The sequence below is a fragment of the Trachypithecus francoisi genome, unplaced genomic scaffold, assembly GCF_009764315.1.
Source record: "Trachypithecus francoisi isolate TF-2019V2 unplaced genomic scaffold, Tfra_2.0 Lachesis_group6, whole genome shotgun sequence".
Classification (NCBI taxonomy): Eukaryota; Metazoa; Chordata; class Mammalia; order Primates; family Cercopithecidae; genus Trachypithecus; species Trachypithecus francoisi.
In genome coordinates this window covers 36042953-36187131 of record NW_022681471.1, presented here as the reverse complement: position 1 = coordinate 36187131, position 144179 = coordinate 36042953, and the positions used below count along the sequence as shown (strand labels likewise).

The window sequence follows — 144179 nt, the reverse complement described above, 5'->3', positions numbered from 1 at the left end:
CACAGTAGAGGCCACAAGGTCTGGAGAATTGTGAGCAAGAGAAGAGTGACATGAGATAAAGTTGGCGATATGGGCAGAGACCAGATCTTCAGTTTGACTTCACGACCATTGACTATTGGCAGCTTTTTTACTGTGTGCTGCTGGGCTCCAACTGCCTAATAAAAGCCTCAGATCAAACGTCAGGAAGCCCGTGTTCTGGCATTCTACCATAAATTTATGTGTCTCTTTTAATGAGCTACTTATCTTTTCCCTCCCTAAGTTTTCTCATCTGAAAAATAAGAGGATTAGCCTGGACTAATCCTAATTAAGGGACTAATTAGGTCCCTTTAAGCTCCAATATTCTATGATTTATAAAAATAACTTTCAAAATTCTGATTAAAATCTCTGATCTGTGGGTTAATTTCAGCTGAACTACTTCAAAACCTTGTTACTTACTTCTGGGAATATAAATCATAAGGAATCTCTTCCTAAGTAGATTTTAAATTCTAAAAAGTTTTCTCAAAGTTCATTTCAACATATTTCAATATCTCTGAAATTATCAATAGAAGATAAGATATAACATTTTTATCCTCAATTACTTTCAAAATATGGCTTAGGAAAACACTTCTCTTTTTAAAAAGATTGAAATTTTGGCACTGTATATACATGATTAAAGATGTTTGAATAACAGTTTTTATGGATACAAATTCTTGTAAATAACGGCTTTACTAATATACAATTCACACACCACACAATTCACCCATCTAAAGTGTATCATTTCAATGGATTTTAGTATATTTAAGAGTTGTGCAATGAGCAGAACTCTTTTAGACAATTTTCGACAATTTTAGACAATTTTCATTACCTTCCCGCAAAACCACAAACCTATTTGTATAAGTCACAATTTTTAAAAGCTCACAGATATCTTTAATTTTTAGGAAGAGTCATGAAATAACATTCAAGGCTTAAATTTGTTTCATGTTGCATTGATGTTAGATAACTAAGGTTAGTAATATTCCTAAATGTCTCCCTACAACCTAAAGAGCCTTCAGCAAGCAACATCACTTCATGAGCTAGTTTTTGACCTCCATTAGGGCAATACAGAGCTCTTTGAGCTCTGTGACAGTTTTCTCATAGCACTATGGGCTATGGTACATGAGTACAGTTGACCCTTGAACAATGTGGAGGTTGTGGGCATGGATGCCTTGCATGGTTGAAAATCCATGTATGACATTAGACTCCCAATAAACTTAACTAATAGCCCGCTGTTTACTAGAAACCTTACTTGTAACATAAATTCAATTAACACATATTTTGTATGTTGTTTGTATTGTTTACTGTATTCCCACAATAAAGCAAGCAAAAGAAAATGTTATGATGCAAATTATAAGACAAGATATATTTACTGTTTATTACGTGGAAGTGGATCATCATAAAGGTCTCCATCATCATGGCCTTTATGTTGAATAGACTGATGAGGAGGAGGAAAAGGAGAGGTTAGTCTTGCTGTCTCAGGGATGGCAGAGGTGGAGGAAAATCCATGCACAAGTGGACCTATGAAGTTCAACCTATTTTGTTAAAGCATCAACTGTAAAGAGTATAACAACAATATCAATATAATCAAGAATGCATTCATCTTGGAAATGATAAGATTTTTAGCTATTTACATATGCATGCTGCATAGATGTATATTTGTATTGCCCTAATGGATGGCAAAAAGCTAGCTCATGAAGCGATGTTGCTTGCTGAAGGCAGTTTAGGTTGTAGGGAGACATTTAGGAATATTGCTAGCCTTAGTTATCTAACATCAATACAACATGAAACAAATTTAAGCCTCTCTTGCCAACTACAGGGATCTTTGGATTACAGCCAGGGCTCATTTTGTTATTGACCTCTGATCTACCCAGTGTGAATGTGGCCTGTCTGGGCGGGGAGAAAATCTAATTGTTAATTTTGGAAAGTTGGGTCTCAATTTCTTGTGCAGTCAGCATTTTATCCATATAACATATTTTATGTTTTTCTTTCATGCCCAGTATTCTTAAATATTTTTGGAACTCTTCCAAGAATGTTTATGATAAACACGATGAAAAGATCAAACCTGGACTATGATAAAAGTTGTGAAAATTTTAAAGGTTTGAGCTCCAGTAAGTGATCCTTTAGCTAATTAGACTCTGGTCTGCCTAAGCATCTAGGTCAGATTCTTTTTCCCCGCTGGGCCCTAGCATTCCTATTGGTCAAACTATAAATAAATTAATTAAATAGAGAATTGTACCACGCTTGGTGTATTTTAGAGGTGTCTGAAATTACATGTATTTGTCTTTTTGTCAGTCCAAATTTAGTCACAAAGAGTGCTGAGAGGTTTCCTGGGTGCTTTTCCTAAGCACATTTCAGCAGCAAGCTTGCTCCAGGAATAAAGAAAAGTCAATTCTCAGAGACAGAAAAGCGAAGATGCTTCTACTCTAAAATGTCAGGGAATGTGCACAATTTTCTTGAATATTTAATAGTGCTCTTTTTGGAGATGTCAGTTGTTATCCCAGACCTACTGAATCAGTATCTGAATTTTTAGAAGATACCCAGCTAATTCATATACACATTAAAGTTTGAGAAGTGCTGCAGCAGATGGTCTCTAAAGGTATCCTAAAGGTATTGGACTAGACAGTAGTTCTGGAACTTTTTAATATAGCAGTTCTAGGGGTGGGGTCTGTGATTCCGAATTTATATCAAGCTCCAAGATTACCTCTACAGACCACATATGAGTAGTATTGAGCTGGTCTTTGACTTTCTGTAATGCTGTAACAAGAATAGGTTCCAGAAACCTATCTGAAAACATATTTACCTAAATTATTTTCTGGGTGACTTATAACTGATCTAATATGAGTAGTGCCAGAGAGCAAATCTTGAGGGTCATTTAGAAAACTTTGTGTGTCTACTGCAGAAATAAATTACTTTTAATGTACTTTATACTTCTGGAAATAGATTTCAATACTTATCTTATTTGATCCCAGGATGCCTGCCCTTGGTTTCTCTGCATAGGCCTTCTGGGGCTGGTCTGGGTAATGAAGCTGTGGCAATGAGAAGGCAGATGTGTCTGGTCTTAGGCCCAAACTCCAAAAAACTAAACAACTGTAATGTTGCACTGGTGACCAATGGGCTAGCTGTCACCAGCGGTTCCCAGCATACCTTGTGAGGAAAGAGTGCTCAAGCCAGGCTGGTCTCTTAAGAAATAAATGGGGTGATCAGAAAATCCATGGGTTGTTGGGATTTATTCTTAAGCTATTGGGATTTACTATTTATGTCCTTTTGCTGTATCTCAGTAAAGACAGAGGAGAGAGAGGGACACTGATTTGGTTAACTATCAAAGCCTGAAATGTACTGGAAGAGCTTCCCTAGTTGGTTTTGGATGTGTGATCAGTTATTAGTTTCAACTCCCCATAGCTTTTTCACTTCTTAACTATAGTTCCCTGATCCAAAAGCAAACAGTAATAAAGTGTAAAACTTTCTCTGTGGTTTTTTTTGTTGACAATTAAGTAGAAACTAGATGGCAAACTTGAATACTAGGCTGAGTAGAGGGACAAAAGGAGCTAAATTATTGACTTCCAAGGCCTGTGAAATGTATTTACTTTGTTGCTTTGCTATGTGCTGGACCCATGGAGAGTTTAGAAAAGTCTATAATCTTCAATACTCCTTATTTGTAATGGTAGTCAAAGCACCTTTGGAAACCATTTACTCAGAACAAACACTGGTACATAGCAAATAGCCCAACTGAAAGTTTATTTCCTAAGTATTCCAAAGATTATAATACTGTGAAGTTAGTAAATATGTTGAGGAGCAAGGCTTTGATGAAAGTATATCACAGTTCTCATCATGGTTGGCAGATAATATCTATTAATACTTTATTGACTGAGTCTTTGTCAAAAAGCTAGTCTGAGGAAGAACTGAGGATGGATACCATTAGTTACAAAGGCTAATCAGAAGACCAGATATTGGTCCAATAATTCAACAAGTATTTATTGAGCACTACAGTGCACTGCAGATAAAACAGAAAACAAGGTTGGCATGGTCTCTCCATCTTCAGGGAAGCTGACATTTAATGATGGAGACAGACAAAAAAAAAAAAAGCAACAAAATATGGATGAATAACCTAATTACAGAATGTGATTGCAGCTAAAAAGTAAATTTAAAAGTGTGTTTTGATAGAGAGTGATTAAGCACATCTGATTTAGATAGTAGCATCAGAGAAGTTCTCTCTGAAAGGGTTACTCCTAATCTAAGACCTGAAAATTAGAAGGAGAGACAAGTGAAGAGTTTAAGGAAAAGCCTTTTAGTCAGAAAGATTAAGTCGTAAGGCCTTTGAAGTGGTGAAGAACTTAACATGCTCTAGAATAGAAAAAAGGTCAGTGTGACACTAGGTTGCTTATCATCACTTCATTACTTTATCAACTAGGAACTGCATGAGATTGAGGGAAGGGGTTAGTTGCAGATATTTTAATAGCTATCTATGTATTGACATTCTCTTAGAGACCATGAGGACCCCTGATTGTTACAGACACCCTCCCCTGACCACACTCCACAGCCCTGTGAGGGCATGCCTTTTACACCCAAAATGGGAAAAAGTATCTTCAGTGTGTCCTGAGAGGTGTGGTGCTTCCAGTTCTGGTGTTTCTGCATTTGGCCATATTTCAGCAAAGCAAGAAGAGTGCTGTGGGGTTGGCTGCGATGTTGGCTATACACACTTGAGCATATCACATTGCAATAGAAACTAAGGAGACTAAATTATGTGAGTCAGGGAGTTGAGGAATGCCACTGCCACCACTGTGACTCAAGGAAAGTGAAGTCTGGGGAGGACATATTCTCATCCTGAACTTCTCTTTTCTCCATTACTTGCTACCATTGTCCTCGAGATTAAACAAATACTCATTACATCTTACCTGGATTATTGCAGTATTCCTAGAGTTGGTCTCTCCTTGGATCTGGTCCATTCTTCACACTAGCTGCTCTGTATTCTGATGATTTATGTATACTTCTTTTGTAATTACTATATTTTAAGCAGCCAGAGGAGCATGGACAATGTCTGATTATCATTCTCCCACAGTAAAAGCCAACTCTTTATTGATTCCATAAATGTGTATCAATAGAAACCCTTACGTAAACAGTTTTTCCACCTGATACTGAAGAGCTGCACAATTCACTTGCTAAAACAATTCACATTAATGTTTGCAAGATCAAAATCTCCCTTCTAAGGACCCAAGGCTTGAAGTGAGTTGCAATGAAATTTTGAATGCATTGACAGGTTCTTCGACCTGGCTTCAATCTAGGTGGAAGAAAGAATCCAAAAGGCACTGGATGGTTGTAAACACAGATAATCAAATATACTTGGTGAAAAAAAATATAGGTTCTCTGTCAAATTTGATTTTGATGTTGTTATTTAAAATTTTTATTATAGAGGATTTTAAATCCACAAAAGTGGAGATAACAGTATTAGAATCTCCCATGTATCCATCACTCAGCTTCAACAGTTAACAACACATGGCTAATCTTGTATCATCAATACTCCCACCCACTGTCCTCCTTTCCTATTGATTTGAATCAAATCACAAACATTATGTCATTTCATCTGCAAATATTTCAGTACGATTTTCTAAGAGATAAAAATTTATGTATTTAAATTGAAAATACAAATTGTATATATTTATTTTGTACAATATATTTTGAAATACGTATGCACTGTGGAATGACTAAATGAAACTAATTAACATATGCATTACCTCACATACTTATCACTTTGCGAGGATTTTTTAAGAAATATAACCACAATTATCACACCTAAAAAAAGAATATCTGAAAAATTAACCATAATTCTTTAATATCATCCAACATCCAATAAGCATGCAAATGGTTGCTAAATTCTATCAAGAACATCATTCATTGAATCATTATCAAAATAAGATCTATATATTATGATTGATATTTTTTTAAGCCTCTTTTAGTCTATGGGTTCTGCTTTTAATTTTATTTTCTCTGAAAATACATCTGTCAAAAGGTCAAAAGAACTGGTTTGTCTTTTTTGTTTGTTTGTTTTCAAGACAGGGTATCACTCTGTTACCCAGGTTGGAGTGCAGTGGCACAATCATAGCTCATTGCAGCCTTGAACTTCTGGACTCAAGCAATCCTCCCTCCTCAGTCTTCTGAGTAACTTAGACTACAGGAACATGCCATTACACCCGGCTAGTTTTTAATTTTTTTTATTTTTTTTTTTTTTAGAGAGAGTCTTGGTATGTTGCCCAGGCTGTGATTTGTCTGTTCTTTAGACTTTCACAGAATCTGGGTTTTGCTGATCCCATCATAATGCAGTTTGGCATGCCTCTCTGTTTTCTGTATTTTCTATACATTTACACTTAGAGGTAGAAGCTTATTCAATCATATTCGAGTTGAGTTTTGCTTATTTTCAAGAATACATCATAACTTTTCTGAGCATAAACTCATTCATCTATAAAAAGATGCCTAATGATGGAACCTACCTCATAGAGTCATTGAGGGGATTAAACCCAACAATCCTATAAAGTGCATAGCACAGTGCTTTCCACATAGACATTAAGAAAAGTTGGGCGGGGTGCAGTGGCTTACGCCTGTAATCCTGGCACTTTGGGAGGCCGAGGCAGGTAGATTGCCTGAGCTCAGGAGTTCGAGAGCAGCCTGGGCAACAAGGTGAAATACCGTCTCTACTAAAATGCAAAAAACAAATTAGCCGGGCATGGTGATGGGCACCTGTAGTTCCAGCTACTAGGGAGGCTGAGGCAGGAGAATTGCTTGAACCTGGGAGGTGGAGGTTGCAGTGAGCCGAGATCGAGCAGGTGCACTCCAACCTGGGCAACAGAGTGAGACTCTGTATCAAATAATAATAATAATAATAAATAAAAAAGAAGGAAAGGAAAGGAAAAGAAAGGAAAGGAAAAGAAAGTTGAAAGCATGGCATTTAGGAAGAGGGCCATGTGATAACTGTCTTGGGGTAGCAGGGACACAATAAGCATTTATGAAATATCTTTTACATTTCAGGCACTAGCTTAGATCCAGGGAGTAAAGTCTGCATCCTGTTTCATACATCTTAACCTAATCCAAGGTCATGGATACTTGACCTACGGATAGGATACTTTCCTATGTATTCTTCAAGAAGACTTAGTGTTTTTGATTTCATATTTAAATCTATTCATCTCAAATTAATTTTTTGTGTATGATATGAAATAGAGGCCAAGATTAATCATTTTACAAACAGATATCAAATTTTCCCAACACTTTAAAAAATATTAGAATGTGTATTATGTGTTTTTACATTTCTGATGGTGACAATCAGAGCTTTCTCTAAATTTTTTTCATGGTCAGTCTTGCCAAGAGTTTATCAATTATATTATTCCTTACAAAAATACAGCTTTTAAAAAAATTTCTATTTTTTCTTTTCTATTTGATTAATTTATGCTGTCATATTTATCACTTTTTCCTTCCACTGCCTTCTGTTTTCATTTACTATATCTTTAACTTTTTGAGAATGATTTTTGATCACTGACTTTTAGGCTTTCTTATTTCCAAATACATGCATTTAGGTAGGGCTATAGATTTTTCTCTAAGCATTAATTTAGTTGTATCCATAAGCTGTAATAGAAACATTTCCATCATCATTTACTTAAATGTATATTCTAATTTCCACCAAGATGTTTTTGGCTTACAGTTTATATAAAGGCATATTGCTTAATTTGTAATTATTTGGGGATTTTATATTCTATTTTTCAGTTATTTTGAGTTTTATTCCATTGTGGTCAGACAGCATACTCTGAGTGACTTTAGTCATCTTTTTTCCAGCTTTTTTGAAGTATAATTGTTACACAAAATTGCATAAATCATGCTACTATAAAGGCACATGCACACGTATGTTTATTGAGGCACTATTCACAATAGCAAAGACTTGGAACCAACCCAAATGCCCATCAATGACAGACTGGATTAAGAAAATGTGGCACATATACACCATGGAATACTATGCAGCCATAAACAAGGATGAATTCATGTCCTTTGCAGGGACATGGATGAAGCTGGAAACCATCATTCTCAGCAAACTATCACAAGGACAGAAAACCAAACACCTCATGTTCTCACTCATAGGTGGGAATTGAACAATGAGATCACTTGGACACAGGGCGGGGAACATCGCACACTGGGGCCTGTCAGGGTGTGGGGTGCTGGGGGAGGGGTAGCATTAGGAGAAATAATGTAGATGACGGGTTGATGGGTGTAGCAAGCCAACATGGCACATGTATACCTATGTATCAAATCTGCATGTTGTGCACATGTACCCTAGAACTTAAAGTATAAAAAATGCCCATAATTGATGTATACAATTTGACAATTTTTGACATATGTACACACTCGTGTTACTATTAACACAATCCAGGTAATAAGCATATCCATCACCTCCAAAAGTTTATTTATGTGTTGTTGTTGTAAGAACACTTAACATTAGATTCACTCTCTTAACAAATTTTAAGTACACAATACCTAATTGTTAACTACAGGCACTATGTTGTACAGCAGATCTCTGGAGCATACATATTTTGTATAACTCTAACGGTATACCCATTGAAAAACAAATCATTCCTCTCTTTCTTCATCCCCTGGTAACCATCATTCTATGGTCTACTTTCATACTTTTAACTATTTCATATGTCTCATATTAAGAAGAATCAATCAGTATTTGTCTTTCTGTGACATTTCACTTAACATAATAGGTTCCAGTTCCTTGAATGTTGTTGCAAATGGTAGAATTTTCTTTTTAAAGCTGAATAATATTCCATACTTTCTTTAGCCATTCCTCTGTCAATGTACATTTGGTTTGTTGCCATATCTTGGCTATTGTGAATAATGCTGTAATAACATCAGAGTGCAGCTATCTCTTTAAGATCCTTATTTCAACTATTTTTGATATATACCCAGAAGTAGAATTGTTGAATCATATGATAGCTCTATTTTTACTTTTTTAAGGAACCTCTGTACTGTTTTCCATTGTGGCTGTACCATTTTACTTTCTCACTAACAGTGTACAAAGCCAACACTTTTTTTCCCCCATAATAGCCATTCTAATGGGTATGAAGTGATATCTCATCCTGATTTTGATTTGCATTTCACTGATGATTAGCAATGTTGAGCATCTTTTCATGTATTTGTTGGCCATTTGTATGTCTGCTATGAAGAAATGTCTATTCAAGTCTTTTCCCATTTTTAGAAAAGGGTATTTTATTTTATTTTATTTGCTATTGCATTTTTTTTTTTTTTTTTGAGACAGAGTCTCGCTCTGTCACCCAGGCTGGAGTGCAATGGCACGATCTCGGCTCATTGCCTGCTCCGCCTTCCAGATTCAAGGGATTTTCCTGCATCAGCCTCCAAGTAGCTGGGATTACAGACTCCCCCACCACACCTGGCTAATTTTTGTATTTTTAGGAGAGACGGGGTTTTGCCATGTTGGCTAGGCTGGTCTTGAACTCCTGACCTCAGGCGATCCACCTGCCTCGGCCTCCCAAAGTGCTAGGATTACATGTATGAGCCACCATGCCCAGCTGCTATTGCATTTTCAGAGTTCCTTATATATATTGAAAATTAACCCCACATCAGATATATGGTTTGCATATATTTTCTCCTGTTTTATAGATGGTCTTTTTACTCTGTTAATTATTTCCTTTGCTATACAAAGTTTTTTTAGTTTGATTCAATTCCACTTGTCTATTTTTGCTTTTGTTGCCTGTGCTTTTGGTGTCACGTCTAAAAAATACATGGCCCAAACAAATGTCATGGAGATTTTCCACTATGTTTTCTTTTACTAGTTTTACAGTCTCAGGTCCTTCATTTGAGTTTTTGATCTAGTTTAGGTTAAGTTTTATAAATGGTAAAAAAATAAGGATCCAGTTTACTTATTTTGGATGTGGATATTCAGTTTTTCCAACACCATTTATTGAAGAAACTGTCCTTTTCCCACTGTGTATTGTTGGAATCCTTGTCAAAGATCAGTTGACCATAGATGTAAGGATTTGTTTTTGGGCTCTATTCTATTCTATTCTATTCATCAAGTTATATGTCTTTGTGTCAGTACCATACTGTCCTTATTATTGTGGCTTTTTACTACATTATGAAATCATTGAGTGTGATGCCTCTAGTTTTGTTCTTCTTACTCGAGATGTCTTTGACTATTTGGGGGTATTTTTGATTCCCCATGAATTTTAGGACTTTTTTTTCTATTTCTCTAAAAACTGTCTTTGGATTCTGATAGAGATTATATTGAATCTGTAGACCACTTTGTGTAGTATAGATATTTTAACAATATTAATTCTTCCAATCCATGAAAACAGGATGTCTTCCCATTTAAGTCTTCAATTTTGTTCCTCAACAATTTATAGTTTTCAGTGTACGAGTCTTTAACTTTCTAATTAGGCTTATTCTTAAGTGTTTTATCTGTTTTTTTTTTTTTTTTGGTGCTATTGTAAATGTTATTGCTTTCTTAATTTCATTTTTGGAACTATCTCTGTTTGCAGATTTGATGATCTTATATGTAGAAAACTCTGAAGACTCCACAAAGCAACTATTAGAACTAATTAAGGAATTCAGTAAAGTTGCAGGATATGAAATCAACTTACAAAAATCAGTTGCACTTCTGTATAGCAACAATGATATATCTAATTTCAGTCCTTTAAGTTGTGTTCAGGCTTACCTTATGATCCCACATATGGTAAATTTTGGTAAACGTTTATTCTTTCTCAATTTCAGTGCTCAAAAATGTTGATTATATCATTTTTGTTTCTCATGATGGCTAGGACTTCTATATTATTTCACTTTTGTCTACCGATTTAATCTTTTAATTTATTATTATTATTATTTTCAGAGTCTTGCTCTGTCACCAGGCTGGAGTGCAATGGCACAATCTTGGCTCACTGCAACCTCCACCTCCCGGGTTCAAGCGATTCTCCTGCCTCAGTCTCCCGAGTAGCTGGGACTACAGGCACAAGCTACCACACCCAGGTAATTTTTGTAGTTTTAGTAGAAACAGGGTTTCACCATGTTGGCCAGGATGGTCTCGATTTCTTGACCTCGTGATCCACCCGCCTTGGCCTCCCAAAGTGCTGGGATTACAAGCGTGAGCCACCGTGCCTGGCCCAATTTTATTTTTTATTAGCTATCACCCATTATGAAAGTAGTTTTCTGTATTTCTTTCAGTTCTCCCAGAATTTTGCATATTTTTAAAGCAAATTTAAAGATCCTTACACATTTAGAATTGTTTTATTTTCTAAGTGGATTGATCTTTTCATGATTTTGTGGTATTCCATTTTATGTCTAATAATGCTTCTTGCCTTAAGGTCTACTTTACTATTAGTAGAGCTATACCAGCTTTCTTTTAGTTAATGTTTACATAATATTTTTGTTCCATTATTTTACTTGTTTTCAGCTTTTATTTTGGATTCAGCGGGTACATGTACAGGTTTGTTACATGGATATAGTGTATGATGCTGAGGTTTCGGGTATAGATGATCCTGTTAACTAGGTAGTGAGCATAGTACTCAATCGTTAGTTTTTCAGCCCACTACCCCCTCCCTCCTTCTCCCATCTTGTAGTCCTCAATGTCTATTGTTCCCGTCTTCATGTCCATATTTACTCAATGTTTAGTTCCCACATATAAATGAGAACATGCAGTATGGCTTTCTGTTTCTGCATTAATTCGCTTAGGATAATGACCTCCAGCTCCATCTATGTTGCTGCAAAGGACATGATTTATTTATTTTTTTAGGCTGTGTAGTATTAATATTTCATCTTGTATATGTACCAAATTTTCTTTATCCAATCGACTGTTGATGGGCACCTAGGTTGATTTCATGTCTTTGCTAACGTGAATAGTGCTGTGATGAACATATGAGTGCAAGTGTCTTATCGGTAGAATAAATTATTTTCCTTTGGGTATATACCCAGTAATGGAATTGCTGGGTTGAATGGTAGTTTTAAGTTCTTTGAGAAATTGCCAAACTACTATCCACAGTGGCCAAACTAATTTCCATTCCCACCAACAGTATGTAAGTGGTCCTTTTCCTCCACAGCCTTGCCAACATCTGTTTTTTTGTTTTGTTTTGTTTTTGTTTTTGTTTTTCTAATCACCATTCTGACTGGTGTGAGATGGTAACTCATTGTGATTTTGATTTGAATTTATCTGATGATTAGTGGTGATTAGTATTTTTTCATGTTTGTTGGATGCATGTATATCTTCTTTTGAGACGTGTCTGTTCATGTCCTTTGTCTATTTTTTAATTGAATTATTTGGGTTTTTTTTTTTTTGCTTGTTGATTTAAGTTACTTGTAGATTCTGGATATTAGACCTTGGTCAGATGCATAGTTTGTGAATATTTTATCCCATTCTATATGTTGTCCGTTCACTCTGTTATAGTTACTTCTGCTGTGCAGAAGCTCCTTAGTTTAATTAGGTCCAATCTGTCAATTCCTGGTTTTGTTGCAGTTGCTTCTGGGGACTTAGCCATAATTCTTTGCTAAAGCTGATGTCAAGAAGGTTATTTCCTAGGTTTTCTTTCAGGATTTTCATAGTTTGAAGTCCTAATTTAAATTTTTGGTCTATCTTGAGTTAATTTTTGTACATGGTGAAAGGTAGGGGGTCCAGTTTCATTCTTCTGCATATGGCTAGCCAGTTATCCCAGAAGCATTTATTGATAGGGAGTCCTTTCCCTATTGCTTATTTTTGTCCACTTTGTCAAAAGTTGATCAGATGGCTGTAGTTGTGCAGATTTCTTTCTGGATTCTCTATTCCATTCTATTGCTCTATCTGTTTGTTTTTGTGCTAGTATCATGCCGTTTCAGTTACTATAGTCTTACAGCGCTTATAGAATAGTTTGAAGTTGGTTACCATGATGCCTCCAGCTTTGTTCTTTTTGCTTTAGGACCGCTTTGGCTATTCAGGCTCTTTTTTGGTTTCATATGATTTTTAGAATAGTTTTTTTTCTCTTTCTGTGAAAAACGACATTGGTAATTTTGACAAGAATAGTACTGAATCTGTAAATTGCTTTGGGAAGTATGGCCAGTTTAATGATATTGATTTGTCCTATCCATGAACATGTTCCATATTTTGTAAGCAACATTTTAAAAAATCCATATTGTCAAACTTTGTCTTTTAATTAGAGCATTGGTCCATTTACACTTAATGTAATTGTTCAATTACTATCTTATTTTCTATTATTTCCATGTGTTTGTGTTCCTTTTTCTATCCTTTTTAACCTTAATTCAGAATGAAACAATTAATTATTCTCTATATTTTTATCTATTAGTTTTTTATGTATACATTATTTTACTATCATTTCACTGGTGTCTTTAAGGTCATGGTTCTCAAAATGTGGTCCAGGGGCTTCTAGGGATGCCCAAGAGTCCTTCAGGAGTCTGAGATAACAACTATTTTTATTAATAATGTTAATATATTTTGCTCTTCCTCCCCTTTTCTTTCATGACTATATAATGGAATGCTCTAGAGCCTCCACTGGGTGTGATATCACAACAGATTGAATACAATAGCAGATATGAGGATAAAACCGTTTTCTACTAAGCCAGATATTTAAACAATTTTCAGAAACATAAAAACAACACTATTACTGTCACTAGATTTTTTTGTTTTGAATAATAGTTATTTTTCATATAATTTATATAATTTGTGTAATAGGCTTATTGGTTTACTGCTTTTGTACTCTTTTTTTGTTTGTTTATTTATTTATTTTTAGAGCTGGGTTCTTGCTCTATTTCTGGGCTGAAGTACAGTGGTGTGATCATAGCTGACTGCAGCCTCGAACTCCTGGGCTCGTTATTCTCCTGCTTCAACCTCCTGAGTATCTGGGACTACAGACATGCACCACCACATCTAACATGCTGTTATTTCCAAATGAATAAATTAATAAATGCTTTTTAAAATTTATCAGTTTTAATTTCTAATATGACAAATATTAACAAATGCAACTCACAAAACAAAAGTTCATTGGAGTCCTCAATAATTTTTAAGAGTGGAAAAAGGTCCTGAGACTACAATGAGAATCACAGCCCTAGAATCACTTGCCTCCTTGATTTCATGAAGTTTAATATAAATTAGTAGTTTAACTTCTTCCTTGATAATGTTATGACCTAATAGTAGTTTATGTCCATTTCTGTTTCAGTCCTTTGTATTGTTGTTATGCATTTTAATTCTACCTATTTTTTTTAACCACACAAGACTTTATTATTAACTTTTTGTACAGTCAATATTAACTTATATTTACTAAGATATTAATCTTTCCATTGTTCTTCATCCTTTCCTGAATTTATATGTTTTGGTGAGTAATGCTTTCTCTGCTACCTGATTGAGTTCTGGACATTATGTTTGAGAAACTACTGGGCATTGTACATTAAAAATTATAGCAATTCTGGATGATATTATTCTCCTATAGAGTGGATTCATTCTGGCCTCTGGTGGGCAGTCTGTTTAAGAACAGAGTGCCTTGATCCAATCTGGGACTAAGCTGAGTTTTGCTTGGGTTGCAAGATTTTTCCTTTTTTTCTTTTGGAGTTTCAATCTAAATTTTGTGTTAGGCCTGGGGTATAGCTTGTTAGGGATCTCAACTAAGAGCAGCTGTGTTTACTACAACCTCTCCTGTTTTGTGGAAACTCAGAACTAAGAAACTGCTTGAAAACTTGGCTCTACTGTTCAGTAGCTTTCTACTTAGCTTATTACTTAGGCTGTTGCTTCACACAACAGATGAATTCAGCAAACGTTCATGGTGGAAAATAGCAGAATGTCCAGCTCACTTTACTTTCTCTCTTCTCTCTGGGCTGAGATGTTGGTCATTAAAGTTCTGGTTCTCTTAACAGCCTCAAACTCCATTTATTTACTTATCTATTTGGTCCAATTATTATTTTTTGAATTTTACTTTAAGTTCTGGGATACATGTGCAGAATGTGAAGGTTTGTTACATAGGTATAAGTGTGCCATGGTGGTTTGCTGCACCTATCAACCCATCACCTAGGTTTTAAGCCCCACATGCATTAGCTATTTATCCTGAAGCTGTCCCTCCCATCCACCCCATCCCCCGACAGGCCCTGGTGTGTGTTGCTCCCCTCCCTGTGTCCATGTGTTCTCATCGTTCAGCTCTCACTTATGAGCGAGAAGATGTGGTGTTTGTTTTTCTGTTCCTGTGTTAGTTTGCTGAGGATGATGGCTTCCAGCTTCATCCATGTCCCTGCAAAGGACATGATCTCATTCTTTTGTATGGCTGCATAGTATTCCATGGTGTATATGTACCATATTTTCTGTATCCACTCTATCATTGATGGGTATTTGGGTTGGTTCCATGTCTTTGCTATTGTAAATAGTGCTGCAATAAACATACGTGTGCGTGTATCTTTATAGTAGAATGATTTATATTCCCTTGGATATATACCCAGTAATGGGATTGCTGAGTCAAATGGTATTTCTAGTTCCAGGTCCCTGAAGAATTGCCACACTGTCTTTCACAATGATTGAACTAATTTATATTTCTACCAACAGTGTAAAAATGTTCCTATTTCTCCAAAGCCTTGCCAGCATTTGTTGTTTCTTGACTTTTAGTAATCGTCATTCTGACTAGTGTGAGACAGTATCTCACTGAAAAATATGGAACGCTCACAAATTTGCTTGTCATCCTTGTGCAGGGGACATTTTAATCTTCTCTGTATCATTCCAATTTCAGTATATGTACAGCCAAAGTGAGCACAAACTCCATTTATTTTTCTTCTAGTCTTGTGTTTGCCAAAAACTCTGTTGCTTCTCTCCCTCCTATCCAGAGCCCTCTGCCTCACTTGCCAGTCTCTCTCTCTATATCATAAGAGGTAAATGTCCCAGAGGGAAAAGCCACTTGTAGCCCATTAGTGTATCTCTCTGTGCCTCTATTTTCTGAGGTTTTGGTCCCTCAACTTCTAGTTGTCTTGGCAATTTTCAAATGCCCTCTAATTGTCCCCTGTGCATACATAAACCTATAACAAGATAATCTACCATAGTAGGCCAGTGGAAGTCTGGATATCAACCAGGCCGTCTCCTTAGGATGAGCTCATCATTTCTGCTCCTTCACCTCAAGTCGCAGCAGTGTCCAATAATTTTAAGATGAGATTATTACAAGCATAGACACTAAGGACTGACTTTCATTCCTGGCTTCTTTGTTTACCAGCTTTGTGTATCTTTGAAGATCATTTATTTTTCTAAGCCTTAGTTTCCTCATCTGTAACATGCAGCTGATCATATAAGCTATCTAGAAGGCTTGTGAGAATGAAATAAAATAATCCACAAATACATTACAGTGCTTGGCAAGTAGTATGTGTTAGATAAATACTAACTACTATTAGTATCTGTAGATTTTATGTAAGCACAATCATTATGGGGGTATTAAATATAACAAATTAAATGTAAATTACTTATATTCCTTTACAATGAATATTATTAAATAGATAAAAGCTGAGTTAGAATAAGTGAAAGATAGTTTTAATGGATTTATATAATGTATTTTAATTTGTTTTGTTACCTCAATTTCATCACCTATAAATAATCTACCAATGACATCCTTGGCCCCAGAACCTAATAATGCTTAGGTGAGCTATATATATTAACACCCTCATCCTCAAACTGTAGTTTTATGTTAAAAGTTTTTGTAGTTAATTATAAACAGATAATCAAACTCCTTCCCTTCTCCTTCCACATATCCCAAATAACATTTCAATGTTATTTTATTTTATTTTTGCTTGGTTTAAAAAATGATTGGCTATGGTGAGAGTGGAGAAGGTTTTCTAAATGTAGAATATGTGCTATAATTCGGGTTGTCCTCTGTCCCAGCCCATCTGGAATCTTGCCTGAGTCTTAGCCTGAGGCACTGTAATGACATGAGTAAAAGCTAAAAGGGCTGTTTCATTCCAGTCTCTTAAGTGGATGAGAATGCCTTGCATCAGCAGCAGTGGTGCCAGCCACTCCTGCAGAGACAGTAGGAGGCAGTAGACTGTGCCCGTGGTTTCAGTAGCAACAGACAAAGCCAGTGCCCTTGTTGCAGATATTAGCTCCATCCAAAATGAATAGTGGCAGACTTGATGCTAATATGGGTAAACATTGGAACTTGAAGCAGTGTTTCTGGCAGGCACGAGCATCAGTTGCCTCCTTGGTGGGATTGTGACTTTCTGGCATTAGCGTTTGTAGGATACCTGGTCAAAGAGACAGGAGTAGAAAGAGGGTTGGGGAAAGGAGGATGGTGAATGCCACAGCATAGCTAAAGAACACATGGGAAATTCTCCTTGTGGATCCCCAGAGCTATTTGGAAGATGTATGAAGGGGGTTGGAATTTCTAGAGTAGGTAGAGGTAGAGTCATGCTTTGTGACTGTCATTGTAATATGTCATTATCCCTCGGCTAGAGTAGCTTAGGAAATACAGAGCTTAAGAATAATAATCGTGGTAATAATAACACAGGAGCTACTATAGTTTTCCAAATACATCAACAAAATATAGAGAACTGCCATGCATGCTAATGTTCACCATTCATTTAGCACCCAGGTTCCAAAGGAAACAGGTAAGTATATTAGACGTAACATTAACGAAATATGATTTTTTTTAAGAACAATGAACCAGAAACTGGAAGACCCTCATGGGAATGTTTAATTATGGGCATAACCCCTATGGTAATTGTTTTTGGATGCAGATTAAAAACCACTTAAGAATGTATCTCATTGTTTTAAGATCATAGCTCAGTTTCGGACCAAAATGGTGTTACACTGCTTGTTTACCCACCTTTCTACACTTTGGGTTTCTATAAGGCAAAATCAACAAATGATAACATTTGATGTTGCCAAACCTGAATTTTACCCTCAAAGAGTAAATAAATTTAAAAATATGCATCACAAACTATGAAGAATTTCTCAAAAAGGAGTACTAGGGAGGTAATTTGACTGGTACAATTCTCCATTATATAAGAAAGTCTTTTGTAGTTATTGCTTAAAAATCCCTCAGGCAAATTGAGTTCTTATAGCTCATATCTTTTCAAATACCACATCAATTCACTAAGTGTCTTTGAATTCTTACTTTGTGCAAGATAGTAATGAAATAATCAGAGAAATGGATTTAGCATTGCAACTGTAATAAGTCCTGGAAAGAGAGCTACATAGCACCATGAAAACATATCTTTGTCTGAGAGGTCATGAAAGGCTTGTTAGGGGAAGTCACACTTAAATTCAGAAATGAAAGATGAGGTCAGGTGCCTTATCTTAAGAATTATTATTAAGCCCATTTACAGGCATATGGCTCACACCTGTAATCCCAGCAGTCTGTGAGGCTGAGTCAGAAGGATCACTTGAGCCCAAGAGTTTGAGATCAGCCTTGACAATGTAGAGAGACCTTGTCTATACTAAAAATAAAAAAAAATCACCAGGCATAGGGCTCACACATGTGGTCCCACTATATGGGAAGTTGAGGCGGGAGGATTGCTTAAGCACAAGAAGTAAAGGCTGCAGTGAGCTGTGATTGTGTCACTGTTCTCTAGCCTGGGGTAACAGACTGAGACCCTGTCTCAAAAAAAAAAAAAAAAAAAAAAAAAAATTGGAGAATGAGTATGAGTTAACTAGGTGAGGGAGGATGGCACTGAATGAGGCAGAGGAGATAGCATGTGGAAAGATCCTGTGGTTAGAGGGAGCATCACATATTTAAGGACCTGAAAGAAAGTCAGTGTGGCTGGAGCCACATTCTTTTCATTATTACCTGAAGTCATTTTCTCATAAGGTAAAATAGAGTAAGAACATTTTTAGATTTCAGATTTCATAGCGATCACTGGAATCAGAACTCACAATGATCTTTTTCCTATACTCATTTCTTCTCACCTGCTGAATCAATTGAATTTGTATTTTTCTTTAGTCTTCATTGTGGTTTATGATTCCTTTAATCTGCCCTATTTATCCAGTACTTCACCCTGAATGGCTTAATTTACTTCTTTCCATAGGGAACCATTTTAAAGTGCTTTGCTAATCCCTATAATTTACTTTTTACCCTTTTGGGTTTATCCCATACTACTTTTTTTTTTTTGAGACAGAGTCTCGCTCTGTCGCCCAGGCTGGAGTGCAGTGGCCGGATCTCAGCTCACTGCAAGCTCCGCCTTTCGGGTTCACGCCATTCTCCTGCCTCAGCCTCCCGAGTAGCTGGGACTACAGGCACCCGCCACTTCGCCCGGCTAGTTTTTTGTATTTTTTAGTAGAGACGGGGGTTTCACCGAGTTAGCCAGGATGGTCTCGATCTCCTGACCTTGTGATCCGCCCGTCTCGGCCTCCCAAAGTGCTGGGATTACAGGCTTGAGCCACCGCGCCCGGCCGATTTAATGAAAATTTATACTGCCCTCAGCTGGGTCCTCAATACCACTCAGTTGTCTCTTAACTAATATTTTATTGAATCCTCAGGATTTATTATAAGCTTTTCAATTGAAAACAATATCCACTATAACTCCACTATCCTCATTCATAGATCATACCTTCTATTTTTTGCAAAAGATTGAAGCAATTTGATGTAAAATTTTTCAGTATATCTCTTTCATGCTCCCATTGCTTTATATTTCTTCTATTAACAACTATCTTAGGTCTTTAAATATCCTCTTTCCCGCCCAACTCAAAAGAAAAATGAGCCCCTTTCTTTCCAAAGTTAGTTCCTCTGTCTTTACCCTTATTCACTCTTACTTCCTTTAGGATCATGCTCCTCTGTCTGAAATGTTCAGTTTCTTCATCTGTATTGTTGTCTTCTTCTTTACATATAGTTCTAATCAATGATTGCTCAACCTAAAACAACATCAAATGAAGCAAAACCAAACGCTGAAATGGTATTACTAGTCCCTGAAGCTGCCACCCATCTTCTTATACAATGATGCCAATAACAACAATAATTTCTGATAAGAGCTCCTGACGCTGACCTAAGTGCTTTAAACATTGCTTCATTTCAGCCTCACCAACACCTCCTGTGGAGTGGAGTGTTTTTGTCCCATTTTACAGATGAGGAAACTGAGGTTTTGGTTTAATATTTGTTCTACTTCCTGGTAGTCCATTTATTCATCAGCTTCTTCTAATCTTAATTCTACTCTACCCATTCTAATGAAGCAGCTTTGTCAATGATTTACTAATTTCAAATTCAACAGGCTTATCCAGTTATCAATTTCACTGCTACATTTGCTTTTTATTTGATGCTATCTACTGAGACCTTTGATGTGGGCATTCCTGAGGGTTTAGTCTTTGGTCCTTTTCTCTTCTTACACTTTCACAGTTATTAATTAATGTCACTGATCCGAATGATTCTAAACTCTATGTCTCTATCCCAGACCTCTCTTTTGAGCTCAAGCTCCATGTATTCAATTATCTAATAAACATTTGTACCTACATATACCACAGATACCACAAACACAAACAAATCAAAACTAAACAAAACAAACCTCTCCTCTTCAACTTTCCCTTCTTTATCCAAAAAAGTCTCTCCTCCTTTTGACTTCCTTTGGGCCAGTCTCCTAATTTGCCTCTCCACCTCTAGGTGTACTTGCCACGGGACACAGGTGTGAGATGAATCTTTCTAAAGCTTAGTTCTGATTATTTCACCCCTGCTGTTTAAAATACTTTCATGTATTTGCATTCCAATCTAAACAAACTAAAACTCCTTATGTGTTCTAGGACATTCACAATTTGTCTATTTTACATTGTTTATACTCTCAGCTCCTGGTTTCAAATCTGATTTTATATAAGAGTCAACTGGGATCTTACGAAATATTGACACTTGGGGTTCACCACAAACCAAATAAATTGGAATCTCTAGGTTGGGATTGGCACCTGTAGTTTTAAACACTTTTCAGGTGATTCTAATGTGTAGCTGGGCTTGCGGACTTCTCTAAGCCAACTGCACTATGTTTTTTTTCTGCATTTGACCCATGCCTCTTGTTTTTCTACACTTGCTTATACTTTCTCTTTGACAGTTAACCTCTATGTCCACAATCAATATTTTTTTGAGGTATAATTAACAGAGTAAAATGAAAACATTTTAAGTGTTCAGTTTGACAAATTTTAAAAATTATTTACATCTATATAACCACCACACAAAATAAGACCATTTTATCACTGCAGGAATTTCACTTGTACCCTTTTCCAACTGGTTTTCCTCCCTCCCAGAAACCACTTTTGGACTTCTAAGAATAAAGATTTTGCCTGTTCTTATATGTCATAAAATTGTAACCATATTGTATGTACTATTCTTTGTTTGATTTCTTTCAGTAAAATGCCTGAGATTTATCTTTGTTATTTTACATACTGCAGTTGATTATTGTATTTCTGAGTAGTATTCAAATGTGTGAATATACCACAGTTTTTGTATTCATTTTTTGATTGAAGGACAACGTTAGGCTGTTTTGATACATTCACTATTTGAAGCCGTATAAATTCCTCAAGGCCCACTTCAAATTCTAATTTTGTCATGAAGTCTTTTCTCATTTCCCAGTTATAAGTGATCTCTCCTTACTGTGACCTCCCATAGCATTTTGTGCCTGTCCGAGACAGTGCAGAATGTATAAGAATCAGATAGAGCTGTGTTTAAAAGATGTCTCCATCACAAACTGGCTGATCTATATAACTCAGTGTATTTTTTTTTTTTTTTTTTTTTGCTGCTACAGTAACACATTGCTACAAATTTACTGACTTAAAAATAACACTAATTTATAATCTTACAGTTCTGGAGGTCAGAAGTCTGACACAAGTCTCCCTGGGCTAAAATCAAGGTGTCCACAGGGCTACATTCCTTTTTGTATGCTCTGCTGAAATATATGTTCCCTTTCCTTTTTCAGCTCCTAGAGACTGTCCATTTTTCTTGGCTTGGAGTCTCTTTTCTTTTCTCACATTGTTTCACTCTGACCTTTTTCTCTGCCTCTCTCTTCCACTTTTTAAAACGATTATTATTGCATATACTTGTGGAGTACAATGTGATGTTTATACACATACATTGTGGAATGAAAAATCAAGCTAATTAATATATCATTGCCTCACATGCTAATCATTATTTTTTTGTGGTGAGGACAATGAAAACTTACTCTTTTAGAAATTTTCAAGTACACAGTACAGTATTGTTGACTGTAGTCACCGTACTGTACAACAGAGCACCAGAATGTATTCCTCCTGACTGAAACTTTGTACTCTCTGATTAACTCTAGCCATTTCTTCCCTGCCCCACTCCCCCAAACCCATAATAACTACCATTCTACTCTCTGCATTGTTTGACTTTTCTATATTCCACATGTAAGTGAGATGATGCAGTATTTGTCTTTCTGTACCTGGCTTATTTCACTCAGTATTATGTCCTCCGGGTTCATCTATGTGTCACAAAAGACAGGATTTCCTTCTTTGTTAAAGCTGAATAGTATTCTATCGTGTACATGTACCACATTTTTTTATCCATTCATCCATTGATGAACATTTAACCTGTGATTATATTAGGCCCATTTAGATAATCCAGGACTGGCAACTTTAATTCCTTCTGTAATCCTTAATAGCCCTTTGTGATGTAACATATCACATTCACAGGTACCAGAGGTTAAAATGCGGATAGATATCTTTGGGAAGGTAGCATTATTCTGTCTACCATATTCAGTTAAATTCTGGGATTGTTTCCTTATCTAGAAAATGAGATGAATGCTGCCTGCTTTATAGGACTGTAGTGAGGATAAAATGAAATCAGCTAACATATGTAAATTGCCTAGCACACTTCCTGGAAAAACACAGCAGAATTATTGATTCAACAAATATTTGAGACCCTGCTTTGAGATAGGCACTATTGTTGGTGCAGGTAATGCAGTAATAAAACAGAACAAATATCTGCTTTATGCAGTTGATATTTTATTTGGATGAGACAGGTAATAGCCAATTAAACAGCAAATATATAGAATTTTAGAAAGTGCAGTGATGTTGAGAAAAATAAAGCAGAGTACAGGGATAGAAAGAGATAGATGTTATTTTATATCAGATGATCATAGATAGCCTTTATGATAAGGTGATATTTGAACAAAGTCTTCAAGGAGGTGAGGCAGGGAGCCACAGTGATATCTGGATATCTGAAGAATGAACATTATAGGCAAAGGGAACAGCAAGTACATACAAAGATTCAGAAGTGGAGCAGGTCATCCCAGTGAGCTGTATTGGGGTCCTCAAGGAGGTGAAAGGTAGGAGGTGAGGACAAAGAAACAGGAGAAGTTATTATGATTATTCTGTTGTCTGCTGCCTTACCACTTTGTAGGGTGCTTTGAGGGCATGAACTTTATCTATTTTGTGATAAGAACTGTAAAAATTTACTCTCAGCAATATTGAAATGTAACAACATTCAGTTATAAAGTATATTCAGCATGTTATCAATCTTTAAAATAAAACCAATCATTCCTGTCTTTTTGAAGTTGCATGCCTCTCAGCTTAGCACAATGCCCGACACATGGTAACTTTTCAAGGTAACTTTGTTATATGGACTGTTATTATACATACTATATAAATAAGTCATATTTAAATAAGTCACTGGTTCTCCTATTCCTTTATTAACCTAAATTGTGTTTAGTCGTATATCATAGAAAGAAAATGTTCTCCCACCCAACTGTATAACCCACTACTCTCCATTTTGGTGAATGACTTTGCATAGGAAAAACCACCTTTTCTTTCCACTTCTAGGTTCCTGGAGGTTGTCTGAGCCTGAATGACTGAGTATATTTAAATTTCTTGCCAAAGAGTAGCCTCAGGCTGTGTTAGTTGCTTTACCTTTTTATTCAAAGGGGCCGAGATGAAGACAAAATATTTATTAATCAGTTTTGTCTGTGCCTCAGAGTCACATGCTCCAGCCCCATTAATTAGCTTGTTCTCTGCATAACATTTTCAGAAGTTTCTAGGAAGCCGGGAGCATTTTCAGAATTTTCTGGGCAGACTTGGAACTATTGGAAATTTTAAGTTCACATCAGCCCTGTTAGAACTTGTCTGTAGCTAGAGTTGTCAGTTAAAACACAGGATGCCTTGTTAAATGTGAATTTAATATAAATAAAAATAATTTCTAATGTAAATGTGTCCCAAATATTATATTCAATATATTTATACTAACAAGAATTTATTTGAAATTTTACCTGACAACGTTATCTGTAAATTGAATTCCTGAAACTTCTGCATCTTGAGACTACTCTATCTGTGACTACTTCAGTTCTAGTCCTAGAATTGCCCATATTTACTGTTTCCATGTTTTCTAATTCATACTATTATAAACTAACTCATCAGGCTTTGTTGCTACCATAAACTGAAATTAGTCTGGTCAATATTCTCAATGACTTCCACAATGCAAAGTCCATTGATTCAATCAGCCCTCAGGAGCATTTGCTCAACTGATCACTCCTTTCTCCTGGGTGCACTATATTCCCTTGGTTATATAACACTACCCCCTCCTGGTTTTATTTCTATATAGTAGGTTGCCCCATGTTGATTTCCTTTGCTAGCTCCTTCTCATCTATCCTACCTGTCAACATTGAAGGGATACCATATTTCTCAAAAGCTCAGTTCTCATATCTCTGATCTCTGTTCTCACTCTCCTGTTGATCTAATCCTCTATCACAGTTTTAAATTTCATTTATATGTTAATGAAATGTTGACAACTTCTAAATTTATATCTTTATCTCAGACTTCTCCACAGAGCTCCAAATTCAAATATACAATGCCTACTCAAAACCTCCACTTAGGTGTATAATAGGCATCTCAAAGTAGACATGTCAAAAATGAAACTCCTGTTTGTCTACCTTGCCTCACATAGCCCCACTCCTCCCACAGTTTTTGCCATCTCAATTACTGGGGAGCTCCATCTTTCTAGTCTTCAAGCTTTGGCTCATTTATTTCACTCTTAATTCACAACTAATACCTTAGAAATCACATTAACATTTCCTTAAGATTTATCCAGATTTGACAACTTCTCACTGTCTCCACTGTTACCTTCTTGGTCCACCAGCTGTTGGCTAAATTATTATAATAGCCTTGATATGGTTTGGCTGTGTCCTCACACAAATCTCTTCTTGAATTGTAGCACCTATATTCCCATGTGTTACGGGAGGGACCCAGTGGGAGATAATTGAATCATGGGGGCAGTTCCCCCATACTGTTCTCATGGTGATCAATAAGTCTCATGAGATCTGATGGTTTTAAAACCATCTTTGGTTCTCCTTTGCCTTCTGTCATGATTGAGAGGCCTCCCCAACCATGTGGAACTGTGAAGTCCATTAAACCTTTTTCCTTTATAATTTACCCAGTCTTGGATGTGTCTTCATTAGCAGCATGAGAACAGACTAATACAGTAATTTGGTACCAGTAGAGTGGGATGCTGCTGTAAAGATACCCAAAAATATGGAAGTGACTTTGGAACTGGGTAACAGGCAGAGATTGGAACAATTTGGAGGGTTCAGAAGAAGGCAGGAAAATGTGGGAAAGTTTGGAACTTCCTAGATACTTGTTAAATGGCTTTGACCAAAATGCTAATAATGATATGGACAATGAAATCCAGACTGGGGTGGTCTCAGATGGAGATGAGGAACTTGTTGAGAACTGGAATAAAGGTGACTCTTGCTAGTTTTAGGAAAGAGATTGGCGGCATTTTGGCCCTGCACTAAAGATTTATGGAACTTTGAACTTGAGGGAGATAATTTAGGGTAGCTGACAGAAAAAGTTTCTATGCAGCAAAGCATGCAAGAGGTGACTTTGGTGCTGTTAAAAGCATTCAGTTTTAAAAGGGACATACAGCTTAAAAGTTTGGACATTTTGCAGCTTGATGATGTGATAGGAAAGAAAAACTCATTCTCTAAGGAGAAATTCAAGCTGGCTGCAGAAATTTGCATAAGTAATGAGGAGTCAAACGTTAATCTTCAAGACAATGGAGAAAATGTCTCCAGGGCATGTCAGAGACCTTCTAGGGAGCCCCTGCCATCACAGGCCCAGAGGCCTAGGAGAAAAAAATAATTTCCTGGGCTGAGCCCAGAGTCCTTGTGCTGTATGCAGCCTAGGGACTTAGGGTCCAAGTCCCAGCCACTCCAGCTGTGGCTAAAAGGGGCCAAGATACAGCTCAGGCTGTGTATTCAGAGGGTGCAAGCCCCAAGCCTTGGCAGCTTCCATGTGGTGTTCAGCTTGCTGGAGCAAAGAAGTCAATAATTAAGGTTTGGGAACCTCTGCCTAGATTTCAGAGGATGTATGAAAACGCCTGGATGTCCAGGCAGAAATTTGCTGCAGGGGAGGGACCCTCATGGAGAACCTCTGCTATGGCAATGCAGAAGGTAAACATGGGGTTGAAGTCCCCACACAAAGTACCCACTGGGGCACTGCCTGGTGGAGCTGTGAGAAGAGGTCCACCGTCCTCCAGACCCCAGAATGATAGATCCACTGACAGCTTGCACTGTGTGCCTGGAAAAGCTGTAGACAGTCAATGCCAGCCCATGAAAGCAGCCGGGAGGGAGGCTGGACCTTGCAAAGCCACAGGAGTGGAACTGCTCAAGACCATGGGAACCCATCTCTTGAATCAGCATGGCATAGATGTGAGACATTAAATCAAAGGAGATCATTTTGGAGCTTTAAGATTTGATTGCCCTGCTGGATTTTGGACTTGCACGGGGCATGTAGCTCCTATGTTTTGGCTAATTCCTCCCATTTGAAATGGCTGTATTTACCCAATGCCTGTACTCCAGTGTATCTAGGAAGTAACTAACTTACTTTTGATTTTACAGACTCATAGGTGAAAGGGACTTGTCTTATCTCAGATGAGACTTTGGACCGTGAACTTTTGAGTTGATGCTGAAATGAGTTAAGACTTTGGGGAACTGTTGGGAAGGCATGATTGGTTTGAAATGTGAGGACATGAGATTTGGGAGGGGCCAGGGCAGAATGATATGGTTTGCCTCTGTCCCCACCCAAATCTCATCTTGAATTGTAACTCCCATAATTCCCATGGGCTGTGGGAGGAACCTGGTGGGAGTTAATTGAATCCTGGGGGTGGGTTTTTCCTGTGCTGTTCTTGTGATAGTGAGTAAGCCTCATGAGATTTGATGACTTTAAAACAGGGAGTTTGCCTCCACAAGCTCTTTTGTCTTTCCCCATGTGAGACGTGCTTTTCACCTTCTGCCATGATTGCAAGGCCTCCTCAGTCACATGAAATTGTAAGTCCAACAAACCTCTTTCTTTTGTAAATTGCCCAGTCTTGGGTATATCTTTATCAGCAGCATGAAAACAGACTAATACAAGGGTTGAACTAGTGATTTTAAAAGTCTCTTAGAGCCCTAATTTTTTTGGCTTCTAGGAGAGTAATTCCCAACATCAATAGTACTCGAGCAGTTTTCCTGCAGACCAGAAGTGTCCTTTATTCTCTAGCAAGATTTTTGAAAACTCAGAAAGAGAGGGCATTTATAACCTCTTCTTTACCATTCCTAAATCATCAATTCAGCATTTTGATAAGTCAACATTTATTGAGAAAATTTAAAATTGTCCAGATATTCCATTGTTGATGCTATACCTTAACATATTAGCAAAGGGTGAACTTCATCTCTTTTTTAACTAAACACTTATTTTACGGGAATATTGATTTGGGTTGTTTGATAAAGATGTGAGTGGTCTCATCCTACAGAAGCAAATACCAAGTGTTATTTTAATTTATTTTATTTTATTTTTTTTGAGACAGAGTCATGATCTGTCACCAGGCTGGAGTGCAGTGGCATGATCTCAGTTCAGTGCAACCTCTGCCTCTTGGGTTCAAGCAATTCTCCTGCCTCAGCCTCCTGAGTAGCTGGAACTATAGGTGTGCACCACCACGCTCAGCTAATTTTTGTATTTTTAGTAGAGACAGAGTTTTACCATGTTAGCCAGGATGGTCATGATCTCTTGACCTCGTGATCTGCTTGCCTCAGCCTCCCAAAGTGCTGGGATTACAGGCATGAGCCACCGTGCCCGGCCCATGTGTTATTTTCTTAAAAATGAGTTCAACCTGAACTTTTATAAGTTTATTGTTTTTTTGGTAAACTGGATTTACATAACAATCCTTATTAAAAAGTACACTGAGAAATTAGCACTGACTTTAAAGAGTTGAAAGATTGTCACGTAAATAAGGTTTACATTAACTCTTGGAGCTCCAGAAGATAGAACTATGAATAGGAGTGGAAATGCAAAGAAATGAGCCTGCTGGATTTTGCCTTACATATGTATGATTGTCACCAAAAAATAGGTATCTCTGGCGTGAGTGCCAATAAGTTTAAATAATTAACTAATGCATCACATCCTAAGTGCTTTCTGTTAATTTTATGTCACCACCCTCAGATCAAAAGGTGTAGACTGAGAGTGTGACTCAATTATTTCATAACTAAGAAACACTTAATCTGATACTAATTAGTCATCTCTAAATTGGGACTTCACCCTAGCTTTTTAGTCTTGGATGACAAGTCAAAAAGTCACACAGAGAAGATATTTACATTGGCATTTGGATGAACATGGAAAATAAATGATCTCATTAATAATGTAGATCATTTTTTCCCCCAGGAAGTTTTCAAGTATAGAAAGTATTCTATTTTTTATGAATTAAGGTTAAAGGGAAGATTCTGACATAGAAAAGAAGAAATTTCTTTCTGAGTCTCTTTAATGAAAAATTAGCAAACTCTTTCTAGACTCTCTTTCTTTTTAAAAACAGCCTCTTGACTAATGAGAAACTGAAGCAAATTATCACTTATTACATGCTCACTTTGTAAAAGATGCAGTAGTAGGAGTCCCTCATTTTAACCTCTTAACAATCCTCTAATATTCATATATTTCTATTGTATTGGTGAAGAAACAAGGTTACAGCAGAACTAATTTGCCTAAGATTACACAGCTGGTAAATGATATGTCAGCCGGGTATTTCTTACTTCATTCCCTTGTTCTTGTCATCATCTAAGTTTTCCTGAAACTGAATTCCATTGCTTCATAAAGTATTTTCCCATGTTATTTTCCATTTTAGCGCTAATGTATTTAGATATTTGACTTCCCAGGTCCTATTTTCCCTGGAATAGGTATCAATCTTCAGTCAGAGCTAATAGTAGCAATCTCAAGAATTATACATTAGGAGCTTCTGCTACTCAGCAAACATATAGAAAGCAATCAGAAAATCTGGGTTTCTAATTCTTAAACAGTTGGTATGTATTAAGGTACATATATATCAAAAAGGTGATATTTATTAGTACTTTGGAACATAGGTACAAGTTAAATACGTATGCACAATGGTGTACAGTAAAGTGCTGTTTATGATAGCAACATTTTGAAAATAAATATTCAAATATGAATTTAAATTATACTACATAATTATGAGAAAGAATTCAGTCATTAAAATTGACAATGTAGATCTGTTACTTATTAACATAAATTTTCGTGATGTTAAATTTTTGAAGCTTTCAAAAGAATATATAATGAAAAATCCTAACATATCATCAAATAAAATACAGTGCTATATTAAAACATATGCATCCCAGAAAGGTTAGATTTATTTCCAAAACACAAGGGTGGTTTAACATTTTAAAATCAATGAATGTAATTCATTAATAATAGAATCAAGGAGATATTTATATTTTATATTTATATTTTACCTCAGTAGATGCAGTAAAAGCAATTTATAAAATCTAATACCCCTTCAAAAAAAAAAAAGATAAAACTTTCAACAAATTAGGAAGAAAGGAAAATTTTTAAACCTGATACATGATTATTTAAACTAAAAGTCTACAGGAAATATTATGTTTAGGAGTGAAATGTTAAAAGATCCCCCATACATATTACAACTGGGAGTGAGACAAGAATACCCCATATCAATCTACTTACCAATATACCAGAGGTCCTAGCCAGTATAACAAGGCAGGAAAAAGTAGTATAAGCACAGAAAAGGAAGAAATAAAACTGTCATTATTCATAGATGAGACTGTGTGTGTAGAAAGTCCTAAAGAGTCTATAAGAAAGCTATTGAAATTAATAAGTATATTATCAAGGTCACTGAATATAAGATCAAATAATTATATTTGTATATTTCAGAAACAAGCATAAAATAAAAATTTAAAGGATAACATTCACAATACCATAAATATGTCAAATACCTACAGAGATCCGACAAAATATATAACAGATCAATACATACAATTAGAACATTAGAACAATGGGGAAAATAGAGAGTTCCAGCCACACATACATAATTTATGACTTATGTCAAAAGCGCCACTGCAGTGCACCAGGGAAAGATGACCTTGCCAATAAATGGTGCTGAATTTATAGTCTATTGAGCTACAAATAGAAAAAAAGGAAATTTTACCTCTATATTATAAACAAAGAAATTTCATATGGACTGTAGATCTAAATATGAAAGGTAAAATAATAAAGCTTCTATGAAAAAATATAAGAAAATATAAGCGAATACCTCACTGACTTCATGCAAAGATTTCTTAAACAACACACAAAAACACTTGATAAAAGAAGATGCTATAAAATTGGACATTAAGATTAAGAACTTATATTAATCAAAAGCATCATTAAGAATGTGAAAAAGCCAAAAAAAAAAAAAAAAGAAAAAAGAAAGAGTGAAAAACCCAGCTGCAGACTGGGATAAGATTGGGATAAGATGTTTATAAAAACTATGATCAACAAAGTTGGAGTAACGAGAACATCTAAAGAACTACAAATCAACAATGACAGACAACCCAATAAACAAATTGGTAAAATACTCCACCAGATACTTTGTAAGATAGGATATCTCAATAGTCAATGAAATATGAAAAGCCTCTGAGCATCATCAGTCATCAGGGAATCACAAATTAAAAACACATTGAGAAACACACGTTCACCTGAAAGACTAAAGTGAAAAAAGCAGATAATACAGATAATAACAAGTATTGGCAAGGATGTAAAGCCACTGGGACTCCTGTGAATTGCTGGTGGGAATGTAAATTTATTTATTTATTTATTTATTTTTATTTATTTATTTTGAGATGGAGTCTCGCTTTGTCACCCAGGCTGGAGTGCAGTGGCGCGATCTCGGCTCACTGCAAGCTCCACCTCCCGGGTTCATGCCATTCTTCTGCCTCAGCCTCCAGAGTACCTGGGACTACAGGCGCCCGCCACCACGCCCAGCCAATTTTGTTGTGTTTTTAGTAGAGATGGGTTTTCAGTGTGTTAGCCAGGATGTTCTCAATCTCCTGACCTCGTGATCTGCCCACCTTGGCCTCCCAAAGTGCTGAGATTACAGGCATGAGCCACCGCGCCGGGCCAGGAATGTAAATTTATGCAACCACTTGAGAAGATCCTTTGGCATGGTATACTAAAGTGAATAGCCTATGATCCAGCAAGTTTTCTCTTAATAATATACAAGAGAAATGTAAAAATAAATGCACTAAACATACGTGCAAGAATGTTCATAGCAGTATTATCATAATAGCCAAGAACTGCAAAAACTCAAATGGTCAAGTATAGAAAGAATATAAAACTTATTGTGTATTCACACAATTTACCTCTAGGCAACCACTTGGATGAGTCTTATAAAAATAATGAGATGTGAAGGAAGCTATATATAAAAACAAGTGCATACTCTATAATTCTATTTATACAAAGTTCAGAAACATAATTATTTGATCTTATATTCAGTGACCTTGCTAATTCACTTATTAATTTCAATAGTTTATAGACTCTTTGGAATTTTCTACATACACAATGACAGTTTTATTTCTTCCTTTCCTGTCCTTATACCACTTTTTCCCTGACTTGTTGTAATGTCTAGGACCTCTGGTATATTGGTAAATAGATTGATACAGGGAATCCTTATCACATCCTCAATTGTATTGTGTATAGGGGCTTCTAAACCTAATGTTTCCTGTAGGCTTTTAGATTAAATAATCATATATCAGGTTAAGCAATTTTCCTTTCTTCCTAGTTTGTTAAAAGTTTTATTTTTTTTCTTAATTTCGGAGGGATATTCTTAGACGTGACGGCATTATGAAAGAGAATGAAAAGAGAAGGGCTGCGTAGTATAGGAAATATTTGTAACAAAATGTTTGACTGCTAAATATCTGTGTATGTTGAAATGAATTTATTTATTTTCCCTTCAAACGCATAACTGCCCACCTTGTGGTTGGAACTTAGATATTAAATTTGTTGTGATTTAAGGAGCAGGTACATAATCTTGGAGTTTGAGGTTTTCAATTCAATTGGTGGATTTTTCTCAGTGATTCAGAAAAGCTCAATGTTTTGGCCTCATAATTGTATGTTTTGTTGCAAGCCAATTCAATCACATATGAACAAAACAGGTCTAACATGATTTTACTGGCAAAAAGCCAGCCTGCCTCTGCTGCAATCTTTTACTTTACAAACTTTAAATAATCCTTTTAGTGGTTCCAGAGTGGCTAGGGCTCTCTAGTTCTGGGTGCATGGGGCATATGAAGCACAGTTTATTTGGTCAGCTTCAATGAGTTTCACCATTGTCTTGGACTATCCTTTGATAATCATACATAAATTAAAAATTCAGGAAATCATTTCCCTTCTAGAAATTAGAAAGTTCAACTCAACTTAGGTAAGGAAATTATTAGACTGTCTAGGAAATATATTATTTCTATGATTTAGTTCAAAAAATAGATTTAGTACCTCCTTTTTTTATTTCCAAAATCAAAACATCAAGGTGGAAAAGCAAGAAAACTAGTCAAATGGCTTTTCTTTCTTTTCCAAAGTTTTTTCTCTCTCTTTCTTTCTTTCTTGTATTCTTTCTTTCATTCTTTCTTTTTGCTTTTCTTGTCTTTTTCTTTGTTTGTTTTTTTTTTTGAGACAGGGTTTCCCTATGTTGCTCAGGCTGATCTTGAACTCCTGGGCTAATGCAATCCTCCCACCTCAGAACCCCCAAAGTGCTGAGATTACAGGCATGAGCCACTGCACCAGGCCCGAAGTTTTTGTCTTTGTTATTTATATGAAATGAGCTTTTTTTTTTTTTGTTCTGACAGGCATTTTATTTACATTATATTATTGAATCCTCACAACAATCCAGTGAAACAAGTACTATATTATTGTCCCCATTTTACAGGTAAAGAAACTGAGACACTGAGTGCTTAACAACTTGTCCAAAGTCATTCAGCTAGGAAGTGGCAGAACTGGAATTTACATGATGATTCATACGTTCCAGAGACTAAATTCTTAACCATTATAACGTATTTCAGATATATATATTGTGCCATCTAGTAGTGCAAATATACCTTTCTTTTTTTTTTTTTAAATAACAATCCTTTAGGGGGGAAGTTAATTTTGTATCAATTTATAGAAGAGGAAATTGAGGATTATAATGGTTTGCTAACCTGCCTAATCTTATACAAAAGAACATTAGCAAAAGAAACAGTTAAAATGTGTTTGGCGATATGGCACACAAAAGGCCTTCAACTGATTTATCTATCAGGTTGATCAGTCATATTAATCAATCCCATAGTTAAATATTTTTTCCTATAGTTTTCAGGCGGCAACTCTTCTACACTGTACCCTCTTAATCACATCTGCTTAACTCAGGGATTTTCTTCTCTACAACCATTTTTCTTTTCTTTTCTTTTCTTTCTTTTTTTTTTTTTTTTGAGATGGAGTCTTGCTCTGTCGTCCAGGTTGGAGTGCAGTGGCGCGATCTGGGCTCACTGCAAGCTCCACCTCCCGGGTTCACGCCATTTTCCTGCCTCAGCCTCCCGAGCAGCTGGGACTACAGGCGCCCGCCACCACGCCCGGCTAATTTTTTGTATTTTTAGTAGAGACGGGTTTTCACCATGTTAGCTAGGGTGGTCTCGATCTCCTGACCTCGTGATCCACCCGCCTCGGCCTCCTAAAGTGCTGGGATTACAGGCATGAGCCACCGCGCCCAGCCTTCTCTCTGTTTTTTTAATCCCCAACCTCAAGCTTTGAGTGGAAACCAGAAGCAGCACCTCACTACAAAAAAGTTAGGGATGCTGTGCTGAGAGCAGCAGTTCTCAACTGGAGAAGTTTTTGTCCTCTCATCTCTGGAAACATTTGCCAATGTCTGATAGCATCTTTGATGATCACAACTTGGTGTATGGGGGGGTGCTACTGGCATCTACTAGGCAGATGTGAGGGATGCTGCTAAACATCCTACAATGCTCAGAATTTCCCTTCACAGAATGGTGTTCAAGAGCTGGGTTGGGTGGGTGGAGAAAATAAGAAGTTGGTCAAAGTACATAAACTAAGTTGTAAGGTCAATAAGTTATATGGATCAAATGTACTGCATAGTGACTATAATTAATATTGTATTGTGTACTTGAAATTTGCTGAGAGTACATCTTAAGCGTTCTCAGCAAAATAAAAAATTAAATATATGTATTAGTCCATTTTGTGCTTCTAAAGAGAATATTACAGAATGAGTAATTTATAATGAACAGAAATTTATTGGCTCACAGTTGTAGAGGCTAGAAGGTCCAAGATTGAGTGACCTTCATGTAGCAAGAGCCTTCTTACTATGTCATAACATGGTAGAAGGCATCACATGAGTGAGAAACAGAGAGAATGGGTTGAACTCATCCTTTTATAAGAAACCCACTCTCCCAATAACAATATTAATTCATTCATGAGAGCTCTGCTTATGAATCATCTCTTAAAGGTTCCACCTCTCAACACTGTTGCATTGTGGGCTAAGTTTCTAACACATGAACTTTGGGGAACACATTCAAATCATAGCACTATGTGAGCTAATGTATGTGTTAATTAACATGATTGTAATTATTTCACAATGTATACATATACCAAATCATGTCGCACATTTTAAACATATAGAGTTGTGTCCATTAGGCCTCAATAAAACTGAACAGATATTAAAACATTAAGAAAAAAACATCATGGCTCAAAATGCCAATAGGGTTGAGGTTGAGAAACTCTAACTTGGAGGTATAATCATAACTTGCCTTACATGGCTTGTTGCATGAGCTTATCTAGGACAATGCCAGTTCTGTAACTAGGCTGCTATCTCGTAAATTCCAACAGCTTTAATGCACTCAAGATGGCTCTTGTACACAGAAAGAACTGTCTCAAAGATTGTTTCCCAAACATTTATAGGTTAATATAATGGTTATATTTATAACCATGTATAGGTTATACTAACCTATAAATGCAAGTGGTTAATAATTTATTCAAAGAAATAAGACACAAACAAGTGAAAAAGCAAGCCACTCCTTATAAGGGAATGGGAAAAGAGAGAGAACTCTGACAGAAGTTGATTCATACATTAGATTAGCTCTGACCTCATCTTTAGTAAATTGTATCTTGACATACAGATAATCAAAATCTTTTTCAGATATTTGTATGGAACTCTTAGACATCAGAAAGATCTACAATGAAGGTATCTGAGGATAAATATTCTATCTCAATGTTGTAAAATAAGCAAGTGTACATCTAAAGATAGACTAATAGAAAACATTAAAATTGTTTTTTTTTCTCTTCCACCTTTAAATTTAGGTTTAGTGGATACCTTTACAGGTTTGTTACATGGTAAATTGCATGTCGGGGGTAGGGGTTTGGTGTACAGAATATTTCATCACTCAGGTAATAAGTATAGTAACTGATACATAGTTTTGGATCCTCACTCTCCTCCCACCCTCTATCCTCAAGTAGGCCCCAGTGTCTATTGTTTCCTTCTTTGTGTCCATGTGTACACAATGTTTAGCTCCCACTTACAGGTTTTCTGTTTCTGTGTTAATTCGTGTGGAATAATGGCCTCCAGCTCCAACTACGTTGGGACCACTGGGTATAAGTCATTTTGCCTTACAATAAAACTTTAATATAATATATTTTATATAGGTGCGTAGGGTCATCAGGTGGTTTTTATTTAGACTTCTAATGTGCTCTGCGGTTACATATTGGTTTATTTTCAGAATGTTCCTGGGGTATTAGTGGTTCATGGCAGGTTGTTGGCTGTCTATAGAATCAAACGTAGTATGAGGTGTTGGGGGAAAATGAAAATGATTGATCATAAGAGATGATATCTCTGTTTCAATTTAATCTTTCAAAATTTCATGTTGTGAAGTGGAAAGAGCTCTAGCTGTGGTGCCAGATAAACCTCAGTCTCCCCTGTGGCTCTGCAGTTTTCTAGTCATTGCAGTAAAGTTACTTAGCCTTCCTAAGCCACACTTTCCTCATCAGTAAAACAACATATTGAGAATTTCCACCTAAGAGCTTTGTGAGGACTAAATGGGACTCTGCATGTAAAGTGAGAAGCACACATTCTCTTGCACATGTTAACATTCAAGAAGTGTTAGTTTTCTCCCACACAATCTTCACAGGAGTTGCTGGAAGTTATGAAACCTAATATGCAAAACATTATGGAATTAACTTTAAGTTTATTTGGTGGTCTCTGTGACTATCTGAAATAACAAGAGCAGCTTGTAAAGACTTTCATATAGATACTTGTTCTGTAATTTTTATTACATTCTGATGAGATTTACAATATAGGTAGAATTATAGGATTATGTACCTAAGAGATATCAGAAAATAAAGCCACTAATTTGACTTAATGGCTGTATCAAAAAGTCATTTTCAATAAAGGTCTGTAGAAACCCACAGAAAATCTTTCTGACAACAGGTAGTAAATTACAGTAAATGTAGGATGTGAATAAATAGGTAAGACCCTTGTATATTTGGGACAGGGTTAGAGTTTCTAAGCCATACTGAAAATACTGCCCCATAGTTGTCACATACCAAGAATTGCTCAGCCAGTTTGAGGTAGAGTAAATTGGCATAATTTTGGATGGTGGTTTAGCAATGTTTCTTAAATATTAAAATAATCATTCCTTTTTTTCTCTAATCACACATATAGAAATCTACCCTGAAGAAATAATTCTTGGCAATTTTTAGACAAAGATGCTCATTTAACCATGACTTATAACAATGAAAACCTAAAAAAATTATAAATCACCAAGAATAGGTCAAATAAATTGTGCTATACCTGTGTGATAAGATGCTATGTGGCCATTTTTAAAGACGCTAGCAAAAGAAAATGTTTAAAATATAATATCACATACAAAAGAAGGGATCAAAAAAATCATTTACAACATAAATTCAATTTGATTTTGTTCATATATTTAAAGCATATATTCAAGCAGCAGAAGTTGTATCTGGGTGGAAGAATTGTAAAGGACTTTTGTTTTTACTTTATAATTTTATTTTATAAAAAAATTTAACAGAAACACTTTTTATTAGTAGTAGAAAAAATAAATACTGTATGCTATATAGTGGAATACTTAAAAAGGTACAGTTTTATATTAGCCCTGAGTAGTGGGCTAGCTTGTCTGTCGGGACAGGGGAGGGCCAAATGTGTGAGCTGTCCAACATTGGAGAAAAATCTAAAGCAACAGCATCTTTAAGAGCCTAATTAATAAGTCAGTTGTGTCTAGCTAATTTAAACAATAAGCTGTGTACTTGCAATTTAACTAATCTGTGTATAGTTTATACCCTGAAATTGCTACACTCTGTTGCAATTTTGCAGTCCAACTAGTTAACAGAGCACTAGTGGGCAGTAGACATAGAGCAGAGAGGGAGACAAGGGAGAAAGAAAGGGAAAAGGCTACGGGCCGTAGGTCATGGAGTTCAGCAAAGAACCGCCCTTCTCTCTGCTACCCAGCCATTACCTTAGACGACATCAGCAGGAAACTGCCTGCTTGAAGTTAGTAGCCCTATTTTCTAATACTCCCAATTACTGAGAAGTATGGAGGAAGTATATAATAATGCACAAAGTTTCTAGATTCTTTGTTTCATTGTTGCTTTAAAGTTTGGACCAACTTTAAGGGTAGGACACAGAAGAATAAAAGTTTAACTGGGATTCTGGGAGATTCTCAGGCTTACAGGTGCATACACCATCCTCTTTCCTCCCTGTGACATTAGAAAACACAGAACCATATGATTTGAATATTTTCTTTCTTTATTTTTTGTGTTTGCCTGTTGTTGGTTTTTTTTTTTTTTTTCTGTTGTTATTTGCATGGACAGCCCAATGGAGGCAAGAACATTAATATGAGGGAGGAATTTGTCAGACCACTACAGGAATAGGCTTAAATACCCAGACATGGTCCTTAAATACCTACTGATATATTCCTCAATTACACTAACTTCTTTATCACTTCCATTTCTCTGTCTGCTTTCATTTTTTGCCTGTATGGAAAGGATGAGAAGATAAGATCAAACGTAGACCAAAAAAATAAACTCAAAGTTTTTCTCTGACTATAAAACACATACATGATGACTGGAAATATAAATTATTAAATATCTCACCACCTGAACAAAACTGTTTCATATTTTGGCATAATTTATTCTAGACTTTTTCCAAAGTATTTATATATGGGTTTGCATTTTTTTTCCATATCACTATATATTCTTCTACAACAGATATTTTATTGGGTGAAAAATACAAAGTTTACTTAAACATTAACAAAATGTGTAGACATTCAGAGTGTTACTAGTTTTTATTGATTCCAAATACCACTATAATGAATAGCCTTCCAGCTAATTTTTTGTCAACATCTTTATTATTTAGGGATAGATTCCTAATATACGATGTTCCAGGTCAAATGGTACAAACATTCTTCAGGTTTTAAATTTACGTTGTCAAATTGCTCTCCAGAAGTGTATGCTGACTTGAAGTCCCATCAACTATGCAAATAAATATAAATCAGGATTTTCAAACCACAAGAAATAACACAAATACTGGAATAAAATTCTATTCTGACAGCCAAATAAATATAAATGAGTTTCACTTTTGTCATTCTTCAGCCTTATTTCATGTGCTGGGACTGCAATTTAACCTTACCTATTATGAGATATCCTCAGATAGAATAAGGGTGTGGAATGAACACTGAATGAAAAATAAAATTCAAAATAATGCTAAATGTACCTTGGAAAATTCTCAAGTGATTATGTTTGTGATAGCTCTGAAGGCTCCCTCCTACCTATAGCATGATGTTTAGATTCAGGTGTTTCTAGTCTCAGGCTCAGCAATCAACAAATATGTATTGAGCCTGCTATGCTCCAGAACTTTTTCAAGGCAATGGTGATACTGTGTTGTACAAGACAAAGTCCTTCCTACCTGAAGTTGCAGTCTGGTAATTCTACAGCAATGAGCCAACCATTTCTTTTATTCCCACTCCCACCACAAAATCTTGTGCTCTAATCAGATCTGTATTGTGCTGCTTTATAATCATTCTTACTTAATTACAGTTATCTTGTCCCATAAGCCCTAATCCTTTCAGTCAGGGCTTATCTGAAGTCTCCTGTGAAGCTCCCCCCAGCTATTACAATAGTCTAAACACTTAAATCTGTACTTACACTTTAGAACTTGATTATTCAATGTCCTGAATAATAGCAAAGACTTGGAACCAACCCAAATGCCCATCAATAATAGATTGTGTAAAGAAAATATGGCACATATACACAATAGAATACTATGCAGCCATAAAAAAGGATGAGTTCATGTCCTTTGCAGGGACATGGATGAAGCTGGAAACCATCATTCTCAGCAAAATAACAGAGGAACAGTAAACCAAACACCACATGTTCTCACTCATACGTGGGAGTTGAACAATGAGAACACATGGACACAGGGAGGGGAATATCACATACCGCGGCCTGTAGGGGACTGGGGGGCTAGGGGAGGGATAGCATTAGGAGAAAAACCTAATGTAGATGACAGATTGATGGGTGCAGCAAATCACCATGGCATGTGTATACCTATGTAACAGAACTGCACTTTCTGCACATGTACCCCAGAACTTAGAGCATAAAAAAACAAGTTACACGCATGAAGTGTTATAGATTCCCACTTTCCTCTTAAAGAGGGAGAGGACTTATTAAGGGTAAAGAGTAAAGGTAAAAGGGACTCCAAGATAACTGCTTGCCATAAATTGCAGGGCCTGGCAAAAAGGGGGCACTGGCTTTTTGTTTTGCTTTGTTTTAACCTCTGCTTATCTGGTGGACCATCTTATTTGTCCTTTATGACTGAGTACCAGGAGAAAACAGCAGAAAAGAGATATTAGTGGAACAGTGTGAACTCCCAGTTTGTCATAGAAAGTACATAGGTGTTTCCCTTTGATCAAAAGGATGACACCAGAGGAAGCCAGGCTTGAGTCTTTCTTCCAATGCGCTACCCAAGTTGGCTATCAATTGATGAAGCTGTCCGCAACAGCCAAAGGCTTTGAAGTGTACTGCCAGAGGCAGGAGCTGAGGGAAGCTTTGAAGAGGTTGAAACTCACTGTCAGATTAACAGTGTGAGGGGGGAGTCACTCATTTACATAGCTCCAAAAGACCTCACATTCACCCATTATTTGGATACCTGACATGCAGAGGGCATTGATGACCAACCATTCATAGCCAGAGAAGCAGTGACAGCTGAGTTTAGATTATACCAGTAGTGCCTTCTAACTCCAACCCTGCAGAGTAGAAAGGAACTCTGAAGAAAGAGGAGGAAAGTTCAGGTGGTATTCAATCACCACTCCAAGTCTCTTGCGTTGAAGTTTGGCCATTACTGAGAGAAGGGAAGAAGTAAACTGGATATGAATTGAAATTTTACAATGGGTAACAATTTTTAAAATGGGTTGGACTTTTTAATAACTAAAAGTGATTAAAAAAAAAAAAGCTAGGGGATATGCCTGAGGTGTTTTTAGGGGTCAGGAAATGCAGATTGAATACATCATGGTTAAAGGTAGTAATCAGAAAAAAAAACATATTTGTACCTATCACAATTCAACAAACTGAATATCAATACAGTTTTTTTTTTTTTTAATTTCCTGAAGGTACCCTAGTCAGAATAGGCAATAGGATTTAGTACCTATGTCACAAAATGTTGCTATTTTTTGTCTGTATCTACACCATTTTTTTTTTTGCATCAAGAAGTTATGTAACAACAATGTGAGTGTTTTTTCTGAACTACTTAACAAAAAGGACTAGGACACACTGTACCTATTTCACTTGTTATACCTGATTATAAGTAGCAATTCAAGCTGGTAAAATGATTACATGGAAACGTACTATGTAAGAGGTACTGTTTAAATTTTTTTCTACATTTTTCATTACTTCCTAGTAAGTTTTATCACATAGCTCCCTTCAGTTCTAGACAAAAAAGATCTAAACAAATGAGTCAGACTGTAACCCACACTGAGGCATTAGCTGGTGTTGTGTAATTACAAGACAGGTGTATCACCACTCCTAAGCCTGAAAACAACAGTATTTCAATAACACAGGTCATGGGCCTGACCACCTGCAACTGATTGCTGCACCCCACTGATGTTAACAACTATAATAATACTGATTATATATCCACTTCATTGTTTATGAGTCCTCCCTTCCATGGATATTGGTGGAGGTCCTGGTGCTAGTTTCATAAACTGATCTCTGATTGTCAGTTGAAAAGTCTATGTAACTGATCCAATTGACTTATGCACAGAATCGACCCTCCTTTCTTCAGCAGTCTCCTGAGAGGGATCCTCAGTTTGGAGCAGTGAGATATCTATCTGGTGTTAAGGTGTTATCTGTTCAGGCTGGTAATTAATACTAATTAGCCCTTTGTTTGTGTTTTAAGGAGAAACTGGATAAGAGGGGAAAGGTGGAAGGAAGGAAGACTTCCAAGAAAAAGGAAAAGAGTTTGGAAGGACTGGGTGAAGCATGACATGGGGTAGAGAAAGGAGAAATAGAAGTAAGCAAGAGTGAAGAATACTAAGAGGGAAGACAATTTAATGTAGTAATTGAGAAAGGCTGAGGTGGAAAGGAGACGCTTTGTAGCAAAATTACTGGGAAAAACTCAGGTTTTGTTAATACATCTGGGTTTGAATACCAGCCCCTATATAGTCCAGCCCTCTGACCTTGGACAAGTTATTTCACCTATCTCTGTCTATTTGTTAATATGTAAAAATGGCAATAGTAGTAGTACTTGCTTGGTAGAGTTGTGAAGATTAGAAATAACACACATAAAGTGCACGGCATATGGTAGCTACTCAAAGAAAAGGGTAGCTGATATTGTGGTAATAGTGCTTATTGTTATTGGTAGAGGCAGTGACATTATTATTGTTACTGACAATATTATTTGTCAGTATTAAAGCACAAATTAATTAGTTGCCATAACATTCAGCAAAAAAAGAGAAAGTGCGTCAGTGAAGGATGCCTCAGATAGCCCTCCATATGTCAGTTTTAGAAAAACTTCAGGGAAGGATTCACCATTCTAGATGACATTGCTACGTATGGTGAAGGAAAAAGAATTGCATTGTATTATTTACATATTAGGCATCACTTTTACATTAAAGAACTTCAGGCGGCCGGGCGCGGTGGCTCAAGCCTGTAATCCCAGCACTTTGGGAGGCCGAGACGGGCGGATCACGAGGTCAGGAGATCGAGACCATCCTGGCTAATACGGTGAAACCCTGTCTCTACTTAAAAATACAAAAAACTAGCCGGGCGACGAGGCGGGCGCCTGTAGTCCCAGCTACTCGGGAGGCTGAGGCAGGAGAATGGCATAAACCCGGGAGGCGGAGCTTGCAGTGAGCTGAGATCCGGCCACTGCACTCCAGCCTGGGTGGCAGAGCAAGACTCCGTCTCAAAAAAAAAAAAAAAAAAAAAGAACTTCAGGCAAGCAAGAAAAAGTAAATGTTATACTTTATGACTAGTTCTGCTTGCAGCACCTCCTTTTTCAGTTCTTTAGAATATGTAGTGATGCAATTTAAACTATATTAATTAGAAAAACATTGAAAATGCCTGCACATGAACACAGATAATATTAATATAACTATTCTTTAATTTTTTTTATCTCTTCAAAGAACGCTAGTAGGTAGGTTAGGGTTCATAATAAATTATACTTTATGTTTGTTTTTATTTAATAAGTTAACAAGAACAATTATTCTGTAGATCTTATGAAGCAAATAATTTCCTGAGGTAAGAAAGTAAGAGTAGGCATTTGGCTGTTTGAAAGGCCTTGGATTTAAGAGCTAAGATACATAGTTTTGATAAAGTTTATTTTTGCAAATGAAAACCGGCAGCAAGCATACCTTGCAGCAATGCATTTAAAAGGAGGAATACCAGTATACCAAAGGTGAAGTCTAAGTACAGGCATAGCTCATTTTATTGAACTTCACTTTTATTGTGCTTTGCAGATACTGCATTTTTTTACAAATAAGTATTTATGGCAACCCTGGTTTGAGCAAGCCTATTGGTGCCATTTTTCCAACAGCATGTGTTCACTTTGTGTCTGTGTGTCACATGTGGCTAATTCTCACAATATTTCAAACTTTTTCATTATTCTTATATCTTATGGTAATCTATGACTGGTCATGTTTGATGTTGACGTTTTAATTACTTTGAGGTGTGCAGGGGCCATTGAAAATAATATGCTAAGAATAGATAAGGCTCAAGGACAGTATCTCTAGCTAGTTGCACTTTCAATGAACTCCAGTAGTCAAGGACAGTATCTCTAGTTGAACTTTTAATGAACTCTAGTAGGCGCAAGAAGGCAGACAAAATACGAAAGAACTTAGAGACAAGGAACTAAGCAGAAGGTTATATCTGGGTGCAGAAGTTTGTTTTGCATTGTGTTATTTTTGCTGACGTGGGATTTATGGAGTATAAATAAAGTGAGGCGGAGGCTCTAGGCGCGGCCGCCATGTTCTCTGTTTGTCTTTGTCTCTTGTGTCTGTTCATTCTCCACCACCCCCGGCACGGTCCCCAATAAGTGGCGCAGCGAGCAGGGTGCACAGGGTGAGTAGTGGGGAACAAGAAGGGGAACCCCCTAGGAGCGAGTAAAACCCGGGAATTGTTAAGGGGAAGCTTCTTAAGCTTTCATTATGGGGAATTCCAGTTCCTTGGCCTCAGAATATTTAAGATTATTACAAGGGCTTTACTTTCAATTGGGGTTGATGCAAAAGAGAGAACTTTGAGGAAATTGTTTGCTCATGTGGAACAACATTGCTCTTGGTTCAATATCAAACTGAAGTACAATTAAATAAGCGAGAGTGGCAACAGGTTGTTAAGTCCCTTCGTCAAGCGCATCAGCGCTTGAGGAGGGGGATAGTTTTCCACCACCACCACCGCCGGTGGAAATGCTGCCTCGTTCAGGCACGGTTTTTGCTGTTCCCGCTTCTACTGCTAAAGCTGTAATTAAGGTATTGGATTCTCAAGAGGATGAGTATCCTCTACAATTGTTCCCCATTATTAGGCAACCTTTTGGTCCTAATGACCAATTTCCTCAAGGGGGTATAAATGTGCAGTATAATGTCCTTCAATTTAAGTTCCTTAAAGAAATGAAAACAGCTGTTACTAATTATGGCCCTCAATCTCCTTTTGTCATGGGGCTTTTAGATGCCTATGTTTCTCATAAGTTACAAGTTTTCTTACAGCAATACAATATTCAACATCTCACCGGTATTCCGGGCAACAGTCAAGGTCAAGCCATTATTGAGCGTGCAAATTTAACCTTAAAAACGCAGCTGCAAAAACAAAAAGGGGGAAATGAGTCCCCCAGAAACCAGATACTGAAGGTTCTTTTTACCTTAAATTTTTTGAATCAATGGAGACAATTGCAGGACTCCGCTGCCGTAACTCATCTTTCCTCACCTCCCTCGGCGATAGTCCCCGCTGACAATTTAAAGGTTTGGTATCCTAATGAAGAGGGTAAGTATGCTCAAGGGCAAGTTCTAAAACAGGGACGGGGCTATGCTCTTGTCCTTACAGGGAGCGGACCTGAGTGGTTTCCTACAAGGCGATTGAAACCCTGTTGAAAAGAAAACTGGACTCAGCATGCACCTCTTCTTTTGTTGGATGTGCCTCAGCAGGGGACTTATTTCCCTTAGTAAGGCTTTGTATGAATATTGGACTTATATTCCCTTTCCACCCTTGTATCAGGGAGTCGCCTGGGGGGAGGCAGAAGTTAAGGTTTTCACCAATGACACTACTTGGATGCCATCCCCCTATATGGACAAGGACAACATAGAACGGGAAATGGGAATAATAAACAGCACATACCAATTTGGAGTGGAAGGACTTCTGATTTGCATGGGAAATAGTCCTCATTGTCTCCGGAAATCGCATGAAGCTTGGGCTGTTCGCTATAATCATAGCCATGTGGCTGCCAATACTGTTATTATTGTAACTAGAAGTTTTCATTATAATCATACTGTATATATTAATGAGACTATTCCTAGTTCCTTACCTTTTTGTCCTATTCCAGAGGTTTCCCCTAATATTGAGGTATTGGAGTGGCAACATTGTCGGGGAACTAAGCCCCGGATTTTATTAGAATATAATGGGCTGCAAGTAATTGATTCGAGTGTGCACAGTGATTTTCAAACAAAATTTAGTCACATACCTTTGAAATGGCACCGGGTAAATAAAAGTATTGCTGCTGACGGTAATGAAACTTTGGTATGGCGTGAAGGAGGCTTGTCGCCACCTATGCCTCATCTTAGATACTCTTTACAAGTACAAAGTCATCTTTGGAAGTTATTAGCTGCAGGTGATGCCATTAGTACTTTTGTGGGGAATATGTCCCTTAATCTTTCTAACCCGAATAGCCCCTTTCATATTCAATTACATCGGAATATCTCCCAATATATTATTGCTTGTGTCCAAAAGCCTTACCTATTGTTAGCAGGGAATTTAACATGGGATAATGATACGGGAATTGTTAATTGTACAGATACGTGTACATTTTTGTCTTGCCTCAATCATTCCTGGTGGCACAACTTTACTGGGGATATTTATATCCTCAGGGCTCGTAAGGAAATTTGGCTACCTGTCAACCTTACGCGACCGTGGGGGGGCATCACCTCTTGAAACTTATATTTGGACTTCCCTCCAGCAGACCCGTCGTGCCCTTGGACTTATAGTGGCCTCGGTAATGGGCCTTGTCGCCATCGCCTCCACTGCAGCCGTGGCAGGACTCGCTCTACATCAAAGCATACAAAATGCTGAATTTGTGCAGCAATGGCATGAGCAATCTCATCGGTTGTGGCTTCAACAACAGAACATTGACTCTCAACTCGCTGAAAGATTGGACAACATGGAGCAAGCCTTAACATGGCTTGGAGATCAGCTCACTGTCCTCAGTACTCGAATAACATTGCAATGTGATTGGAACTCCACTCAATTTTGTGTAACACCTGTGCCTTTTAATGTTTCTCAGAATTGGACCGAAATCCGAAGATTATTAATAGGCCATAAAAATATTAGTTTGGACATCCAAGAACCCACTCAAAACATTTCCAAAGCATTTCGACAACAATTCCATGTATTGTCTGGGGCCGCTACCTTGCAGGAGCTGGGTCAAAGTTTTGCTGCCCTTAACGCATGGACCCAGATGAAAACATGGATTTCTACCATCTCTGGAAGTATCTTGCTTTGGGCGCTCAGATTGGGTTTACTTCTCAGGGTGATCCGATGCTCCCTCTGTCGCATCCAAAAACAAAGGAAAACACAGGAACAAGTATGGGCTACCTTTCTAGGATTGAGGCAAAACAAAAAGGGGGAAATGCAGGGGCCATTGAAAATAATATGCTAAGAATAGATAAGGCTCAAGGACAGTATCTCTAGCTAGTTGCACTTTCAATGAACTCCAGTAGTCAAGGACAGTATCTCTAGTCGAACTTTTAATGAACTCTAGTAGGCGCCAAGAAGGCAGACAAAATACGAAAGAACTTAGAGACAAGGAACTAAGCAGAAGGTTATATCTGGGTGCAGAAAGTTTGTTTTGCATTGTGTTATTTTTGCTGACGTGGGATTTATGGAGTATAAATAAAGTGAGGCGGAGGCTCTAGGCATGGCCGCCATGTTCTCTGTTTGTCTTTGTCTCTTGTGTCTGTTCATTCTCCACCACCCCCGGCACGGTCCCCAATAGAGGTGCCATGAACTATGTTCATATAAGATGACAAACTGTTGTGTGTATTCTGACTGCTCCATTGGCCAGCTGTTTCCCATCTCTTTCCTTCTCCTTGGGCCTCCCTATTTCCTGAAACACAACAGTATTGAGATTTGGCCAATTAGTAACCCTGAAATGGCCTACAAATATTCAAGTGAAAGGAGCAGTCTCAGGTCTCTCACTTTAAATTTAAAAAGCCAGTAATGATTGAGCTCACTGAGGAAGGATTGTTGAAAGCTGAGAGAGGCTGAATGCTAGGCATCTTGTGCCAAACAGCCAAGTTGTGAATGCAAAAGAAAAGTTCTTGAAGGAAATTAAAAGTGTTATTCCAATGAACACATGAATGATAAGAAAGTGAAACAGCCTTATTACTCACATGGAGAAAGTTTTAGTGGTCTGGATAGTAGACAAAACAAGCCACAACACTCCCAATAACGCTCCCAATAATGCTGATGTACAAGGAGATTAATGTTCTCTTCATGCCTGCTAACACAGCATCCATTCTGCAGCTCATAAATCAAGGAGTGATTTTGACTTTCAAGTCTTATTATTTAAGAAATATATTTTGTAAAATTATAAGTGCTATAGATAGTGATTCCTCTGATGAATCTAGACAAATTAAAGTGAAAAACTTCAGGGAAGGATTCACCATTCTAGATGACATTAAGAACATTCATGATTCATGAGAGAAGTTCAAAATGCCAACATTAACAAGAGTTTGAAAGAAGTTGATTCCAACACTCATGGATGACTTTGAAGGATTCAAGATGGCAGGGATGGAAGAAACTGCAAATATGGTGGAAATAGCAAGAGAACTCGAATTAGAAGTACAGCCTGAAGAGGTAACTGAATTCTTGCAATCTCATGATAAAACTTGAGTGAATAGGCCGGGCGCGGTGGCTCAAGCCTGTAATCCCAGCACTTTGGGAGGCCGAGACGGGCGGATCACGAGGTCAGGAGATCAAGACCATCCTGGCTAACACTGTGAAACCCCGTCTCTACTAAAAAATACAAAAAACTAGCCGGGCGAGGTGGCGGCCGCCTGTAGTCCCAGCTACTTGGGAGGCTGAGGCAGGAGAATGGCGTGAATCCAGGAGGCGGAGCTTGCAGTGAGCTGAGATCCGGCCACTGCACTCCAGCCCGGGTGACAGAGCGAGACTCCGTCTCTAAAAAAAAAAAAAAAAAAAAAAACTTGAGTGAATAAGGAGTTATGTCTTATGCATGAGCAAGGGTTTTTTTTTTTGTTTATTTGTTGTTTGTTTTTTTGTTTGTTTGTTTTTAGATGGAATCTTGCTCTGTCACCCAGGCTGGAGTGCAGTGGCACGATCTCAGCTCACTGCAACCTCCACCTCCCAGGTTCAAGCAATTCTCTTGCCTCAGCCTCCCAAGTAGTTGGGATGACAGGCATTTGCCACCACGCCTGGCTAATTTTTTGTATTTTTAGTAGAGATGGGGTTTTGCCATGTTGGCCAGGCTGGTCTTGAACTCCTGATCTCAGGTGATCCACCTGCATCGGCCTCCCAAAGTGCTGGGATTACAAGTGTGAGCCACCACGCATGGCCGGAATTTTCTTAAGATGGCATCTACTCCTGGTGAAGATGCTGTGAATATTGTGGAAATGACAACAAATAATTTAGAATATTACATAAACTTAATTGATAAAACAGTGACAGGGTTTGAGAAGACTGACTCTTATTTTGAAAGAAGTTTTGCTTTCAAACAGCATCACATGCTACAGAAAAATCTTTCGTGAAAGGAAGAGCCCGTTTATGTGGCAAGTTTCATTGTTATCTTAAGAAATTGCCAAAACCACCACAACCTTCAGCAACAACCACCTCTATCAGCCAGCAGCCATCAATATCAAGGCAAGGCCGTCCAGTAGCAAAAAAATTGTGACTTGCTGAAAACTCAGATGATTGTTACCATTTTTAGCAATAAAGAATTTTTAAATTAAGACATACACATTGTTTTCTAAACAATCCTATTGCACACTTAATGGACTACAGTATGGTGTAAACATAACTTTTATATGCATTAGGAAACCAAAAAATATGTGTGACTTGCTTTATTGCAATATTTGCTTTGTTATGGTGGTCTGGAACTGAGACTGCAGTATCTCTAAAGTATCTCCGTACCTCCCTCCTTTAATGCATCATTACAATAGTATCAGGTAACTAGGTCATGTTAAAATGTTTATTCATTGTTTGTTTAAAAAGATAGTCAAACAGCCACACTAGCTCCATTGCCAAGCTGATTTAGGTGTGCTTTATATTAAGGATTTGGCTTGGTTAAATATATTTAGGAAAAAGGGTGCATTGCATGGGTTGGTTAGTGAAGCACCCAAGTGTTCCAGAGTCTCCGAACCTATTTGCTTGTTATACCTTAGAGAACAATATATGTCTATATTTGTTTCTGAGCCATAGCTACTGAAATCTAGCCCTCACCTTGAGCACCTAGCACTGATTGTCCTCACTGTGGAGCCAAACTTCTTGCAGGTGACACTTGTAAATTGACAATGTGAGACTCAGCTGGAAAGGAGGCACAAATGTTGTTTAAGTTGTGACCTCTTCAAGGAGGAAATATAAATAAATGTGTTCAGTCTAACTGAAGTGGATATTAAACAGAGTTTCATCTATATGTGGTGCTCCATTAGATATGGAGGGTCAAGTGATGCCTAATTATTCCATGTTATCATAAATGTTGGTGGATTACAGCAGGGATTCAACAAACAGAATTTTCTAACATGTTACCTTATTTTCTTATAGTAAAATAGTTTGAGAACATAGGCTGTAGAGTCAGATCATTTGGGCTCAAATATCAGATCTTTCACTTACTAGTTGTATTATTTTGAGCAAGTCACCTAACTTCTCTGAGCCTTAGTTTCTTCATTAGTAAAATGAGAATTATACTTTTTCCTACCTCAAAGGGGTTCTGTGAGAATTAAATTAGAGAATAAATGTAGATCGCTTAACACAGTACCTGGCTCAGTAAATAATGGTTTTCTTTTCTCATCAGGCACCCACTTTCTTCTACCTTCTTTCTTCTCTTGCCACAGCCCATTCCATGCCATGGGGCCTTTAAAGGTCTATGTTGTAGTGCTGATGCTGATGGAAACATACATTGGAAAACTATTGGGTAACATATATTAAAGCTGAATTTATTATACCCCGTGATCAGAAATTCTACTTCAGCTCTGTACCTAACAGAAATATATACAGAAGAAATGTTAAAAGAAAGTTCATAGCAGGAATATTCAAAATAGCTCTAATCTGGAAACAGCTCAATGTTCATCAGTGAAATGGTTAAGTGAATTTAGTATATATTGTATAGTAGCATATTCATACATTGTAATGTGATACAGAATGATAATAGATGAACTACAAGTCCATGTAACAGTATGAAAGACCCTCTAAAACATAAGGTTGAGTCAAAGATGTCAGACACAAAAGTGTATATACTACAATATTCCATTTGTTAAAAGTTCAAACACTGGCAAAACTAACTTACGGTGGTCAAACTCAAGATAGTGGCTAATCTTGGGGAGGGTAATAAGAGGCCTTTTGAGGTTCTGCTAATGTTGTTTCTTGAACTTACTGCTAGTTGCATGCGAGTGTTAAGTTTGTGAAAACTCATCAAGCTGTATATCCTTGTCCAATTTTGGTATACATGTTACACTTCAATATAAAGTTTATACTAAAAGCTCTATGTTATGCTACAGGCAATGTAACAAAAACATGAAATTTAACAAATTCACCTTCCCTATTTGGAAAGAACCAATATGAAATTACACATCAGGAGCTATTATTTTCTTTCAAGATTCTATGGCATGTTATCCTTTATATTCTGTAGAAAGCAAGATTCGTGTTCTCTGTCAATTCGCTAGTTGTTAGTACTGCTAGAGAATCATTACTTCTTTGGCTGACAACAAAATGTTCTTTCTTAAATAAGTATTGCTTCTTAGAATTATAGGAACCTTTTCTAGAAAAACTTACTAATGTTTTGACTATGGGTAGAGTCTGATTTTAGTAAAGTGGTTAATGTCTGAAACTATAAACTTCAAATGCTTAATTCATGTATACACATTTACTAAAATAGGAATTTATATTATTTATTTTTACTGTAGACCAACTAGTCTTTCTTCTTCATTCTTTCACACTTTCAGATGGTGAAGTTTAAAAGAGTTCTTTCAGGAGAGGTCTAAAAAAACAATGTGGTTGCTCAATAAGGCATTGGGTTTCATGAAAGTGTTCAAATGCTTTCTTTTTTATTTTTATTTTTTAAATTATATATTTGATGTATATATTTTGGAGGCACTTGTGATGGATAATTTGATATATTCATATAATCAAATCAGGGTAATTGGGATATCCGTCACCTTAAATAAGAGACTGAAGACAACTTCCATGGTTAATGACATAATCTTAGTGAGAAAGAAGAAGAATATGGGATGTAACTATTGGATCAATTTTTATTTTAACTTGTTTCCTGGACAAAATCACAATTATGAGCTGATTTTTAGTTGCTAAGGACTTATTACTAACTAAATATTTCGGTTGCTGTATTAGTCTGTTTTCACACTGCTATAAAGATACTACCTGAGACTGGGTAATTCATAACTAAAAGATGTTTAATTGACTCACAGTTCCACATGGCTGGGGAGGTCGCAGGAAACTTATGGAGGTAGGCGAAGGATAAACAAGCACCTTCTTCACAAGGTGGCAAGAGAGAGAGAGTGCAGGGGAAACTGCCTCTTTTTTAAACCATCAGACCTCATGAGAACTCCCTATCACCAGAACAGCATGGGGGAAACTGCCTCCATGATCTAATCACCTCCCATTAGGTCCCTCCATTGACATGCAGGAATCACAATTAGCGATGAGATTTGGGTGGGAACACAGAAGCAAACCATCTCAATTGCTGATGGTCCTTTTTGTGTGTATGTGTGTGAAAAAAAAAAAATAGCAAATCAGATTCATGGCTATTGTGTATGTCCTAGCTGGGATGGCCCATGTTTAAAAGTTCCCCACTGAACAACGTAGTGCATGTGGGTCATTAATTATAATGTTGAGGTGTTTTTGCACAACTAAAATAGAGCTTGTCATGTGTCATGCCCAAGTTAACAATCACTTTACTATTGCCTTTCAGACTGTGGCTTAGGCCTAGATTGCAAGGCAGATGAGTGATTACACTTTCTCTCTTTCTACTTATTTTTTATTACTCCAATAATGAACAGTCTTCTCCTGTTTTCCCACACCATGCTCATTCATATCCCTGTGATTGAGTTTACGTAGTTCCCTCTCTCTTTCACACATTCAACTTCTATGCTTCTTTCAAATTCCAAATAAATAATTCATAAACATAATTTGTTCATTAGTTAATAAATCAGGGCCCAAAGAAAGAAAATATGCTCTTGGATCTCCTGAGTCTTTGAAAGTGAATTATAGACCAGGTGCCCTTTCCCTTTTTTGGCAACAAAGTCATTAAATTACTTGTCTGAGTCAATTTTTCTAACAAATATTTACTGAGTGACTACTCTGCATCAGGTTTTGTGCTAGATGCGTGGAATACAAGAAGAATTAACACAGTCTCCCTGCCTTCAAAGAACTGGTAGTCTAGTGGATGATAAACAAGTAATTTCACACAATATAAAAAGAATATAGCGTGCATAGGAACACAGAGGAGAGACATCTAAATATAGTTCCCTGTAATAGAGGAGGAAATATTGTGAAAAGACCTGGAGGAGGACACCCAAGCAGAGTTTTAAAGGATGAGTAGTAGCCAAATGAAGAGGAGGGTGGGAATTTCTAGAAGAAGCAATAGCATGAGCAAAGGCACTGAGGTGAGAAACATCATATTTGTGCATCCACAGAAAAGGACATACACACTAAGCATTTGAGACAATAAATGGAAAGAGATGATACTAAAAAGGCAGGCAGGAGCCAGGTTATGAAAAGCAAAGCATGGTAATGGGAATAATCCTACCCACCCCCCCTCCCCCCACCCCACAAACAGAAGTATATTATCTAAAATCAATCTCACATGTTATGTGTTAAATGTTCCAACTCTCAAAGGTAATAGAAACTTTACTGCATAACAGGCAGGGAGAGTTGGTCCCCCTGTATAACAGATATCCTTTCCTTGTGATATGGTTGGGCTTTGTGTCCCTACCCAAATTTTATCATAAAATGTAGTTCCCATGATCCCTACATGTGGTGGAAGGGACCCGGTGGGATGTCATTGAAACATAAGGTGGTTACCCCCACGTTGTTCTCGTGATAGTGAGTAAATTCTCAGAAGATCTGATGGTTATATAAGGGACTTTTCTCCCTTTGAGTGCCACTTCTTTCTCCTGCTGCCATGTGAAGACGGACGTGTTTGCTTTCCCTTCCACCATGATTGTAAGTCTCCCAAGGCCTCTCCAGCCACGTGGAACTGTAAATCGATTAAACATCTTTCCTTTATAAATTACCTAGTCTCAAGTAGTTCTTCATAGCAGCATGAGAATGAACTAATACACTTGTGAGTCCCATATCTCTCTATCCTTAGGATTCTCGTTTTCTGTCTATTCCCTTGGTTACCAGTTGTTTGAAGGGCCCCAAGGTTGGCTCCTTTCATTTATATAGGACTTTGATAGTTTAGTAAATGCTATTGGATTTGCTTTATAGCTCATCCTCTTATAAGGAGGTTTATAAGCCCTTCTTGCTCCTCTCCCTTCTATGTTTCATCTTAACCTTTAGGTCATACCAGTAGTGTATAGTACTAATAGGCACACACTCATGCATTAGCACTCTCCCTCCCCTAATGTCCCATTGATACATGCACATGTGCACACACATACATGCACACTAGCCTTTGTTACGTTCAAGACAAAGTTAAATAAAACTTATTGATACTTTCCTTACTACCACCCTACATCTTTCATGGACTTTTCTCTACCTTACCTGCCATGATTCCCTAGGGCATATTTCTATTGCAAATGGAAAAATCTTTCAGTCAGTGGAGAACAAAGGAGCTGTACATAGGGTACAGAATTTGCCTATTTGTTCATTCCTCTGTGTGCATGAATTTGTGCTTTGCTTCATAGAACCACCGTCACTATCTCTTACCTGGGCAGACTGAGTTTAAATCCTTTGAGTTTCCTGATGAAAAGGCATTCCACTGGTAAACATCATTATAATAATTATTTCCTCCCTGGTCAAGCTGGGATGTTTCTCATAGTTTACTTTCTAGGCTTCATCTTTCTTACAGAGAGTGCTCCTTTGTTAAGGTTAGAATTTCCCATAAACCTGCTCAATAATTTGTTTGTGTTTGGCTTCTTTGAAATACTATACAAAGCAATCCCTGTAAAAGGCAAAGCTGTCCTGAAGGCTGAGAAAGGAGCCTGAGACATAGGCTCCAAGTTGCTCTTTTCAGGCAGAGCCAGGTGGGTAATCTTATCTCAGATGGCTGCTTTTCAAGGTGCCCAATTCAGGGGCTTTTCCTCTGGGAGCAGCATTTGCCCCAGGGAATCAAGTGCTTTCTAGACAGGGGCAAAACTTTGGGAAATCTGAGGACCCAGGGTGGTATGGTCTGTTAGGGAGAATTTTGGGGAACAGAATGGCCCCCTTCTCCCTCCAGCACGTGTGCAGATCAGCACTTGGCCCCAGAACAGAGACCAGATTGAGAGGCGAGGTTAGGAGGAAACAGGGGACCCAGGAAAGGAGGCTAGATTGCAAACGCACCTACACAGCTCTGAGTCAAAGGCTGTCAGTCATCTCGACTCAGACTGCTCTGCTCTCCAGCAGCCCAGCCCTTTCCCAGGGCTGGTGCAGGAGATTGCTACATGTAGGCTTATCTGGGGAAAAAACAGAGCCTCACTTTAGTCCCTTCCGGTAATTGACACTACTGGACACCCAGGAGGGGGAGGAGAGAGCTTCTCTTCATAATGGTCCCACCCCTGGGCAAGGTGGCTCACTCACTCTGGCAGGTAGGAACAGGGGAGTGTGCACCTGCCACCAGTCAAGCTCAGCCAGACTGCAAGAGGAGGCAAGGCGGAGCCAGCCGAGGGAGTGAACCATGGACAAGTTGAAATGCTCGAGTTTCTTCAAGTGCAGGGGGAAGGAGGTAGGGGTCTGGGAGCTGCGGGAGGTGTGGAGGCCTGAGAGTGGAAAACTTAAGGGGGTTGCTAGTCTGTTTTTGCTTTCTGTGGCTGTTCCTTGTGCTCCACATTTCTGTTCAACTATTAGGTGTGCCTGAGACATACCTATAGAGTAGAGAAGAAAGAAAAGCTCTTACTCTCATAGCTAGAAGACTTAGGGCACCTTATCCTCTGCCTTGGGGGTACCCACAAAATCCAGTTCTCTGTCCCTCTCCTAAGTGTGTCCACATGCTAGAAGAAAGTACAAAAGTACACACTGTTCTTAATTGACCCAAGGAACCCTCCATACCCCAGAGAAGTGAGCAGATTGGGAGAGAACCCCTGTCCCTTCTCTCCCTCCAAAGTGGAGACAGAGCTACTTCATCTGGTGAGACAGGATTATTTGTCTCTGCATATTATTCTGTGGCTTTTAGAAAGGCACTGACTTTAATCTGTAAGACAGAGAAAAGTTAAACTACCCTTGATACATCCAATACTATCAAACCATAAGAAAAGTTTATAGATTCTTGCTTTTTTTTCCAGCAGACACTACATTTGATCCTGCTCAAAGATCTGCTACAATATCAATAGTAATGACTTTATCTAATTCATCTTTAAGACTTTTGTATTTGAAACCTGATTTGTCTAGTTTCATTTTCCCCTCACACTGGTGTGACAAACACCTTTGTATTTCAAACCTGATTTGTCTGCTTTCATTTGTGTCTCACACTGGTGTCACATTTAACATTTTTACCAAAATTTGAATAATCTCAGCTGATGGAGTATTAAACATATCTACTTACAGAACTTTGCTCATTTTAAGGGGTAAATGTTGTAAAGTAAAAGCAGCTATCAGCAGAAATCTTCCCAACTTTGTAAAGCATTCCCCTGAGCTATGGTTTTCAGGGTATCTTCCCCCCATTTTCTGTTGCTCTATGAATTTGTGAAATCATGCTTCTCTGGAATTTGTAATGGTAGAAAGGCAAGCTGTTGATATTTTTTCTTCCCCAGAAAGTGTCGGCTTCATCAGAGAATTTCCATGTTGGTGAAAATGATGAGAATCAGGACCGTGGTAACTGGTCCAAAAAATCGGATTATCTTCTATCTATGGTTGGATATGCAGTGGGATTAGGAAATGTGTGGAGATTTCCATATCTGACGTACAACAATGGTGGAGGTATTCTATTTCACCCCCACCCCCAGCCCCACCCCCGCTTTTCCCTCCAGTTTTAAGTGTGGTGCTGTATGGCCTCTGAGGATATTTTACGAGTTGAAGGAAGGCATATGATAGTCGATAGTTTGGGTTAGTGGGAGAATGAGAAATAAGCATATTGATTTATTATTAGTCTGAGCTACTAGCTCAAGTTAGAAAGCTAGTTTCACAAAATCCTCAGACATAAACTTGATAAAAGCTTTATTTTTAGCACTTCTAAGCTTCTGATTTGAGATCTCACGTAATCTTCACTATGACATACTTTTCCGAATGTATGCATGTTTCTGCGATAATCTATTCAAACTCAAGTTGTGCTTTGCTTAATTTATAGCTGAATCAGAAAGAAACAGAAAGATAGTTTTATTAAGAAGCTCAAATAAATTATTTGCTTAACTAAAATAATGCATTACATTTTGGTGATTTAAGTGTGGAAAATGATGATTAAAAAGTAATTAAAGTTTTAGTATTTTAAGCTGCAATATTGAGTTACATGTATTCCAAATTGGACTGACTATGTAGAAGATCTTTCTAAAATGAAATAATTTACTTCAAGAATTTATGTTTTATTCCTGCAAAAAACACTGTGTATACCTTGTAGATCATTAGAGTAGACTGAATTAGAAAAAGGAGAGAAAAATAACTTTGAGGTGACACACAAAGGGAAATAAAATGAATTGCACAATTCTCTAGTAATGTCCAAACAACTTTTCACTTACACCATATTTTATTTACTTGTAATTACAGGTTCTATTAGAAGTATAGAGGTGGCATGCCCTTATATTTCATAACTGGGTACCAGTGAGACTGTGCCACTATAATTATTTTTCTTAGTATAATAGGATTTTGTGTGGTGATATTTCAATCGCATTTCTTGTTAACTGGTTACATTAAAATATTCACAGTGGTCTTCAGAGACTTAAGAAAGGAACTCTGTTTATTAAACACTTTAAGTGTCAGTAGCATGAATTCCCCTATCTAGAAGCTGGGTCATTTAGTCGTCTTGGTATCGAATATTAGCTGGAAAATGCATCAGAAATCGTTTTATTTCCATCTATGTCCTAAGGTCCAGTGTGGTAAAGAGAAGCTTTCTGGATCATTTTGAGCCTCTTGTAACTCATGTTTAGAATAAGAAATTCCCTGTGCCTTGACATCATACATAGGTCCAGTAATTGCCATGAACTTTTAGAAACTATATTAAACTAGTTTTAATAGAAACTTTGAAAATATAGTCAAAAAATATATTAATTGTATGCTATTATATTTTTCACTATTTCCTCTAAAATTTAATATGCCATATTGGCTTTCAATTTTTATAATAACATCATTTGGCTAATAGATGATCTAGACACTCTCAGTCCTTCTTCTTTTGTCCAAGAGTGGAAGAGGAAAATGAAATTAAAATGTGTTAAATGCAAATAAGGTTTAAAAATATAGTCAGGTTTGACAAGTTATTTCTAAAATCTGGAAATATTTTTATCTATATATTCTTTTTAACAGTTTATTAAAGAGAAATGTCATACCACTTTAAGGTCTAGGTCTGTAGTATTGACAATTTGTGGCCACTATATTAACAATTTATCATCTATGGATATTATTAATAATAAAATAATATAATAGATGAAAAGTCAGGTATAACACTGAAGAAAATAATCTTTTTTAAAGAAAAATACCTGTTCACACTCAGCTGGTAAAGCTTGTTTATTGTTGTAGTTAAATAGGGATATTCCGAATTTTTTTCTTCATATTTGTCATTCATAGGACTTAAACTTCTATTAGTCGTAGTAACGATGGTATGTGCATTGCAACATCTATACAAACATATTTTTCCCTGTGGTCTAGTGACTTCCAGGGTTAGTGTTAAAGTAAACCACTTACCTATGAATAAATAACAAGTACTTTATAGACTCATTTTTAGTAGAATGCATTTTGAGAGTTGAAAAACTGTTATTCCTAGGTACGATGTTACAGTATCATAATATGAAAAATACTTGAGGCAAAACTGTAACATGAGTAAATAAAATGTATATAATCTGAAAACCCATTTTTATCCACTGATCCCCACATTCTTTATTAAACTTTGCCAATACTTCTGGAATGCTTTTAGTAAGCTTAATATTGTGCCCTTGCTTCAACCTATAATTTGGCATGGCTTCTAATGAAAAATACTATGCCCCAAAAGTGGAAAGAAAGAAAAGGGAAAATGAAAAAGGTTAAAAGGATGGGGGAGGTGAATTGTCTAGTGTGGGAGAATTATTCCTTATGAAATTGAAAGTTAACTAAAAGTATTTCTCAAAAGTTCAGAGTCTTCAAACAAAACCAATACATTTTGTACTAACACTGAGTGAAGAACCTTGTGACTCTTTGGAGAATAATAAACTTAATTGCAGTAACTTACACTCTGAGCCACCTTAGCAGTTTTACACCAAGTCTTAAAAATATACCGTTTATCTTTAAAGGAGAAAGGAGGAAAACCAATGCTGAACATGGGCCATGTGCCTGGCATTTTAGCAAGTGTTTTCACATAGACCCTGTATTTGAACCCTTACCACAAACTGAGTTGGCATTGTTCTCCCCTTTTATAAGGAATCGAAGGTTCAGACGTTAGACAAATTGCTGGAGGTCACATAACTGGTAAATGGTCTAGCCAGGATTTCAACCTAGGTCTATCTGGCTCCAATGCCTGGGATCGCTCAATTCCTCTGGCTTACTTTTTATACTCTACAATATTTAGTAATCACAACAGCCTCATTTGGTAATACTAGCATCCCCATTTTGTAGATGAGAAATCCAAGGTTTAAAAAATCAACTACTTATTCATAGAAAGTAGTGAATTTTAGGCCCAAACCCAGCACTCTCTGATTCCACTGTATCAGGATGCTTTTAAAATGTTATGCTGGTTGTCAAAGTGCCATGAGACTTTGAGCTGTAATAGTGCTTGGTTCTTTCTCACCTTTTTTAGGCGCCTTCTTGATACCTTATGCAATTATGCTAGCATTGGCTGGTTTACCTTTGTTCTTTCTGGAGTGTTCACTGGGACAATTTGCTAGCTTAGGTCCAATTTCAGTTTGGAGGATTCTTCCACTGTTTCAAGGTTGGTATTAAAGCATTTTCTTCACCATGGTTATTTGTATATTTGTGCATATAGCTACCTTCACTGTGAGGAACAAAAAATTGCTTAAAATTCTGACAATTTAAGGCAAAGAAAACATGCATTATTGTTGTTTCGCTGTACAGTATGCCACTGCAGAATTTAAAAAATCACATGTTTTTATTTCTGTTTATCATGGGCTGCAGAAATGGGAAGGGTTAGAAAGCACACTAAAAACAGTTAGAAGGGTGTCATTATTTTCCCATTTTCACCTTGTGAATTATTTTGCCACATAGTCTTGTGCTCTAGTTTAAAGGCTCTAACTTTTTTCTACTTCATATGTAGTCTGTGTCTTACTGCCTTTGCATATCTTTTACAATGCCTCATTCAGAAAAGTTGAAGGGTAGGTCACTATTTTTTCTTGGATGCTCTTAATAGAATAGGACACTGATAAAGCTGAAAAATGCCTTGTTATTAAACATCAAACTACCTCTTTTGACTGAAGATTAAATATCATTTTGGTATGTGTTAGCTGCTGAAAATTATTTGTTTTCAATGCAACATCAAAAATTCATAGTGAGGTGAATAGAATATTGTTCTGGAAGAGTGGAGAAACTACCTTAAAAGCTAGTTTTAAGCATAGGAGTTATATTCAGCATGCTAAACTGCATTTTGAAACTACTTAGTTAAAGAAACTTTGGATATTTAAATTCAGATTGTTACTGAATTATTTAATTTTCTTTACACATGGTTGTAGATATATGTACACCATCCCTCCAGGTCATTATTTTAGAGGCTTCATTTTCTACTTTTCAAAATGTTGATATATAGATGAATATTGTATTGGTCAGTGAGTAAATAAGATATGTGCTTTGAATTTTTTTCTTTTTGTCTAAAGATGTCGACTTTGCATGATCTGACAAGAATTTGCAGGCTTAATAAGAAAAAGTAATAGACATGGGTTTTTCTTTGTGTGAATTTGATGTGCTTACAAGAAGTCTTCTGGCCTTGGCCTTAATACGCTTTCTAATCAACTGAGAAACCGCATCAGAAAGCCAATCATAAAATAAATTTAAATTTAGAAGAAAATTACTCAGACAACATTAGCCCCTACTCTCCCAGAAAGAAAAAGGAAAAAAAGTCATTTAAAACAGTCTTTATTTATGTATGTATTTATTTATTTATTTTTGAGACACAGTCTCACTCTGATGCCCAGGCAGGAGTGCAGTGGTGGATCTCGGCTCACAGCAACCTCCACCTCCCAAGGTCAAGCAATTCTCCTGCCTCAGCCTCCCGAGTGGCTGGAACTACAGGCATGCACCACCACGCCTGGCTAATTTTGTATTTTCAGTAGAGACAGGGTTTTACCATGTTAACCGTCTTGAACTCCTGACCTCAAGTGATCCGCCCTCCTCAGCCTTGGAAAGTACTAGGATTATAGGCATGAGCCACTGCGCCCTGCCTGAAATAGTCTTTTTTATTTTAAAATAGATTTTGTGGTAATTGAGATCAGCTTTTTTATAAATTAGCAAAATAAATTTCACTTGAGTTTGATTTTTATTTTAATTGTTCTTTTTTTCCAGGTGTGGGAATTACAATGGTCCTGATATCCATTTTTGTGACAATCTATTACAATGTCATAATTGCCTATAGTCTTTACTACATGTTTGCTTCTTTTCAAAGTGAACTACCATGGAAAAATTGTTCTTCGTGGTCAGATAAAAACTGTAGCAGATCACCAATAGGTAAAATTTGTCAACCACCAAATAGTTCTTTTATATATTTTTTATAAGCTTCAAGGGTCAATCATTCTCTAAGCACTTAGGTACGATTTTAAATGGTCCAAAGGTCACTGGTGAAAGCAGAAGATAGTATATATAATCGAAAAATGATTAATACAATGTGCTAATCCCCAAGCAGCCAGGAAGGCTAAATCATGCCTAAGAGTACTTCTTCCAGGCCTATGTCCTGGGCAGGAGATGAGAAACTGAGAAAATGGTAAAGGGAGAAAAGTACTATCCACGATAGTTGTGTGTGTCTCGGGAGACAGTAGATGTTGTTCATGTCATATGTTGCTAATCTTTGGGATAATGTACCATCCATGTCGTAGGCTATTACCATTTTAATTACCTATGTACATCAGAGGATAAATTTATAAATATTTAATGCTACTGAGAAGTTTAAAGGCCTTAATTTGTCTATATGCATAGGTTGGATAGGTAAATCCACACACAAAAGTTTGTTAGCGCACTAAACCTCAACTGAAACAATTGTTACTCTATACCTATTGTTACTGTAAATACAATCACAGCTTGAAAGGGTAGACAGTTTTGTAATTCCTCCTAGTTTAGTAGAAAAGATTTTAAGATGCTCAATGTACATAGCTTATTCCATCTGTAAGGTTTCTACTCCACTTTTTTCAAGTAACAATTTTGATGATAATTTAAATATTTTACCATTAAAACTTTTTTTCTAGGAAAGCAATCTTCTAAAACTAAGTACATGTCTGTGTCTATATTTTTGATTATCTTTAGTAACTCACTGTAATGTGAGTACAGTGAATAAAGGAATACAGGAGATCGTCCAAATGAATAAAAGCTGGGTAGACATCAACAATTTTATCTGCATCAATGGCAGTGAAATTTATCAGCCAGGGCAGCTTCCCAGTGAACAATATTGGAAGTAAGTACACTAGATGATTTACTTTTAAGCAGATGTTATCTTAAAATTTATATAAAACAACAAAATATTAATCAATCCCTTCCTTAACACATAAAAAGGAAAATCAGGACAAATTATATTTCATTTAACTCAAATGTCTACCTATCCCAGGTGATTAGTAGTTACCTGCAAAATTAGCTCATAGTCAGCAATGTGTCTTTTATAAATTAGTTATTAAATGCGCACAACACTGTAATGATTTATTAAGCACTTACTAGCTATGAGTTAGGAAATAGCTTTGAAGAAAACACATACAAAGTTTAGACTACAGTGAACAAGTTGTAATGATAAATCGTTGGGTGATGAGTAATACTGCTTTTTAAAAAAGTGTAATTCTTCAGCAGTTTTGTTTACTGTTGTCATTATATGGTAAGAATAGATATGTGGTGTTATATTTACTTTCATTAATTTCAAATGATCTCTCTTTACTTACTCTATATCTATCCATTACGCTTAGCTAATATTGTTGACTCTACTGCTAAGTGACCTCTTCTTCATTCACTGTTAATGACCTTTGTAACTCTTTTAAACTTTGGATCTTCAAATATTCTCAAACTTCAAGCTTAGAAATAAGATCCTAGATCCATGCGTGTACTTAGTGAGAATCTTGGAATTTTACAGAAAGTCTGTGGAAAGGTGTGAATACAGGATCATTTGAGTTTGGTGATATCTATAAGTATGGAAAGAGGAAATATTTAATATAATTTTAAATGTTTTCCTCATTATTTTAACATGAGAAAATACTATAATAGTAAAATAAAATAATCTGACATACACGCAATTTCTTTATATCAAAGATCTTGAAATAGAGGAAGGTAATAGCTAAAAGAATCAGTAGATCTTTTATTCTATGGTTTGAAACTTTGGATTAGCTGTGGTTAACTGAATTCAGAGCTTGGCCATTTAATGAACTATCTGTGCCTCTTCATATTGATAGTATCTATCAAAGGCTCACCAAACTTCGACATATTAATAAGATACAATATTCATGAAAATTCCACCTGGATAAATGGTATTACAGAATTCAATGTATTTTCTTTAAGTCAAGTGATTCTGTGATCATAAAATGACTTATATGTTTCAGTAAAGTGGCGCTTCAACGATCAAGTGGAATGAATGAGACTGGAGTAATTGTGTGGTATTTAGCACTTTGTCTTCTTCTGGCTTGGCTCATAGTTGGAGCAGCACTATTTAAAGGAATCAAGTCTTCCGGCAAGGTAACTTGAAAAACACATTAGATAGTGATATAGCAGCTTTCCAATTTCATTGTAGTTCAATATCAAGCATTATCAAAAACATGTTTTTTTCTTCTATAATGGGAGCATTCAAATGTGTGAAAAGCTTTCTAAATAGTTATTTTAAGCTCTAAGTAAACACATAGGATCTCTGTTATTGCTAAATACAAAACAAAGAAACAAAATAAAAACTAGTACTAGAGGTGCACATTTCCTAAAAACATGGACTCTCTTAGCTGATAGAGCATTCTGAGGTTTAAGAGTATATTATTAAATTTTCTATCCTACTATATAAAGAAGCATCTTGAATGGAATCATATATTGCAATGTATGGTTTGGAAAGTCTAGATCCTTGTTCTGTATAGAGTAATAGTATCAGGAATCCCCCAGTTGGAGAGAGAGAGAGAGAGAGAAATGTGTGTGTTTGTGTGCGTGTGTATGTGTGTGTGTGTGTGTCTGTGGGTGTGTATATATATATGTATATGTATATATACACACAAACTATGTATTCATTCTCTTAAAGATTGCCAAAATGGACACAGAACTTTTTCTCTCAGTGAAAGGGCCTCTTCTGAAAAACATTCTGTTATATTTTCTCACTTCATTGTTTACTTTTATAAACTTTCAGAGAGAATAATGGTAATTTAAGAGAACAACATGAAATTTTCTCTGTGAACAGTTACACAATACCCAGAAAAAAAATGTCTATGTGTTTTTAACTAGTCAATGGATATTTCCTCAAAGGTGGAGGACAGGAATCACTGGGGATCTTGTCTTTGTATTCTGAGTGCAATATCTAGCACATTCAGTTAATGTTAAGTTGTGATGAGACATGCTGTTACATTACAAAAATACTGTGAATTATCACAAATCAAGTGAAAACTTTCCAAAATGTTTTAGTTCCACATTTTTTAAACCCTTAGTTTCCTTTTGATGTTAATATTGAAAGAGTCCATTAAAATCCATTTACCCAGGCAATTAATTTTTATTGGTCTCTGGATGACTTGTTTAAATCATCTCCTTGGATGTATTATAAAACACAGGACATCTATGGATCAAGGAAATCATCCACATTAAGGCAAAGCTGGTCTCAAAGGCAATCTGCTCATCTGGAACCATGTGTTATCTAGTACAGAAGCAGTGCACTTGTATGTGTGCTATCAAACTTTCTTAATGGAAGCTGTAAGGATAACAGTAGCAGGTGTCCAGTATTCACTTCAATATGCTTTTCTGGGATTTGAACATCTGCTAGGAAATATTTTCCTTTTCTTTGAAGACTGAATATATATTAATCAATGCAGGGTTTAAATAATTTCTCTCCTCACCTCAATGCAGTAATTTACTGAGAGAAGACATTCAGTCTCCTCAGACATGTATAAGGATATATTTATGAGAGCAGTCCATTTAGATCCCAAGTTATCACTGCTGATGTATTATTTATTTACAGCATAAACCTGGGAAATGTGGATTAATACATCAAAGTATTTTTGAAATGAATCACTTGAGAGTAGTGAGGACTAAAATAAGAAATTATGCTAACTTTGGTATATCATCAGACCCTATGAAATCCCCTGTACTTTATTTAGTTAATCTCAACTGGCTAATAATTTTACTTGTATAAAATTATACATCATGATTTAAAAAACAACTTACTAATTTTTGGTTACTTTTCTTGGTAGGTGGTATATTTTACAGCTCTTTTTCCCTATGTGGTCCTACTGATCCTGTTAATACGAGGTGCAACTCTGGAGGGTGCTTCAAAAGGCATTTCATACTATATTGGAGCACAGTCAAATTTTACAAAACTTAGGGAAGCTGAGGTGAGTCTTAATTTGGATTTCAAATTATCTGAGGAGGTAAATCTTAAAAGCAAATGCCAAACATTTTTGGTTCCATATGAATATAGTAATGTAATAGCTTGCAAAAGAATATACAGTTAAATTTGTTAGTTTGTATCCACTAGGATGTCTGACTTAGCTAATATTTAACATGCCATTAATATTCTTTTATTGATAGTGAGATAATTTTTAGAAATAGAATTTTTAAAGTAATTTTTATTCCTATAAACTGATTCCACTTGACCAACAAAATCCAGGCTTATTAATCTGAAAAACAATATTTCATGCATAAATACCTGCAAGTTGATGACTAGGGCTATGTGATTTATTGGGTAAGCTCAGAGTAGCTTTAGAGATTACTGTTGAAAGTTTAATGGTCTAATATACATTTTAATTTTCTTCAAAATTTAATATCCCCAAAATATTATCAAATTTTGTCTAGTGAATTGTGAACTTAAAACATAACTTTGACATGGAGTAAGCATTCCATAACCAAAATTGTTATTTATATGAAAAACTTAAACATGTGCCATGAATAAGAATTGGGTAACCCTGTTTCAACTTTACCTTCAGATAATGGCTGAATGTATCACTGACATGTAGCATCTTTTAAAATTTGACTGCTGAGAGTATTAACAGTAAGTGTACTACAGATAGTATGCTTCTATTAGTATGGCCTAGAATACTTTCGCTGTTTTTTTTGAAGACAGAGTCTCGCTCTGTTGCCCAGGCTGGAGTGCAATGGCACAATCTCTGCTCACTGCAACCTCTGCCTCCCAGGTTCAAGCAATTCTCCTGACTCAGCCACCCAAGTAGCTGGGATTACAGGTGTGTGCCACCACGCCTGGCTAATTTTTTTTTTATTTTAGTAGAGATGGGGTTTCATCATGTTGGCCAGCCTGGTCTCAAGCTCCTGACCTCAGGCAATTCACCCGCCTTGGCCTCCCAAAGTCCTGGGATTACAGGTGTGAGCCACCGCACCCGGCCCTTTCACTTTTTTACTAGTCACGTCACATTCTTAGCACACATTAAGCTTCTGTTCAACTAAAAACCTGTAATTTTATGTTGAAATCAAGGGAGATTATGTTAATATTATCTGCCATGCTAGTAGTACTATTCAAAATGGATATTAGTTTTAGTTTGCTATAGTATTCTTCATGGAACTCATGCTAATTTCCAACCATTGCTGTCTTCTTCTCTAAATACTTACAAGAGGATGTGTAATTATTTCTTGTAAATTTGTTTTGTAAGCAGTGCCAAATGTATTAGCTTTTAGTTGTGGAAATCTGTTCTTAATTTACAATTACCTTTCTGAAAACTGAAATGCCAGTCTTTGGTCTTTGGTTACCTTTTTTGTGCTCAATAATTTCCACTCAATGATTAATCACATAGCTTTAATTTATTTTAGATCTATGGAATTTTATTATTGTTGTCTTGGAGATTAGTATACATTGACGTGTCCACAGGACATCTAATTTGCTTCTTCATTTATCTTGGGCCTCACTCTTTTTATCCCTGTTGGTTAATCTCTTCCTAATTTGAAGACCATTTTGGATGGTGAATAAGAAACAAATAAAATGGAACTTAGCATTCATCACCTTCTCCACGCTAGGTTATTGAACAAGATAAATTATGTTAATGCACTTGGGAATAGTAAGCTTTTATATAAATATGAACTAATGTACAATTGTTTCAATTATTTCTGTTATATTATACTATCTTGTTAGAGTTTCAACATTTTCCCTAAGAATTAGAATCACCATTTTCTTTGAAGCTCATGACTTTGAGCCTAGTTAAAAATCCCCTTTGATATTATTTTAGTGGCTTTTGCAAGCCTAAGATATCTGGGTTTTGCAGTTTCTTGAAATCATTCTGAAAAATTTATATGACACTTTTATACTGGTCTGTGTTTCAGTGACTCTAACATCTTTAAAAAATCAGAGTGAAATCTAAAGCTCCTTGTGAGACAAACAATTTAATCTTCTTACCCCTCTACTCTCCAACACAACATGACCCAACTCCTTCTTTTTGGGGTTTGATGGCAATGACAATTGTTTTTCTTAGATTTTTAAAAATTCCTCACAATATATATTCTAAACATGGAATCATAATCAGGTGTCTTTCCTTTCCTTTAAATATCTGAACTTCATTTAGATCTCCAGGAGAGTAGAGAACCACACAAATTTATAGATAGAGGAGTCTTCAGCAATGCGAAGATTATTTTTCTAACTCCCTCATTTTACAGTGATGAAACTAAGACTTACATAGATTCAATTTTAGCCAATTGTACACAACCAATTCATAAAATTTGAATTATGATTTCCTAATCCCTACTGTAATAATCTTGTATATTGGTAAGAGATTAATAGATATGGAGATTAAAACTGTTTGGAATTTCTATTCACTTTTGTCTGCAACCTAGGTACACATCATGGTATTCAGTAGCAATTTTACACAACACAAGACTGCCATACCCACTTCCAGCTCCCCCTCTCTATCCCAAAAGAGTTTTCTATGGAACTTGAAAACTGATTCTAAATTTTATTTGAAAAAGGCCAAAACCCCAAGGTGTATCTGAAGTGAAGAGGACTTGTCCTATCAGATATGAAACAATATTTAAAATGCTGTACTAATAAAAATAGTGAGGTGTTAGCATAGGTAAAAACATATAGACCAGTGGAACAGGATAATAGTCTCAGAAATAAATTCAAAAACAAATGGAACTTGGTATGTGGCAGAGGTGGCAATGCAGATCAATAATTGATGACAATCCAATTGATAGAATTGATATCTAGTTGATTTAATTGATAATATCAATTATCCTTGAAAAATTGATATCCCATTTAGGAAACAACATCAGTTGGAAATTTCACATATCATTCACATATCACACATATTGATATGCACAATATCAATATTAAGTGAATTGAAAAGTTAACAATATAGGCAAAACTTGAATTCCTTTAGAAGAAAATGTAGAATAGTACCTTTATAACCTTGGGCTAAGCTGTTTTTTAAAAGTAATAGAGATCAAAGATAATACATATAGTCAAAGATGGATACCTTCAGCTACAGTAAACCAATGACAAAAACTTTGGTTCATCAAAGGACACAATGTTAAAAGGTAAACAAAATTAACTCACAATTTGGGAGGAAAAAAAATCAACATATATAATAGTCAAAAGATTAGAATCCAAATTACATCAAGAATTTTAGAAACCGAGTAAGACAGCCCAAACCAAAAACTGGCAAAAGACATGACCAGGAATTTCACAGAAAAAAACAAATCATATGAAAAATGAAGTGTTTGCAAGTAGGTGGAGGAATGGAAACCCTCACAGCCAGCTGGTGGGAGTACAAAATGGTACAACCCTTTAAAGAACAATTTGGCAAGATTTAGTAGAAGGGAGGAATGCATATACTTTTCAACATCACAGTTCCACACCTACGTATGGGGAATGTACAAGAATGTTTACAGCTCCATAATGGCAACATACTGAATGACCTAAATGTCCATCAACAAGAGAAAGGATAAATTGTGACATATGCAGTGTGGCAATAAAGAAGTGGAAAAGGGCCAGGCGCGGTTGCTCACGCCTGTAATCCCAGCACTTTGGGAGGCCAAGGCGGTCAGATCACCTGAGGTCAGGAGTTCCAGACCAGTCTGGCCAACATGGTGAAACCCCATTTCTACTAAAAATACAAAAAAATTAGCCGGGTGTGGTGGTGCATGCTTGTAATCCCAGCTACTTGGGAGGCTGAGGCACAATAATTGCTTGAACCTGTCAGGCGGAGATTACAGTGAGCCAAGATTTCACCACTTCACTACAGCCTGGATGACAATGTGAGACTCTGTCTCGAAAACAAAAACAAACAAACAAAAACAAACAAACAAAAAAGAAGCGGAAAATAATGATTCAAACTACATATATTTAATTTAGCCAAATGAATTTGCTTATATTCTTTCACTTTTGAATTACAAAGTGGACATTTTATATAGTTCAACTTGATGATGGATAAATCTCACAATACCTAATAAAAAATGGCATGTTGTATATGTTACATGCATTAAGATAACTTTTCTATAAATTCCAAAACAAAGCATTCAAACCTAAATGTAAAGAAGAACAAAGAAATTATGAACACAAAAGTCAGGATAGCAACTACCACTGGTGAGTAGAAGGGTGATAATGATGAGGAAGGGGTACAAAAAGGATTTAAAAGACAGTAACATTTTTGCCGGGCGCGGTGGCTCAAGCCTGTAATCCCAGCACTTTGGGAGGCCGAGACGGGTGGATCACGAGGTCAGGAGATCGAGACCATCCTGGCTAACACCGTGAAACCCAGTCTCTACTAAAAAATACAAAAAACTAGCCAGGCGAGGTGGCAGGCGCCTGTAGTCCCAGCTACTCAGGAGGCTGAGGCAGGAGAATGACGTAGACCCGGGAGGCGGAGCTTGCAGTGAGCTGAGATCCGGCCACTGCACTCCAGCCTGGGCGATAGAGCGAGACTCCGTCTCAAAAAAAAAAAAAAAAAGACCGTAACATTTTATTTCTTAAGCTGAGTAGTGGGCATTTGGGTGTTCGTTCATTGTTATTAGTAATATATTCATTTGCTTATGTGAAATATTTACACAAATAAAAATTGAGTGTATGTTTTAAAATATTAAATTATTTTCTTATAGGTCTGGAAGGATGCTGCCACTCAGATATTTTACTCCCTTTCAGTGGCTTGGGGTGGCTTAGTTGCTCTATCATCTTACAATAAGTTCAAAAACAACTGCTTCTCTGATGCCATTGTAGTTTGTTTGACAAATTGTCTCACTAGTGTGTTTGCTGGATTTGCTATTTTTTCTATATTGGGACACATGGCCCATATATCTGGAAAGGAAGTTTCTCAAGTTGTAAAATCAGGTATATAATACTATATATTATCAACTTTGATTAATTCAATGTATCTCACTTATGAAACTTCACTAGAATTTATAGAAATTTACTTAACACAGTCATGATTTGGAATATTGAATTTTCTTCCTCATTTCATCTTATATAATTTTGTTGCTATAACAATATAACAATTCTTAGATTATCCATGTAAACAAGAGTATATTAGGGAAATATTGCTGAAGAAGATAGGATGTTTAATTTTGTTTAGTCCTTGCTAAGCACTTCCCACACATTATAAAAGAAACAAAATGTATATACAAATTCCCTCTGTGCAATTATATTACTGGGTTTGAATTTTTAAAACACATGAACATCATATAGGTGAGAGAGTCAAGTGACTTTGAGTTCCCAATTGTGTCTAGCTTTAAAGGAATCTTAGTGAACTCCCTAACTTTACAGATATTAGCTAGGGATGCTTAATTATCTGGCTACAGATTCCTGGGGAAAAAATACTAGGGTTGTTTTAAGTAGGGATGCTTCATTAAAATTTTGTTTATAGTTAGTATCATATGATGGAAAGACTGGTGATTCATAACGGAATGTCAGGGATCTTGTAGATTATCTAGTGTCTAGCTCCTCATTTACAGAGAAGAGGATTGACGCACAGAAATGTCATATATGTCTAGCAGAAGGTCAAATATTTAGGAAGTGATAGTGCCTAGACTAAAAGCTAATTTTCATGAATCCTAAGTTAGTCCTCTGGGAGGTCGAAGAAACTTAAAAATACTTAAAACTGAGGATCACATAATTAATATAACTGGCACAAAATTAAAAAGCATTTTAAAGATAACATCAAATGGAAAACAAGATTTAATTTATAGTTTCATACATACGATTTTGCATATATGCATATAGTGATTCAGGGTAAACATTTGGAGAGAAGGTTAAAAACAAAAGTTAGTCCCTAAATATATCTTTCTTTAATAGTGCAATTCTTTTTTTTTTTTTTTTTTTTTTGAGACGGAGTCTCGCTCTGTTCCCCAGGCTGGAGTGCAGTGGCCGGATCTCAGCTCACTGCAAGCTCCGCCTCCCGGGTTTACGCCATTCTCCTGCCTCAGCCTCCTGAGTAGCTGGGACTACAGGCACCCGCCACGGCGCCCGGCTAATTTTTTTTTTTTTTTGTATTTTTAGTAGAGACGAGGTTTCACCGTGGTCTCGATCTCCTGACCTTGTGATCCGCCCGCCTCGGCCTCCCAAAGTGCTGGGATTACAGGCGTGAGCCACCGCGCCCGGCCAATAGTGCAATTCTTTTAGAGTATCTAGGCTAAGAAAACGTGAACTAATTTATGTTTCTGGAATTTAAGACAGTTTTTATTCTTTGTCAATCTTAAAAAATAAGATAAGTCAAATAAAACTATTAAAAGAATTAAACTTTCTTATGTAAGGAATGTACCATTTACATTACAATCTATTTGCTAACTTAATTCATGTCACATGTTCACATTATCATATCACAAAACAACCAAATTAAATATTGTAAAAAGGGAATGTGAAATAGTTGGTAAAAAAAAATTTATGTCATGGATTGTGTTGCCAAATAAGATGAGATTTTTCTAATATCTTATGTTTTAAATGTTTAAATATGTGAATATTCTTGGTAACTAATTTAAAATATTACACATTTTTCGTAGGTTTTGATTTGGCATTCATTGCCTATCCAGAGGCTCTAGCCCAACTCCCAGGTGGTCCATTTTGGTCCATATTATTTTTTTTCATGCTTTTAACTTTGGGTCTCGATTCTCAGTTTGCTTCGATTGGTAAGTAATACTTCCAGTGGTAACATATTCCTCTTACATTTCTTTTGCATTTCCTCTATTTGAAAACGTGCTTTTATTACCCCTATTACCCCCTCTAGCTGTTAATCTCAGAATGATCTTTCTGAAAGTTGTTTTAAATGAAATTTAAATACAGAAAAATACTTGACACTCAAAAGGAATACACATTAATATTTTATCATACTTGTTTCAGATATTTTAAGAAAATAAACTGTTACAGGTGAATTTGAAGTCCTCTGTCTTTCTTTTCCTAATACAAGTCACATTTTTTTTCTAGAAGTAACTCTTACCATAGATTGTGTATGTTATTCTGTCCATGTTTATATACATTTTATATGTGTCTGTACATAGCATATACATTTTCAAATTTGCACATAAATGTGAAGTTTCATAGCATACATATGACTCTGAAAGTTGTTTTTGCATTGATTATGAATCCCATTGATACAAAGGCATATAGATCTAATTAAATCATAATATCTTTGTTGACATAATAATGTGCATGTGAATGATATACACTTTTTTAAAAATTACACACACTGCTGCAATGATCATCCTTGCACATACTTCTATGAACACATAAGGATTTACCTAGGTACAAGACTAGAGAAATTCTGAAACAATTTTCATTCTACCACTCTCTCACATACAATATTTTCAGTTTACTCTATTTATAGGATAAAATCCAGACTTTTCTGGTTGATTTTCAAAGTCCTTGAAAATTTCAAACATATTTTCTGATATTTTCATTCTCACATCCTTCTACTTAGCCAGTTCCCTATTTCATGAACACATTTATTTCTAAACCTAGAATCCTTTCTGTTTCCACACCACTTATTCAAATATTTACGTTATTTAAAAGTCCTACTAGAATTCTTCCTTTTAGACTAATTCAGTTCACAGGGGACTGTTACCTTACACTTGCTATCAATGAAAAATCATATAAAGCAGATTAAAAACAACAAATAGAGCTGCATTTGATTTTCATCAGAACCAAGTGGTGACTGCCAAAAGAAATAACCCTGTGGGTTTTTAAAAGCAAGGAACAGGGCTCAGAGTCTATTTTCAACATATATTTGTAAATTTGATTAACATACATTGAATTCTGTGATTAACAGTATTGGCAAATAAGTTGACATATAACACGTCATTTCTCCCCCTCTGAAGAAACGATCACAACAACAATTCAAGACTTATTTCCCAAAGTGATGAAGAAAATGAGGGTTCCCATAACTTTGGGCTGCTGCTTGGTTTTGTTTCTCCTTGGTCTCGTCTGTGTGACTCAGGTATACTACAGCATTTTTTTTTCATAGAAACATATTAGTTGTAGCATACTTTATAACCTAACTAAAGAACCAAAGCTTAAGATGATGCTTAGTGACAAGTCCAGGTCTGACTTGGGTCAAGGTTTTCTGGTTTTAGCCCATTTTTCTCCATTACTACTTTTATAGTAAGTCTATTTTGCAGATGAGGAGGCCGAATAATGGACAGTTACCTCAGTTACAATAAGATTATAGACTTTAAACACAAACTACATTCCTCACAGCCACTTCAGAACATACAGACATTGCATACCATTCTGATAATCAACAAATTTAAGTACTTATTTTCTTTCCAGTGACTCAGTATAGATTGAAAGATTTTTGAGATGTTTAAAGTCACATTTGGGTTTACATTTGAAACATTGCTTTTCACATTTTAGCAGAAGGGAAATTGAAGGAGCATATGTCAAGATCAAATTAATAGATTCAATTTGAATATCCCAGCAATCATAAAAACAATTAAAATATACTTAGAAGTAATTAATATTTTTTTGGTAGGCTGGAATTTACTGGGTTCATCTGATTGACCACTTCTGTGCTGGATGGGGCATTTTAATTGTAGCTATACTGGAACTAGCTGGAATCATCTGGATTTATGGTAAGTAGTAACTATAAAATTATTTTCAAGTCTTATTAAAATAGTTTAGTTTGATTCATTTTCATTATGTTTACCTAATTATACCATTATAATAGTAAAGTACAATATACTGGACAAAATATATTATGAAGAAAATGTAGTTACAGGTATATGCTTCATTGTTGTACTTCAGAAAAATGTTTAGACGCATAAAGATACTTGATGCCACAATGGTTATTGGAAGAATATATCAGCAAACATTCAATGTACTCTTTGTCTTGTTTAGGAGGGAACAGATTCATTGAGGATATAGAAATGATGATTGGTGCAAAGAGGTGGATATTCTGGCTATGGTGGAGAGCTTGCTGGTTTGTAATTACGCCTATCCTTTTGATTGTAAGTAATAATATACCATGAACTTGGTTTCAATAATACATACATTCCAAGATGAACTTAATAATTCACATTGAAGACAAAATGCAAATTAATTTTATAAAGGAATGATTTTCAAGTTTTGCAGTATTTATGGCTGGTGCCTCCAAGTTGCCTAAATTAAAATGCCTTTGCAGTATTATTCTGAGGCCATCAGTTTAAACATTTACCATTTGAGAAAATAAACAGGTTCATATAGATGTAAAAGTTATCAATAATTTAAAATTTATCAATAGAAAAATGAAAATAAAACATATATTTGCTCATTCCCTAAAAAAAATATGTTGAGCCATCAATAATATTCCTAACCTCTCTGCCAGGCACAGAAAAAACAAAGATGCATAAGGCCCAGATCCTCCCTTCAAATAATTCAGTTTAAATACAACAGTCCTATTTAATTCATATTTTATCTCTTAATGAGGCAGATGAAAGCAGTAAAAGAAACTTACCTGTGTCAATAGGGGCAATGGTTTATGTTAATAAATTCAATAATATTACTATTTAGGAGCTGAGGTAAAGCAAAAGTATGTCTTACTCCAGAGACATAACTTATCAACTTAAAATCTTCAAATAACATTTCAGGACAGTAAATGGCTGAGCACCAAAATAAACACTACACTGGATGGAGAATGATTATGGACTAGAAATAATGGTGGTGGGGTGAGGCAGTGTCAAAGCTTCATAGATTTATTTTGGTTCTCATTGCCTTCATGCTTCAAGGTTTTCTAGAAAAGGCCATTAAGTAATATATCCAGGATTTCCTTCAAATCTAAAGTATCACATTTGTTTGTAGAGAGGATTACATTTTTTAACATTATGAGATCACTTTCAAAAGGTGAGCAGTTTGGAACGAGATAATGCTGAATTAAATATTGGATACTCCATATTTTTGCTAAACGATTTTGAAAATGATACTAAATATTTTTATTTCACAAGTCTCCATAATAAAATAAATCCCCTTGTAAACTTAGAAGGTTTAGCTGGATCTCTTAACAAGCTAATATTCAATGATTACATAAGTTTGACACCTGAATTTAATTTAAAATGCGAAAGTATTACATATGAAATTATTTACATTGCCATCTATTTTCTATAAAGTCATGTGTATTGGACTCCACTATCCCTCATCCATTCTTTTGTAGTTATGTACATTTATAGTAACTGTGAAATATATTTAAATTACTGTAATTAAATTAATGGAGCTAAGCCATTTAATTTTAAAATTAAACTTATAGGTCTATTTATTGTTTTCTCACTGATTTTAGTAAAACAAAAACAGCAAAATTTAAGGGAACTCTTTGATAATTATTGGGTTTTGTTTTGTTTTGCTTTACCAATTTCTAATTAATTAGTTTTAATGCTTCAACATTTCGGATTTATTTTAACTTGGCCTTAAAATGTGTTCATCTTTAACATTCAGATTTGACTGTATTGCCTAAACATATATTGAGGATTTTTGTTTGTTTGTTTGTTTTTTATTTTTCCCTCAGTAAGATGCTGGAAGTGAAATATGCTTTGGTAAATGCTCATCAATAGTGTGTGTAAATGCATGTGTGTTTTTGATGTGTCAAAAGAGGAGCTTTGTGCAGTGGGAAAGAATAGAAGCAATTCCTAAGCAAGGAGAAAAGTGTGCCCACTAAAGTGTACTTCACATTCTCATCGTATTAATCTATATGCTGGCATGTAGATCGAATCTATGGCATAGAATAAAACCATGCTATTATAAATCAAAGTGAAAAGCTCAGTAACAGAAACTTTCAGATATTATTTACTTACAATCTGTATATGGTCAAATATTTTATTGAAATATATGTTGAACAAGTATTTGGGTTTATAAATATATGATGGTGTTAATTTTGGAAAAATTTATTCGAAGTAAAAATAAAAGTTATTTATTTTGGTTCATTCATATTGTTATCTTCTGGTTTGTTACCTGATTATTTCAATATTTGAATATATTTTCATATTATTTTTGATAAATCACATCTGAGGAACAGAATCAAATTGCTAATCATCAGTGCAATAACGTCTAATCTTTAGCTTTGTCTTTGCATATTTAACTTGGACAGGCGATATTTATCTGGTCACTGGTGCAATTCATAGACCTAATTATGGCACAATTCCATATCCTGACTGGGGAGTTGCTTTAGGCTGGTGTATGATTATTTCTGCATTATTTGGATTCCAATTATGGCTATCATAAAAATAATTCAGGCTAAAGGAAACATCTTTCAAGTGAGTGCATTAAAATTGTTTATACTTTATACAAAGTAGTTATGATCAAAATGAAGTTTAATTTACTGACATGGTGGTAATATGAAATTATATGAATACATTAATTACTCCTTCCTCTTGACTACTTCTATAACTGACACAGTCATCTGTTACTAGCGCAGAATATGGTATTATATTATTTATATATTTGCTGTGTTTCTCTATGCTAGACTATAAGCTCCTTGTGGGGAAAGTCTGGTCGTATTTGTTGCTGTATCCTCTGGCCTTGCTACAGTGCTTAGCATATGACAGCTATGATATCTATACCTATGTTGAGTTGTCCCTGAAGATGTCACAAAGCAAATGATCTGTTTGCTTTATATCCATAGTCACTACTTTTCAACCTCATCTGGCTATAATATACATCCTAATAGTGTTTTTATACTGGAATAAGCCTGGTAAATATCTTGAACCCAATCTAGAGCCTGAGTCATCCCTCTTCCATGGAGGTCTAGGGGTATTAAGTTCATTATGACATCTCAGTAGGACAGTGACAAAGTAGGCTCAGCAGTCTTAGATTTAAATAAATTTCTAAGTCCATACAACGATGGATCCAAATCAATGGTTTGATCCTGGAACTCCCATTTCCTTTGTTCTTGAAACACATCCCAGCTATATGTACTATATGTACTATATGTACTAAATGTACTATAACACATCCCAGCTATATGTACTAATGTACTATAATCAGTACATTTAAAAGAAAGTGTTAAAACTGACGGCCTCACTTAATTAGAAACGTGATAAATATATGGACAAATGGACTATATACTATAAGAGGACTGTAGTTTAATACTTTCTATCCAAATATGTTTAAAAACTTCGTGCATTTGTTATAGATCATGTTTTCTATATGAACTTAGTTTTCTATATGAACTGGTTTAGATCCTCCTTGTCCTCATCCTAAGGCCAGGATAGAAATGTCTGATTCAGTGAAGGTACAGAGTAGTTACTCTGTTACTCTAATGGGTTCAACACTTTGTTTTGAAATCATTACATGCTCAGTTATTTTGGTTTAGTAGTTAATATACTTCTATATTAACAACTAGCTACATTTGATTATACCTTTTTCTTGGTAAACTGTGCATTAAGAATTTAGATGATCACTTTTTAGTTTTCTGTGATTCTTATTTTTAGTAAAGAAATAATTTAAATGAAAGTACAGTTCAATATTAGATTGTTTATAGATTGTAGCACTTAAATTCTAAGACAATGATTTTTTGTTTTTGCATTTCAGCGCCTTATAAGTTGCTGCAGACCAGCTTCTAACTGGGGTCCATACCTGGAACAACATCGTGGGGAGAGATATAAAGGCATGGTAGATCCCAAAAAAGAGGCTGACCATGAAATACCTACTGTTAGTGGCAGCAGAAAACCGGAATGAGATCTCATTGAAAAAAATATAGGATTGTATATGTGATTTTTTTAGAATGGGGGGAAACTTATTTATTGTATGGTAAATGAATAGGAAAATGTACTTACTATATTCATGATGGTGTGATTTTTTTCACATTTAAGCAGGAATGCAATATAAAAATATGAATCTCTTAATGCTCAGCCATGTGCTTATTATATTTCTTTTTAGATAATGTATCTGTATAACACACACACACATAACTGTCTCTATTTCACAATTATATTTTTGTAAATAGTATATGCTTTTTTAATACATTGGAGGGTTTATTTTGAGCTAATTTCTTAGAGAATAGTTATATTTTCTATTACACAAGTTTAAAAATATTATTTACTTGTATTTTCTTAATTTACAATCTTTCTTTTCCACAAATATTGGTGGGAAATAAATCAGTACATTTAAAAGAAAGTGTTAAAACTGACGGCCTTGGCGGAGCAAGATGGCCGAATAGGAACAGCTCCAGTCTTCAACTCCCAGCGCGAGCGACACAGAAGACCGGTGATTTCTGCATTTTCAACTGAGGTACTGGGGTCATCTCTCTAGGGAGTGCCGGACAATCGGTGCTGGTCAGCTGCTGCAGCCTGACCAGCGTGAGCTGAAGCAGGGCGAGGCATCGCCTCACCTGGAAGCGCAAGGGGGAAGGAAATCCCTTTTCCTAGCCAGGGGAACTGAGACACACAAACCTGGAAAATCGGGTAACTCCCACCCCAATACTGCGCTTTAAGGAAACAGGCACACCAGGAGAATATATCCACACCTGGCGGGAGGGTCCCACGCCCACGGAGCCTCCCTCACTGCTAACACAGCCGTCTGCGGCGATCTATCCGCAAGGCAGCAGCGAGGCTGGGGGAGGGGCGCCCGCCATTGCTGAGGCTTAAGTAGGTAAACAAAGCCGCTGGGAAGCTCGAACTGGGTGGAGCTCACAGCAGCTCAAGGAAGCCTGCCTGTCTCTGTAGACTCCACCTCTGCGGACAGCGCACAGCTGCAAGTCCATAGGGGAAAGAGCGGGGCCGTGCAGACGCGAACGACTCTGTCTGACAGCTTTGGGGAGAGCCGTGGATCTCCTAACGCGGAGGTTGAGATCTGAGAACGGACAGACTGCCTGCTCAGGTGGGTCCCTGACCCCTGAGTAGCCTAGCTGGGAGACATCCCCCACTAGGGGCAGTCTGACACCCCACACCTCACAGGGTGGAGTCACCCCTGAGAGGAAACTTCCAAAGAAAGAATCAGACAGGTACACTCGCTGTTCAGCAATATTCTATCTTCGGCAACCTCTGCTGCTGATACCCAGGCAAACAGGGTCTGGAGTGGACCTCAAGCAATCTCCAACAGACCAACAGACAGTCCTCTGACTGTCAGAGGAAAACTATCAAACAGGAAGGACACCTATACCAAAACCCCATCAGTACGTCACCATCATCAAAGACCAGAGACAGATAAAACCACAAGATGGGGAAGAAGCAGGGCAGAAAAGCTGGAAATTCAAAAATAAGAGCGCATCTCCCCTGCAAAGGAGCGCAGCCATCGCCAGCAACGGATCAAAGCTGGTCAGAGAATGACTTTGACGAGATGAGAGAAGAAGGCTTCAGTCCATCAAACCTCTCAGAGCTAAAGGAGGAATTACGTACCCAGCGCAAAGAAACTAAAAATCTTGAAAAAAAAGTGGAAGAATTGACAGCTAGACTAATTAATGCAGAGAAGATCATAAACGAAATGACAGAGATGAAAACCATGACACGAGAAATACGTGACAAATGCACAAGCTTCAGTAACCGACTCGATCAACTGGAAGAAAGAGTATCAGCGATTGAGGATCAAATGAATGAAATGAAGCGAGAAGAGAAACCAAAAGAAAAAAGAAGAAAAAGAAATGAACAAAGCCTGCAAGAAGTATGGGATTATGTAAAAAGACCAAATCTACGTCTGATTGGGGTGCCTGAAAGTGAGGGGAAAATGGAACCAAGTTGGAAAACACTCTTCAGGATATCATCCAGGAGAACTTCCCCAACCTAGTAGGGCAGGCCAACATTCAAATTCAGGAAATACAGAGAACGCCACAAAGATACTCCTCCAGAAGAGCAACTCCAAGACACATAATTGCCAGATTCACCAAAGTTGAAATGAAGGAAAAAATCTTAAGGGCAGCCAGAGAGAAAGGTCGGGTTACCCACAAAGGGAAGCCCATCAGACTAACAGCAGACCTCTCGGCAGAAACTCTACAAGCCAGAAGAGAGTGGGGGCCAATATTCAACGTTCTTAAAGAAAAGAATTTTCAACCCAGAATTTCATATCCAGCCAAACTAAGCTTCATCAGTGAAGGAGAAATAAAATCCTTTACAGATAAGCAAATGCTTAGAGATTTTGTCACCACCAGGCCTGCCTTACAAGAGACCTGAAGGAAGCCCTAAACATGGAAAGGACAACCGGTACCAGCCATTGCAAAAACATGCCAAAATGTAAAGACCATCGAGGCTAGGAAGAAACTGCATCAACTAACGAGCAAAATAACCAGTTAATATCATAATGACAGGATCAAGTTCACACATAACAATATTAACCTTAAATGTCAATGGACTAAATGCTCCAATTAAAGACACAGACTGGCAAACTGGATAAAGAGTCAAGACCCATCAGTCTGCTGTATTCAGGAGACCCATCTCACATGCAGAGACATACATAGGCTCAAAATAAAGGGATGGAGGAAGATCTACCAAGCAAATGGAGAACAAAAAAAGCAGGGGTTGCAATCCTAGTCTCTGAAAAACAGACTTTAAACCATCAAAGATCAAAAGAGACAAAGAAGGCCATTACATAATGGTAAAGGGATCAATTCAACAGGAAGAGCTAACTCTCCTAAATAATATGCACCCAATACAGGAGCACCCAGATTCATAAAGCAAGTCCTTAGAGACCTACAAAGAGACTTAGACTCCCATACAATAATAATGGGAGACTTCAACACTCCACTGTCAACATTAGACAGATCAACGAGACAGAAAGTTAACAAGGATATCCAGGAATTGAACTCATCTCTGCACCAAGCGGACCTAATAGACATCTATAGAACTCTCCACCCCAAATCAACAGAATATACATTCTTCTCAGCACCACATCGCACTTATTCCAAAATTGACCACATAATTGGAAGTAAAGCACTCCTCAGCAAATGTACAAGAACAGAAATTATAACAAACTGTCTCTCAGACCACAGTGCAATCAAACTAGAACTCAGGACTAAGAAACTCAATCAAAACCGCTCAACTACATGGAAACTGAACAACCTGCTCCTGAATGACTACTGGGTACATAACGAAATGAAAGCAGAAATAAAGATGTTCTTTGAAACCAATGAGAACAAAGATACAACATACCAGAATCTCTGGGACACATTTAAAGCAGTGTGTAGAGGGAAATTTATAGCACTAAATGCCCACAAGAGAAAGCAGGAAAGATCTAAAATTGACACTCTAACATCACAATTAAAAGAACTAGAGAGGCAAGAGCAAACACATTCAAAAGCTAGCAGAAGGCAAGAAATAACTAAGATCAGAGCAGAACTGAAGGAGATAGAGACACAAAAAACCCTCCAAAAAATCAATGAATCCAGGAGTTGGTTTTTTGAAAAGATCAACAAAATTGACAGACCGCTAGCAAGACTAATAAAGAAGAAAGAGAGAGAATCAAATAGACGCAATAAAAAATGATAAGGGGATATCACCACGACCCACAGAATACAAACAACCATCAGAGAATACTATAAATGCCTCTACGCAAATCAACTAGAAAATCTAGAAGAAATGGATAATTTCCTGGACACTTACACTCTCCCAAGACTAAACCAGGAAGAAGTTGAATCCCTGAATAGACCAATAGCAGGCTCTGAAATTGAGGACAACAATTATAGCCTACCCACCAAAAAAAGTCCAGGACCAGATGGATTCACAGCTGAATTCTACCAGAGGTACAAGGAGGAGCTGGTACCATTCCTTCTGAAACTATTCCAATCAATAGAAAAGAGGGAATCCTCCCTAACTCTTTTTATGAGGCCAACATCATCCTGATACCAAAGCCTGGCAGAGACACAACAAAAAAAGAGAATTTTAGACCAATATCCCTGATGAACATCGATGCAAAAATTTCAAAAAAATACTGGCAAACGGATTCAGCAGCACATCAAAAGCTTATCCACCATGATCAAGTGGGCTTCATCCCTGGGATGCAAGGCTGGTTCAACATTCGCAAATCAATAAACGTAATCCAGCATATAAACAGAACCAAAGACAAGAACCACATGATTATCTCAATAGATGCAGAAAAGGCTTTTGACAAAATTCAACAGCCCTTATGCTAAAAACGCTCAATAAATTCGGTATTGATGGAACGTACCTCAAAATAATAAGAGCTATTTATGACAAACCACAGCTAATATCATACTGAATGGGCAAAAACTGGAAAAATTCCCTTTGAAAACTGGCACAAGACAGGGATGCCCTCTCTCACCACTCCTATTCAACATTGTTGGAAGTTCTGGCTAGGGCAATCAGGCAAGAGAAAGAAATCAAGGGTATCCAGTTAGGAAAAGAAGAAGTCAAATTGTCCCTGTTTGCAGATGACATGATTGTATATTTAGAAAACCCATTGTCTCAGCCCAAAATCTCCTTAAGCTGATAAGCAACTTCAGCAAAGTCTCAGGATACAAAATTAATGTGCAAAATCACAAGCATTCTTATACACCAGTAACAGACAAGCAGAGAGCCAAATCAGGAATGAACTTCCATTCACATTGCTTCAAAGAGAATAAAATACCTAGGAATCCAGCTTACAAGGGATGTAAAGGACCTCTTCAAGGAGAACTACAAACCACTGCTCAGTGAAATCAAAGAGGACACAAACAAATGGAAGAACATACCATGCTCATGGATAGGAAGAATCAATATCGTGAAAATGGCCATACTGCCCAAGGTATTTATAGATTCAATGCCATCCCCATCAAGCTACCAATGACTTTCTTCACAGAATTGGAAAAAACGGCTTTAAAGTTCATATGGAACCAAAAAGAGCCCGCATTGCCAAGACAATCCTAAGTCAAAAGGACAAAGCTGGAGGCGTCACGCTACCTGACTTCAAACTATACTACAAGGCTACAGTAACCAAAACAGCATGGTACTGGTACCACAACAGAGATATAGACCAATGGAACAGAACAGAGTCCTCAGAAATAATACCACACATCTACAGCCATCTGATCTTTGACAAACCTGAGAAAAACAAGAAATGGGGAAAGGATTCCCTATTTAATAAATGGTGCTGGGAAAATTGGCTAGCCATAAGTAGAAAGCTGAAACTGGATCCTTTCCTTACCCCTTATACGAAAATTAATTCAAGATGGATTAGAGACTTAAATGTTAGACCTAATACCATAAAAACCCTAGAAGAAAATCTAGGTAGTACCATTCAGGACATAGGCATGGGCAAGGACTTCATGTCTAAAACACCAAAAGCAACGGCAGCAAAAGCAAAATTGACAAATGGGATCTAATTAAACTAAAGAGCTTTTGCACAGCAAAAGAAACTACCATCAGAGTGAACAGGCAACCTACAGAATGGGAGAAAATTTTGCAACCTACTCATCTGACAAAGGGCTAATATCCAGAATCTACAAAGAACTCAAACAAATATACAAGAAAAAAACAAACAACCCCATCAAAAAGTGGGCAAAGGATATGAACAGACATTTCTCAAAAGAAGACATCATACAGCCAACAGACACATGAAAAAATGCTCATCATCACTCGCCATCAGAGAAATGCAAATCAAAACCACAATGAGATACCATCTCACACCAGTTAGAATGGCAATCATTAAGAAGTCAGGAAACAACAGGTGTTGGAGAGGATGTGGAGAAATAGGAACACTTTTACACTGTTGGTGGGATTGTAAACTAGTTCAACCATTATGGAAACAGTATGGCGATTCCTCAAGGATCTAGAACTAGATGTACCATATGACCCAGCCATCCCACTACTGGGTATATACCCAAAGGATTATAAATTACTCTAACAAAGACACATGCACACGTATGTTTATTGCGGCACTATTCACAATAGCAAAGACTTGGAATCAACCCAAATGTCCATCTGTGACAGACTGGATTAAGAAAATGTGGCACATATACACCATGGAATACTATGCAGCCATAAAAAAGGATGAGTTTGCGTCCTTTGTAGGGACATGGATGCAGCTGGAAACCATCATTCTTAGCAAACTATCACAAGAAGAGAAAACCAAACACCGCAGTTCTCACTCATAGGTGGGAACTGAACAATGAGATCACTTGGACTCGGGAAGGGGAACATCACACACTGGGCCTATCATGGGGGGGGGAGGAGGGAGGGATTGCATTGGGGAGTTATACATGATATAAACGTCATGCACATGTACCCTAGAACTTAAAGTATAAAAAACAAATAAAATAAAATAAAATAAAATAAAAAAAAATAAATAAAAAAAAAAAAAAAAAAAAAAAAAAAAAAAAACTGACGGCCTCACTTAATTAGACACGTGATAAATATATGGACAAATGGATATATTATACTATAAGAGGGACTGTAAGTTTAATTAATTTCTATTCAAAATATGTTTAAAAAACTTCGTTCATTTGTTTAGATCATGTTTTCTATATGAAACTTAGTCTTATGTTCGTTATAAAAAGTGAATAGATGGAAAAAATAAGGATCCTAAGCCAGTAAGTGATAAATCTAGAACAATGAGTTGAGTACATCTTTTCCCATATCCAATCTCCTTAGGTAATTTGGAAGAAACTATGACCATTTAATTTCTATGTGTTTCACAAAATAAGAGTTGTTCGTTATACTCTCTGAAATATAGGTTTAATTTTCATCAGTAGAATATGGACTTAAATGTTAATGAGAAAATGGCTTTAATCAATTCTAGCTGCTAGCATTATGATTGTAATACAGGGCTGTGATAGAGTGATTTTTGTCTATATGAATAAGTTACTTACAGGTGATAACTTAAATTACATTGGAAGATTTAAACTTGTCAAACTTGTCAAGAATAGCAAAGCCCCAAATTGAAAATCTGTGTCCTACCTTTCCTTCCAAGGATTAATTAAATATATCACTAAGAGCTTATCTCTGCTTATATATTGGTGACAAATGGTTAGCATCATAGCCGGTGATGATAAACATGCCTACATATGTAAAGAATTTTCATAAATCTTAAATTTCAACTAGGCTCAGGAAAAAATGAAACCAAAATCATTATGGAACATTTTTCTGTGTATAGTACATGCTTTTTCTAGGGAGACGTCCAAGTTATCAGAATATCAAGGAAAACCTGTGACCCAAAGAAGTTAAGGAACCACATACACTGCTGCTACTTTTGTGCTTGGCAAATGAGTGGCAATAGAAGAATAATTTTTTTACACATTTAAAACATTTTATCTTCCTTGTGATTGAAGATGAAAAGGAGTAAGAAATTAAGGTCTTTGTTTAATTTATACTGGTAATTTATTTAGGGGGGAGGGGACATGAAGGTAGGTAAACAGGTAGGTCTCTAATTGAACCACCTCTGTAAGTTATGTATGTATATATAAGCTGAAATTGTGTTGACATCTGAGGGTTTTCTTTTTCTTTTTCCTTTATTTTTTGGTGGGGGACTGGGGGTCAGAGTCTCATTCTGTTGCCCAGGCTGGAGTGCAGTGGCATGATCTCAGCTCACTGCAACCCCTGCCTTCTGGATTCAAGTGATTCTCCTGTCTCAGCCTCCTGAGTAGCTGGGACTATAGGTGCCCGCCACCACACCAGCTTATTTTTGTATTTTTAGTAGAGACAGGGTTTCCCCATGTTGGCCAGGCTGGTCTCGAACTCCCAACCTCAAATGATCTGTCTACCTCGGCCACCCAAAGTGCTGAGATTATAGGTGTGAGCCACCGTGCCCAGCCCATTCTGAGGGTTTTCTTTGAAGACAGGTCAAATGCTGTTAGTAAACTTCAAGAGATTGTTAATTCCTTAGTTATATCAGATTTTATAATATTTGAAAATAGATGGCTAACAAGAGGTTAGAAATACTTTTCCTTAATTTTAATCCACATTATGTTACATGCATTCTACCACTACATTTTGGTGCTATTTAAGGTGTGCAATTTTCTATAGGTGACTTTTGAAATTCAGGGAAGATTTGGGCATTTTTAATGAAGAATATCTAACTGGGGGAAGTGTGAAGGGAAAGAAATCCTTTTCAAAAGCTGACCACAAAGAGTAGTTAAAAGTTTTTGTCACTGTCTTCACAAATGTGTAAAGCACAGATCTTTATATAGAGTGCTTGGCATATTGTAGGATGCTCAGTGGTGGTTTTTATTATTATTACTCATATTCAAACAGTGGCAAGAAATATCGTTCCACATAATGGAAAACATTTCCATCAAATCCCACTTACTTTAATGCAAACTTGGAGATAATTTATGGTATTGTATTGTGAACTATTAATGAAAACTTTTTCACAGTTGAGTGAAATTAAAATCACTATATCTCAACTATAGTCTGTTTACTGTCACTTTTTTTATTGTTAAGAAACTTTTGAACTGTTTTTCTTTCTCTATTGTGCTTCCATTCCTTCCCCAGTAAGTATATTTTAGCCATATGCAATCAATTACTTAAAGTATAAATAAGAAATTGGGAAGTATCTGGATTTTTTTCTATCTGACTTGGCATCCACTCCCTCTTAAAAAAATAATTCATTTAGTATAAACACACAATCAAATGAATCTACTCAAAGTGTCTTTAATGATTTCCACCACTGGCATTACATCCTGTACGCTGTTAGGTGGATTTCCGGTGAGCTGATGCACTTCTGAAACCCTTGCTGACTAGAATATGTTCCAGTTCAACCAGCTTGTTTTCCACCGTAGTGAGGTTTACCAATATGCGCTTCTGCATGGCTATTGAGTGTGGGAAATTATTTAAAATATCCCGAGAGAGGTCGTAGACTGAAAGATTGTTGTCTGTATTGCTGTTAATTAACCCAGTAGAAGAGGGTCTTACTAGTGCAAGAGCAGTTGAATTTGATGACATTTCACCAGTGTTTCTCTGTAAAGGAAGGGAATTATACATATGTAGTTTATCGAATTAAGCAATTTCCAAACTACCGAAAAACAACTCGTTTAATCTTGGTTACCAAAAATAAACTGATTTCCCCTAATATGTAGAGATTAAAAATGTATGAATTGGTACATTAATTCAAAAATACATTCTTCCAAAACCAGACTGAGAAAAAAAAAAATATGATAGTCGTTAGGGCCAAAGTTCCATATCCTTTCCTTACATTTCCTGAGCACCTAGTAGGTAAACATATGAACCCTGTATTGACTCTTATCTAAGAGCACCTCACTTGTGACTTTAACACCAGGAAATCCACATTGACACTCGAATTATTGTGAATGCCCAGAAAGGGCCATAAAATAAAGATGGTGGATTAGCAAACAGACACGTGGGGAGAGGAGAAGCAGAGAAGAAAGAGAATCTTACCATAAGATTCTTAAAGTGGGAGATGGTGGTGGGGAATGGGCACTGACAACTCCACTTTCCTCTCCAATGAGTGAAAAGCTGACCACATTACTTAGGGACTTGGGGCTTTTTAGAAGAGACCACAACTGTCGAATCACTGGTCAGAATACAGGAATTGCGGAAGTGAGGGGGTAAAAGTCTGGGGTTCCTTTGAGTGAAAAAGAGGGATGAGGTGATCTCCCCTTACCTCTCATTTTACTATATTTTACTGTCTTACATTACACTCCGCAGTCCACATACTCATCTAGCTTCAACTAATTCAAATCTCCCTTACATTTGCCATTACCTGAAAGCGGCGATATTTCCAGAAGACAGTCACAAGGCACACAGAATGCCGCTCGCTAGGAGTAAATAGACGTTCATGGTTCCTTTTCAGCCTCTTCTCCCTTCTCGGGACTGACCCACTCAGCTGGTAGTTGGAAAGTAGTGGGCCTCTAGCCACCCGGAGTTGGAAAACTTCGGGCCAGGATGCCTGCGGCAACTGGGATGCTCTGTGTTGTCCGCTTTATGTACTGCTGAGGGGGCGCGAGACCTCACATTGGGCACACACGTGGCAGTGCTGCGCCACAATAAGATGACGTAAAAAACCGGCCCTGCAGGAAACCGTGGGGCTCACCTGGTTAGTGTCAGGTCCTTAGAGAGGAGAGTGAAAGACAGTGAGGAAGTGTGGGATTTCTGGGAAGCTGAAACGTAGTACAAGGACAGGCTCTAAAGGGATTGGTTAAATAGAATATTTAAAGTGCTCCTACCTTTTAAAAATATGTCTTTGCTACAACCACTCCTTTATTCACTTCAAAAACAAGATATAAAAATGCACTGTAAAAAGCAGTTACCCACAAATTGTCTTTGCCAGAAACTACCTCCTCCACACCCACCTTGTTATTTAGCATTTACTGCAACCCTAGTCACATTGGAATAATTATGTACATGTGTATCACTTTACAGTTTAAGAAATAATTTGGGGGACATTTTCACTTATAAACCTCACAACAAATTTGTACTAAAATTATTTTTTTTAATTTCAAGTTTATACCATGACATTTATTTTTCTTTTATTTTTTATCAACTTTTAAGTTCAGGGATACATGTGCAGGATGTGCAGGTCTGTTATAGATGTAAATGTGTGCCATGGTGGCCTGCTGCACAGATCAATCTATCACCCAGGTATTAATTAAGCCCAGCACGTATTAGGCCAACACCCATTAGCTGTTCTTCCTGATGCTCTTCCTCCACACCGATCCTGCCCCACCTCGCAGGCCACAGTGCGTTTTGTTACCCCTATGTGTCATGTGTTCTCATCGTTTAGCTCTCACCAGCTCCCACTTATAAGTGAAAACATATGGTGTTTGGTTCTCCAGAGCCAAGGTATTTTTACTACTGTGTCTATTTTTGCAAATGTGGAAACAGATTCAGGTGTTAAATTCATTTGAAACTAATAGCAAAAGCAGGACTTGAATCCATGGAGTTTGAGCTCTAAGATAACTCCCCCATTCTCGTCATTATCCACATGATCTCCACCTCCACTCTGATTTGTGAGCATCAAATATTTTATATTCTCCTACCAAGGTACTGAACATTGTAGTTGGAGTTGTATTAATGGGAGGTAACACATACAGGAATCATTGCACTAGACAAGTTACAAATGTTCAGGAAATTCAGTTAAATGTGGACTATGACACTGACCTAAAGACCCAGAACTAAAAATAATATCCACAGTAATCTCAAGTGAGTGTCCAACTGCAACCCGTAACTCTGCTAGGTAAACAACCCTCATCTTCATATAGATGGGACGGGGAGAAATTACATTTTTAAGTTTTTTCATATCACACCATTTCCTGGTTATGAGTACAAAGCTTCAAGTTTTATTGATCCAATGAATATTTATTAAACACTTATATACTAGACACTGTTCTGTATTTTAAGAATCTGATTATAAGCAAAAATAAAGTATTTCTCCACCTGGAATGTGCAGTCTAGTTTAAGAGACAGACATTAATCAAATACAGAAATGTATGTGAAAGTGCTGAGATAAATGGTACCAAAAAGTACCTGGTGGTGTGGGAGCTCATAATAGAATAAGGATCTAAAGAGGAGTGAAGTTCCTGGCTTTATGGCTAACTCAATTGGATGAATAGGAGATAAAAAAGTATGGAGTTGCTGGTCATGAATTTAGTCTTGGACAAATCCGGTTTCAGGTGGCTTTGAGACATGAAATAAATGCTCACAGGGAGACAAGTGAAGACATAAATTTGTGAGTCATCTACATATAAATCATAATTGACACTCTAGATGTAAAAGAAATTTCTTCATGTCAGTCTAGGGAGTACAAATGAAGAGAAATTTGAATAGAGCATTGAAAGATTTTAATATTTAATAACTGGGCAATAACACTTCTATTAGTACGTGATTGTGGGCTTCCTGACATCTAAATTTTCTGTTTCACTGAATAACATTGAGTGAAGCACATTAACCTTATCTCTAACAATAGGATTTTGAATTTTGATCCTACTGGTATTTAAGTGAAAACTTCAGAATATTTGAAAATATTCTCATCAAACACATTAGAGTACTGTTGCTAACCACTGATTTTTTTATTTTTTATTGTAAAACATATATGACATAGAATTTAACATTTTAATCATTTTTTTTTTTTTTTTTTTTTTTTTTTTATTGAGACGGAGTCTCGCTCTGTCGCCCAGGCTGGAGTGCAGTGGCCGGATCTCAGTCACTGCAAGCTCCGCCTCCCGGGTTTACGCCATTCTCCTGCCTCAGCCTCCCGAGTAGCTGGGACTACAGGCGCCTGCCACCTCGCCCGGCTAGTTTTTTGTATTTTTAGTAGAGACAGGGTTTCACCATATTAGCCAGGATGGTCTCGATCTCCTGACCTCGTGATCCGCCCGTCTCGGCCTCCCAAAGTGCTGGGATTACAGGCTTGAGCCACCGCGCCCGGCCTTTAATCATTTTTAATTGTATAGTTTTGTGGCAATGAGTAAAATCACATGGTTTTACAAACATTAGCCATCCATCACCAGAACTTTTTCATCTTCCCCAACTGAAACTCTGTATTCATGAAACATTAACTTCCCATTTTCCCCTTTCCTTAGTCCTTGACAACCCCTCTTCTATTTTCTGTCTCCATTAACTTGACTACATTAGATACCTCATGTAAGTGGAATTACACAATATTTGTCCTGTCCTGAATGGCTTATTTCAATGAGCATAATATACTCAAGTTTCATCCATGTTGTAGCATGTGTCATAATTTCCTTTTTTTTCAGAAAGAGTAGGCTGAATAATATTCCACTGTATGTGTATACCATGTTTGGCTTTTCCATTTTTTTTGATAAACTCTGTGCTGTTATCATGTTTTAGTATTGTGCATAATGCTGCTTTGAACATGGATGTACAAATATATCTTCAAGACCCTGCTTTTAATTCCTTGGGTATATACCCAGAAGTGGAATTGCTGGATACTATAGTAATTATATTTTTAATTTTTCAGGAACTTCATGTTTTCCACAGCAGCTACACCATTTTATATTTCCATGAACAGTGCACAAGGTTTCCAATTGCTCCATATCCTCCTCAACACTTGTTATTTTCTGTTTTCTTGCTTTTGTTTATATAGTAGCCATCTTAAATGTTATGAAGGGTATTTCACTGTGACTTTCATTTGCATTTATGATTAGTGATATTGAATGTCTTACGTGCTTGTATCTTCTTTGGAGAAACCTCTATTCAAGTCCTTTCCTGGTTTTTAATTTGTTTGTTTGTTTTCTGTCGTTATTGAGTTGTAAAAGTTCTTTATATACTCTGGATACCAATCTCTTATCAGATATTTGCATTGCAAATATTTTATTTCTTCCTGTGAGTTCCTTTTTCACTGTTTTAATAATGTCCTGTAAGGCACAAAGCTTTTAGTTTTGATGAAGTCCACTTTACCTACTTTTTCTTTTGTTGCCTGTAATTTTGGTGTCATACCTTGAAAATCACTACCAAATCTAACATCATGAAGCATTTCTCAAATGTTCCTTCTAAGAATGTTATTGTCGTACCCCTTAAGTTTGGGTATTTGATCCCCTTGAGTTAATTTTTGCATATTGTCTAAAGGGTCCAACTTTATTCTTTAGCATATGGAGAACAGTTTTCACAGCACCATTTATGGAAAAGACTAATTATTCCTCATTGAATAGCCTGGGCATCCTTGTTGACAATCAATTGACTGTACATTCAAGGATTTATTTCTGTGCTCTCTGTTCTGTTCTGTTGGCTCATGTGTGTCTTTATATTAGCAGCACATTTTTTTTTGATTACCATCGCTTTGTGGTAAGTTTTGAAATCAACAAATGTGTGTCCTCTAACTTTGTTCTTATTTCTCAAGATAGTTTTGGCCATTTGCTGTCTCTTGTGTTTCCAAGTAAATTTTAGCATGGATTTTGATATTTCTGCAAAAAACATCTTTGGGATTTTCATAAGTCTTGCTTTGACTCTGTAGATCCCTTTGGGTAGTATTGACATTTTAAGATTATTAACACTTTCACTCCAATATTACAGTATATATTTTCATCTATTTGTATCTTCTTTAAATTACTTCAGCAGCGTTTTGTAGTTTCTAGTGCACAAGTAATTTGCCTCCTTTGTTAAGTGCATTTCTGTGTTTTACAGTTTTTGAGACTATTGAAAATGGACTTTTTTCCTGAATTTTCTTTTCAGATTTTATTGTTAGTGGACAAAAGTGCAAGTGGTTTTTGAGTGTGGATTTTACATCTTGCAACTTTGCTGCATCCTTTTATTAGTTCTAATGTTGAGTGTGTGTGTCAAGGCATTTGTGTATGTACTGGTGTGTGTGTGTATGTGTGTTTGCAATATTTAGGGCTTACTAAATATCATATTATTTGCAAACAGAGATCATTTTACTTCTTCCTTTTCTATTTGGAGATCTTTTGTTTCTTTTTTCTTTTTTAATTGCTCTGGCAAGGACTTTTAGTACCATGTTAAGCACAACTGGAAAAAGAGGGCATACTTGCCCTTTTCCATGTCCTGCAAGAAAGCTTTTAGCCTTTTATCATTGAGGATGTTTGATTCCTAGTTTGTCGAGGGTTTTCATCTTGAAGGCTGTTAAATTTTGTCAAACATTTTTCTGCATCAATTCACGTGATTGTGTGCTTATTTCTTTTTAATTCTGTTAATTTGATGCATTACGCCGATTGATTTTTATATATTGAACTATCTTTGCTTTCCAGGAATAAATTCTACTTGGTTATGGTGTATATGTTTTTTATATATTCTGTTGACTTCTGTTAGCTACCAGTTAAAAATATGCAATTTTAGAGAAGCTTCAGATCCACAGAAAAATTGAGCAGGAAGTACAGATATTTACCATATGCCTCCAGCCCTCACACATGCATGGTCTCCCCGACTTTCAACATCCCATGATCAGAGTGGTAAATTTGTCAAAACTGATGAATCTAAATTAACACCTATTTATCATACAGAGTCCATAATTTATATCAGGATTCACTTGAGCATTTTACGTTCTATGGGTTTGGCAAATTTATAATGACATGTATCCACCATTATTGTATTGTACAAAGTAGTTTCACTGACCTAAAAATCCTATGTGCTCTACCTATTTACAACTCCCTCACCTCAACCCTTGTGAACCAGTGATCATATTACTGTATCCATAGTTTTGCCTTTTCCCAAATATCATATAGTTGGAATCATACAATTTGTAGCTTTTGCTGATTGGGTTATTTTTCTTATTAATATGCACTTATGTTTCCTCCATGTCTTTACATTGATTCATAGCTCATTTCTTTTTAGTCCTGTCTGGATGTACAGTAGTTTATCTATTAACCTACTCAAAGACATCTTGATTGCTTCCAAGTATTTGCAACTACGAAAAAAGCTGCTATAACTATCCATGTGCAGGTTTGTGTGTGGATATAGTTTTTAACTTTTTTGAGTAAATATCAAGGAATATGACAGACTATATGGTAAAGGTTTACTTCACTTTGTAAAAAACAACCATCTTCCAAGTGGTTGTAACATTTTGCTTTCCACCAGCATTAATGAGCATTCCTGTTGCTCCACATTCTTGACAACATTTGGTGTCAGTGTTCTGGATTTTGGCAACCCTAATAGATGCATAGTAATATCTCATTCTTGCTTTAATTTGGATTGTTCAGATGATATCTGATGCTTGGCATGTTTTTTATGCTTATTTGCCAACTGTATATTTCTTTTATTTTTATTTTTATTTTTTATTATACTTTAAGTTCTAGGGTACATGTGCACAACGTGCAGGTTTGTTACATATGTATACACGTGCCATGTTGGTGTGCTGCACCCATCAACTCGACATTTACATTAGGTATATCTGCTAATGCTATCCCTGCCCCCTCCCCACTCCCCACAATAGGACCCAGTGTGTGATGTTCCCCTTCCTGTGTTCAAGTGATCTCATTGTTCAATTCCCACCTATGAGTGAGAACATGTGGTATTTGGTTTTCTGTTCTTGTGATAGTTTGCTGAGAATGATGCTTTCCAGCTGCATCCATGTCCCTACAAAGGACATGAACTCATCCTTTTTTATGGCTGCATAGTATTCCATGGTGTATATGTGCCACATTTTCTTAATCCAGTCTGTCACTGATGGACATTTGGGTTGATTTCAAGTCTTTGCTATTGTGAATAGTGCCACAATAAACATACGTGTGCATGTGTCTTTATAGCAGCATGACTTATAATCCTTTGGGTATATCCCCAGTAATGGGATGGCTGGGTCGAATGATATTTCTAGTTCTAGATCCTTGAGGAATCGCCACACTGTTTTCCACAGTGGTTGAACTACTTCACAGTCCCACCAATAGTGTAAAAGTGTTCCTATTTCTCCACATCCTCTCCAGCAACTGTTGTTTCCTGATTTTTTAATGATTGCCGTTCTAACTGGTGTGAGATGGTATCTCATTGTGGTTTTGATTTGCATTTCTCTGATGGTGAGTTATGATGAGCATTTTTTCATGTGTCTGTTGGTTGTATGAATGTCTTCTTTTGAGAAGTGTCTGTTCATATCCTGTGCCCACTTTTTGATAGGGTTGTTTGTTTTTTTCTTGTAAATTTGATTGAGTTCTTTATAGGTTCTGGATATTAGCCCTTTGTCAGATGAGTAGATTGCAAAAATTTTCTCCCATTCTGTAGGTTGCCTGTTCACTCTGATGGTAGTTTCTTTTGCTGTGCAGAAGGTCTTTAGTTTAATTAGATCCCATTTGTCAATTTTGGCTATTGTCAGCATTGCTTTTGGTGTTTTAGACATGAAGTCCTTGCCCATGCCTATGTTCTGAATGGTATTACCCAGGTTTTCTTCTAGAGTTTTTATGGCATTAGGTCCAACATTTAAGTCTCTAATCCATCTTGAATTAATTTTCGTATAAGGAGTAAGGAAAGGATCCAGTTTCAGCTTTCTACTTATAGCTAGCCAATTTTCCCAGCACCATTGATTAAATAGGGAATCCTTCCCCCATTTCTTGTTTTTCTCAGGTTTGTCAAAGATCAGATGGCTGTAGATGTGTGGTATTATTAATGAGGGCTCTGTTCTGTTCCATCGGTCTATATCTCTGTTTTGGTACCAGTACCATACTGTTTTGGTTAGTGTAGCCTTGTAGTATAGTTTGAAGTCAGGTAGCATGATGCCTCCAGCTTTGTTCTTTTGGCTTAGGATTGTCTTGGCAAACTGGCTCCTTTTTGGTTCCATATGAACTTTAAAGCAGTTTTTTCCAATTCTGTGAAGAAAGTCATTGGTAGCTTAATGGGGATGGCATTGAATCTATAAATTACCTTGGTCAGTACGGTCATTTTCACAATATTGATTCTTCCTATCCATGAGCATGGTATGTTCTTCCATTTGTTTGTGTCCTCTTTTATTTCACTGAGCAGTGGTTTGTAGTTCTCCTTGAAGAGGTCCTTTACATCCCTTGTAAGTTGGATTCCTAGGTATTTTATTCTCTTTGAAGCAATTGTAAATGGGAGTTCATTCATGATTTGGCTCTCTGTTTGTCTGTTACTGGTGTATAAGAATGCTTGTGATTTTTGCACATTGATTTTGTATCCTGAGACTTTGCTGAAGTTGCTTATCAGCTTAAGGAGATTTTGGGCTGAGACAATGGGGTTTTCTAAATATACAGTCATGTCATCTGCAAACAGGGACAATTTGACTTCTTCTTTTCCTAACTGTATACACTTTATTTCTTTCTCTTGCCTGATTGCCCTAGCCAGAACTTCCAACACTATGTTGAATAGGAGTGGTGAGAGAGGGCATCCCTGTCTTGTGTCATTTTTCAAAGGGAATGCTTCCAGTTTTTGCCCATTCAGTATGATATTGGCTGTGGGTATGTCATAAATAGCTCTTATTATTTTGACATACGTTCCATCAATACTGAATTTATTGAGAGTTTCTAGCATGAAGGGCTGTTGAATTTTGTCAAAGGCCTTTTCTGTATCTATTGAGATAATCATGTGGTTTTTGTCTTTGTTCTGTTCATATGCTGGATTACGTTTATTGATTTGTGTACGTTGAACCAGCCTTGCATCCCAGCGATGAAGCCCACTTGATCATGGTGGATAAGCTTTTTGATGTGCTGCTGGATTCCGTTTGCCAGTATTTTATTGAGGATTTTTGCATCGATGTTCATCAGGGATATTGGTCTAAAATTCTCTTTTTTTGTTGTGTCTCTGCCAGGCTTTGGTATCAGGATGATGTTGGCCTCATAAAATGAGTTAGGGAGATTCCCTCTTTTTCTATTGATTGGAATAGTTTCAGAAGGAATGGTACCAGCTCCTCCTTGTACCTCTGGTAGAATTCAGCTGTGAATCCATCTGGTCCTGGACTTGTTTTGGTGGGTAGGCTATTAATTATTGCCTCAATTTCAGAGCCTGCTATTGGTCTATTCAGGGATTCAGCTTCTTCCTGGTTTAGTCTTGGGAGAGTGTAAGTGTCCAGGAAATTATCCATTTCTTCTAGATTTTCTAGTTGATTTGCATAGAGGTGTTTATAGTATTCTCTGATGGTAGTTTGTATTTCTGTGGGGTCGGTGGTGATATCCCCTTTATCATTTTTTATTGCATCTATTTGATTCTTCTCTCTTTTCTTCTTCATGTGTCTTGCTAGCGGTCTATCAATTTTGTTGATCTTTTCAAAAAAACCAGCTCCTGGATTCATTGACTTTTTGGAGGGTTTTTATAGCTCTATCTCCTTCAGTTCTGCTCTGATCTTAGTTATTTCTTGCCTTCTGCTAGCTTTTGAATGTGTTTGCTCTTGCTTCTCCAGTTCTTTTAATTGTGATGTTAGAGTGCCATTTTAGATCTTTCCAGCTTTCTCTTGTGGGCATTTAGTGCTATAAATTTCCCTCTACATACTGCTTTAAATGTGTCCCAGAGAATCCGGTATGTTGTATCTTTGTTCTCATTGGTTTCAAAGAACATCTTTATTTCTGCCTTCATTTCGTTATGTATCCAGTAGTCATTCAGGAGCAGGTTGTTCAGTTTCCATGTAGTTGAGCGGTTTTGATTGATTTTTATATTCATGGATTGGAAGAATTAATACTGTTAAAATGCCCATGCTTTCCAAAGCAATCTAGAGATTTAATGCAACCCCTATAAAAATACAGCTGACGCTCTTCACAGAAATAAAGTAAATAATCCTAAAATTTGTATAGGACCACAAAAGACCTAGAACAGTCAAAACCATCCTAAGCAGACAGAACAAAAATGGAGGAATCACATTATGTGACCTTAAATTTTTCTACACAGCTGTAGTAACCAAAACAGTATGGTACTGGCGAAAAAAAAAAAAAAACCCAGAATCATAGGTCAAGGAAACAGAATAGAAAACCCAGAAACATATCCATTCACCTACAGTAAAGTCATTTTGACAAAGGTGCCAAAAACATACACTAAGGAAAAGACAGTTTCTTCAATAAATGGTGTCAGTAAAACTGGATATTCATTTCCAGAAGAGTAAAACTAGAGCACTATCTATCTCTTGCCATGTACAAAAAATCAATGAACATGAATTTAAGACTTAGATCTAAGACCTCAAACTGTAAACCTACTACAAGAAAACTTTGGGAAGAATCTCAAGTACATTGTTTTGGGCAAAAATATCTTGAGTAATGCCCCACAATCACAGGCAACCAAACCAAGAAGGGACATATGGGATCCAATCAACTTAGAAAGCTCCTGGACAGCAAAGGAAACAATCAAAGTAAAGAGACAACCCACAGAATGGGAGAAAATATTTGCAAACTACCCATCTCACCAGAATATATAAAATGCTCAAACAACTGTATAAGAAAAAATATAATAATCCAATCAGAAAATGAACTCTATATTGAATGAGTATCTCTCAAAAGAAGACACACAAATGGCAAACAGGTGTATGAAAAGGTGTTCATCATTGATCATCAGATAAACGCAAATCAAAACTACAATGAAATATCATCTCGCCCCAATGAAAATGGCTTACATTCAAAAGACGGGCAATAACAAATGCTGGTAAGGATGTGGAGAAAACGGAAGCCGTGTACACTGTTAATGGGAATGTAAATTACTACAACCACTATGGAGAACAGTTTGGAGAATCCAGTGATTCTACTTTTCATTATCTACCTAAATAAAGTGAATGAGTATATTGAAAAGATATCTGCACTTATGTGTTTGTTCCAGCACTATTCCTAATGGTCATAATTTGAAAGCAACCTATGTATCTATCAACAGATGAATGGATAAAGAAAATCTGATACATATATACAATGAATTACTCTTGTAAAAATAATGAGATTCTGTTATTTGCAATAATATGGATCAAAATGGTAATCATTATGTTAAGTAAAATAAGTCAGGCACAGAAAAACAAATATCGTATGTTTTCACTTATTTGTAGTATCTAAAATTAAAAGCAATTGAGCTCATTGACATAGTAGATGAATTGTTACCAAAAGATGCAAAAGCTAGTAGAGGAATTGGGGGGCGGGGGTTGGGGATGCTTAATGGGCACAAAAAATAAAAAGAATGAGTAAGACCTATGATTTCATAGCACAACAGCGTGATATCGCCAATAATAATTAATTGTACATTTTAAAATAACTTAAAAAGTATAATTGAACTGTTTTTAACACAAAGAATGAATGCTTGAGGGGATGGAAACCCCATTCACCATAATGTGATTATTACATATTTCATGCTTGTATCAAACTATCTCATGTACCTACATAAAACAAAGAATGAAAACATGGAACTGAAATCAGTTATTCTTTCACGTTAAGTTCAGATTCATTTCAATAAAATAAATATTAACAAAAATTAAAAGATATTTAGGAACAAGTTTAACTAAGCGGATGAACGATCTATATACTGAAAACTATAAGATATTGATAAAAAATTGAAAACTAATAAATGTAAAGATATTCCATGTTTATGAATTGAAAGGCTTAATATTAATAAAATACCTACATTATGCAAAAGTATGTTCAGATTCAACACAATTCCTATGAAAGTCCCAAGGGCATTTTTCACAGACAAAGAGAAAACAATCCTCATGTTTATGGAACAACAAAAGACCCCAAATAACCAAAGAAATCTTGAGAAAGGAAATCAAAGCTAGAAGCCTCACATTTCTTGATTTCGAACTTTATTACAATCCTATTGTAATAAAAGGAATATGACACTTTCAGTGAAAAAAAGACACAGAAACCAATGAAACAGAATTGATTGTCCAAAACTAAACCCATGCATTGCATATATGGTCAACTAATCTTTAAGGGTTTCAGGAACACACAGTAGGGAAGTGGTAGTCTCTTCAAAAAATGGTGTTTCTAAAACTGGATATCTACATGCAAAAGCATAAACTGAACCCTTGTCTTATACCATATACAATAATTAACTCAAATATATCAAAGACCTAAATGTAAGATGTGAAGCAATAAAATTTGTAGGAGAAATCATAGAGGGAAAGCTCCTTAACAATGAGTTTGAAAATGTTTATTTGGATACGACACAAAAAGCACAGGCAACAAGAGCCCCCCACCCCCCCAAAATATTCCAAAACAAAAAACAAGTGAGATTACATCAAACTAAAAAAATCTTCTGCATAGCAAAGGAAATAATCAACAGAATAAAGAGGCAACCTATGGAATGGGAGAAAATGTTTGCAAACCATAAAATGTCTCCTATGAGGTTAATGTCCAAAATATTTAAGAAGCTCATGCAATTAAATAGAAAAAAAAAAACAGAAATAAACTGATTAAAATATGGGCAAAGGACATGGATAAACATGTTTCCAAAGGAGACATACAAATGATTAACCAATATATGAAAAGGTGCTCAATGTCACTAATCATCAGAGAGATGAAAATCAAAACCACAATGAAATATCACCTCATGCATGTTAGGATGGTTATTATCAAAAAGACCAGAGATAACAAGTGTTGGCAAGAGTATAAAGAAAAGGGAGCCTGTATACAGTCGGCAGCAATGGAAATTAGTACAGCCATTATGCCAAAAAATTAAAAATAGAACTACCTTATGATCCAGGATTCTAATTTCCAGGTACATATACAATTGATATCTCAAGAGTTATCTGCACTTCTATGTTTATTGCAGCACTATTCACAATAGACAAGATATGAAAACAACCTAAGTGTCCATCAATGCATGACACTTAGATTCAAGAAAATATGGTGTATGGTATATATATACACACACATACACACACACATATATATACACATACACTATATACACAGGCACACACACACTGGAATATTATTCAGCCATAAAAAGAAGGAAATCTTACCATCAACAAGAACATAGAAATTTACTTAGCTTATTTCTAAGATTTCATCTGAGACTACATAGATATTTACTTATTTCACTTAGCATAATAGACAATCTGGAGTGCATTAAGAGGGTGATTGCCAGGAATTGGGGATTAGGCAAAATGGGTAGATGTTAGGAAACACATTTTCAGTTATGAGATGAATAATTTCTGGGGATCTAATGTAAAACATTGTTACTATAATTAATGATACTGTAATGTTTACTTGAAATTACTAGGACAGCAGAGCTTAACTGTCCTTACTGCACACACACATACACACTTGTGGAAATAGTAACTATGTGTGGTGAAGGATGTGTTAGTTAATTTGATTGTGGCAATTACTGCTCAATGCACATGTATATCATATCATGTTGTTATATATTTAATATATACAATTTTTTGTCACTCATACATCAATAAACATGGAAAAAACAATGTTAAATTTGAAAATACGTGATTCCTCAATCATTTGCATCTCACTGTTAAATATTGTAGGCAACCTGATGAATATTTTCAAGCTGGTATTTGAATATATGTAATATTTACGTTACGGTTGAGCCCTTTACAGTGTTGTTTATGTTAACGAGAGTCAGATAAATGTATTTGATTACACGGACAACTTGTTTGTGAAAATTGTTTGCTACCTCCAGTAATCTGGACAGTAAGTTCATGCCCTTACATTTGTTTATTATTTCTATGCTTTAAAAAGCATCTTCATTTACATTATTTCATTTAATTCTCCCAACAACCCTCTGTAGTAGGTAGGACAGGTGTAATTCCCATTTTGCAGTTGAGGAAGGTGGTGTAGATTATTTAATTGCTTTGATTAAGGTCTCAGAATTAGTTAACTAGGAACCTGATCTCCTGATTCCAGTTTCCCTCATTATACTGCCTCCATATATGTATATTCAAATAGCAGAGAATTGCTACTTATTATATGGTTTTAGTTTTCTGTTTCTGTGTAGAGAAGGTGAATAAATGGAGACACCTTGGCAGCATTTTACAGATATCCTAAGTATGTTAGTGTGTTCATAATTAGTTGAAAAATGTAATTCTATAACTTCATAATGATTGATAGCGTCATTTTGTTCTTGTATACTTTTCAGTTTTTCGAGTACACGTAATAAGTAACAATCTTGGTTGGCTGTTTTATTGGGTACTCACATGCTGTTTGAGAGGACCCCACTCATAGTCTTTTTGAAAATTGTTACCCTAGTAGTCCTTTTTTCATTTAGGTTTAAGTTTAGTTGTAGCAGAGATTCAAAATAGCAATAACTCAAAAAAACAACGTAGTTGATTATAAGACAGGCAATCTGGCACATGGAGGAGAAATTCATAAATCTATTGTGGAATATAGATTTGTTATACACAGTTTCTTTGCCATCCTCAATGTATATCTTCAACTTCATCGTTCAAAATGTTTGCCGAACAGCTCTCAGCTACAACACTTGTATAAAAAGTAAAGAAGGACATGCCTCCTCCCTTTTAAGGACGTTTCCCAAACATTTTGTATGATGCCACTTTCATTTTGCTGGTAAGAGTAGAGTTACATGGCCAAAGCTCACTGCAAAGGAAGCTAAGAAATATTTTATTTATTCTAAGTGTCCAATATGCTCAACCAAAATTTATGGTATACTACTAAGGAGAAAAGGAATAAGAGTATTGTGGGGATATAGTTCAATCTTTGTGGATATCTATCAATCTTCTTTAGAAGGGGACTTAGATTTAGTTTCAGGATAGAAACTCCTATTTTTGCCAATAAATTGCAATGAACTTGCTCAATTGTGAGAACTTTGGCTGATGTTTGAGAATTAGAGAAAAAGAGAAAGAGAATAGCAATCTGCTTTTTTTCAGAATATCACCTGTTTTTCTCTTCAAACACCTTCATTGAAATCGTCTATAAATAGTTCTCTCTCTATTGTTATTCTCCCATAACAAGACCAGACTACATCGTGCCTACTCAAGGCCATGCGACAGGATGTGCTGCATTAACCGTTAACGTTTTGACATTTGCCCTATTAATTTACATAATTTTGAACTGACCGATATAAAAACAGAACATAATTAAATTCAGACACAAAACTGAATTAAACTGAATTAAAAATGAAGAAACGTAGTTGAAAATTTTCTTTCTGATCGCATATTCTCTAGTTCACCAACAGAGAACACTGTAGGTTTATTTTATTTTTTGGTTGCTCTGTACTTTTCAATTACAGCTTCCTTACATTTGGATGTACTGCATATTATCCAGGGTCAAATAAATAATTGGCATATTGTATCTGTGAAATATACCATAAATCATTGATATCTAATACCAGAATCCTCAAGTCACTTGTGGATTAATATAATTAACATAGTATTTAATAGTTAATATAAATTAGCATAGTGTTTTGCTGAGGACATGCTGCTTAAAATTAATTATATGTAAAATTATATATAAAATTAATTACATATATATATATATATTCTGGAAAATATTAAGAGACTCAGAAAAGAAATTGCTTTTAGCTTTTTTCCTCAGAATGAACTACATGTTCAGTTTAAATTGAGACTTTAACAATTCATTATGTCTATCACGGAAGCATTGAAATGCTAACTTGAAACTTTTCTTAAATACAATTTTCAGCCTAGTCATAACTTTTAAGAATAGAAAACACAAAATTTTAAAAATCGTTCTTAATATCAGTTGGAAATTTAAGTGAAATATATGGTTTTTCTAGTAGCATCTATACTTGACTTTTCTAAAAATAATTTTTTACATTCAACAAATTTATTTATTTTTATGAATGCATAATAGTTTTATATGTGATATTTTGATACAAGCATACAATGTATAATGATCAAATCAAGGAAAGCAAAAAAGCTATCACCTCAAGCATTTACCACTTCTTTGTGTTAGGAACATCCTGATTTCACTCTCCTAGATATTTTGAAATATACAGAACGTTATTGTTATCTACACTCACCCTATTGTTCTACCACACACTGTATCTTACTTTTTCAATCTAACTGTACTTTTGTACTCATTAACCAGTCCCTCTTTATTCCCCCTTACCCACTACCCTTCCCAGCCTCTGGTAACCATCCTTCTACTTTCTATTAGATCAATACATTTTTGGCTTCCACACATGAGTGAGGACATGCAATATTTGTTTTTCTGTGCCTGGCTTATTTTAATTAACACAATTTCCCCTAGTTTCATCCATTCTGCTGCAAATAATAGGCTTTCATTTCTTTTTAAGGCTGAATCCTATTGTGTATATGTACCATATTTTTTAATCCAGTCATCCATTGATGAGCACTTAGGTTGATTCTGTATCTTGGCTAATGTGAATAGACCTGCAGTAAACATGGGAGTGCAGATATCTATTTGACACACTAGTTTCCTTTATTTTGGATATATTATACCCAGCAGTGGGATTGCTGGATCATATGACAGTTCTATTTTTAGTTTTTTAAAGGAATATCTATACTGTTTTCTATAGTAGCTGAACTAATTAACATACCTACCAACAGTGTACAAAGGTTCCCCTTTCTCCACCTCCTCTCCAGTTTTTATTATTGTCTGTCTTAAAAAATTGCAGGTACATAATATATAGATATATATATGTATATATATACACACATATATACAATTTGTATCTATACACATAATATACACAAAGTATCTAATGTAACCCATATATATGTATATATATGTATATGCATGTGTATATATGGGTTACATTAGATACTTTGATAAAGACATGCAATGCATAATAATCACATCAGGGTAAATGGGGTCTTCATCACCTCAAGCATTTATCCTTTGTGTTACAAAAAACTCAATGTATTCCTTTAGTTATTGCCTCTCTTTTTGATAAAAGCCACTCTAACTGGAATGAGATAATATTACATTTTGGTTTTAAATTGCATTTCCCCAATGATTTGTGATGTTGAACATTTTTCCATATACCTGTTGTCTAATTTTATGTCTTATTTTGAAAAATGTTTATTAAGATCTTTTGGCCATTTTTAATAGAATTATTTATTATTTTGCTATGGAGTTTTAGTTCCTTATATATTACAGTTATTAATCCCTTGTGGGGATATTTTCTTCCTGTGGGTTGTCTCTTTACATTGTTGATTGCCTCCATTACTGTGCAGAAGCTTTTTAGCTTGATGTAATCCCATTTGTAAAAAATAGGTTTTTTTGAGGTAAGTATGTGCGTGTGTGTGTATGTGTGTGTATGTGTGAGAGAGAGAGAAAGAGCACGCATGTGTGTGTCTATGTGATGCCTTTGTAAAGCAAAGTATGAGATAAACTGGAACAAAAAGAAACTTTCCAAACAATTCCAAGAAATGTCTGGGGAGTCTGTTCATTACTTTACATCCATTCAATAAATATTTACTGAATATTTACCCTGCAGCAGATATCTAGTTTAGCACTAGATAGTAGTGATAAACTAGTAAAGAAAACAGACAAAAATCCTTTTTGCAGTTTATATTCTATTGGGACACTAGGTACAACTTCTCTGACATTATTTGTGTTTTTTTATATTTTCAAAGGATACATAATTATCCGATTTAAAAAAATCATGGAATGCTTTCTTGAAGCTAATAGAACCCTGATAAAAAATCTTGCCAAATATAGCACAGGCAATTTAAGGACTGATTCATTTAAAATAATAAAGTCCCAAATAAATTACTAGGCAAATAAAATATGGAAAAATAAAATGATGATAATATCACCAATATAACTTATTTCAATAATATCAAAATGACTGCATTAGAAAGTCTCTTATTAAATCACATCCATAGGTCAAAAGAAAACTAAGTTATACGGTTATCCCAATAGACGTCCATAGAGGCATTTTCTGAATTTCAGCACCCATTTCTGATGAAAAAGACAAAGCACTGTTTTTTTAAAAGACTGGGCATGAAAGAATAGGTCCTTATTATTTTATTCAAATAAAAACAATAACCAATATCATCCATAACAGTGAAACACTAGAGACATTATAATAAAATCAGTAACAAGATAAGCATGCTACATCAGTATAATTGTTTAATACTGGTGTAGAAATTCCAATACATGTAAAAGAAATACCCACATAGATTTTAGAAAATCTAAAAAGTTCTACACAAAACATTAGAATTAATGAAAAAGTTCAGTAAAGTGCTTCTATGCAAAATATATGTACAGACTAAAGAGATTCCCAAAAACTGATAGTAAGTAGTTAGAAAATAGTGTAGGCAAAAAAGATTAACTTACAAGGCAATATAATACACAAAATACTTGGAAACAATAAAAAAACTGAACAAAATTACAAAACTTTACTGGCAGAGGTACAAGATTTACATAAATGTAGAAGAATAACATGTTCTGGAATAGGAAGACTAAATACTATGAACATGCCAAGTTTTTCAAAACTCAGATGTAAGTTTACTGTAATTCAGATTGAAATCCCAACAGGATTTTTGAAGCTTGGGAAAATAATTTTAACATTCATCTGGAAGTTTTTAAACACGAGATAGCCAAGAAATTTTTGAATTAGAAAAATAGAGGATGCTTGCTTATATAAAAATGTATCAAAGAAACATTTTCTAAAGCAGTGTGGTGTTGGAACAGCAATATGTGGAAATAGAAAAAGACTGAAAAATTCAGAGAAAAATGAATATTCTAATAGAAAAGTGGTAACGACACAAAAAGAAAACAGTTTACACAGACATTGTAATCATGTCAAACTTAATGAGTAACCAAATAATGAAAATTGAAGTGAGATATATAGATATATATCCATGTAGATATATATTTGACAGAGATTTTAAAAATAATAATCCGGAATAGGAACAGCTCCAGTCTCCAACTCCCAGCGTGAGTGACACAGAAGACCGGTGATTTCTGCATTTTCAACTGAGGTACTGGGGTCATCTCACTAGGGAGTGCCGGACAATCAGTGCTGGTCAGCTGCTGCAGCCCAACCAGTGAGAGCTGAAGCAGGGCGAGGCATCGCCTGACCTGGGAAGCACAAGGGGGAAGGGAATCCCTTTTCCTAGCCAGGGGAATTGAGACACACAACACCTGGAAAATTGGGTAACTCCCACCCCAATACTGCGCTTTAAGCAAACGGGCACACCAGGAGATTATACCCACACCTGGCCGGGAGGGTCCCACAGCCACGGAGCCTCCCTCATTGCTAGCACAGCAGTCTGCGATCTAACTGCAAGCCAGCAGCGAGGCTGGGGGAGGGGCGCCCACCATTGCTGAGGCTTAAGGAGGTAAATAAAGCGGCTGGGAAGCTCGAACTGGGTGGAGCTCACAGCAGCTCAAGGAAACCTGCCTGTCTCTGTAGACTCCACCTCTGGGGACAGGGCACACCTAAAAAACAACAACAAAAAAAGCAGCAGAAACTTGTGCAGACGCAAACGACTCTGTCTGACAGCTTTGAAGAGAGCAATGGATCTCCCAACACGGAGGTTGAGATCTGAGAAGGGATAGACTGTCTGCTCAAGTGGGTCCCTGACCGCTGAGTAGCCTAACTGGGAGACATCCCCAACCAGGGGCAGTCTGACACCCCACACCTCACAGGGTGGAGTACACCCCTGAGAGGAAGCTTCCAAAGTAAGAATCAGACAGGTACACTCGCTGTTCAGCAATATTCTATCTTCTGCAATATCTGCTGCTGATACCCAGGCAAACAGGGTCTGGAGTGGACCTCAAGCAATCTCCAACAGACCTACAGCTGAGGGTACTGACTATTAGAAGGAAAACTATCAAACAGGAAGAACACCTATATCAAAACCCCATCGGTACGTCACCATCATCAAAGATCAGAGGCAGATAAAACCACAAGATGGGGAAAAAGCAGGGCAGAAAAGCTGGAAATTCAAAAAATAAGAGCGCGTCTCCCCCTGCAAAGGAGCGCAGCATATCGCCAGCAACGGATCAAAGCTGGTCAGAGAATGACTTTGACGAGATGAGAGAAGAAGGCTTCAGTCCATCAAACTTCTCAGAGCTAATGGAGGAATTATGTACCCAGTGCAAAGAAACTAAAAATCTTGAAAAAAGAGTGGAAGAATTCATAGCTAGAATAATTAATGCAGAGAAGGTCATGAACGAAATGACAGAGATGAAAACCATGACACGAGAAATGCGTGACAAATCCACAAGCTTCAGTAACCGACTCGATCAACTGGAGGAAAGAATATCAGCGATTGAGGATCAAATGAATGAAATGAAGCAAGAGAGAGAAACCAAAAGAAAAAAAGAAGAAAAAGAAATGAACAAAGCCTGCAAGAAGTATGGGATTATGTAAAAAGACCAAATCTACATCTGATTGGGGTGCCTGAAAGTGAGGGGGGGGAAATGGAACCAAGTTGGAAACACTCTTCAGGATATCATCCAGGAGAACTTCCCCAACCTAGTAGGGCAGGCCAACATTCAAATTCAGGAAATACGAGAACGCCACAAAGATATTCCTCGAGAAGAGCAACTCCAAGACACATAATTGCCAGATTCACCAAAGTTGAAATGAAGGAAAAAAATCTTACGGGCAGCCAGAGAGAAAGGTCGGGTTACCCACAAAGGGAAGCCCATCAGACTAACAGCAGACCTCTCGGCAGAAACTCTACAAGCCAGAAGAGAGTGGGGGCCAATATTTAACATTCTTAAAGAAAAGAATTTTCAACCCAGAATTTCATATCCAGCCAAACTAAGTTTCATAAGTGAAGGAGAAATAAAATCCTTTACAGATAAGCAAATGCCTTAGAGATTTTGTCACCACCAGGCCTGCCTTACAAGAGACCCTGAAGGAAGCCCTAAACATGGAAAGGAACGACCGGTACCAGCCACTGCAAAAACATGCCAAAATGTAAGACCATCGAGGCTAGGAAGAAACTGCAAGAAACGGCGTTCTCTGTATTTCCTGAATTGAATGTTGGCCTGCCCTACTAGGTGGGGAAGTTCTCTGGATGATATCCTGAGCAAAATAACCAGTTAATATCATAATGGCAGGATCAAGTTCACACATAACAATATTAACCTTAAATGTAAATGGACTAAATGCTCCAATTAAAAGACACAGACTGGCAAACTGGATAAAGAGTCAAGACCCATCAGTCTGCTGTATTCAGGAGACCCATCTCACATGCAGAGACATACATAGGCTCAAAATAAAGGGATGGAGGAGATTACCAAGCAAATGGAGAACAAAAAAAAAGCAGGGGTTCCAATCCTAGTCTCTGATAAAACAGACTTTAAACCATCAAAGATCAAAAGAGACAAAGAAGGCCATTACATAATGGTAAAGGGTTCAATTCAACAGGAAGAGCTAACTCTCCTAAATATATATGCACCCAATACAGGAGCACCCAGATTCATAAAGCAAGTCCTTAGAGACTTACAAAGAGAGTTAGACTCCCATACAATAATAATGGAGACTTCAACACTCCACTGTCAACATTAGACAGATCAACAAGACAGAAAGTTAACAAGGATATCCAGGAATTGAACTCATCTCTGCACCAAGTGGACCTAATAGACATCTATAGAACTCTCCACCCCAAATCAACAGAATATACATTCTTCTCAGCACCACATCGCACTTATTCCAAAATTGACCACATAATTGGAAGTAAAGCACTCCTCAGCAAATGTAAAAGAACAGAAATTATAACAAACTGTCTCTCAGACCACAGTGCAATCAAACTAGAACTCAGGACTAAGAAACTCAATCAAAACCGCTCAACTACATGGAAACTGAACAACCTGCTCCTGAATGACTACTGGGTACATAACGAAATGAAAGGAGAAATAAAGATGCTCTCTGAAACCAATGAGAACAAAGATACAACATACCAGAATCTCTGGGACACATTTAAAGCAGTGTGTAGAGGGAAATTTATAGCACTAAATGCCCACAAGAGAAAGCAGGAAAGATCTAAAATTGACACTCTAACCTCACAATTAAAAGAACTAGAGAGGCAAGAGCAAACACATTCAAAAACTAGCAGAAGGCAAGAAATAACTAAGATCAGAACAGAACTGAAGGAGATAGAGACCAAAAAAACCCTCCAAAAAATCAATGAATCCAGGAGTTGGTTTTTTGAAAGATCAACAAAATTGACAGACCACTAGCAAGACTAGTAAAGAAGAAAAGAGAGAGGAATCAAATAGACGCAAAAAAAATGATAAAGGGGATATCACCACCGACCCCACAGAAATACAAACCACCATCAGAGAATACTACTAAACACCTCTACGCAAATCAACTAGAAAATCTAGAAGAAATGGATAATTTCCTGGACACTTACACTCTTCCAAGACTCAATCAGGAAGAAGTTGAATCCCTGAATAGACCAATAGCAGGCTCTGAAATTGAGGCAATAATTAATAGCCTACCCACCATAAAAGTCCAGGACCAGATGGATTCACTGCTGAATTCTACCAGAGGTACAAGGAGGAGCTGGTACCATTCCTCTGAAACTATTCCAATCAATAGAAAAAGAGGAAATCCTCCCTAACTCATTTTATGAGGCCAACATCATCCTGATACCAAAGCCTGGCAGAGACACAACAAAAAAAGAGAATTTTAGACCCAATCCCTGATGAACATCGATGCAAAAATCCTCAAAAATACTGGCAAACCGGATTCAGCAGCACATCAAAAAGTTTATCCACCATGATCAAGTGGGCTTCATCCCTGGGATGCAAGGCTGGTTGAACATTCGCAAATCAATAAACGTAATCCAGCATAAAACAGAACCAAAGACAAGAACCACACGATTATCTCAATAGATGCAGAAAAGGCTTTTGACAAAATTCAACAGCCCTTCACGCTAAAAACGCTCAATAAATTCGGTATTGAGGAACGTACCTCAAAATAATAAGAGCTATTTATGACAAACCCACAGCTAATATCATACTGAATGGGCAAAAACTGGATAAATTCCCTTTGAAAACTGGCACAGACAGGGATGCCCTCTCTCACCACTCCTATTCAACATAGTGTTGGAAGTTCTGGCTAGGGCAATCAGGCAAGAGAAAGAAATCAAGGGTATCCAGTTAGGAAAAGAAGAAGTCAAATTGTCCCTGTTTGCAGATGACATGATGGTATATTTAGAAAACCCCAGTGTCTCAGCCCAAAATCTCCTTAAGCTGATAAGCAACTTCAGCAACGTCTCAGGATACAAAATTAATGTGCAAAAATCACAAGCATTCTTTATACACCAGTAACAGACAAACAGAGAGCCAAATCAGGAATGAACTTCCATTCACAATTGTTTCAAAGAGAACAAATACCTAGGAATCCAACTTACAAGGGATGTAAAGGACCTCGTCAAGGAGAACTACAAACCACTGCTCAGTGAAATAAAAGAGGACACTAACAAATGGAAGAACATACCATGCTCATGGATAGGAAGAATCAATATCGTGAAAATGGCCATACTGCCCAAGGTTATTTATAGATTCAATGCCATCCCCATTAAGCTACCAATGACTTTTTTCACGGAATTGGAAAAAATGGCTCTAAAGTTCATATGGAACCAAAAAAGAGCCCGCATTGCCAAGACAATCCTAAGTCAAAAGGACAAAGCTGGAGGCGTCACGCTACCTGACTTTAAACTATACTACAAGGCTACAGTAACCAAAACAGCATGGTACTGGTACCAAAACAGAGATATAGACCAATGGAACAGAACAGAGTCCTCAGAAATAATACCACACATCTACAGCCATCTGATCTTTGACAAACCTGAGAGAAACAAGAAATGGGAAAGGATTCCCTATTTAATAAATGGTGCTGGGAAAAGTGGCTAGCCATAAGTAGAAAGCTGAAACTGGATCCTTTCCTTACTCCTTATACAAAGATTAATTCAAGATGGATTAGAGACTTAAATGTTAGACCTAATACCATAAAAACCCTGGAAGAAAATCTAGGTAGTACCATTCAGGAGATAGGGATGGCAAGGACTTCATGTCTAAAACACCTAAAGCAACGACAGCAAAAGCCAAAATTGACAAATGGGATCTGATTAAACTAAAGAGCTTCTGCACAGCAAAAGAAAACCATCAGAGTGAACAGGCAACCTACAGAAGGGAGAAAATTTTTGCAATCTACTCATCTGACAAAGGGTTAATATCCAGAATCTACATGGAACTCAATCAAATATACAAGAAAAAAACTACCCCATCAAAAAGTGGGCGAAGGATATGAACAGACATTTCTCAAAAGAAGACATTCATACAGCCAACAGACACATGAAAAAATGCTCATCATCACTCGCCATCAGAGAAATGCAAATCAAAACCACAATGAGATACCACCTCACACCAGTTAGAATGGCAATCATTAAGAAGTCAGGAAACAACAGGTGTGGAGAGGATGTGGAGAAATAGGAACACTTTTACACTGTTGGTGGGATTGTAAACTAGTTCAACCATTATGGAAAACAGTATGGCAATCCTCAAGGATCTAGAACTCGATGTACCATATGACCCAGCCATCCACTACTGGGTATATACCAAAGGATTATAAATCATGCTGCTATAAAGACACATGCACATGTAGTTTATTGTGGCACTATTCACAATAGCAAAGACTTGGAATCAACCCAATGTCCATCTGTGACAGACTGGATTAAGAAAATGTGGCACATATACACCATGGAATACTATGCAGCCATAAAAAGGATGTGTTTTCTTCCTTTGGGTGGGACATGATGCAGCTGGAAACCATCATTCTTAGCAAACTATCACAAGAAGAGAAAACCAAACACCCCGCATGTTCTCACCATCAGGTGGGAACTAAACAATGAGATCACTTGGACTCGGAAGGGGAACATCACACATCAGGGCCTATCATGGGGGGGGAGGGAGGAGGGATTGCATTGGGAGTTATACCTGATATAATGATGAATTGATGGGTGCTGATGAGTTGATGGGTGCAGCACACCAACATGGCACAAGTATACATATGTAACAAACCTGCACGTTATGCACATGTACCCTAGAACTTAAAGTATAATAAAAAAAAAAAAGAAATGATCACTTTTTGTTTTTTTAAGCTGTGAAACATTGGCAGGCATTAAAATGCCTATATATATCAATCTTCAGGTAGTAGCATCTAACTAATAAATAACATATTTTAGAAATTATTTAATAATCTGATCAAATGCTTAAATGCTTACTATATGATGTTATATGAAGACATTAATGTGCAAAACTGTAAGATGCAAATTAACTACAGGCACGCACACACACACATACATGCACACACACCCAGAGGGTAAGAGTACAAGGAAAAAACACAGAGAAACTAGAAAAAATGCATTGTAAGGTTAACAATGGTAAAATCTGGATGATGATATTATGAGAGATTTTATATTCTTTCTAATAATCTGGAACCTAAAAATAAACCATCCACTTTAACAGTTGTTATTTTTTTCCATATTTGTTGAGCCTTTTTGAAGGAATAAAACAGGGATACAGTTGAAGCCTACTTTTTACCCATATGTTATCCCAATATGCTCTTCCCTTTCAAAAAGTAACCGCTCTCCTACATTTATTTTTTGTTTATGTCCTTATTTAATGTTCTTATTACATTTTTAATTTTTGTGCTTACAGAGTAGATGTATGTATTTATAGGGTACACGAGGTATTTTCATACAGTCATATAATGCATAATAGTCACATGAGAGTAAATCAAGTATATATCCCCTCAAGTATTTATATTGTTACAAAAAATTCAATTATACTCCTTTAGATATGTTAATGTACAATTAAATTATTGTTGATTATAGTTACTCTGTTGTACTACCAAATGCTAGGTGTTATTCATTTTTTTCTAACTTTTTTGTAGCCATTAACATCCCCACCTCCCCTCACCACTACCCTTGCCATCCTCTAGTCCCATCTTTCTACTCTCTATCTCCATGAGTTCAATTGTTTTGATGCTTAGATCATACAAAAAAGTGAGCACATGCAATGTTGTCTTTCTGTGACTGGCTTACTTTACTTGGCATAATGACCTCCAGTCCATACATGTTGCAATGACAGAATCTCATTCTTTTTTATAGTTGAATAGTCCTCCATTGTGTATAGGTACCACATTTTCATTATCTGTTCATCTGTTGATGGACAAAGGTTGTTTCCAAATCTTGGCTATTGTGAAAAGTGCTACAACAAACAGAGAGTGCAGATAGCTCTTTAATATACTGATTTCCTTTTTTTTTTGGAACGGAGTCTCGCTCTGTCGCCCGGGCTGGAGCGCAGTGGCCGGATCTCAGCTCACTGCAAGCTCCGCCTCCCGGGTTTACGCCATTCTCCTGCCTCAGCCTCCTGAGTAGCTGGGACTACAGGCGCCCGCCACCTCGCCCGGCTAGCTTTTTGTATTTTTTAGTAGAGACGGGGTTTCACCGTGTTAGCCAGGATGGTCTCGATCTCCTGAGCTTGTGATCCGCCCGTCTCGGCCTCCCAAAGTGCTGGGATTACAGGCTTGAGCTACCGCGCCCGGCCCCCTGATTTCCTTTTTTTTAAGGTATAAACCCAGCTGTGGGATTCCTAGATCATATGATAGCTTTATTTTTAGTTTTTTTAGGAACCTCCAAACTGTTCTCAACGGTGGATGTACTAATTTCCATTCCCACTAACAGCATAGATGGTTCTTTTCTCCACATCCTCATCCGCATTTGCCTTTCTCTTGGAAGAAGCCATTTTAACCGGGGTGAGATGATATCTCTCATTAGTTCTGATTTGCAGTTTCTGATGATCTATGATGTTCACGACCTTTTCATATGCCTGCTTGCCATTTTTATGTCTTCTTTTGAGAAATGTCTATTCAAATCTTGTTCCTTTTTGGGGGGGAGGATGGACAGGGTATCACTCTCTCACCCAGGCTGGAGTGTAGTGGCAGGATCTTGGCTCACTACAGCGTCAACCTCCTGGGCTCAAGTTATCTTCCCACCTCAGCCTGCCGAGTAGCTGGGACAAGAGGCGTGGGCCACCACACCTGGCTAGTGTGTATGTGTGTGTGTGTGTGTGTGTGTGTGTGTGTGGTGTGTGTGTGTGTGTGTGTGTATTTGTAGAGACAGGGTTTTGCCATTTTGCCCAGGCTAATCTCTATCTCCTGGGCTCAAGTTATTTCCCCACCTAAGCCTTCCAAAGTGCTGGGATTGCAGGCATGAGTGACTACACTGGCCTTGTCTCATTTTTTTTTTTTTTTTTTTTTTTGCTCAGATTATTAGATTTTTTCCTATAGAATTGTTAGAGCTTTTCATGTATTGTGGTCATTAACTCCTTGTCAAATGGGTAGTTTGGAAATAATTTTTTCCATTTTGTTGTCTCTTCATTGTGCTGATTGTTTCCTTTGCTGTGCAGAAGTTTTTGAACTTCATGTGATACTATTTGTCCATTTTTGCTTGGCTACCTGTGCTTGTGGGGTGTTATTCCAGAAAGTTTTGCCCAGTACGATATCCTGAAGAGTTTCCCCAACGTTTGCTTATAGTAGTTTCATAGTCTGAGATCTTAGATTTAAGTCTTTAATCTGTTTTGATTTGATTTTTATATATGGCAAGAGACGGTGGTTGAGTTTGATTCTTCTGTGTATAGATATCTTGTTTTCCCAGCCCCATTTACTGAAGACACTGTCTTTTCCTTAGTATATGTTTTTGGCACCTTTGTTGAAAAGATTTCACTGTAGGTGTGTGAATTTCTTTCTGGGTTCTCTGTTCTGTTCCATTGGTCTATGTGTCTGTTTTTATGCCACTACCATGCTGTTTTGGTTACATTTTTTTTTTCATATAATTTGAAGTCAGATAATGTGATTCCTCCATTGTTCTTTTTTGCTTAGGATAGCATTGGATAGTCTGGGTCTTTCGTGGTTCCATGGTTCAATTTTTGTATGCTATACGTGTCTAAGAATGTATCCATGTTCTCTAGATTTTCCAATTTGTTGGCATACAGCAACTCATATTATCCACTAATCGTCCATTAAATTGCAGCTGTATCAATTGTAGTGTCTCCTTTTTCATCTCTGATTTTATTAATTGGCATCTTCTCTCTGTGTTTCCTTAATCTGGCTAAAGTTTTGTCAATTTTGTTTAATTTCTTAAAAAACAACTTTTTGTTTTTTTTGATCTTTTGTATTTTTTATCAGAATTGTATTTTTCTCTGTTCTGATCTTGATTTTTTTTTTAACTGATTTTTGGTTTTGTTTGCTCTTGCTTTTTCTATTCCTTTAAGATGTGATGGTAACTTATTTATTTGGCATTTTCTTCTTATGATGTAGACACGTATAACAGCAAAATTCCCTCTTAGTACTGCTTTTACTGCATCCCATAGGTTTGGCATGTTGTGTTTCTATTATCATTTGGTTCAATAACTTTTTTTCATTTTCCCTTTTAATTTCTTTATTGACCCACTGATCATTCAGGAGCATGTTGTTTAATTTCCAGGTGTTTGTATAGTTTTCAAACTTCCTGTGTTATTGATTTGTAGTTTTCTTTTATTGTGGTCAGAGAAGACACTTGTTATTATTTAAATTTTTTTGAATGTTTGAAGACTTGTTTTGTAACCTAATGTATCTTTGAGAATGATCTATCTCCCAAGGGAAAGAATGTGTATTCTGCAACCATTGTATGAAATTTTCTATAAATATCTGTTGGGTCCATTTGTTCTGTAGTGGAGATTAAGTGCAATGTTTCTTTGTTGACTTTCTGTCTGGGAGATCTGTCCAATGCTGAAAGTGGGGTTTCGAAGTTTTCACCTATTATTGTATTGAGGTCTATGTCTCTTTTTAGCTCTAATAATATTTGCTTTATATATATGAGTGCACCTGCTTTGGGTGCATATATATTTAAAATTTCTATGTCCTCTTGCTGAATTGACCAGTTTATCATTATATAGTGACCATCTTTGTCTCTTCTTACAGTTTTTGTTTTGAAATCTATTTTGTCTGATATAAGTATAGCTGCTCCTGCTTTTTTGGTTTCTATTATCATGGAATATCTTTTTTCATCCCTTCACTTTCAGTCTATTTGTATCTTTACAAGTGAAGTGTTTCTTATAGATAACAGATCACCGGGTCTTAGTTTTTCATCTAATCAGCCACCCAATGTCTTTTGATTACAGAGTTTAGTCTGTTTACATTCCATGTTATTATTGGTAAGTAGACTTACTGCCTGCCATTTTGTTATTTGTTTCCTGATTGTTCTGTTTTCTTATCTTCCTTTTTTTCTTCCTTCTTGTCTTTCTTTTAGTGAAGGTGGTTTTCTCTGGTGGTATTTTTTTTTTATTGCTTTTGATTGTTGTGTATACATTGTATCTTTTTAATTTGAGGTTACCATGAGGCTTGCAAATACTATCTTATAATCCATTGTTTTAAACTCATAACAACATAACATAGATTGCATAAACGAACAAGAATTACACAAAAAGACAACTATGTACTTTATCTTATTCCCCCTGCTTTTTAACGTTTTGTTATTTATCATAAAGATTTTATTGTACTACCTATGTCTTCAAAAGTTGTTGTAGCTGTTATTTATTATTGGTTCAACATTGAGTCTTTCTGCTTAGGATACGAGTAGTTTACACACCACAGTTACAGTGTTATAATATTCTGTGTTTTTCTGTGGGTTTACTATTACCAGTGAGTGGTGTACCTTCAGATTTCTTCCTGCTCATTAATGTTCTTTTGTTCCAGATTGAAGAACTCCCTTTAGCATTTCTTGCAGGACATTTCTGGTGTTGATGAAATTTGTCAGCTTTTGTTTGTCTGGAAAAGTCCTTATTTTTCCTTTATGTTTGAAGGATATATTCCCAGTTTGAGGGAGTTCTTTATAGCAGCATAAAAGCAGGCTAATACAACAGTCTAGGCTTGTTTTTACCTGTCATTCTTGAGAAGACTCTTCAGATACTTGAAGAAACAGGTTCTCAAAACCCAATAATCCTGTTGGTTTTTGCAGTCTCATAGAGGTTGCTTTTTGGTAGTCTTTGATAAGATCTGAAGAATTCCCTGGATTACCAGGCACTGAATCTTGTTATTTTTCCTTACTTTTCCCCCAACAAAATGAGGTCTCTCTCTCTCTCTCTTTTTGGTGGTCTGCCTGAAACTTGGGGTGTGGTGATGTAAGCCCCCTATGGCCACCACTGTTGGGACTGTACTGTGTCACACCTGAAGCCAGCACAGCACTAGGTCTCACCCAAGTCCCACTATAATCATTACCTGGCTACCACCTATGTTCACTCATGGCCCAAGGGCTCTACTATCAGTAGGTGCTGAAGCCTGTCACATATGTGTCCTTCCCTACAGGATGACACATTACCCTACGCTTTGAGCAGGTGCAGAGATGCTGTCTGGGAGCCAGGAATTGAAGTAAAAATCCTTAGAGTTTTACCTGATGTTCAATTCTAGTGCAGCTAAGCTGGCACTTAAACCACAACACAATGACTTTCTTGCTCTTGCTCTTCCCTCTCCTTTCTCCCTGTGGCTACCACCACTACTGGCCCATGAAAGTTTCTGCCAGGCTACTGCAGATGTTCACTTAACGCCCATGGGTTCTTCAGTCAGCTTGTGGTGAATTCTGCCAGGCCTGGGACTCATCTTTTAGGGCAGTGAGTTCCCCCTCTGACTTAGAGAAAGGTCCAGAAGTGCTATCTGAGAGCCTAGGCATGGACTTGGAGACCCGAAGAAACTGCTTGTTTTTCTACGCTACTGTGTGTGAGTTGGTACCTAAGGTGCAAGGAAAAGTTCCCTTTACTTTTCCCTCTCTTTTCTCAAACAGAAGGAATCTTTCTCTATAGCCAACATAGCTTGCAAAGTTCTGGGTCACACCTGAAGTAGCACATTTTGAGCCCAAGGTCCATGGTATACTACCTGGGTATTGCTGCTGGTTATTCAGGGTCCAAAGGCTCTTTAGTCAGCAGGTGATGAATCTTGCCATATCTGGGTCTTTCCCTTCAAGGCAACAGGTTCCTTTTTGGACTGGTATGTGTCTAGATATGTTGTATATGTGGTAGAGTCTAGAATGGGGACCTTGCAACTCTGTTTTGTGCCCTATTCTATTGTGGATTTGCCGGCATCCAAGATGCAAGTAAAAGTACTCTTTACTCTTCACTCTTCTCTACTTATTCAGAAGGAAGGAATCTCTTGTTGCTGGGAGGTACACTGCCTAGTGTTGGGGAAGGAGTGGTGCAAGTACTTTCTTAGCTGCCTCAGCTGGTTTCTTCCTAGATAATGAGTCACCATAATCCTATGGCTCTGAGCCCAGATCAGCACTAGCAGTTGCCTTATAATCGCAGTCCTTACACCTTAGACTGCCTTTCTGAGGTCTGCCTAGAACCCCAGAGCACTTTAGCCTGTAGTGGTGAGGCTTGCCAAGAAAGTCAAGTTCAGAGTTGGGATAAGCGATTTCCCTCTTTCTATGTCTGGTTCAAATACTTCTTCCATGCAGGGGCGCTGGCTCAGTCCAGTAAGGCTTTACTCTCTCTCCACTGTGACAGGGCAGCTGTGAGCTCAATGTACAGTTTCCCAGTTGCAGTTCTCTCCCTTCCTCATGTGCACAGACTCTCTGTGCTGCATGGCTGGGGGATGGAGGAGGAGTGATGTTGGTGATTAAAACTGTCTTTCTGATCCTTTCGAATGCCTCTTTCAGTGATATGAAGTTAAAAACAGGCACTTTTATTGCTCACCTGACTTTTGTTTCTGTGACTGTGCTTTTCTGTGTGCATATAGTTGTTAAAATTTGGTGTTTCTGTGGGGGGCAAGGATGAACAGTGTAGGCTTCTATTTTGTCACCTTGCTTCACCCTCCAACATGTTTTTATAAACCATTTGCAGTATATTACAGTGTTGTGTGATGTTAAATATTTACTTACTTTCAATCATTATATATATTCTTTTGTAATTTGCTTTCATCATTCATAATGTTTTGATATGTACCCATACTAACCCTGCTCATTTATTTTACTGTTGAATAGAACATAACTCCATGATGTGATTAAACTACAATGTATTATTACCTATATTATGAACGCTTAAGGTGTTTCCAAGTTTATATTAAAATTCTGCAACAAATATGCACACACATACCTCCTTGGGGCACATATAAATTTTTTTATAGATCATAGGCTGAGAATTGGAATTGTTGGGTTTTTGGATGGGCAAATTTTCAGCTCTAAAAGAAATTTGCTAAATTACTTTCCAAATTGTATTACCAACTACATGCCAAGGCCAAATATTTGAGAGAAATTGTTTCTCCATATCTTTATCTTTATCTTTATTAACTCTTGAATACTTACCTGGATATAAAATCCTAAGTGAGCAGTTATTTCTTCTTTAGTTATTTGATAATAGATGACCAGTGTATTCTATTTTGTATTGTTAATATAAAATCTCAGTATGATTGTCATTTTGGGAGCTAACATATCTTTTCTCAGATTATTTTAGTATTTTTCTTTTATTTAGTATTTCAGTTTTTTCTTACTTCATTTCCATGTATTCCATAAATGTCACATGTATGTCACCAGATGTAAATTATGGACAATCTGTTGAGTGTGAAATACATTGTATCTAAATTTGTATTATTTTGACTAAGTTTGATCATCTTTTCATATGTTTATTGTCCATTCATATTCCTTCTCTGTGAATTGCTTCTCCACATCCCTTCCCTGTTTTTGAGTTGGTTTTTTAAAAATGAATATGTCAGTTATTTATGTTTTCTTGATCAAAAATTTGTTTTTGGTTCATAGGTATTGCAAATATCTTCTCCCAGTTGTATCTTCTAATTAAATTTTTTAAATCATATCAATACTTTAAATTATTACATACTCAAATTTTGAACTTTTTCTTTATTACTTTATCTTTAGGTTCTTGTCTTAGAAAGCTATTGATATGCTCAAGTCATAAAGATATTCTCCTATGTTTTTGTCTAAAAGTTTTATTTTTTGTTCACATTTAGGTATTTAAATACATTTGCAATTGATTTTTGTCACTGCATGAGTTTGTTATTGTAGGGATCAACTTTATTTTTCTTCATATATATACTCAATTGATCCAGCTCTATTTCATGGAAAACTTGTACTCTCTTCAATATTTTAATGTCATTTTTGCTATATGCTAAATTTTAAAACATGCATACTGTATTTCTAGGCTGCATTGTTTCATTAGTCTAATTGCTCAATTTTGCCAGTATCACACTGTTTTAATTATTATGGCTTGTAATTAGTTTTCATATGTAGTATTTTTATAGTTATTTGATTACAATATATGGCCATTTCATTTATGATTTCTTCTTGAGTCATGAATTTAAAAAATTAAGTTATAGTTGCTCTTATATTTAAAAAAGTTGCTTTGCAATAGTATACTATGCTTTTATTATGGTTTTCATTTATTTTTATAATTTCTATAATCATTTTTGACACTTATGGTTATCTTTCATATTGTTTTATTACTGCATTTTAATCAGAGATATGATCTAAATGAAATCAGTCTTTTAGCTTATGAAATTTTCTTTATGGCCTAGGAATTTTTTAATAAACTTTAAATTTTAGAATAGATATACATTAACAGAAAAATTGCAAAGATAGTACGTTCTCTATATCTCACACCCACTTTCTCCTATTATTAATATCTTACTTTAACATGATAAGTCTGTCCCAATTAGTATATTCACAGGAGGAAATTTTAGCACAGTACTCACAAGTAAATTAAAAAAAATGCATTTAACTACATGATGTGGTTTTCTATCAGTTTTAATGTTTTCAATTTAAAATCTTTTATGAGCATTTGAAGAGAATTTAAATACTATAGGTACTGAGTTCAGTGTTCAGGTTTTTCCATTATATCAGGATGGTGAATTATGTTATATTCTGTATCTTTATATTTTTAAAGCTTGCATGAAAGTAGTGTGCCAGCCCTTTCTGTGGCTATGGATTTGTTGCTTTTTCTTCTGATTCTACAAATTTATATTCATGTATTCTGATACTACGTGGTTAGGTACACAGTAACATAATATTATTATATATTTTTGGTTAATTGAAAATGTAAAATATATTTTATATCTCTTTCTTAAGTTTGGTTTCGTAGAAGCAGAGCCTTATTTGAAGATTTTTGTTAAATAAATTTTTGACTGTGAGAGCTATCAGAATAATGTGAATGAGAGAAAAGGATAGGGCAGAGGGAAACAGATAAGGGAGGGTATAATTTCAGACAGTTTGGCTTCAGCTTATGGCACGGTGAGGCTCTGGAACATGATTAAAACCCACAGAGTTTGTTCTACCTTAAAGTAAGGGCTTTAGATTTTGTGCCTGTGCCAGTCATTAGGTGTAATGTGCCATTAAGGGGAATTGATGTATATTCTTCTGATCGCAAGGTTCAGATGAAGGCAATTCTTTGAGTAGTGAGCCGCCATGAACTATTAGTAGACAATACTTACAGCAGCTAAAGAATGGCTACACAGGCCCAGTAAAGGAGATTTTATCTTTGTATTCTTAGCATCTATAACAATCTCAATAATGCCCATTATATTAAGGTCTATTTTTTGTATAATACTGCTTCATCAGCTTTATATTAGTATTTCCCCAAAATATCTTTAAGTCATTTGCTTTTAACCTTCTTGCATTCATTTGTTAAAGTGGCATAGAGTTCCATTTTGGTTTTTTACTAATCTGAAATCTGTCCTAACAGGCAAATTAATCTGTTTACGTTCATTATGAGTAGCAACATACTTTGACTTATTTCCATAGTACTTTGAGTTTACTGTGCTTTTCAAACTTTTTATTCATTTAGTGCTTACTATTAAAACATGAAAACCTGACATAAAATCTAAAATTAATACCTCTATCCTCCTAAAGAAGGATCATTGAGTCTCATCTTCTGGCCTTGTATTTTAGTTCCAGTATTGCTTGCTTTTGTTAAAATTTTAATTGAAATTATATTGATAATATTGTATATTTACATGCAGTTCTAAATAATAATAAAAAGGTTAAGTTTACTTTCTACTCAGTTTCCCTCATGGTAATATCCTGGAAAACCATTGTACAGTATCACAACTGTACTATATATCCTGTGTCAATATCACAAGAATATTGACACTGGTACAGTCAAGATACAAAATATTTCAATCACCACAGCATCTCTCTGTTTTTCCCTTTATAAGCCATCCTAAACTCTTCGCCTCATTCCTAACCCTTGACAACCTCTAACCTGTTCTGTATTTATATAGTTTTGTTATTTTAAGAATGTAACATGAGGGAACCTTTTAGCATTATACAATATCCTTTGTCCTTCTTAACTTTCTTTACTCTGAAGTTTACTTCATTTGATATTAATGTAGTTATTCCTTTCCTTTGATAAATGCTTGTATAATATGATTTTTCCATCCTTTTAATTTCAAGTTGTTAATATTGATATAATTGAAGTAAATATCTTAAAGAGAGCATATTATTGGGTCATTTAAAAAATACTCTTTGCTAATTTGTCTTTCATTTGTTGTATTTAGAGCACTTATATTAATATAATTATTGATATGTTAGAACTTGCCTTTCATAATTTTTGTTGTGTTTCCTGTTTGTTCTGTATTTTTAAAATTTATCTGTGTTTATTCTTCCTGGGGATTATTTGAACACTTTTTTGTGATTTTATTTTTATTTATCTTTAGTGTTTTTGAGTGCATCTCTTTGTATAGCTTTTTAGTGTTTGCTAATATGCATATATCTTATTGTAGTATTATAGTCAATTGGCGTCCTTATTTCACCGTTCTGAGGAAAGTATAGAAACCTTACCTCCATTTAAACCCTTTTACCCTTCCTCTTTTATAAGTGTTACCTTAAATTTTCTTCTACCTACATTTAGAACCATATCAGATAGTGTTGTAACTCTTGAATCAACTATAAAACATAATTAGAAAACTCAGAAGAAAAGCCTATTGTATTCACCCATATTCTAGCTTCCTGAGTTTTTCTTTCTCCTTGATGTTCCAAGGTTGTTTCATCATTTAGTTATTGTTTACAGAATTTCCTTTAGCCATTCTTTTAAATTATGCTTGTTGGTAACAAATTCTGTAAGTTTGATTTTATCTGAGAGTGTCTTGATTTTCTTTTTTTTCTGAGGGACTTTTTTGTTGTTGTTGTTGTTGGGTACACATTTATGTGGTTGGTGATTATTTCAACACTTGAAAAATATTTTGGCACTTCTTTCTCTTCTCCATGGTTTCTGGTGAGAAGACTTCTGTCATTCTAAGTTTGTCCTTCCTGTAGGTAAGTGTTGTTTCACTCTTGCTGCCTTCAATATACTTTTTGTCTTCAGTTTTCAAAATTTTAATTATGATGTATCTTGGTGTGTATTTTTTTTGAATTTATCATGTTTTTGGTTCATTCAGTTTCTTGACTGAGCAAACTTATTTTCTTTGGGAAGTTTTGAAAAGTTTTCAACCATTATCTCTTTGACTAGTCTTCTAGTCCCAACTTTATTCTCCTTTCCTACTTGGAGTCCAGTGACACAAAGTTTAAATCTTGTTTTTTTTACACCCTAACAGTCTCTTAGTCTGTTTTTTTTTTTTTTTTTAATTTTTTTCAGTCTAGTTTCTCTGTTATTCAGATTGTGTCATTTCTATTGTTCTGTCTTTTAGTTTACCGATACTTTTATCTGTCATCTTCATTCTACTGTTGAGGCCATCCACTGAGCTTTTTATTTTAATTACTATGTTTTTGAATTCTACAATTTCCATTTGGTTCTTCTATATATGCTCTATTTGTTTGCTGAGACATTCTACTTCTTTGATGAGGCTTTCTAGTTTTCATTTGTGTTAAATTTATTTGTAATTGCTTAGTTTTAGTATAATGCTTTAAAATCTTTCTCTCAGATAATTCTAACCTCTTTGTCATCTTGGCATTGCCATCTACTGTCTTTTTTCATTCATTTGAGATCTTCCTAGTTCTTAGTATACTGGTTTTCTTTCTAATGAATTCTGGACATTTTTATTATTATGTTATGAGACTCTGGATATTATTTACACCTTCAATTTTTGGCTGACTTTTTATTTCCTCTGACATTACTGTGGTAGAAGAATAGAGAATGCTGTCTCATTACTGCCAGATGGAGTAGAAGTCAGGTTTCTGCACTTGACTTCCATTGACACCTAAATATTGGGGAGTTTCACTCGTTCCTGCTGGGTAAGAGTGAACTTTCAGCTCCCCTTGTGGTCTTTATTGACCATGATGGGTGTTACCTCATTACCTCTAGGTGATAGTAAACTCCTGACTCTCCACTAGGCCTTCTCTGACAAAACCCAGTAGAGGGGATGCAGCACCTAATTAATGGTGGGTGTGGGAGTAAGCCCAGACTCCTCTTGTAATATCCACTGACATTATGGAGGTGGAATTTGTTACCAGGGACTTTTGTCCCTCCTCTCTACTTAGTTTTCTCTGAAATTATCCAACTGGGAGTATTTTAGAGCCTTGTTATACCTTTGTGAAGGGGTAGATGGGTAGGCTCCTCACTTGAGCTTTGATGTTATGGGTTGGGGTAAGGCTACAATTTCTTTTTGTGATGTATGAGTGGAGTAGAGTGGTTATTGTCTAAAAGTTTTCTGTCTTATTAAATGCCCCTTTTCTGGTCCTTTGGGTTGAGAGAGCAAACTTTTGTTGAAGTTTTTTATTTGTTTTATTTCTATGCACCAGTTGCCACCTCCTGTAGCTCCAAGTCTGAGATGGGTATATATATCAGCAGGGAACTGACTAATATATAATTTCTTGGTTCCTGTGATCTGTAGTTGGTCTGATTTCTTCTCCACATTCTAGAGCTTTTAAATGTTTGTCATATATAATATCCAGTATTTTCAGTTGTGTTTAGCAGGAGTGATAGAGAAAATACATCTACTTTATCTCCCTGGAAGTGGAAGTCCCATTTGTTTATAAACTCCCTCAAAGTATTTTACAAGCAATGCCAAATAAGCTTTCCTCACATACTTACTTCTTTCTCACCATTGGCTTTTATATTCCTACTACTTTCAAGTTTCAGCCGATTTCTCACTGTACTTCCATCTGTAGTGATGTTTTCAGTGAACATTTGCAAGTGGTAAACTCCCTCAGTGTTATTCTAAAATGTCTTGTCACATTCACTCTTGAATACTTATCCGGATATAAAATCCTGAGCGAATAGTTATTTCTTCTTCAGTTATTTGATAATAGATGGCCAGTGTATTCTATTTTGTATTGTTGTTAATATAAAATCTCAGTATGATTGTCATTTTTGGAGGTAACATATCTTTACTCAGATTATTTTTAATATTTTTCTTTTATTTGATATTTCATAGGTTTTTTAAAACTTTATTTCCATGTATCAATTGAATCTGATTTACCTTAATTGAATCATCACTTTTTCAACTTGAATACTCTTGTCTTCTACAAGTTCTGGAAAATCATCCCTGATTTTTACCATTGCTTCTCTGTATTTTCTAGATTTTTCTTTTGGAATGCTTGTTAGATATGTGTTACACCTTCTCATTCACATTTTATGTATTTTAATCTCTGCTTATAATTTCCATCTCAATTCTACATCAACTTAGTTTTTAAAATCAGTGACATTATTTTTGTCTCTAGAAGTTCTATCTGATCCTCGCAATTATTATTATTTTATTTTTTTCCTATAGTTTCCACTCCTTTGAATGTCTTCAATCAGTTTAGTATATTTATTTTTAGTTTTATAAGTATAGTTCTTCTATCTCATGATCACTGTTTATTGCATTTGCGGAACTAAGTGTAAATTATATATGTGTGATTTATATTGTGTGTTTATTGTATGAGCGTGTGTATACACTCATTCATGTTCATTATTGAGGCAGTTTTTTCTTTTATTTTTCCTGTGGAAGTCACTGGAACCCTGGTTTGTGAAGATTTCCCTAGAAAGTATGTTTTTTGTATTTGCATATACTTGAGGCACCAACAGTTTCACTAACATGAACCAGTTTTCAACGTTAACTTTACCTCACATTGCTGTATCACATGCGCAGAGGGGCAAATTATCATAAACTTAAGGTTTTCATGTCTAGTAATATAACTTTTTGTTCATTTTTCACCTGGAAAACAGGGCAGAGACATGCTTCCTGAAAGCTTCCTCGAGCCATCAAGCAAAGGTGTTCTTTTCCTAGTTTTCTATTTCCAGAGTGCAACTTATAGTTCTGGCTCTATGCAGGGCTGTCAGTTCCTATCTACCTTACACGAGTACAAGGTCATGATTCCTTTCCCTTGATAACTGGGATTAGGATGTAATTATTATTATTATTAAAATAGTTATATTGTATTCAGCATTTCTATATCCTTAGAGTAGAGTCTGGTGTTAGGTCACTTTGCCATGATGATGGAACGACCATATGAATTTCTGAACTGTTCAAAGGCCTTTGTTCTCATTTATTTCAGGTAACATCAATTCCATGCAGCAGTCTGAAAGTGTGTTTTAAAGACTTTATACTTGTTTTTAGGGGTCATTATATATGAAGACATATTACTTTTACCATTTTCAAAGGAAAATAGAGCTCTTTATGACTGAGTCTCAAGCATATAAGCATACAGGCATATGATCAACTACAAAATGTATAAACTGTCTGGCTTTCAGGAAATAAATATTGCTAGTACAGGACATGTTTGACTATGGTGTTTATATTTTTCTGCAATGAAAAGATGTCACACAGCATGTGTATTTTTGTTTGCTGAAATAACTTATGATTTGCTTTCAATTCTTTCCTAAATATTCGTAATGTATTTTCTCTCTGTAGACTTAAGTCAGTTAAAATTTACCTGTTAATTTCTGCATTTGTTTGCTTCCACTTAGTGGCCCTGGAGATCTAAAATTATAGGAGTGACATGCCAAGCAAAGGGAAAAGTTAGGGAAATCCAAGAAGTGAGCAAATACAATGAGAAACCAGGTAGAATGACCAGGATAGGTCACAAGCAGAGGAGAAAAGAGACCCATTATGAATAATTAGCTCATCAAAAGATGAGAAATTCCGGCTGAGATAGAGCAGAAGCTGCCCCACTAATTTTCTAATTTTTTTTATGCTTTAATTTTTGTGTGTACAAAGTAACTGAATATATTTATGGGGAATATGGGATATTTCAATACAAGCATACAATGTATACATGCAGTGTATAATTACATCAGATAAATAAGATACCCATAACCTCAAGCACTTATCCTTTGTGTTACAAACCATCCAAATATACTTTTTCAGTTGTTTTATAATACTCAATAAATTAGTATTGATGTAGTCACCCTATTCTATCAAACTAGATTGTATTTATTTTTTCTATTTTTTGTACCCATTAACCATCCCCCTCTATCCACTCCACACCCAATCTCACTACCCTTGCACGACTCTGATAACAATCATTCTACACTCTCTCCATTAGTTTAACTGCTTTAATTTTTGGTTCCCACAAATAAGTGAGAACATGTGAAGCTTGTCTTTCCGTGCCTGCCTTATTTCACTTAACATAATGACCTCCAGTTCCATCCATGCTGTTGCAAATGACAGTATCTCATTTTCTTCTATAGATGAATAGATAGTATTCCATTGGGTATATGTACTGCATTTTCTCTGTTTTGGAATTTTTGTCAAATTTATTTATTTATTTATATAAAAACTTTTATTTTGGGTTCAGGGGTACATGTGCACATTAAATAGGTAAATTGTATGTCATGGGGCTTTTGTATATAGTTTATTTCACCACCCAAGTATTGAAAATAATAACCAATAGGCAGTTTTTGTTTTACCTTCACCTTCCTCCCACCCACACCCTCCCATAGGTCCTTGTGTCTTTTGTTTCCTTCTTTGCGTCCATGTGCACTCAATGTTTACCTCCCACTTCTAACTGGGAACATGTTACATTTGGTTTTCTGTTCCTGTGTTAGCTTGCTTAAATAATGACCTCTATCTCCATCCATGTTGCTTAAAAGGACGTGATCTTGTTCATCTTTATGTCTGTGTAGTATTCCACGATGTATACGTATCACATTTTCTTTATCCAGTCCACCATTGATGGGCATCTACGTTGATTACCTGTCTTTGCTATTATAAATACTGCTACGATGAACATACATGAACATGTGTCTTTTTGGTAGAAAGATTTATATTTCTTTGGGTATGTGACAAATAATAGGATTGCTGCTTGAATGGTAGTTCTGCTTTAAGTTCTTTGAGAATTGCTAAACTAGTTTTCACAATGGTAAACTAATTTATATTCCCATTAGATATGTATAAGCGTTCCCTTTTCTCCATAACTTTGCCAGCACTGGTTTTTTTTTTTTTTTTTATTTTTTAAAAACAGCCATTTGACTGATCTGAGATGTCTCATTGTGGTTTTGATTTGCATTTCTCTAATGATTAGCAATGGTAAACATTTTTTTCATAAGCTTGTTGGCTGCCAGTATGTCTTCTTTTCAAAATTGTCTGTTTCTGTCCTTTGTCCAGTTTTTAATGGGATTGTTTTTTGCTTTCTAATGTATTCAAGTTCCTTATAGATTGTGGATATTAGGCAATTGTTAGATGCACAGTTTGCAAATATTTTCTCCCATTCTGTAAGATGTCTGTTTATTCTGTTGGTACTTTCTTTTGCTGTGTAGAAGCTATTTAGATTAATTAGGTCCCATTTACCAATTTTTTTTGTTGTTGTTGCAATTGCTTTTGTCATCTTTGTCATGGAATACTTGCCAAGGCCTATGTCTAGAATTTTTTTTCATAGTTTTAGGTTTTATTTTTTGTTTGTTTGTTTGTTTGTTTATTTGTTTATTGAGACAGACTTTCACTCTTGTCGCCCAAGCTGGAGTGCAATGGTGTGATCACGGCTCACTGCAACCTCCAGTTCCTGGGTTCAGGTTATTCTCCTACCACAGCTTCCCAAGTAGCTGGGATTACAGACACATACCACTATGCCCAGCTAACTTTTGTATTCTTTTAGTAGAGACAGGGTTTCACCATGTTGACCAGGCTAGTCTCAAACTCCTGACCTCAGGTGATCCACCCACCTCAGCCTCCCAACGTGCTGGGATTACAAGCATGAGTTACAGCACCTGGCCCAGTTTTAGGTCTTAAATTTAAATCTTTACTCCATCTTGCGTTGATTGTTGTAGATGGTGTAAGGTAGGTATCTAGTTTCATTCTTCTGCATGTGACTAACCTGTTACCCCACTACCATTTATTGAATAGAGAGTCTTTTCTCCATTGCTTGTTTTTGGCAGCTTTGTCAAAGATCAGGTGGTTGTCTGTGTATGGCTTTATTTCTGGGCTCTCCATTGGTCAATGTGTATCTTTTTGTACCAGTACCATCCTGTTTGGATTATTGTAGCCTTTTGGTATAGTTTGAAGTGAGGTAGTGTGATGCATCCAGCTTTTATTTATTTATTTATGCTTAGGATTTCTTTGGCTATTCAGGCTTTTGTTTGGCTCCTTATGAATTTTAAAATAGTATTTCCTAATTTGGTGAGGAATGCCATTAGTACTTTCGTAGAAATAGCATTGAATATGTAACTTGCTTTGAGCAGTATGGCTATTATAACAATAATGATTCTTCCTATTAATGAGCATGAAATACTTTTCTATTTGTTTATGTCATCTTGATTTCTTTCAGCAGTGTTTTATAATTTTTGTCTTATTTTTCACATCTCTTGTGACGTGTATTCCTGGGTATTTTATTATTTTTGTGACTATTGTGAATGAGATTGTATACTTGATTTGGCCTTCAGCTTCAACATTGTTGGTGTACAGAAATGCTTCTGGGATTGGTACATTGATTTTGTATCCTGAAACATTGCTGAAGTTGCTTACCAAATCCTGGAGCTTTCTTGGTAAATATTAATACTATTTCTAGGTATAGAATCATATCATCTGTAAAAAGAGATAGTTTGACTTCCTGTCTTCCTGTTCAGATGCTTTTAAAATTTCTTTTTCTTGCCTGATTGCTCTGGCTAGAACTTGTAGCACTGTGTGGAATATGAGTGGTAAAAGTGGGCATCTGGTTTCATTCCACTTCTCAAGGGGAATGCTTCCAGGTTTACCATGTAGTATGATCTTGGCTGTGGGTTTGTCATAGATGGCTCTTATTATTTTGATGTATGTTCCTTTAGTACCTAGTTTATTGAAAGTTTTTAATATGAAAATATGTTAAATTTTATTTAAAGCAGATCATGAATTTATTGAGAGGCTCATGTGGTTTTTGTTTTGGGTTCCATTTATGTAACAAATCCTATTTATTGATTTGCATATATTGAACCAACCTCACATCCCAGGGATGAAGCCTACTTGATCACGGGGAATTAGCTTTTAGATGTGCTGCTGGGTTTGGTTTGCTGGTATTTTGCTGCAGATTTTGCATCTATTTATATCAGGGATATTGGCCTGAAATTTTCTTGTGTGTGTGTGTCTCTTTCAGGTTTTGGTATCAGAATGATAGTAGCCTCAGAGAATGAGTGAGGGAGGAGGGCCTCCTCCTCAATTAGCACTAGCTTTTCTTTATGCATCCAGTACAATTCAACTATGAATCTACTGGGCACTTTGACTTTTTCTGGTTTGTAGGCTTTTTATTACAGATAAAATTTTGAAACTCATTATTGGTCTTTTCAGAGTTCCAGTATCTTTCTGGATCAATCATGGAAGGTTATGCATTTCCAGAAATTTATTTCTTCATGCTTTCTAGTTTGTGTGCAGAGGTGTTCTTAATAACTTCTGAGGTTTTTTGTATTTCTGTTGAGTCTGTAGTAATGCCCACTTTGTCACTGCTTTTTTATTTATTTACTTATTTATTTTCAATTTTTGTGGTACATAGTACATATATGTACTTATAAGGTACATGAGATATTTTAATATAGGCATGCAATGAGTAGTAATCAAATTAGGAAAATGGAGTATTTATATGCTCAAGAATGTATCCAGTTTTACATACAATCCAATTACGATCTTGTAGTTATTAGAAAAAGTATAATTAAATTCTGTTACTATAGTCACTCTGTTGTGCTATCAAATACTAGGTCTTATTTAAACTAGTTTTTTGGTACACATCAACTATCCCCATCTTCCTCCCATCTTCCCACTACCCTTCCCATCCTTTGGTAACCACGTTTCTACTATCTGTGTTTATGAATCAACTGTTTTGATTTCAAGATCCAACAAATAGTGAGTATATGTGAAGTTTGTCTTTCTGTGCATGGTGTACTTCATTTAACATAGTGACCTCCAGTTCTACTCATGTTGCAAATTACAGAATCTCATTCTTTTTATGGCTGAATAGTATTCCGTTTTTTATACGTACCACAGGTTTTTTTTGAGATGGAGTCTCTCTCTGTTGCCCAGGCTGGAGTGCAGTGGCGAAATCTCAGCTCACTGCAACCTCTGCCTCCTGGGTTCAAGGGATTCTCCTGTCTCAGCCTCCCAAGTAGCTAGGACTATAGGTATGTGCCCCCATGACTGGCTAATTTTTGAATTTTTTTTTTTCCAGTAAAGAAGGGATTTAACTATGTTGCCCAGGCTGGTCTTAAACTCCTGACCTCAGAAGATCTGCCTGTCTCAGCCTCCCAAAGTGCTGGGACTACAGGCATGAGCCACCACACCCAGCCCACATTTTCTTAATCCATTCATCTGTTTATGTACACGTAGGTTACTTCTAAATCTTGGCTACTTTGAATAATGTTGCAATAAACATGGATGTGTAGATATCTCTTTGACGTACTGATTTTCTTTCCTTTGAGAACGTATCTAGAGTGGAAGTGCTGGATCGTATGGTGTACTATTTTAAATTGTTTGAGAAACCTCCAAACTTTTCTCTATAGTGTTGCACTAATTTACATTTGCACCAACAGTTACAAGGGTTCCCTTTTCTCCACATCCTCTCCAGCATTTGTAATTGCCTGTCTTTAGGATATAAGTCATTTTAACTTGGGTGAGATGATACCTCATTGTAGTTTTGATTTGCATTTCTCCAGTGATCAATGATGTTGAGTACCCTTTCATATGCTTGTTTGCCATTTGCATGTCTTCTTTTGATAAATGTCTATTCAGATCTTTTGCCCATTTTTTAGTTGAATCATTATATTTTTCTTATAGAGTTGTTTGCTTTTTATATATTCTGGTTATGAATCCCTTGTCAGATAGATAGTTTACAAATTTTTTTCTATTCTGTTATCTCTTTACTTTGTTGATTGTTTCCTTTCCTATGTAGAAGCTGTTTAATGCTATGTGATCCCATTTGTTCATTTTTGGTTTGATTACCTGTACTTGTGGGATATTACTCAGAAAATTTTTGTCCAGATCAATGTCCTGGAAATTTTCCCCAATGTTTTCTTGTAGTAATTTCATGGCTTGATGTCTTAGATTTCAGTGTTTAATCCATTTTGATTTGATTTTTTATATGGTGAGAGATAGTGGTCTAGTTTGATTCTTCTGTATATAGATATCTAATTTTTTTAGTACCATCTATTGAAGATACGGCCTTTTCCCGCAATGTATGTTCTTGGCACCTTTGTTACAAACCAGTTCACTGTAGGTGTTTGGATTTGTTTCTGGGTTCTCTATTCTGTTCCATTGTTCTATGTGTCTGTTTTTATGACAGTACCATACTGTTTTGGTTATTATAGCTTTGTAGAATAATTTGAAGTCAGGTAATGTGATTCCTCAACTTTTATTTTATTTTATTTGCTCGTGGTGTCATTGGCTATTCAGAGTATTTTATAGTTCTATATAAATTTTAGGATTTTTCTATTTCTGTGAATAATGTTATTGGTATTTTGATAAGGATTACATTGAATCTGGAGATTGCTTTGATTAGTGTGGACACTTTAACAATATTGATTCTTCCAATCCATGAACATGGAATATCTTTCTATTTTTTTGTCCTCTTCTATTTCTTGCAGCAAAGTTTTTTAGCTTTTATTATAGTGATGTTTTACTTCTTTGGTTAATTTAATTTCTTCTTATTCGATTTATTTGTAACTATTATATATGGGATTACTTTCTTGAGTTCTATTTTAGACTTTTTTTGCTTTTGGTATACAGAAATTCTACTCAGTTTTGTATTCTGATTTTGAATCCTGCAATTTTGCTGTATTTGTTCATTAGTTATAATAGGTTCATTTTTGGTTAAGTTTTTAGTTTTTTTTCAAATATAAGATCATCTAATCTACATAAAAGGATTATTTGACATTTTCCTTTGCAATTTGGATGCGCTTCATTCTTTGTTTTATCTGATTGCTCCAGTGAGGACTTCCAGTAGTATTTTGAGTAACAGTGATGACACTGAGCATCCTTCTCACATTCCCAATCTTAGAGGAAAGGCTTGCAGGTTTTTTTTTTTCCATTCTGTAGGATAAAAGCTATGGGTCTCTCATGTATATCTTTTATTGTGTTGAAGTATTTTCCTTCTATACCCACTTTTTTTTAGGGTTTTTATTATGAATGGATGCGAATTTTAGGAAATTTTTTTTTAAATCATCAATTGAAATGATCATATAATATTGTCCTTCATATTGTTTATTTGATGTACCATATTGATTGATATGTGTATGTTGAATCATTCTTGCATCCCTGGGATAAATTCTACTTGGTCATGATAAATGGCCATTTTAATGTGTTTTTGAATTCAGTTTGCTAGTATTTTGTTTAATATTTTTCTATCAATATTCATTGGCGATATTGACCTATATGTTTTGTTTTTAAATGCGTTTTTCTGATTTTTGAATCAGGGTAATACTGGCCTTTATTTTTTCAGAATAGTTTGAGTAGAATTGATATTTGTTCTTTTTAAAGTTTTTTGGTAGAATTCAGCAGTGAAGCCATTGGGTTCTAGGCTTTCTTTACTGAGAGACTTTTAATTATGGCTTCTGTCCATTACTTGTTATATTTCCAATCCAAACTCTGTTCAGGTTTTGGATTTCTTTATGTTTCAATCTTGGTAGATTGTATGTGTCTAGGAATTTATCATTCCCTTTAAATTTTCCAATTTATTGCCATATAGTTGCCCATAGTAGTGACTAATGATCCTTTGAATTTCTGTTGTATGTTTCTTTTTCATCTCTGATTTTGTTTATTTTGGTCTTCTCTTTTTATTTATTTATCCTTGCTAAATATTTGTCAGTTTTGTTTATCTCTTCAAAAAAACCTTTTTTTTTTTTTATTATACTTTAAGTTCTAGGGTACATGTGCATAACGTTTATATCATGTATAACTTATTTCTGCTCTTGTCTTTTTTATTTTCTTTTACTAAATTTGGTTTTGGTTTACTCTTTCTTTGCTAGTTTTCTAAGACACATTGGATATTTATTTGAAGCTTTTCTTCTTTTATGTGTAAGAGCTTATAGCCATAAACTTTCCTTTACTTCTGCTTTTGCTGTATCTCATAAGCTTTGGTATGCTGTGTTTCCATTATCTTATGTTTTCAGAAATTTAAAAATTTTCTTTTTAATTACTTCCTTGACCCGTTGAACATTCAGGGGTATATTATTTAAATACCCTATGTTCATATCGTTTCCAAAATTCTTCTTGTTATTGATTTCAAGTGTTATTTCCATGTTGGTCAGAGAAAGTACTTTATACTTTTTCAATTTTTTGAGTATTCTAAGAATTGTTTTGTGGCCTAAACTCTACTCTATTTTGAAGAGTGATCATTGTGCTGAGAAAAAGAATGTGTATTCTGCAATCGTTGCACAACATTTTCTTTAAATATCTATTAGGTGCATTTAGTCTATACTGCAGATTAAGTCCATTTTTTAGTTAATTTTATGGCTAGATGATCTATCTAATGTTGAAAATGTGATGTTGAAGTCTTCAGCTCTAATTGTATTTGAATCTATCTCTTTCTTTGTCTATAATAATGTTTGCTTTATATATCTGGGTGGTCCAGTTTTGAGTGCTTATATATTTACATCGTTTCTTTTAGTGAAAGTGATTTTCTCTCCTGGCATATTGTAATTTCCTGCTTTTTTTTTTTTTTTTTGTACCTACTGTATGTTTTTAGATTTGAGGTTGCCATGAAGCTTGCCCATACTATCTTACAACTCGTTATTTTAAACAGATTAAGACTTAACCCTGATTGCATCAACAAAGTAACTAACAAAAAGTAAACTAATAAAATCTCAACATTTTAACTTTGTCTCCCCACTTTTAAACTTGTTATTGTTTCTATTTATATTGTACTATATATATCTCAAAATGTTGTTGTAGTTATTATTTTTGATTGGTTCATCTTTTAGTCTTTATACTTAAGATAAATGTAGTTTACACACTACAATTACAGTGCTATAATATTCTGTTTTTCTGTGTACTTACTATTATGAGTGAGTTTTATACCATCAGATGATTTCTCGCTGCTCATTAACATCCTTTCCTTTCAGATTGTGGAACTCCCTTTAGCATTTTTTGTAGGACAGGTCTGGTATTGATGAAATTCTTCAGCTTTTGTTTTTCTGGGGATGTCTTTACTTCTACTTTATATTTGAAGACTATGTAATATGCATGTTAACCTGATATACTATTCCAGGGTAACTTTTTCCTTTCGGTACTTTAAATATGTTTTGCTACTCTCTCCTGGCCTGTAAAGTTTCCACTGATAGTTTGCTGCCAGACATATTGGACCTCCATTGTATGTTACTTTTTGTTTTCTCTTGCTGCTTTTAGGATCTTTTCTTTATCCTTGACCTGTGGGAATTTGATTATTAAATGCCTCGAGGTAGTCTTCTTTGAGTTAAATCTGCTTGGTGTTCCATAACCTTCTTGTATTTGAATGCTAATATAGGTTTAGGAACTTCTCTGAAATTATTATCCTATTGAATAACTTTTTATCTCTATATCTCATTCTAACTCCTCCTTAAGATCATTAACTCTTAGGTTTGTCATTTTGAGGCTATTTTCCAGAACTTGTAGACATGCTTCATTTTTAAAATTTTGTGTCTCTTTTGACTGTGTATTTTCAATTAGACTATCTTCAAACTTACTAATTTTTTCTTCTGCGAGACCAATTCTTAATTAAAAATTTTAATTTATTTAATTATAAAACTCTTTAAAATTTTTATGGGTACATAGTAGGTGTATATATTTAAGAGACATGCATTCTTAAGCATGTCAGCTGCATTTTACAAGTCTAGAATTTTGGCTTGAATCTTGTTAGTTATTTTATTTGTTAAATTTATCTAATAGAAGTCTGAACTCCTTTTCTATGTTATTTTCAATTTATTTGATTTGCCTCAAAACAGTTATTTATATTTTTCTGTCTAAATGATCACACATCTCTATTTCTTCAGGATTGTCCCCTGGTGCCTTATTTAGTTCATTTGAAAAGATCATGTTTTCTGGATGCTCTTGATGTTAATGAATGTTTGTCACTGCCTGGACATTGAAAAGTTATGTATTTATTTTAGTCTTTGTAATCTGGGCTTCTTTGTACCCGTCCTTCTTGGGCAGGTTTTCCAAGTATTGGAAGGCACGTGGGTTTTGTGTTCCATGTTTTTTGTCACTGCAGCCATATCTATATTAGGGGCTGCCCTGAGCCCAGTAATGTTTTATTTATTTATTTATTTATTTATTTATTTATTTATTGTAGACTTGTAGAGGCACCACCTTGGTAGTCTTGAATAAGATCCTGAAGATTTATTTGGGTCACCAGGCAGAGACTCCTGTTTTTTTCCTTACATTATCCCAAACATATAGAGTCTGCCATTGCTGAGATGTCTGGAGCTTAGGGAGGAGTGATACAAGTAACCCTATGGCCACCAACACTGGAACTACACTAGGTCAGACCTGAAGAAAGCACAGCACTGGGTCTTGCCAAAGGGCAACTTTAACCACTACCTGGGTATTGCCCATGTTCACTCAAGGCCCTAGGGCTCTACAGTCAGCAGGTGGCATAGCCAGCCAGGCTCGAGTCTTTCCCTTAAGGGTGGTGAGTTCCCCCAGTCCCTGCATGAGTCCAGAGATACTGCCCAGAAGCCAGGGCTTGGAGTTGGAAAACTCAGGAATCTATCTAGTGCTGTGTTCTATCAGCAGCTGAGCTGGCACCCAAGCCGCAAGACAAAGTCTTTCTCATTCTTCCTGCCCTTATCCACAAGCAGAGGATTTTCCCCAGATGTCCATCACCACTACAGGCCCATTAGGAGTATTGCCAGGGTACCAACAATGTTCATTTATGGCCTGAAGGCTCTTCAGTCAGCTTGTGATGAATGCTGCCAGCGCTAGGCTCTGCTCTTACCTAGGGTAGGACCAGAGATGTTATCCAAGAGCCAAGGCCTGGAATTGGGGACCTCAAAAGCCTGTTTGGTGTTCTTCCCCTCTGTGGATGAGCTGATACCTAAGCTCAGGCTAATGTCGCCTCTACTCTTCCCTCTGTTTTTCTCAAGCAAAAAGGGCCACTCCTTATAGACACCACAGCTGTGATTATGCTGGGTCAGCCTGAGGTCAGCATGTCTCAGAGTCTCACTAAAGGCTCATGGTGTGTTCTACCTGGTTGTCACTGTTGATTTTTCAGGGACTAAGGCCTCCCTAGCTAGCAGGTAATGAATCTTGTCAGCACTTGGTCTTTTCCATCAATACAGTGGGTTCACTTCTGGCCCAGTGTATGCTGGAAATGCCATCTGGGAGTTAGGGCCTGGAATGGGGGTCTAATGAATCTGCCCAGTGCTCTATCTTACTATGATTGAGCTGGTATCTAAGTTGCAAGACAAAGTTCTTTTTGCTCTTCCCTCTCCTCTCTTCAAGAAGAAGGAAGAATGTCTTTCAGAGCTATGACCTACACTTTCTGGGGTTTGGGGAAAGGTGACAAATGTACTTCCTTAGCCACCCTGGCTGGTGTCTTACTGTGTCATATACCACCACCTTCCCAGTCCACTGGCTGTCACCCAGCATAGCACTAGGACTTGCCTGGAAGTTGCAGTTCTTCTGGCCTATGAAAGCTTTTAAAGTTTATTTAGGATCTCAGACCCCTTTAGCACACAGCCGTGAGGCTTGCTTAAACTCAACTTCCAACTACTGGCAATGGGCAATTCTCCTCTGGAAATGATTGAACTAAATGCTCCCTCTCTGGGCACCAGCTGAGTTCTCCCTGGTGTTGGCAGCACTGTGTTCCAATGCAAAGTCCTCCAATCATTGTGCTCTCCCTCCCCAACATGCACAGATTCTTTGTTGCACCTGCAACCACTGCCAGAGGATGTAGGAGGGGTGGTATTGGCAATTCAAGACTGTCTTTTCTACCCTCTTCAGTGCCTCTTTCAGTGATGTGAAGTAAAAACCAAAAATAGTAACAAAATTATTTTAATATGTTATTTAATTAAGTTCACCTAAAATTTTGAATACTCATTGAATACTCATTGCTATCTTCTTTGAATCAACTTTTTCCAATGTAAAATTTAGAGATTTATCTGAGTATAATTAGATCCCATTTGTCAATTTTGGCTTTTGCTACCGTTGCTTTTGGTGTTTTAGACATGAAGTCCTTGCCCATGCCTATGTCCTGAATGGGACTACCTAGATTTTCTTCTAGGGTTTTTATGGTATTAGGTCTAACATTTAAGTCTCTAATCCACCTTGAATTAATCTTCGTATAAGGGGTAAGGAAAGGATCCAGTTTCAGCTTTCTACTTATGGCTAGCCAATTTTCCCAGCACCATTTATTGAATAGGGAATCCTTTCCCCATTTCTTGTTTCTCTCAGGTTTGTCAAAGATCAGATGGCTGTAGATGTGTGGTATTATTTCTGAGGACTCTGTTCTGTTCCATTGGTCTATATCTCTGTTTTGGTACCAGTACCATGCTGTTTTGGTTACTGTAGCCTTGTAGTATAGTTTGAAGTCAGGTAGTGTGATGCCTCCAGCTTTGTCCTTTTGACTTAGGATTGTCTTGGCAATGCGGGCTCTTTTTTGGTTCCATATGAACTTTAAAGCAGTTTTTTCCAATTCTGTGAAGAAAGTCATTGGTAGCTTGATGGGGATGGCATTGAATCTATAAGAGCTTCTGCACAGCAAAAGAAACTACCATCAGAGTGAACAGGCAACCTACAGAATGGGAGAAAATTTTTGCAACCTACTCATCTGACAAAGGGCTAATATCCAGAATCTACAAAGAACTCAAACAAATATACAAGAAAAAAACAACCCCATCAAAAAGTGGGCAAAAGATATGAACAGACATTTCTCAAAAGAAGACATTCATACAGCCAACAGACACATGAAAAAATGCTCATCATCACTCGCCATCAGAGAAATGCGAATCAAAACCACAATGAGATACCATCTCACACCAGTTAGAATGGCAATCATTCAAAAGTCAGGAAACAACAGGTGTTGGAGAGGATGTGGAGAAATAGGAACACTTTTACACTGTTGGTGGGATTGTAAACTAGTTCAACCATTATGGAAAACAGTATGGCAATCCTCAAGGATCTAGAACTAAATGTACCATATGACCCAGCCATCCCACTACTGGGTATATACCCAAAGGATTATAAATTATTCTACTACAAAGACACATGCACACATATGTTTATTGCGGCACTATTCGCAATAGCAAAGACTTGGAATCAACCCAAATGTCCATCTGTGACAGACTGGATTAAGAAAATGTGGCACATATACACCATGGAATACTATGCAGCCATAAAAAAGGATGAGTTTGCGTCCTTTGTAGGGACATGGATGCAGCTGGAAACCATCATTCTTAGCAAACTATCACAAGAAGAGAAAACCAAACACCGCATGTTCTCACTCATAGGTGGGAACTGAACAATGAGATCACTTGGACTCGGGAAGGGGAACATCACACACTGGGGCCTATCATGGGGAGGGGGGAGGAGGGAGGGATTGCATTGGGGAGTTATACATGATATAAATGATGAATTGATGGGTGCTGACGAGTTGATGGGTGCAGCACACCAACATGGCATAAGTATACATATGTAACAAACCTGCACGTTATGCACATGTACCCTAGAACTTAAAGTATATATATATAAAAAAAAAAAAACCATAAAATAGAAAATAGCAAGCCCTGGTGAACATATGGAGAAACTAGAACCCTTGCACATTGCTAGTGGAAAAATAAAGTGATGTAGCCATTGGAAAAAAAAAAAAACAGAGATTTATCTGAGTATAATATTTTAATGTTTAATTAGTAGTATTATGTGCATGTGTATGTGTGTATTATTACAACAATAATAATGAACAAATGCTGTTTTTCCTATGTGCTAGAATCTAATTGCATCTATTTTATAGTTACATTAAAAAAATCTTAAAGCCCCTAAAGGATTTTTCAATCTATCTGTAACTCTGATATATTTTCCTAGTTATCAGGAAGGCAAAGTGACATTGGAGAGAAAGTATAGATTTTTGTAGTCAGAAAATCACTATTCAAATGCTCTTTTTTTCAGTTACAATCTTTGTAACCTCAGTTATTTAATATCACTAAAACTAGGTTTCTTCACCCATAAGGTGTGGAAATTAATATCTAACTCCTGCATTCTCTTATTGTTGGATTGGCCATTCTAATAAACAAAGCATTTATCCACTTTGCCACATGATTTGTGGCTTCATTGATAATTAGCCTTCAAATATTTCTTCCATGGTGTATTAGTCAGGGTTCTCTAGAGGGACAGGACTGATAGGATAGATGTATATATGAAAGGGAGTTTGTTAAGAAGTGTTGACTCACGTGATCACAAGGTGAAGTCCCACAATAGGTTGTCTGCCAGCTGAAGAGCAAGAGAGACAGTCTGAGTCCCAAAACCTCAAGAGTAGGGAAGCCAACAATGCAGCCTTCAGTCTGTGGCCTAAGGCTTGAGAGCCCCTGGCAAACCACTAGTGTAGTTCCAAGAGTCCAAAAGCTGAAGAACTTGGATTCTGATGTTTGAGGCTGGAAGCATCCAGCATGGGAGAAAGATGGAGGCCAGAAGATTCAGCAAGTCTGCTCTTTCCATTCCTGCTTTTATGCTGGCAGCTGATTAGATGGTGCTCACCCAGATTGAGAGTGGGTCTGTCTCTCTCAGTCCACTGACTCAAATGTTAATCTTTTTTGGCAACACTCTCACAGACACACCCAGAAGCAATACTTTGCATCCATCAATCCAATCAAGTTAACCCTCAATATTAACCATCACACATAACTATCACTGTAGTGCTTAAAATTTCTATATTTACATATGAATTATTGATGATAAAACTTTTGAAGCTATTATCATGTAACACATGTTTAGTTGACTGAAATATTTTTGTCCTGTAAAACCTTACTACTCAAACTGCTCCTAAATTAGGAGGCATGGATGTCACCATGGGGTTGTTATAAATGTAGAATTGCAGGCTCCAAACCAGTGCTACTCAATGAAAATATGCATTTTAGCAAGTTGCCAAGTGAGTCATATGCACATTAAAGTTTGAGAAGCACTTATCTAAATGACTCCTGAAAAAATTGAATACTTTTGACATATGAAAGTGTTTCAAGTCTGGGCAAGAGAAAGGAGGATTACCATAGTAGAATACCTGGAACATTCAGGTGACAGCAGAAAAACAAAGACACCAAGGAGAGGAGACAGAATGAGGGATCCAGAAGGGATACAAAACCTATTTCACAATTCCATGGAAATATATATCTATTATGACAAAAGAGAGTTAGTAATGTGATGAAAAATACACATACACAGAAAACATAGCTTCAGTGCTATGGGAACTATATTTGATTTTTATTTAAATCTTTATTGTTTCAAAAGAACAATCTCTCATAAGCTTGTAAAACTTCCTGAGGCCCTAGAACTATGATCAAATTTACATGTTGGTTCACTCTCATCTTGCAAAGCATAAAATTCCTTATTACTTCTAGTATATAATCTAGGACATATTCTACTTTAAAAGCCTTATTTTTGATAACTCATTGGCATTAAGCTACACTTATTAAAAGAAAATTGATTTCATCTAATCAATGAAACATTTATTTTTATGTAAATCAAAACCTTTTTGAAGTTTTAATAACCATTCTATTAATTTTATAGCAGACCTCTTTTCTTTCGTCTTTCTTCTTTCTTTCTTCTTTCTCTTTCTCCTTCCTTCCTTCCTTCCTTCCTTCCTTCCTTCCTTCCTTTCTCTCTCTCTCTCTCCTCTCTCTCTCTCTCTCTTTCTTTCTTTCACTTTAGTCCATGATGTGAATTAGTTCACTAGATGAGAACAAGTTACAAATAATCAAACTTTGGAAGTGACCTTCAGAAGGTCTACTTGAGAACTGCCAGAAGCTTTCTGTTTTAATGATGATGTCTCAGTGATTCACAGCACCATATCATAAGCATTGCTTCTGGAGAAGCCATATAATCTTCTTTACTATTGTAAAATGGATGGAGTGTAAGTCAGAGAGTGAAGCAAGATAGAATAAATAAGAAAACATAGTATAGATCCTCTGTTAATGACAACAGAATATATAGAAACCATATGAGTTCATATATTTCTATATATCTATGTATTCCTAGAAACCATAGATTTCCAATGTATACTTTAATAAGTTTTGTAGTTACAAAGGAGTTATCCTGATAGCAGTGCATTCACAGGCAATTTTATTATTTGCAGATTAGTGAAAGTAGTTAATCTTTTCAACAAATAATCCCATATCACCTACTATGCTCAAGTAACTGAGCTAAGCATTGTGGAGTATACAAATTTTCTAAGAAAAAGCCTTTATGCGACTAGGGTCTAAGAGGGGTGATGCATTTCATTCTAACACAAGGTATAAGTGCTTTAAAAGAAATGTTTCAGGAGTTCTCAAAGAGAGAGAAATCAATTCTAGCTTGGGAGAAGTCCAAGAGCACAATGGAAGAAGTGGACTTGGAATGCAACCTTTAAAATAAAGATTGTAATGACAGACACATCAGGAGATGACATTCTAAGCTGAAATAATAGTATGTACAAAGAAACAGAAACAGAGAGGAGGTAAAAAGGAAGTGAATCTGGTCCATCTCACAACCCAATACCCCTCAATTGTACTCAAATGAAGTAATGTAACATGGAAGTGGTCAATATTGATTAGATACTTTCTTCAACCCATCTTCCTCTCCAGGAAAACTGGGTTAAGAAGAGAAGGTCATGAATACAATATTCTCTCTTTCTCACCATCATCATATTCTCACCATCATCAACTAGTTGACAGGCTGAATCTAACAAGATAAATTTTTAGCAGGATAATCATAAAATACTGCTCTAGGTTTCCTAAACCCCTACAAAACAACAACAACAACAACAACAACAAAAAAAAAAAAAAAAAAAAAAAAAAAAAAAAACCCGAGCTATGTATGTACACAATGCAGTAAGTGTGACTTAGCTCCAATACCCAAAAATCACCTTGGTGCATTTAGATTATTTTTAAATTCAATATGCATCAGTAGTTTGATATGGCTGAAGAATAAGGGAATACTTCTTTAAGCTGCATCAACAGAAGAAAATCTAAAGTGAGAGACTGGTAGGTAAAATCTGTTCTTAATTCCACATTTGAATATTATTGTAGATGCTACATTTTGGAAATTTTTTCCCTTGAAAGGTCATGTTAACATTTAATTGCCATTGTAACAGTATTAACATGTGGGAACATTAAGAGGTGATGATTAGGACTCAAGGGCTCTGCCCTCATGAATGGATTAAGGATATTACCTCTAGAGTGAGTTTGTTTTCAAGGGAGTAGGTTTGTTATGAAAGGACAAGTTACCCCTTTCTCCGGGCCCACTCCCCATCTTGCTCTCTTTTTTTTGTCCTTTACCCATGGGGTGATACATCAAGAAGGCCCTGATCAAATGCCAGTCCTCAATCTTGGATTTCACA

General features: G+C 36.2%; 2 protein-coding genes and 1 non-coding gene across 3 annotated transcripts; 1 reads left to right on the top strand and 2 right to left on the bottom strand.

Annotated features, from left to right (window-relative positions):
- Nucleotides 1-15667: 15667 nt before the first annotated feature.
- LOC117078596 lies at nucleotides 15668-15771 on the bottom strand. Its single transcript, XR_004435045.1, has one exon. It is a non-coding gene; the product is annotated as a U6 spliceosomal RNA (small nuclear RNA).
- A 39128-nt stretch (nucleotides 15772-54899) lies between these two features.
- On the top strand, nucleotides 54900-78070 carry LOC117078074 (sodium- and chloride-dependent neutral and basic amino acid transporter B(0+)-like). The gene is given in 16 exon segments (XM_033201587.1): nucleotides 54900-55079; nucleotides 56104-56269; nucleotides 59265-59396; nucleotides 60977-61138; nucleotides 61928-62075; nucleotides 63199-63331; nucleotides 65029-65169; nucleotides 69872-70100; nucleotides 71765-71890; nucleotides 73076-73194; nucleotides 73729-73828; nucleotides 74094-74203; nucleotides 76309-76333; nucleotides 76336-76401; nucleotides 76404-76474; nucleotides 77751-78070. Coding segments are annotated over 16 exon segments (1923 nt in total). The 5' UTR covers nucleotides 54900-55031; the 3' UTR covers nucleotides 77898-78070.
- Nucleotides 78071-86725: 8655 nt separating this feature from the next.
- Nucleotides 86726-88116, bottom strand: CT83 (cancer/testis antigen 83). Its single transcript, XM_033201578.1, is given in 3 exon segments — nucleotides 86726-87037; nucleotides 87801-87830; nucleotides 87833-88116. Coding segments are annotated over 3 exon segments (342 nt in total). The 5' UTR covers nucleotides 87878-88116; the 3' UTR covers nucleotides 86726-86770.
- Between the last annotated feature and the right edge of the window lie 56063 nt (nucleotides 88117-144179).